Below are 117,076 nucleotides of genomic sequence, written 5' to 3'. Positions count from 1 at the left end.
TTTGTGTGTGTATGATGGTGAATTAGTGAATTATATTGTGCAGGTAGGTTAAACTAATATTTGTGTAAGTCTTTATCGTGTAAGTTGGGCAAAAATAAATAAAAAATCAATATAAATGCAAATGTATTCTATAATTTCTTTTCTAATTCAACTATTGATCACATTTTACTAAATACTACGTCATTTCAAATCAGGCATAGTTTTTGTTACATAATAATCGAAAGCAGACAAACATTCAGTCAAATAAAAACACAATATTATATATATATGTCAAAATTTTAAAAGAAAAAATGATTAAAGAATTGTCACAGTTTGACATAAAAAAAGATGGCGTATTTCATTAATGAAAAGAATTAGATACATATTTTTTTTATGAAGAATGGATTTTACTAATAAATTAAATATTATTGTATCTTTGGAAATCCGCCATAGAATAATACAAAATTAAAAAGAATTGTCACTAAAATTAGTATGAAATCTATTTAAATATTTTTCTACTTGATTATAAGAGTTTTTTACAGTATTCCCCCTATTTAAGTCTATTTAATTTTATAACTAACTACAGTTTTAAAAGCAAGAGTAATTCACACACACAAAGAAACTAACAAAAAAACAAACTCTCTGAATTTATCCAAGTACCTGCTACTCACTACGAGATGGCGCTAAACTCAATTCTGATACAAAAAAAATACATTTCGTTTAACTAGAAAACAGCCAATTTTGACGAGAAATTAATTAATAATATTATAGGAACTATGACAGATTACAATTTCTAATATTCCGATTATAATAACTAACAAAAAGACCATGACTATAATATAAAAAAATACATATTATTGTGACTTTGTACTATTTTTTTTTTAATCTAAAGAAGTCACGAACAATATTATTTTTTTATTACTAAGTTCATGCGATAATCCACCGGACAAAATACAGTCGTTTTTTTTTCTATTTCTATTCAAATATTTATCCTATGTTAATATTTCAACGTATATTGCCATTTTATGATTAAGTCTTGCTTGTGCCTATAGCAGAGATCTTTCAATGTATTAAAATATGAAAAAGAGGTTTAATCACTTTGGCTGCTATTAGAATACGCAGAATAGGTGACAAATTGACCTGTACTAAACTACGCTGAACTGATGATCGCCCGAAAATTTCATGATCTTATCTAAAATTGTTATTGCTACAGATGGCAACCAAAACGCATAATTTAAACTACTTTTTGTTAAAATACAATTTACAGTGTAACTAATTCACCTCCTCCTCCCAACGGGGATGTTTCATGTAGTTACAAAGATTAGTCGTAATTTTGTCAGAAATATTCAGCGTACGATAATAGCGGCCAATGTTAATATTTTCAGTGCGATTCGTTTTTATAAAAACATTAATTAAGGTTTGTAATTTTGAATACAGTAATACCAACATCACGAATAACTTAAAACTTCAATTATTTAGAGAAATAAATAGTTTTGAGCGATTGTTTTAACTTGGTGTAGTCAGTCCTTTAGAAAAATTGTGGGAAAATTTATGATAATAGAAAATACATGAACTTTTAAGAAAAATTGATTTAGCTTAAACAGCAACTTTTTTTTATTCCGGAACTGGTACTAATATTTTTAGAAACAAATAAACAAATTTAACTGTCAGAAAAAATGAAATTAAAAATTTTCAGCTAAATAAATATTAACCTCGAAATAGCAGCTAACTATAAAAATAAATATTAAGTGACTATTACTCCAAAAAATCCCACAAAATCAAAAAAGAACAACCCACACCAAAGATTACAAAAAATAAGAAATCAGTGTTTCCGTGGCAACAGATATAGGTTATACGTGTCTTTAGGCAGAGCTACGCAGGCTGGCTTCTGCCTCAGATCCTCGACGCATTCAGCCGCAACGTCAAACTCCTGCATAATACTCGCGAACATAACGAAACTCATGGTCGTGACTAAGGTTTGACCGATACACGTCCTCTTACCAATACTGAACGGCAGAAAATGTGGGATATTCCTCTTGACAGACCATATTTCCTTTTCGACAGTTTTCGCCTCTGAATGCTGTCTTTCACCGTCAGATTCCATTCCTGAATCGCAGAGAGAGTTCCTTCGGACGCGAATTTTCGATTTCTCCAAAAACCTGCTCGGATCGAATTTTTCGGGTTCATCCCAATATTCCTCGGAGGTGTTCAGTTCGTAATTATTTATGAAGACTAGGGTGCCTTTTTCTACTCCATACCCAGATATAGCAGCATTTTCTGTAGCCACATGGGGAACAATAGGTGAAGAGGCGTATCTCAGACATTCTAGGACAGTCGCTTCTGTATAAGGCAGGCTTCGTCTATCGAGGAGTGTGACAGGCCGTTTTCCTTTCGTCAAAGCGTCTAATTCAGCTTTCACCTTCTTTCCTACTTCTGGGTCTCGGGCCACAGCCGTCAGACACAGCATTACCAAGTTACCAACAGACGAATGACCGCCCAAGAAGTCTTCGAGCATAAAAATGATTGTGTTTCTATCAACTGTGGGATCTTCGTGTAAAACTTTGAGTAGACCATCTAGAAAGTCCTTTTCAGGACCTTCGACGTCCAAATTCATTTCGCGTTTTTCTACTATTCTTGAGAGAATGAAGGAGCGTATGTCTTGTGACCAGCTTGACAGTTTATCCAAATGTTTCTTGTAGAACGGTGAGAGCCACGGCAGGAAGTCCAAAGCGTAACCCTGGTTGATCTCCCAGAAGATTTCGTCAAAATGGTCGACGATGCGTCTGAAATCTTCGTCGTTGTCGTCGAATCTTACGTTGCACATGTAGTGCGAAAACATGTTCATTGCTGTAGTCATTAAGATTGGTTTTAGGTTGATGCTGGCGTCCGAATTGCGAGTTATACTTTTGAGGGTTTGGATAAGTTCGATCGATTCGAAAGTCGCGACGTCTCCTATTCTTGCGAAGTTGTCGGTGTGTTGCTTGGGCCCGCAGTGACGACGAGCCAAGTTCCTTCTGCGAAGCTGCAGATTCGACCAGTCACAGAGCGCCAATGCTAAACAAGAGAGAGACAAATTAGTTTCATTATGACAGCGCCTTCTGTTGGCGAGTAGATGAAGTGTTGGACAAATTTGATAAGCTTAATAAGTTTAATAAAATTGCATTTGACTGTTTGTGCATGTAATAATCTATTTTTTAGTATTTTTTATCTTATAAATCACTAAATAATACTAATACTACGGCTTAAGAGTGACTTTCAATTTCAAACATCTCTTTTTGTTTTAATTTTAAAAAACTTATTTATTGTTTTATACCTTCCTATTATAAATATAATATATCCATTTCATAAAATGTTCAAAGGCGGATGAACAAATAAACAATATTATCTAACTTCTAGAACCACACAAATTTTACTTCTTAACAAGCAATAATTCATTTTCAATTACTTTCAAAAGTATTTAAAACAGAACCTTAAATTGATGACCAATTAATAAAAGTAGGCTGTATAAAAATACCAGTGCCGAAAAATGAAATTATAAACCTATATTGTTTATGGAACACTTCCTATTATGTTGGCAAGGTTGTGTAATTTGATATCTAGTCTTGAATAACTGACATACATACAAAATGCTTGAAAATCAAATTATTTAAATACTTATTTCGTGTTTATTAACTTTAAAACACAAGTATTGTTTATTGGGATAGGCAGTTATTATGAAAATAGTAGTTTTTTGAATCCGTAACTTAATATACAGATTCTTGTAACTAAGACTGTCTGTCTGTCTGTCCGTTAGTTAACTTTTTGCATCTCATAAATCAAAATAGCTAGTTAGTTACATGTTGTATTTAAATTGCCACAATAATATATAAACAATATTTAAACTAATATGATATTCCAAAAATACAGACGAACTGAACTTCGTGTTTTTTTAAAGTAGGTTAAAAATTAAATACAGAGGCTAAGCAGTTGTTGATAAGTTAATTGAGATGTGTGACCATTGTTTTTAATATTTTGTTTTTCTATTACCTATTTACAAAATCTTCAGTATGCGTTGTTATAGCAACATCAGAAAATTTAATCTATCTTTAACAATTCATGAGCTAGAACCGGGTAACAGACGGATATACAGACAGCGGAATCAGTAGTTAATTTCCTTTAACTACAAAACGCTAATAACGCGAGAAACCGCGTTGTTTTAAGTTTAACTCAATAACTAACTTACTAATAATTTTTAACCTAAATATCAATATAATATCCACAACTTTCACACAACGCCATCTAGTCTCAAACTAAGCAGAGCTTGTATTATGAGTACTAGACAACTGATAAACATACTTATATATTTCTAAATACATACATAATAAAGATGTCAAACCTATACGATCACACTAAATTAACTATAGTTTAAGTTAAAAAAGACATAGTAACTATACGCCTTATAACGTGATACATAATATAAAACCAAGGACAGATAGAGAATATCATTTGAAATTGTACCTGTCAAAATAGGGTTTGCAAAAGAGGTTTATTGCTTTTTTCCATACTATCTATACTTATATATAAAGCTGAAGAGTTTGTTTGTTTGTTTGTTTGAACGCGCTAATCTCAGGAACTACTGGTTCAAATTGTTTTTTTTTGTGTTGAATAGACCATTTATCAAGGAAGGCTATAGGCTATTACCTAGATATAACATTACGCTGCGACTAATAGGAGCGAAGATACAATGGAAAATGTGGAAAAAGCGGGTAAAATTTCTCATCTTTGAGGGCTTCCCTTGCGTGAGCTGCGAAAACGGTTCAAGATCTTCTAATCACGTGGACGAAGTCGCGGGCAACAGCTAGTTTTCTATAAAATAGGTATTCGTCCTTTTCATTATTCGAAACTAATTTTGACAGCCCTATTTATTGTCTAGTAAAATATGTTTGGTCTAAGTAACAAGCAAAGGCGTTTTAAGTGACACTAATGATGTTATTATTTTTAAAACTACACTTAAGTAATATTTACATTTATGAAACTATTTCAATACAAAATGAAAAATATACATAATTTACAAAGCGTCAAAAAAGACAGCTTCATTCCTGCCAAAGTCGGGAAACGTGCCCAGAAGGCTGGCTGCATTGCCACGTTGCGCTAGGGATTTTTCAAATTCTTTACTTAATATGTCATTTTGAAAGGGTATCGATTGCAAATTAAAGTTTGACTCGCTCGCCCTCCGCGTCTGCTCATGATTAAGGACTCCGGTTGGGTCCGAAACTAGTCGTGCTATCCTGATAAGTACGCGAGAGAATAATCTTATACAAAATTATTATTAAAGTATTTAAAAATATCTACAAAATTTTAATCCAGCCCGAATTCTGAGGTAACAAATATAAAAAAAAAAACAGCAAATTGATAACCTCCTGATTTTTAAAGTTGGTTAAAAATATTTAAAATCCCTATCTTTTTACATGGACCACAGTCTACCTAAAGGAAACTAGATACGAAAAAATCTAGCAATTGTTTATGAATCTTCGCGTTTATGTAATCCGAGGCATAATTACCAACGTTGGCGCCGTTTAAAAGGTAATAAAATGGTGTCTATGCGATAAGACAACAATTATGTCACCCACTGACACCTAACTTCATTATGTGATACTGTGTTACAGTAACATGTGTTGTGTTGTCAGATAGACAGTCGCTCCGTAATATATTGGGCCCCGATTCTGCTAATTACAATGGCCGATGAATTAATGGCAATTAGATTAAATTTAAAACTATTCCTATTCTCTTAACCATTTTGCCGATACAATAATTGGAAATCCATTGTATTTTTATCGTGTTACTGATGCATTATTAAATGATTGATACGCGTTTTTATCGGAAGTGCCCGACTAGTTTCGGACCCAACCGGAGTTTTTAAGAATCTTAAAGAAATCTCTTGATACGGTATTAGAGACACAAAATATGGACATTTAAAATTGATAAAAGATATTTAAAAAATAAATATGTAATTTAAAAAAAAATCTAACACTGTTATAAGCTTTCTGCAAATATTTCACTGCCATTTTTTGTAGATACATTATTTTGGCGGTCGCAGCCATATTGAAACAATTACGCCGTGATTTTCATTTTGTCAATTTTGCTTTTTAATTTTATTAACAACAAAGAAAAGATGGCCGTTGTTAAATATAATTGCAGTTTGGAACAGGCGTATTTTGCGTGCTTTTACAAGATTATTTGTGATATAAGCAAATAAATATTTAATTGTTTTAATGAAACGCATGTTTGGATTTACAAAAATAGAATGAGTTGACAGTTTTAAGGTGCATTGCTGACGATTCTAAATTCTGTTGTTTTGATAGAAATCTGATACCGACTATGAGATTTTTATATGATAAATTTGTAGACTTTATTGTTTGTTTCAACGGGCGTATCTCTGGAATTACTAGACTGATTTTAATGGGAATTTTACTGGGGTTAGCTGGGGCTATGTAGCGTAGTACTGAAAAATTAATACATTGAGACAAAAATTATGAGCATTTATATCATTTTTCAAAGTATAATGTAAAAATGTTAGAAAATCTTACTTCATACTTTCTTATAATAAAAAAAAGGTTAACCTGAAAATTTCCGTTAGTTACGAGAAAACGCGTATAAAATTTATAAATAATACAGTATTAAAATAAAAAAAATTAGAAAAATGTTTTAGAACTATTAAAAATAATAGATCGTGGAAGGATTTCGAAGGATGCTTTGCCCAGCAGTGGGACACAGTGGGCTAGAGAAAAAAAAGTAGATTTGAAAAATCTAAAATCCCACGTTTTTAAATAACACTCAGTCAAAAATTTATCAAAATCGGCATAGCCCTGTTTATAGTTGTAAATTGCAATGTCATTGGGTTTGGAGTGCCACAATACTGAGTTGCAAAAATCCACCGGAACGACAAACAAACAAGAAAAGTGAGTGTATAGAAACGTGGGAAAAACATTCACATACAGTCAAATTATTAGAGGAAGGCATACGCTGAAAAAACATAAAATTAAAGTATACAATTTGTCCACAAACAATTGCCTGAAATATTTAGTGACATACAAAAACTACTGCACAATATTACTTTATTAATTTAATTGATACATTTTATATGGGTAAATTAAAACTCGTGCCATTTATGAGATGGCACATCTTTGAGAAGTATTAGACAGTTAAAACCAATTTTCTGTTTCAAAAAATCAATACAAAAATGTCAACGAAAATATACGCAAACAAAATTTGAGGCAATTGCATACAGACAATAAAATTAAAAAAAAAAACCAAGGCAAAGGTACTCACAGTTATTCCTATCCCCAGCAAACAGTTGATGGAACCGCAAAAAGTCCGGTCGTCCGCCGAAAAATTTACCATTCTGATTCAAAACCTCCCGAATCAAATCTAAATTATTTACTACAAGACATTTAGTAGCTCCCAACTTTAAGCTAAATATATCGCCATATTCCTTAGCTAAAGCCGTAAAAGATTGAAAAGTCGACTCGTGTTTGCCCAAAAGGTGTAAATTACCTATAATGGGCAACGGCGTCGGCCCCGGCGCCTCTTTTAAAACAACAGTTTTATTTTCACCATACTTATTAATTTTTTTATAAGTTACGGTATTTTTAAAATAAAACTTGTAGACCGCTATTAAAAAGACGGTTATCAAAAAGAGTGCACTCAACATCTTGATCTTAAAAGATAGATTTTTTAGAGTGGCAACACCGGTGGCGGGAACTACTAGTCCGGCAGCACTGACTTCAAATCGCTCGGGAAGCCATATTTATACCGGGCGCGCGAAATTTGCATTCTCATTTTAAATTTACAAATTTTATTTGCGGTTGTAGTTGGAGAAATGTAATGTAAAGTGGATGGGGATATTGGTTTTAGAAACGCAAATACAAGTTTGTTTACAAGAAGTTTTGAATTGCGAGTCTGAAAGCAATGTTAGATTCGAGTGTTTTGATTTAAAAGTTAATTTTTATGTTTCTTTTTCATGTTTTCGTACAAATTCATATTATTTTTGACAAGAAACTGTTTTAAATTTCTTCTTTTTGTTTTTCATGCATCCATCTAGTGGAAAGTTTTGACAATAATTCAAAAATGGCCGCGGGAGCTTAATTCTTAATTTGTAAAATCAAACCGAGGCCTGAATTCCTATTCTTCTTTCTCGAAACTAATCCAAAGGCATAAAATTAATGTTATAAAGTAAAATAAATATTTCCAATTAAAAGAAAATCAGTCAATCATGATTTTAAAATTTCGACTGCCTAGCTATCTCACTTCGTAAGGTTTGGCCTGTTGTCAGACAGATAGGCAAACAGCGGAGTTTTAATAATAGGGTTCTGTTTTTACCATTTTTGTACGGAACTAAAATACACACTACCTAATGCTTAAACCCTGAAACCACTACTGTCTTTTAAAACAGTGACGTCATATCCTTCCATTCATCCCGTCAGTATATGACTTTCGGAAGGCACGATAAATTGTGTGTCCCGGCTGTTATTCATACATCTTTGGTAGTCGTTACAGGTAGTCGGAAGCTAGAAAGCCTGACAACCATTCTTACAAAGGGGTATCGTGTTGCCCACTTAACTGGATTGAGGACATCAGATTGGCAGTCGCTCCATGTAAAACACTGGTACTTAGCTGAATCCGGTTAGACTGGAAGCCGACCCCAACATAGTTGGGGAAACGCTAGGAGGATAAAGGCCAGTCTTGTGCAAAAGATTTCGCCGCCATCCCCTTTTGCAACAAGGTCTATACTTGTTTTTTTTTTATCTTATATAAAACTTCTTATTTTTTCTTTTGAATAACTACGTTTATGTCATCAGGCCACCTACCACGGTTAGCGACGTGTCGCAACTTCGATTCCCACCTAGGATAAATATTTGACCACAAACTTCTTCTAAATCTGTGTTTCTAAATCCCCGCGATACAAGATTGAATTCGTTAGGGTCTAAGAGCCGTGGACCCTAGACCTACGTTTAACTCCATAATCGAGCATTGTTCTTGCCTATGTCGGGAGCATCCGCTGACAAACTTTCAGCTTCTATAGAATAACGTAGGTCTGGCGTCCACGAGCTCTTACTCTATTAGTGCGGGAGTCATTTTTGAAGTGAAACTTTATCGGTTTTGATAAAAAACCCGTCACTTTTTTTTAATCTTTCTTAGGTATCTAATAAAATCTCGAGCGGTGTCGAGGCGCCATCTTAATTTTTTTTTCAATTCAACAATCAAGAAAAAAAAATATTTTAAGCAGACAAATGGACAAACAAATTTGAAATCCTTATACATATTATAAAACAAAGTCCCCCGCCGCGTCTGTCTGTCTGTCTGTTCGCGATAAACTAGAAAAGTACTGAACGGATTTTTATGCGGTTTTCAACGATAGATAGAGCAATTCTTGAGGAAGGTTTTAGTGTATAATAAGTTTAGGTTTTGTGTAAACTGACGATATTACAGCGATATTAGTTAAACATGTCGGAAAAAATTAAGCCATTCGAGAGCTTTCATCGAGAACGCTGCCAAAACCTTTTGAGTTACAACAAAACAATGTATGGCGGGTTTGTACCTCTTTAATAGATCTACAAAAAAGTCCGCGGTGGTATATGTCTATCTTCCAAGGATAACCCACAATAACCATTTTTATGTGTTTTCTTAATACAGTAAAATTATTGGTTACTTACGAACCTCTTTTTAACAATACAGTATTAATCCTTATCCAAATAAATAAGTTAGATATATTATGCATGTAATATAGAACAAAATTGCCTTTTACACTACGCCAAAAATGTTAATAGGTAATGAGTTATCGTAATATTAAAATCTCCGCGCGAGAAATTAAAAATCGATGAAACGTAGCGAAGATATCGTTGGCATCTATATACTAATTGTACTATATATATACTAATTACTATGTATATACTATGTATGTATTATGTATATACTAATTGTTTGTTTGATTGTTTGTTTGAAAGCGCTAATCTCAGAAACTACTGGTTCAAATTGAAAAAATATTTTTGTGTTGAAGATACCATTAATCGAGGGAGGTTTTAGGCTATATGTATATCATCACGCTGCGACCAATAGGAGCGAAGAAAAAGTCATAACTTATATCTTCTAACCACGCAGACGAAGTCGCGGGCAACAGCTATCCTTATCCTTATCCTTACATATTATAAAACAAAGTCCCTGGCCACGTCTGTCTGTCTGTCTGTCTGTCTGTCTGTTCGCGATAAACTAGAAAAGTACTGAACGGATTTTTATGCGGTTTTCAACGATAGATAGAGCAATTCTTGAGGAAGGTTTAGTGTATAATAAGTTTAGGTTTTGTGTAAACTGACGATATTACAGCGATATTAGTTAAACATGTCGGATAAAATTAAGCCATTCGAGAGCTTTCATCGAGAACGCTGCCAAAACCTTTTGAGTTACAACAAAACAATGTATGGCGGGTTTGTACCTCTTTAATAGATCTACAAAAAAGTCCGCGGTGGTATATGTCTATCTTCCAAGGATAACCCACAATAACCATTTTTATGTGTTTTCTTAATACAGTAAAATTATTGGTTACTTACGAACCTCTTTTTAACAATACAGTATTAATCCTTATCCAAATAAATAAGTTAGATATATTATGCATGTAATATAGAACAAAATTGCCTTTTACACTACGCCAAAAATGTTAATAGGTAATGAGTTATCGTAATATTAAAATCTCCGCGCGAGAAATTAAAAATCGATGAAACGTAGCGAAGATATCGTTGGCATCTATATACTAATTGTACTATATATATACTAATTACTATGTATATACTATGTATGTATTATGTATATACTAATTGTTTGTTTGATTGTTTGTTTGAAAGCGCTAATCTCAGAAACTACTGGTTCAAATTGAAAAAATATTTTTGTGTTGAAGATACCATTAATCGAGGGAGGTTTTAGGCTATATATCATCACGCTGCGACCAATAGGAGCGAAGAAAAAGTCATAACTTATATCTTCTAACCACGCAGACGAAGTCGCGGGCAACAGCTAGTAATATATAAAAACATATTTTCGTTCCTTATTGTCGCAATGTCACGATTTTTTTGCAAATTCCGCACAATTTTGTTGATAATAAAATTATTAGGCATTGGACATTGGTCCAGTTTCCGATTTTTGTTTACTATATTATTCAAGAATAGTAGAACAAGTTTCCGGTTTAGAAAATAATGAAATTTGATAATATTTTTATTTTACAACATTATTACATATTTTAAAAGACATTTATTTAATGCGATTGAAAAGAAACGACTCCCGCAGTTAGGAATTTAATCCTTGTGTCGTGTCGTTTCACAAACATTCAAGTCACATGCACAAGACACCGAGACTCAGGACAAGCATTCGTGGATCAATTCAATCAATTTTTTATAGATGTTTTCTGAGGAGAAAAGTTCTAAATATGTATAAAAATAACAAGGCTGAAAGTTAGGTACAAACATTGTTTTTTTTGCGATATAGTAAAAGCGAAAGCCGAAAGGGGGTTGTAAAGGTCAAATAGGAAGTCTATCAAAGCCAAATGACTCTAAAAATAAGAAATTTGAAAAGAAAAAAAATCATGAAAACTAAAGAAAATAAAAAAATGGGTTCCGTACTGAATTGGTAAAAAATGAAGCCCCGGTCCAGACCCCGGTCTGACATCTATCCGTACGTCTGTCATGGACGGTATCTCATGAACTGTCATAACAACACAACTGAAATATACACAGATCATGTATTTCTATAACACACACAATAAGAATACAAATCTAGGTTAAGCAACGCTTGCTACGGTCATAAAATTGATTGGTGACAAGTTTTTTAACAAATTCGTTTTTCTTCATACGGAACTCTCAAAATCGCGAGTCCGACTCGTATTTGACTTGCATTTTGTATTCCGTTAACCCAGTCTTGCAAACACAAACGTGCACGAAACATGTGTTTTAGGCATATGTCTATTATAAATTCATTTTATACCTTTTTCTTTGATATATTTGACACGTGACAACTTTTCACGTGTCAAGAGACACGAGGGGCAGTCAACCATGGTTCTATGTATCTATGGATTTGTATGCTAAAGGTGCAGGTTCAATCCCAAGTCAGGCAAAGTACCTGACTTATTCAAAATACATATACTACAATAGTACATATAACGTTTTTCAAAGTTATATACGGACCAACCGCGTCAAGCATAGCTTAACCTGTGATCGATTCACTTGTGCGGTTATAGCTTAGCCACGAGCTATTATTATTCTATGACACCACTGACAAACGGTGAAGTAAAACATCGTGAGGAAACCTGGATTACAAATATTGGAATCTGAAATCGCTCGCAGTGAAAACCTTTCCTATATGTGAAGAGGCCTGTGCCCAGAAGTGGGACATTTATAGGCCGAAATTTCATATAAGTTGTCTGTTATTATTATAGCAGCTGTTGCCCGCGACTTCGTCTGCGTGGTTAGAAGATATAAGTTAAGTTATGACTTATTCTTCGCTCCTATTGGTCGCAGCGTGATGATATATAGCCTAAAACCTTCTTCGATGAATGGTCTATTCAACACAAAAATATTTATTCAATTTGAACCAGTAGTTCCTGAGATTAGCGCGTTCAAACAAACAAACAACTCTTCAGCTTTATATATTGGTAAAGATATTAAAAAAATAACATTTGTCTTTTAGAAAATATTACTAATGGCACCCCAACGTGGGGCAGTGCATAAACCAGTCAGACATTTTCTTTTATCTCGTAAACAAAATGAAAGCCTGTGACGTCATATGATAATACTTACCAGTACGTTACTAGCAAGTGGTATTACTAGCTGCCACTACCAAACATGTCATCATATTAAGTGATTTTAAACATCTAACATTTAAAAATGTTATAAAGTGAAAATACGCATTCAGTATTTTTAAGAAACCTGTCTGACGGACTATATAGATTATTTTTTAATAAAATAAAATCAAAATCAATCAAAAGTCATTTATTCAAATAAGGCTACTAATTAGCACTTTTTGAAGGTCAGATTACATTGGACAGCACCCAGTTTCGCCCATCCTTCACCGCTTCCTAAATGCTTTTGCTATGAGAGAAGAAACCCTATATCGCCTCGCCTAAATCTCAAATATGGTCAATAAAAGACCTCAAGCTCTATTTCTTTGTCCAAAAATAGGGCAGGATAAGACAAAGACGTGTAAACAAGTGTCTCACAATATCTAACGGAATTCTAACCTAATCTCACAATTTCTAGAACTCCAATATCAATGACAAGATTTCGTCACAATCATTCATCATTTCATATCCCCCATCTCTGTCTAACGCACCAGAACGCGTATCACCGTCCCTCTCACACGCACCTCTTAAGAAATTGGTCCAAATTTAGAAATTCACATTTTACGAATGAATAATTCATAACCTGTTACTGTAAACAGTTTCTAGAATTGAAAAAAGGTTGTCTCTGGACAAGGAAATATGCGTTTTTATTTTGTTTATGGTCGTTTTCCGGTGAAATGCAACCTCCTTTCTTTGAATTTGCCCGGAAAAGTGCAAACGGTAAACGACTGTTTGGGTTGTATTTTTAATAAAGCAAACAGGTAAAGCAAATAAATTATCTAATTTGAGTTTAGCTGTTCAGGGCCTTATGCACAAATAAATAAGTTTGATCTAAATGCTACAATTTTATTAAATTGCTGCTTTAAATGATTTTGTATTTACAATTTACAAAAATTACACGTATAATATATCTGTGAACTGAATAATATGATACGATTTCATGCTGAAACGATTGGACCGTTTTAGATGAAATTTGTTATGGAGGTAGCTTAAGCCTTGGATTAACAGATAGCCGAACTTAGGTATATGAAATTCTCGTGTTTCAATGTTAGCTAACATACACCTCTAAAACGGCTTGATAGACAGTAAATAATTTATTTTCAAAATTTTAACGAAATTTCAAGAAAAACAAGCTTTTTTTTGTGGTTCCTTAGCCGAAGGGTAAAAACAGAAATCTATTACTGAAGCTCCGCTGTCCGTCTGTCTTTCCGTCCGTCACTAGGCTGAGTTTTAAACCCTGATAATTAGATTTTTTTTTTAACTTATACTGAACATAAATATCAATGTTCAGCGACGGTAGTTACGGTACCAGTCTAAATAAGGGGTATCGTGTTGCCCAGGTAACTGGGTTGAGGAGGTCAGATAGGCAGTCGCTCCTTGTAAAACACTGGTACTCAGCTAAAACCGGTTGGACTGGAAGCCGACCCCAACACAGTTGGGAAAAGGGTACGCCGATGATGTTACAAGTTAAAATAGAAAAAAGATAATCGCAGTGTTTTCAGGTCAAATAAAGCAGTTGAAAAAATAACGTTTGCTGGAAAATGCAGGTAGTTTAACTCATATATATTACTAGCTGTTGCCCGCGACTTCGTCCCCGTGGGTAGAAGATATCAGTTATGATTTATACCTGCCCTGTTTTTTTTCACATTTTCCATTGTATCTTCGCTCCTATTAGTCGCAGGGTGATGATTTATAGCCTAAAGCCTTCCTCGATGAATGGTCTATTCAACACAAAAATGATTTTTCAATTTGGACCAGTAGTTCCTGAGATTAGCGCGTTCAAACAAACAAACTCTTCAGCTTAATATATTAGTATAGATATAGATGCAGGCGCTTTGTATGTGTGCTTTTTACAGCGACTGTTTATTATGGAAGCTTTAATTTGTGTGACAGTGACACACAAATGACAGCTGTGTTAGTACACCACGTCACTGTGTATTTACAAGGGCTACGCACAGATGACATCAAATATGAGTCGAATTAACTAAAAGCACGTTTTTAAAAGTGATTTACGAAAAATTGCGTTAGTTTCCACAAAAACAATTTTGGGACGTATTTTTTTTGCAATTTTAATAGACATTTTGATTTTTATCAACAGACATTGTTTGTCAGTTTTCTTATAAACACTTATGTCGGTTTTTTTTACTTGTTATTTGTCTGACTGAGGATTTGACCCAATTTATTCAGAGCTGCCAAATTCGAGTAAAGAAGAATGAATATATTTGTTGAATCATTTTCTGTGTGATAGAAATGGGTTCTGTAGGATTGTTGTTTAAAGATTTTTTACCGTTTAATAATGATACCTTAGCTTGTAGTCTGACTTGTAAATTTTTCCAACGTTTCATACAGTCACTTTTCTTGTTAGTTTGTCTCGGTTGTGTTTCGGTTGGATTTTTGAAACTCAATTTTGAGGCACTTCCCGATCATCTAGAAGGCTGACATTTTTATGGTAGCTTCAAACCCGATGACAATGTAATTTACAACTATAAAAACGGCTGAAATGATTTTGATAACATTTGAATGGAGTGACATTTAAAAACGTGGGTTTTTAGATGACACTCCATTCAAAGACTGGTTGTGTGGACCTGTAACGACTGTCAAAGATGTATGAATAACTGCCGGGACCCAAAATTTAACGTGCCTTCCGAAATACGGAGGAACTCGTTATGACAAAGTTTGGCCTCGTCAAGCGTAGCTTAACCTGTGATCGATTCACTTATGCAGTTATAGCTTAGCCACGAGCTCCTCACTACAAAATTTATCAGCTATTCAATCGTGTATCTCCAATTCAGGTTACCGAGGTCTACAGCTGGGCCTCTCCTAAATTGCGCCATTGAGACTGCCATTAAAACTACTATATTTTCTTAGGGACCCCTAAACTTTTTATTCGTTAACACGGAACTTGGAGCATCATGCATATGCTATGCGGAGCGACCTTCCATTTTAAACAAAACCCGCGAAAATACACAGATAAAAAAACGCCACAGATAACATATGCATTTTTTTTCACGGAAGTCAAATTTGACAATCAGTTTTTTTGGCCATCGCCCGATGTTTATTATTTATTTATGTTTATGAACTGTTTTTTATTGTCTATAGTTATTTTGTTGCTATACCAAAAAAATGGGTTCGTTAATTTATTTAAATGGTGTTGTAAAGCGAATTTTATGTTTTCGAGATACTGTATTTTTTTTAATAGTTTAGTTTTTTTCATATTTTGCCTCGGTATTGGTAATTTGAAAGTTAAGTATTATAACTAAATACTTAAAATTCTTGACTGTACACATACTAGACAGGTTTTTTAAAAGAAAGCACGGTTACGTCACAAACAATTAAACCAAATCATTACAAAGATAACTTAAAGTTAATACATCAAACTCTAATTTCTGCAAAGGAATATGAATGGCAATTATCGAAATAACAATATGGCTGCTATGCTGAATAAATACAACGAAGGTCACGGAGATGTTCCAGCGAAGCCAGCTGACACCGGAGAGAGCGTTGCTAAGGGAGCTCCGTCTTTTATAGCGGACTGCTTGTCAAATCCCAGGTTTGAAAGAGGTTTCACTAAGGATCTTGAAGGAGGTTTCACTTTGAAAAGGAGGTTTCGTTAACAATACTTATAATTTTATATTAGTTGGTTGCTATAGAAAAAACCTTCCTCGAGTAATAATTTAATTTTACGTATTTCTCCACAATTGGAAATTAAAATTTACATACAGAACATTTAAAAGATGATTATTTACTTAGATTGAAATAAAAGTATCGGGCGTCATTACCCTCAACGGATGCCCCGTCATTAAAAAAATGACCCAGCCCTGATTCAATCCATGGTCCGGGGCAAAAGAGACCAGCGGTAACCAGACCATGACCATGCTTGAGCAAGCTATATTTGGGTTGATCCCTGCCGGGGCAAAGGGATTGTCCTAAGGTCTTACCGTGGCCCCGGTACACGAAGGGCAAAGGAAGGAACATGGGTGGTCGTTAGTTAAAGTTTGATAATCTTCTGCTCAACCCAAAGCGCGAAGAGTCAGTTAATGGTTTCCCATAAAAAAAGTATTTTAAGATGTGACGTGATCAAGGTTTTATGCACGAACAATTCTATGACCCCAACATAATTAGGGAAAGGCTAGACTAATGATAAATTGGTACAGAATCAATAGGGCATGTGTCTAAATTAAACTTGGCGGGGTTATTTCAGCTATGAATCATTTTTTTACTTTTATATCTGCATGTTTACCTAAATATTTTATTTATTTAATAATTTATAGGTACACACAAAATATTAACAAACGCATTTAATTACAAAATATGATGTACAAGGGTGCTGAATATATCATCATTTCAAATATGGAACAAATAAAAAAAAACAATCGATTTTCCAACATGGCTGCCTAAAATATTTGCCGCTCATTTAAAATTTGACATATTATAATTGTGACGTTATGTTTTGATCACGTTTAACAAAACGATAGAAAATGCACATATTTTATTAAAATATGTATTCGATGTAATATTTTCGTATCTATTTTGGCTTATTGTATATTTACCTAAGTCACACGAGTAAGTAAATGAAGAATAAATAAAATTTCGAACGGTATTTCGTAGACATCATTTAGTTTATTAAAATGTAATACACGGAATACACCTATAAAATGTTCGTGTCTCTGCGTTCTCATGAAATTTCGTGTGCATACCTATTGGGGAGGTCTGAGAATCGGACAAAACATAATTTTCATACCCCATTTTTTTTATTCCCTAGTACTTATTTGTATGGCAAAGCAACGTTTTCTGGGACAGTAAGTTTAAAAAAAAAAGTCAAAGAAGCCCTCTGCGAAAGAAAACCCTTAACCTAAATACAGGAAAAAACCCCGCCTAGGAGAAACGTTCGTCCTGAGCCTGAGGGTCTTTGTGCATGTGACTTGAATGTTTGTGAAACACAAGACACAATTATAACATTCCTTAGTGCGGAAGTTGTTTTTAAAAACAAAAAAAAACAACGTTACTGAAAAATACAAGTGACATTTTAGTCCACGAAACTGCCTACACAAACTGCTCAGTGCGTGTGTACTCACGTATTTTTTGCATGCAAATGTTTTTCTACATAAATAGATCTGTTTATTCCATACTCCATTTAAAATATGTCTAATAGACAATAATATATTATACCTATCATAGTCGATAGACAGAAAACAGTTTTTTTTAATTGAATAACAAATTGAAAGAAAACTGTTCTTTTTTTAGCATCAACGGGATTTTTTTTAGGGATCCCTATCTGTAGGGAAAATCTGTACATGTTTACAGAGGCTCTGGACTTAAGAGACTGTGTAACCCCTGATTTTGTTTCGACATTCCCTCTCAGGGTAGTCAGATAGGAAATGTCGACTCCAGCGTTCTCAAAAAAAGACATGTAGAAGTGATAGTTTTTGCGGAATAAATGATTTCATTTCATTTTAAGTTATATCTCATGATCCGTGATAACTATCTATCTGCGCATCACAGATTATGTATTTCTCTCCTAATTTTGCTGTGCCCGACAGGGTTCATGATTGAGTTGTAAACTTAATTGACCACCTACCTAAAATTATGGTGAGCAATAAAGAATTGAATTTCTGTTGCCGATGTAATAGCAAAAGTTAAAAATGAAACGCACGTTAAGCAATGATATCTTCAGCATATTTATTTTTTCTTTATCCTTTATGTACGGGACCCACAGTATCAGGGGTCCACTCACACTTGACCGATTTACTGTACAGTTAATATATGGCTTTTACATATTATTATGCACATATTTAGAAAAGTTTTTTCAGTAAAAGTTATTGCGTGCCATTCTGTTAAAAAACCGGGATACATTTATAATCTGTGTCGCTTAAATAAGTTTTTTATTTGACTGACCGGGTGGCGTAGTGGCTTTAAAAGTTATTTTTTCCATGCGACGCCTTGAAAAGCTTTTTACATTTCAAGGTTTTTTTTTTAAAAAAGTGACGTAAAAGTCAGATTGATAGTCGCTCCGCACAGTCCCGGCGTTAGTCGTGATGGGGCGATGACCCAGGGCGACAAATTCTGGGGGGCGCCAAGGTCTGAAGGTTGAGTCTCTTGCCTCTAAGCTCTGTGCTATTATTGATGGAATATTAATAAAAAGTACGCATTAAAATATTTTTTTTTTTGAAAATAAATTTTCGCCCGGGATGTCAGTGGCCCTTACGCCGGCACTGGCTCTGCAACATAAGTGTTCAGGGAATAACTTATCTAACAGCATCGTCTTAGTCTTATACCAAATATGTTAGGGTTCTACAGTCTAACCGGATTCAGCTAAGTCCCAGTATTTTACATGGAGCGACTGCCTACCCTCCTCAACCCAGTAACCTGGGCAACACGATACCCCCTGGTTAGACTGGTTGTCAGACTTACTAGCTTCCGACTGTCTATAACGACCCCAACCGAGTTACCTGGGCAACTTGGTTGGATACCCCTTAGTCAGACTGGTTGTCAGACTTATAACTACCTATAAAGACTGTCAAACCTATAAATGACAGCCAGGATCCACAATTTGACGTGCATTTCCGAAATACGTTGATGAAAACTTATTTTTCAGCTAAAGCTCTTACAGATAATTATTATAATGCCAACGAAAAACAATTCAAAGTTTATACAGATAATTAAAAAAGGAAAATTTTATTCACGGTCACATAGGCTGAGTGCGTCATGCCATGTTCTAAAATTCAAAAACAACTATATTATGCATGGCGGATTGACGCACAAGAGGCATGCATATTGTATCCAGGTGAATAAGTTCGGATAATCGTCCAAAAATCGTCGTTTTATATTTTTAGAGTTGAAAATATTTTGAGCTGTCATTCCTATACATCATCTTGGGTTTGTATAGTCTAAGATATTGATAAATATGGTGGTTTTGTGTTGGTAAAAGAATGGAAATGGTTTCGTAGATCCTTGGTTTGATCCTATTGGTGTTGATGAGAAGTGTTGGATTTTATTCAGGAGAACCTTCTAAAACCTTTCCCTAGGACTGAATACTATTCAAAGTTTTAAATTGTTTATCATTCCAGTGAGCTGTGGTTGACTCTCCTCCTGACCTCTAAAAGTATTTTGAAGCCAAAAGAAGTTTTTCGTTTTGGAGTTTTATAAAGACAAATTAACATTACATTGCTTTGTAACATAACGTTGACATCATCTTAAAAAGAAAGATTAGATAGATTACTTAGATTAGACAAATTCATATATTTTTTAAAAGCAACACAATCCGTGTTGCTCTTAAAAAAGATATGAATTTGGGTGAAATAGGTAAAAGTGGAATAGTTCGTTATAACATTACATATTCAAAGTAATCTTTAAAAATATTTCGTACGTCTATCCGAACGTATTCAAAAATACAAAATGGTTGTCTAACGGTAGAAATGACAAACAGTGTCGACTACCAATTTAATTTTACAATATGGCGATAGCATAAATATTTATTTATACAGAAAACACGGACAGACATACTGTTATTGAATTATTACATATTTAGTTCGATAACGATGCAACCTTTTGACGTTTTTTATGAATTTTAATTTCGAAGAAAGATGGCGGTTTGCTGTCACGTGATTTTTTACAGTTCTTTCTGTTTTTTCATCACAGAATATTAATTTCAGTGGCAATTTTTCATTATAATAAAAATATCCTCTTAATTTTCTAAAAACATGGCAAAAAAAAAAAGATATTTCCTCTTTTACGATAGAAATTTTCGTGAATATTCGTTAAATCCGAAATGTAGAGAAGGCATTTCGGTAGTAAATATCATAAATAGCTTAATTTTATTATTAGGCAAAAAGATTCGTATTTAAATTTAGGCTTGATCTTATCTCATTATCATTTATTCGAAGTGGAATCATCACTTTTGTTGATTTATTAATTACTAGCTGTTGCCCGCGACTACGTCCGCGTGGTTAGAAGATATAAGTTATGATTTTTTTCTTCGCTCCTATTAGTCGCAGCGTGATAGTTTATAGCCTAGAACCTTCCTCGATAAATGGTCTATTCAACACAAAATGAATTTTTCAATTTGGACCAGTAGATCCTGCGATTAGCGCGTTCAAACAAACAAACTCTTCAGCTTTATATATTAGTATATAGATTTGCTAAGCGCTCAATCTGGAAAGAAAATGATCGCGCAAAAGAGCCTTTCTTTTGTCTCATTCTTTAAAAGCTTTATCAGGCTAATGGACGAGTGTATGAAGGATTGCAACACATTGCTATACAGTGTACACCAGGTTTAGTCATTAAGAGTCTGGCACTACCCATTTCCTGGCCTGTTGGTCTTGTGGTTAGTGACCCTGACTGCTATACCGGAGGTCGTGGGTTCGATTCCCGCCCAGGACAAATGCTGTGTGATGAGCACGATCATTTGTTCTGTGTCTGGGTGTAATTTATCTATAATATGTATGTATTTAGAAATATATAAGTAAGTTTATCAGTTGTCTGGTTACCATAACACAAGCTCTGCTTAGCTTGGGATCAGATAACCGTGTGTGAGTTGTCCCAGGATATTTCCTCCCCCGAGGGAGAGGGTGTCCATGAGGATTCCCCCGACAGTAAGAATAGCCGAGAGGTTGAGGTCACCACGCCTAACCCACTGAACGCGACGTGTCGTAAATTCGATCCTCGCGTAAGACAAGCGTTTCTGTGATCAACGAATGCTTGTCCTGAGTCTGGGTGTCTTTGTGTACTTGAATATTTGTGTGATTCGCGACACAAGGATTAAATTCATTACTGCGAGAGTCGTTTCCTATAAGAAAAAGAAAAAGCTAGCTATATTATTAAATTTATTATCTTTACAAGTACATTTTAAGTAATATTCAAGCAAATTAAATCATAACTTTCTCTACTGTACCACAAGAAATAGCAGTAAATACTCAGTTAAAACTCTCAGTTAGATTCTCGACCTTGCGAATTTATCAACAAAGATAAACCCATTAGTCTAATTATATATAATAACACCATAAATAATTAAAACACCGAATTAAATCGTCTTATAAATAACAGTAGAAACTGTTTATTTGCAGACTACTTTAATAAAAACAATGGAAAATACTTATCAAGAATAAGTATTAATTTTAACGGTGCTTTAATAATGTTTAAGTACATTCGAACTCTATGCACAAGATTTTCTCTTATTTATTTAAAGGAGTCTTATTATCTTAATTAAACTTTTGCAGTACTGAGTATCTACATTTAAGTAAAATCTCCGGCAATCATAATGTTGGGTAAACTGACGCAAACTTTCAACCCTTCCCAACACACACCGCCATCTAGTACCTATTTTTAGAACTATTAGAATTGAATTTTTCGATTTATCCTTGGATCTTGATGAGATAGTATATCTTTACAATATGAAGCAAAAATATAAAAAAAAGATTTTTTTTATGACGTACTTTAATTTTAACTTAAGTATACCTATGCATTTTCACAGGATTCCACTAAATAACCATTATGCCTATGTTATCGGTTCGATTCCTTGGAAGATAATATTACAGTTTTGTCGTTGCTATAAATAAATACTATTCTTAAACCCACTTAAATGTAAGTGTTAACCATACTTTTCCATAATGCAAAAAAAAACCTGAAATGACTCTGAAACTGCTACCCCCAACACCAAAAAACCTGACCTCTAACCACTAAGCCACAACAAACTAACAATCAACAAAAAAACAACAAAATCTTTGACACAAAAAGCAAAGACAAATTCCAAATTGCAAGATCTCTTTTAAATCAAGGCAGAATAATATTATTCCTGATCCCAAAAAAGGTAACTTTAAAAAAAAGAATATATATTACACAAGTCGCCAAGGATATCCAGTACCGCGCGAGACTCGGCTGAATGAGGTCGTGCCTGTGCCTGAAAAAATCGCAATACGTAATCTGTGCTTTCGCGCGCTTTCTGAATTACAAATGGGAATTGGTCCAATAGGTAAGTGTTACGAAGTTTAATAGTACAATCAGCTACAGAATTCGACTTCCAAGTGCCAATATTTTCCAATGCTATTCAGGAATTGGTTGTAACATTCTTACTATAATAATGTATGCCAAATTTTGTTTTTTTTTTAAATATTTTTGGAATAGGAACTTATGAAAGTTTTTGCCGGTTTTTCTCCATAAGAATGACAATTAGGTATCGCGTCACTATTTTAAAAAAAGTCATAGTAACATTCCGATAAATTCTGAAAAGGCTTTATTGAAATAAAACCTTTTTTGACCTCTTATTTTGGTGTTTAGTATTGTTTCATCTATATTATTTGTCAAGCTTATTTTATTACCACACTACAACAGCAAATAATTGAAAAGATTATGTAATTGTTTTCAAACCGGCTAATTAGTCTTACTTGCAATTAATCCTAGATACTAATATTATTAACCTTTGTATATATAAATAATAAATATTTGTAACTCCAGAAATTAACACATAGGATAGTTCGATTTGTTGTAGCGAAATAAACAAAACTTGTAACCATAGCAACTGTTAGAATGCCGTTGCTATGGTGATTAAATTTGACGTTAATAACCAGGTTTTATAATACTTTGTTGTGTATTACAATGTATGTATTTTTGCCTGTAGGTATTGTTTTCTTTGAGTATAAGAACTTCTCCGTTTAAACGCAGGTAGCACCGCGGAGCAAAGCTTGTATAGATATTTAGGTCAAATATTTTCAAGCTCAATAATACGACGGCTTTATCATTTTTTTCTATTTCTGGGCCCCAATTCCGCTATTTACAATTAATTTATAGAGTTTGTTTGTTTGAATGCGCTAATCTCAGGAACTACTGGTTCAAATCGAAAAATTATTTTTGTGTTGACCATTCATCGAGAAAGGTTTTAGGCTATATACTTTCCATCACGCTGCGACTAATAGGAGCGAAGATACAATGAAAAATGTAGAACAAACAGGGCAGGTATAAATCATAACTTACCTTTTCAAACCACGCGGACAAAGTCGCGGGCAACAGCTAGTATTGGTAATATGTATAGTTGTTTCCCGCGGGCGCGCCCGCTAAATATCGAAAATGATCTCACAGAAACAATACCTATAGGGACAAAATCGTAAAAAAAAATATCCGTGTACAGAGTTTCCTCTAAATCCGTTTTGACGACCTCCGTGGTCGAGTGGCGTACGCACCGGTTTCAAGGTGTCGCTCTGAGGTTCCGAGTTCGATCCCCGGTCGGGTCAATGTAAAAATCAACATTTCTACATTGTCTCGGGTCTGGGTGTTTGTGGTACCTTCGTTGTATCTGAATTCCATAACACAAGTGCTTTAGCAACTTACTTTGGGTTCAGAACAATGTATGTGATGTTGTCCGCATTTATTTATTTATTAGTTTTTGCGTGAATTGGAGCAAACATCCATACGTAAAAAAATCGCGTTTATATTATAAGTAGGATTAATCTATTATCTAATCTATACTTCTATACTTACTAATACTTACTTACTTACTAATATATAAAGCTGAAGAGTTTGTTTGTTTGTTTGTTTGAACGCGCTAATCTCAGGAACTACGGGTCCAAATTGAAAAAATCTTTTTGTGTTGAATAGACCATTCATCGAGGAAGGCTTTAGGCTATAAACTATCACGCTGCGACTAATAGGAGTGAAGATACAATAGAAAATGTGAAAAAAACAGGGCAGGTATAAATCATAACTTAAATTATTATCTTCTACCCACGGGGACGAAGTCGCGGGCAACAGCTAGTTTCCTATATAATTTTAACACTTAACTTGATTTTAAATTGAAATGAAATTCATAGACATGGCTAAAGCGATATTTGACACCTAAGTCAATTTTGTTTTGAATATAAATTATAAAACATGTTTGTGTATTATAAAGAGAACGTTTGTGATGCGAATTTAAGTGCACTTGACGATAATTCATCATCATCGGCCTTTTCCCAACTATGTTGGGGTCGGCTTCCAGTCTAACCGGATTCAGCTAAGTACCAGTTTTTCACAAGGAGCGACTGCCTATCTGACCTCCTCAACCCAGTTACCTGGGCAACACGATACCCCTTGGTTAGACTGGTTGTCAGACTTTCAAGCTTCTGACTACCTGTAACGACTGTCAAAGATATAGGAATAACAGCTGGGACCCACAATTTAACGTGCCTTCCGAAACAATGAGGAACTCGTTAAATGGTCACCCATCTATGGACCAACCGCGCCAAACGTAGCTTAACCTGTGATCAATTCACTTAATATGCGGCCATAGCTTAGCCACGACCACTGAAACCTAGTGCCCTACTAATATTATAAACGCGAAAGTTTGTATGTATTGATGTGTGCATGTTTGTTCCTCTTTCACGCAAAAGCCACTGAACGGATTTTGACGAAACTTGGCACACATATAGTTTATAACCAGGAGTAACACATAGGATAGCTTTCATCCCGATTTTATATTCCTGTGCGATCATTTTAGGTTTGAGGCGGGCGAGCTCGCGGGAAAAAGCTATTTGAAAAGGTCGACCTAAACAAATCACACACGGTAGAGTGTACTCCGAAGCACGTACATTAATAATCTTTCCAATAAGACATTTGCCTATCTAATAAGTAATACATATAAATATATTGAATCCGTCAAACAGATTTCCAGAAAATAATTCTTTTTCCTTTTCTTTTTTTATCGACTCCCGCACGGGGCGTTTACAAACATACAAATCACATGCACAAAGACACCCAGACTCAGGACAAGCATTCGTGGATCACACAAACGCTTGTCCTACTCGGGGATCGAATCCGTGACCTCAATCACTTGGCTACAGCAGCCGATATTGAACACGTAGTAATTCAGATTTAAAGCACTTAAGATTTTAAAATGTACCGTCGGGCCTGTTAACATCACTTGCCAGTAAAAAGCGTACTGGTAAGTGACGTCACAGGAGACTTTAAATCACTGTATTGCCTTAATTTTTTGTTTACGAGATAAATTAAAAATACATATCCAATATCTTTTGGAAGTCTATATAATTATACTATATTTATTCTATTTTGAAAAAAAAATGACTCGCTCAGTAAGAAACTTAATTTTTGTATCGCGGGGGGTTTCACAAACATTCAAGTCACATTCACAAGACAGCCAGATTCAGGACAAGCATTCGTTAATCACACAAATGTTTATCCTACACGGGGATCGAATCAATCTCAGTTGCTATTATCAAAATTATTAGATACTAGCTGTTGCCCGCGACTTCATCTGCGTGGTTAGAAGAGATAAGTTATGACTTTTCCTTCGCTCCTATTAGTCGCAGCGTAATGGTATATAGCCTAAAACCTTCCTCGATGAATGCTCTATTCCACACAGAAATAAATTTTCAATCTAATCCTGAGATTAGCGCGTTCAAACAAACAAACTCTTCAGCTTTATATATTAGTATATAGCAATATATATATATAAGTATAGATAATGAACGGGTAGTAATAAAAACAACGCAAAAAAGGGGTATTTAATTAAACCGAGTTATTCGGAAAAGTTGGAAATAAATTAATAGATTTTCAAAATCGGTGCATCCGTTTTTATAATTGTAAATTGCATTGCCATCCGGTTTAAAGCTACCATGAAAATTTCAAGCCGCTAGCTTATCGGGAAGTGCCTCAAAATTGAGTTGCAATCAAACCGGAACGACAAACAACCAAGACAGTGAGTGTATAAAATGTAAACGTGTGAAAATATTGGTTACTGGGCACAACTGTACTTGATACCAAACTACATAATTATTAAAGTGACCAATTTCGACGCGGAAAGCAACCGAAAAAACATGCTTATGGATAAATTTTAAAGCAATTTAAATCCTTTGTAAGTCTTGACCCATAAATACAAATATTTGCATCGCCAGCTCAACACAAGGCCGCCATTTTCTGCGTATACAACTGTCATAATGACATTTGACACCTGTCATATGAAACTTTACACGCGCTCGTTATTTGCGTTGAAAGTGCGTTTATCACTTCCCTTTTAGCTTGACTAGTATTTATCGGCGGGTTAGGCTGTATTTTTTTTTCATCATCACCATCAGCCCATATTCGTCCACTGCTGGACATAGGCCACCCCAATAGGGATGATGACTGGGTATAAAAAGAAAAAATCTCATTAGTCCCTCAGTTAGATAGTTGAAAAGTATGAGACAGGTATTTTTTCCTTTTTCGGAAAAAACTAGAATTGACAGAGATTAACTGCTTTAAAGTTTAGGAGAGGGGTCTTGTGACGTAACAATAGAGTAAAATTTATACTCAATCGTGACGTCACGCGTAAGTTTCATTCATGACTGTAATTTGGTCAATTTATGTTTGCGGGACAAATTAAAAAATACGTATCCATTATTATACAAAAAACTACTAGACAGACACTGCAAAAAAAAATTGCCATCATCCCTAATCTTCGATTGCTTGCATTCATTTTTGTTTTTGTAACACGATATATAATAAATATTTTGGAATAATCTCGAATGATTCCTCTCAATTAACTATTCCTTGATAATATTGTTATGTTTACGCTAATTAACCCAAATTGGTTATTTTCTTATTACACAATGGCTGAAATCGGTTTCGCTTTACAGTTCAAAATAAAATAAGCCTTTAAATAAACATATCCTCAAAACACCAGCCTGTAACTGTCCCACTGCAGGCCTCTCACACAGAGAACGAGCATTGATCACCACGCTTGTGAGCTGCCCCACGGTGGGGTGCCATTACCGAAGCTGTTAATAACACCAGCCTGTAACTGTCCCACTGCAGGCCTCTCATACAGAGAACGAGCATTGATCACCACGCTTGTGAGCTGCCCCACGGTGGGGCGCCATTACCGAAGCTGTTAATAACACCAGCCTGTAACTGTCCCACTGCAGGCCTCTCATACAGAGAACGAGCATTGATCACCACGCTTGTGAGCTGCCCCACGGTGGGGCGCCATTACCGAAGCTGTTAATAACACCAGCCTGTAACTGTCCCACTGCAGGCCTCTCATACAGAGAACGAGGATTGACCACCACGCTGATATTAACAGTTTAAAATTATAATCATACCTCCTTAAGTTTTATTTTTTTGTTTCAGATTGAAAGCAGAATGAATGATTACTGTCAAAATGTCTTTGACAACTTGCTTATTCAAAAAGATTCATCGAACTATCGTTACTCCAGGGAAATGTACAGCAAAAGTACTATTTCTGAATATATTTATAAAAGAATAGAATCACATCTTACATCTGAAAACTTATTAATATTTTTTCTTGGTTGCGTCGTGATTTATATTATTGTATATATTTTTAATGTAATAAGCCAAGCATATTTCAGTCCGAATATTTATGTAAAGGTAAGTTTTTGTTTTTAATAATTTATTCATATATAACTTTGCATTTACAAGATTACTCGCCAAGCTATGTCGCTTGTTGGCGAGACACGCTCATTACAACACAACATTATGCGTATTATTTATCATTTTAAACTTTTGTTAAAGACACATCTATACTATATATTTATACTAGCTGTTGCCCGCGACTTCTTCCCCGTGGGTAGAAGATATAAGTTATGATTTAGGTATACCTGCCCGGTTCTTTTTCACATTTTCTATTATATCTTAGCTCCTATTAGTCGCAGCGTGATGGTTCATAGCCTAAAGCCTTCCTCGATGAATGGTCTATTCAACACAAAAAGATTTTTTCAATTTGGACCAGTAGTTCCTGAGAGTAGCGCGTTCAAACAAACAAACAAACAGACAAACAAACTCTTCACCTTTATATATTAGTATATAGATAACTAGCTGTTGCCCGCGACTTCGTCCCCGTGGGTAGAAGATATAAGTTATGATTTGTACCTGCCCTGTTTTTATCACATTTTCCATTGTATATTCGCTATTATAAGTCGCAGCGTGTTGGTTTATAGCCTGAAGCCTTCCTCGATGAATGGTCTATTCAAGACAAAAATAATTTTTCAATTTGGACCAGTAGTTCCTGAGATTAGCGCGTTCAAACAAACAAACTCTTCAGCTTTATATATTAGTATAGATATAGATTTATACCTGCCCTGTTTTTTTCACATTTTCCATTTTATCTTCGCTCCTATTAGTCGCAGCGTGGTAATTTATAGCCTAAAGCCTTCCTCAATTAATGGTCTATTCAACACAAAAATAATTTTTCAATTTATATTTTTTTTTTTTCTAGTTGTATGTATTTTTAATGACACATTATAAAAAAAAATACAAACAATTCCATCCATTTTTTTTCGATTCTCAGACCTATTGAATACGCATATAAAATTTGGTAAAAATCGGTTGAGCCGTTTCGGAGGAGTACGGTAACTAACATCGTGTCACGGGAATTTTATATATTAGATGTAACGGTTTACTCACGCGTATGTATCGGGGGTGTCCGACTAGTTTCGGACGCAACCGGAGTCCTGAATCATGAGCTGACGCGGCGAGCGAGTTGACCCGACCCATTGTAAATAGCAGAATCGGGGCCCAAGCGCAGAACCCACATTTCTCGACTAGCCCTGATTGCTGTACCGGAGATCGTAGTTTGGATTCCCACCCAGGACAAAATTAAATGTTTGTGCGATGAGCTTGATCATTTGTTCTGTGTGTGGGTGTAATTTATCTATAATATGTATTTCATCAACATCATCATCATCTCAGCCTATAGCAGTCCACTGCTGGACATATATAAGTATGTTTATCAGTTGTCTAGTACTCATAATACAAGCTTTTCTTAGTTTGAGACTAGATGGCGTTGTGTGAGAGTTGTGGAATATCATATTCCACGTGCCTTCCGAAATTCGGAAGTTGTAAAATATCCATCTTCCCATTTTTGAAAAAAGTCGCTGTCGTTTTGTAATATCTTGTCCGGTAGATGTAAAACTGCTAGTTGCTTTGGCCTCCGTTTCGGATGTCTAGGATTCAATTTCCACTCGCGACATATTTCTAAGTCTGTATAGTGAGCACGATCGATTGCTGTATTACATACGTCCCACAGCTGGGCACAGGTCTCCTTATAGGGAACTTTCGAGCATTGATCACCACGCTAGCTCACTGCGGGCGATTTCAAATTCCAATATTTGTAATCCAGGTTTCCTCACGATGTTTTCCTTCACCGTTTGTCAGTGGTGTCTTAGAATAATTAAGAAAGTAACAAATTACCAAGTTTGAAAAAGTTGGTAATTCGCCTGTATCGGGGTGAACTTGCACCTCATGTGCACCACGACAACTGTTGTGTTAAATCACATTAAGTATCTTAGCAACAGTTTTTATTAAAATTTAGACGTTTAACAAGACAACAAAATATAAATATAATACGAAAATTCTCAAGAATTTCATTAAATAATTGTGTTTAAGCATTTTTATGTGAGAAAATACCCCTAAGAACACTATTTTCTATTCACCCCGTTTTACGTATACAAGTTTTCCGTAATTCGATACTAGATGGCGCTGTGTTGAGGATTATTTTCATTTACAGGAATTGACCGAAGTTGGTTTTGAACATATCGCAAAAGGGGAGGATAGAAAATTACGTATAGCAAGAGCTCAAGCCGCCCGGCGGATGGGAAATAAAATACCGCCTCCCTACCCCAACGGGTGGTTCGCGATAGGGGAGAGTGAGGATTTGAAAACTTGCAAAGTACTGGCGGTGGACGCGCTAGGTGAGTAGCGACATCCGTTGTTGAGTAGCGGAACTTTAATGAAAGGAATAGGGGTGGTGACAATATTTTTCCAGTGTCCGTATTTTAGTTTATTGTATTTTTTTGTTTATTTGTCCCACAAACATACATCGACCAAATTACAGTGAATGAAACTTATGCGTGACGTCACGATTGAGTATAAAGTTTACCATATCGTTACGTCACAAGCCCCCTCTCCTAAACTTTAAAGCAGTTAATCTTTGTCAATTCTAGTTTTTCTGAAAAAGGAAAAAATATGTTTCTAATACTTTTTGATTATCTAACTGTATATATTATACCCAGTCATCATTCCTATAGAGCGTTTTGTTAATTTGTTATGTTATGTAAGTCGTAGGATATTTTAAAGATAAATAATTTGTAGAATATTATATTCTGACTATAAATTAAGTTCAACATTTCAAGTTGGATCAAGCTGCTCTCGGTGTGCAAATTTGATTGAAATCGGCATAGTAGTTTAGGAGATCATCGCGGACAAACAACGTCACTCGTAATTTGATTTAATATATTAGGCTTAAGATATCCGAGTTACCAGTATGCACAAACAAATTTAATTTAAAACAATTTTGTTTCCTTATCATTTTATATTTTTAAGTTTTTTTTTTGTTATCAATGATTTCAAATCAAAACAAATATTAAGAGCAAGACAAGTATATCCCAGTGGTATGTCAACTACACAGCCAAGTGAATAGCCCTAAGTTCGATTCTCAGCACGTTTGAATATATAACCGTTACATTCTTAAGGGCGGTTTAATATCGGACACTAGGGTTACATGAAAAAATTCAACATTTCGACTGGCTTGTTGGTCTTGTAGCTAGGGGCCCTGACTGCTATACTGGAAGTCGTGGGTTCGATTCCCATCCAGAACAAAGCGATGCATTGCGATTAGCACAATCATTTGTAATTGTGTAAAAATATATAAGTATACTAGCTGTTGCCCGCGACTTCGTCCGCGTGGTTAGAAGAAATTGCGACTATAAATTGAGATTTAAACTATCCTATCTCTTAAGTTGGATCGAACTGCACATGGTGTGCGAATTTTATTTTAATCGGTTAAGTGGTTTGGGAGTCCATTGAGAAGAAACATTGTGACACGAGATTTATATATAATAAGATTTATCAGTTGTCTAGTACTTATAATACAAGCTTTACTTAGTTTGACACTAGATGGCGTTGTTTGAAAGTGTAAGATAAACCGAAAATGATTCAAAATTCTAATTTCAGGACAAAATCTATGTTTGTATAGAGGGAGGAACGGGAAAGCTTATTGTGTGGACGCGTATTGTCCCCATTTGGGGGCTAATTTAGCGGTGGGGGGCACGGTTACGGAGAATTGTATAGAGTGCCCCTTTCATAAATGGAGTTTTGACGAAACTGGGACCTGCGTCCGTGTACCCGGCGTTGAGAATGGTGAGTCTATGAAAGATGTCAAATAGGACTATTCCGCGGCCTATCATTGTCGTCATCCGAGCCTTTGCCCAACTATGTTGTGGTCGGCTTCCAGTCTAACCAGATTCAGCTAAGTACAATCCCGGTTAATACGCGTAAGTTAACCGTTGCATCATTTAATAATTAATATTATCACTATCTCTATGAGGAGCTCGTGGCTAAGCTATAATTGCATAAGTGGATCGATCACAGACTAAGCTACACTTGACACGGTCGGCCCATAGATGGGTGACAATCTTAGTTATAGCGATTTCCTCCGCTCGAAAGCGCGTCAAAATGTCCTGACTATTATTCATACATCTTTGACAGTCGTTACAGGTAGTCAGAAGCTTGAAAGTCTGGCAACCAGTCTTACAAAGGGGTATCGTATTGCCCAGGTAACTGTGTTGAGGAGGTCAGATAGGCAGTCGCTCGGTAAAGCACTGGTACTTAGCCGAATCCGGTTAGACTGGAAGCTGACCTCAACATAGTTGGGGAAAGGCTAGGCCGTTGATGATTAATTCCTGTCTTTCATTTCGCCAGCTCCGAAGGGCGTGTCCTTAAAGCACTGGCTCACCGTGGAAGTGGACGGTGCGATCTGGATTTGGCACGATGCTGAGGGTCGCGACCCGCTGTGGGAGGTCCCGGAACTGCCGGAACTCGAAGTGTGGGACTCTCGGGGGAGGAACGAGTTTACTGTCAGCGCTCACATACAGGTGATTACCATACGGGGAGCAGTAGTGGTGCTGACGGGGGGTAATGTTAAGGATGGTAGGACTACTGGGGGGTAATGTTACGGGTCGTGGAGCGGGGTAGTTAATTAATTAATTTAACGAAAGTATAATTTAAAAATACAGATTTTTTGGTTTTTGTAATTAAAAAGCCTCGCCAAATATTCCGTTAAAATTTGAGAAGCGCTCTTTTCTTTTTCTTACCAACTAATTAAGTACTTTATATTATAGAATTAAATGTTTTAGTATTGGTAGTAGTAGTGGAAGTGGGGTGGTACTGACAGAGATCGGAGGGTGTAATGTTACTGGTGGTGGGAGTAGTGTGTGGGGGGGGGGGTAATGTTACGGATGGGGGGTGTAATGTTACGGATGGGAGGTGAATTGTTACTGGTGGTGGGAATAGTGGGGGCCTGGGGGGGTAATGTTACGGATGGGAGGTGAATTGTTACTGGTGGTGGGAATAGTAGGGGGGGGGGTACATTACGGATGGGGGGCGTAATGTTACTGGTGGTGGGTGTAGTTGGGGGGGGTAATGTTACTGGTGTTGGGAGTAGTTGGGGGGGGGGGTACTGTCACGGATGGGGGGAATTCGATCCCCGCGTAGCACAAGCGTGTGTTTTTAGTGATCCAGGAATCGTGGTTTCTTAGGTTTACGCGAATGTTAGACATTGAAATGAAACTACTTTTACGGATTTTATCGCGGTTTAATTTTAGATTTTAGTGCCCGACGTTTCGACACCTTAAACCGCAATAAAATCCGTAAAAGTAGTTTCATTTCAATGATCCGCGAATGCTTGACCTGATTTTGGGTATCTTTGTGCATGTGACTTGAATGTTTGTGATACCCCCCGCGATAGAAAGTTTAACTTTCGGGAGTCGTTATAAAAAAAAGGATTGAGTGATTTAAATTGTTTTTTTTTTGTACTGAAGATGATTTACCTACGTATATGCGAATTTTCCTAGATATGTTTGATAAAAATCGGTCGGGCCATGAAACGTCGTGGGGGTGAAAGTTTTTTCAATCCCGGCTTTTTAAATTATCTCTTACTAGCTGTTGCCCGCGACTTCGTCCGCGTGGTTAGAAGATAAAAGTTATGATTTATACCTGCCCTGTTTTTTCCACATTTTCCATTGTATCTTCGCTCCTATTAGTCACAGCGTGATGGTTTATAGCCTAAAGCCTTCCTCGATAAATGGTCTATTCAACATAAAAATATTTTTTCAATTTGGACCAGTAGCTCCTGAGATTAGCGCGTTCAAACAAACAAAAAAACTCTTCAGCTTTATATATTATAGTCCGATTTTTAATTCGAGGCAGTAAAATGACAATTGCAACTGTCATTTATACAAAAAAGGGTGACCCGCTACAATAGTGATGTTTGGAAATTTTACTACGACGCGGCGACGATGACATTTAGTCACGCTTTATTTTATTATGTATCAAAAATTTACTTTTTCTATTAATTGAGCTTTTATAATTGTAAGTTGATATTAAATTTGTTTTTCATCCAACCACTGCATAATGTCAGCCTTCATGCAGTTTGGAGTTGGATGCGCTTGACTTTTCTTGCATGGTAAGGTGCTTCATCTTATACCAGCACCGCATTTGGTTTTAATTTTATAAATTTAAATTAACATTATTATTTTTTTAACATTTAAAAGCAGTCACCGTGCATGTCTTTTGATTAATTGTCGTAAATATTTTTTTTTTATGCAGAGCTAATTTGATATCCGAATAAAAAAATGTACCTAAGCTCGACTAACTTTTGATTGTAATAAGTCGATTCTAACACATCACTATTTATTTGGAATTAAAAACCTGCCACACTGGAAATGTCATTTTACTGCCTCGAATTAAAAATCGGACTATAGTATAGATATGACAAAGTATGCGTGTCCCAAATGTTTTCTTTGTCCATTTGTTTTCATTTTTCAGCTAAACATGAAAATCAATTTCGTTTTCAGGAAATCCCTGAAAATGGCGCCGACGTCGCACATCTGAATTCAGTACATTCACTGTCAGTCCTAGAGCTATTTGGTAAGTTATATCTATCTGACGTCATCTCACAAGAAATACTCTTTGCAGCCATATCGTCTTTCACACAATCCATCCATCGTTTCCTTGGCCGTCCTCTCCCCCTATATCCATCCACATCCACACTCAACACTTTCCTCACCACATGACTCTCATTCCTCCGCATAGAGTGCGGCGGTTAGTGCTCTAGAGAGAGGAACCTCCTCAGAATACGTGCCGTGTCCAGAAGTACCGCTTTCTGAATCAAGCCCTTGACCCAGACGCCCAACGAGAGCCTCATAAGGTGTTGGTCGAGGCTCTTGGCTATTAAACCACTGGCACTTACGACTATAGGTACAATGATTGCCGAGTCCACCTCCCACAAGTCGACAACCTCCTGAGCTAAATCCAAATATTTCACTAGTTTTTCTTTTTCCGCTTTCACGAGGTACTCGTCATGGGGGATGGTGACATCAACAATCATTGCTCGACGTTCTGATCGATCTATCACCACTATATCAGGCTTATTGGCTACAAAGTCCTGTCAGTGATGATAGACCGATCCCAGTACATCATCATCATTCCCAACTATGTTGGGGTCGGCTGCCAGTCTAACCGGTTTCAGCTATGTACAAATGTTTTACAAGGAGCGACTGCCTATCTGACCTCCTCAACCCAGTTACCTGGGCAACACGATACCTCTTGGTTAGACTGGCTGTCAAACTTTTCAAGCTTCTGACTACCTCTAACCTGTAACTGGTGAACTCGCTATGACAAAGATGGTCACCCATCTGCGGACCAACTGCGTCAAGCGTAGCTTAACCTGTGATCGTTTCACTTATGCAGTTATAGCTTAGCCACAAGCTCCAAGTACAATGTGACATTATTATTTATAAGGTCACCACGTATGGTCAGCTAACTGGGAACCGGGAGAGGACCACACAGCATCCATGGACCTAACTCATGATTACATACTTTTTGGGCGCAAGGTCGGCCACATCGACGTTAAAATAACACAGGTATGTCACCAGGGACCCGATACTGCTCTATACAATTAATGGCCGATGAATTAATAGTAATTTCTTTTCCACAACACCATCTAGTGTCAAACTAAGCAAAGCTTGTATTATGATTACTAGACAACTGATAAACATCCCTACTAATATTATAAATGCGAAAGTAACTCTGTCTGTCCGTCTGTCTGTCTGTTACGCTTTCACGTCTAAACCACTGTACTGATTTTAATGAAATTTGGTACAGAGATAGAGTTGACCTTGAGAAAGAACATAGGATAGTTTTTATCCCGTACTTTTGAAGAGTTCTCTTGGAAACGCGATATAACCGACCTGGACACGGGCGAAAAGCTGGTGTTTATATATTTCTAAATACTTACAATTGTATTAAATTGACTACTAATCGTATTATTCTAATCATTTTTCTGATCATTGGAAATTCATTGTATTGACCGTGAGTGTATTTTCAAATAAATTTCCACTTCAAATATAATCTAATTGCCTTTCATTATTAGGTCATTGTAAATAGCCGGTGTATTTAAATCGTTGACATGACGGTCACCCATCAACCAACGGACTGTATCAAGCGCAGCCTAACCTGTGATAGATCAGTTTTAGCAGTTGTAGCTTAGCCACGAGCTCCTCACCGAGTCGCGTGTGTCAATTATTTTACGCATATACTAATTTGAGGTCATCACGCCAAAGGTTTAGGTCGACATGTCGTGGGTTCGATCCCGAAAAGAAAGTGACACATGACGAAAAATTTTTCTCCAACGCCGTTTAAGAAGTTTCACTCCAAAATATATGTCTTAATCGCAGATTGGTCCCGGCCACGTCAGGTTACTCTTGAAATCCCCGGTGGGACCTATCCTGGTCTCGCAGTCGGTGACCCCGCTGGGACCATTACAACAGAAGGTCGTACACAGAATGTTCTCACCCACGAAAAACGCGATCTTTGCGATGCTACTTGTGAATTATGAAGCGAAACAGGTGAGTCTTTGTTTTCATCATTTTATTTAGCCTAACTAACCGGGTTCAGCTAAGTACCAGTGTTTTACAAGGAGCGACTGCCTATCTGACCTCCTCAGCCCAGTTACCTGGGCAACACGATACCCCTAAGTTAGACTGGTTGTCAGACTTTCAAGCTTCTGACCACCTGTAACGACTTCTTTAACGTGCCTTCCGAAATACGGAGGACCACGTTATGACAAAGATGGTCACCCATCTACGGACTAGCCGCGTCAAGCGTGGCTTAACCTGTGATCGATTGACTTATGCAGTTATATCTTAGCCACGACCTCCAATAAGAAGTTCTGAGTCGAGAAAAAACAACGGAATTGAGAACTTTCTCCTTTTTGGTCCTTTTTTTATTTTAAGAGATTTTTTTTTTTATAATAACTATCGTGAGACTGATTCATTATTAAATGTTGTAACGGTTTAATCACGCGTATTTATCGGGGTACCTTCGGTTCGACTCGCTCGCCCGCCGCGTCAGCTCATGATTAAGGACTCCGGTTGGGTCCGGAACTAGTCGGGCTACCCCGATAAATACGTGTGAGTAAACCGTTACATCATTTAATAATTAAGAGATTTTTTTATTATTATTTTTATTTGCAGTTTGCAAGGGACGTCGCGATTTGGAACAACAAGCGTTTCGTTTCAGCCCCAGCTTATGTTAAGACTGATAAGGCTATTCGCGCTTTCCGAAACTGGTTTTCGCAGTTTTACAGCGAGAAAAGCATCAGTTTTAAAGATGCTCATCAAAATAATTTAGATTGGTGATTGATTTAAGGATAGCGGTAATAATTTGGCTGACGAATGTTTAAAAAGGACTCAAATTTTGACTAGAAATATCTGTTTAGTCCGTTATACAGATTTCCAAAAAATATTGGTTATGTATTTATTACTTTATCTCGATACAGTGATCTAAAATCTCGTGTGACGTCACTTACCAGTACGCATTTTACTAACAAGTTAAGTTACTCGCCCCCACTACCATACATTTTATCATCTCAAAGTGCTTTTAATCTTCCGAAATTTTTAATCTATACTAATATATAAAGCTGAAGAGTTTGTTTGTTTGTTTGAACGCGCTAATCTCAGGAACTACTGGTCCAAATTGAAAATTCTTTTTGTGTTGAATAGCCCATTCATCGAGGAAGGCTTTAGGCTATAAACCATCACGCTGCGACTAATAGGAGCGAAGATACAATGGAAAATGTGAAACAAACAGGGCAGGTATAAATCATGACTTATATCTTCTACCCACGCGGACGAAGTCGCGGGCAACAGCTAGTGATATGATAAAAAGAAACGTATTCAATATTTTTTGGAAATCTGTCTGACTGACTTAACAGATTTATTTTTTTAGATTCTGTCAAATAATCTATTCCGTATGAATAGGGTCAAAAAAACTAAATTTAAAAAAAATGGTTTTAGGGCTTATGACTGTTTCTGAATGTATTACTTTATTATTTAAGTAATTGACTGAATATGCTTTGAAATAAGTACTGAAAAATCCAATTCACGACCTTAACAATACCTTTTAATTTAAAGCGGCGACTATCTAGCTCTCTATGTTCATGAGAATCAGCCTGTTGACAAACAGTTAGACAACAGATTCTTAATTTTATCCCGTTTTACCATTTAGGTATGAAAATCAAGTTCCTATTTATGTCTTAACATTAAAATATGGCTTTTAGAAATGTTTTGTATCTATCTATATATATCTATTATTAATGACTGTAAAATTTAGGGTGTAGACGATATTACATCGTAATACAAAACTCCAAATGTATGTGAATGACATTCCTTTTCGACAAGTGACGTGATTTTGACTTGTCAGTTCAATACATTTGAGGGATTCGTAACTTGTCCACAGAACCCCAATTCCGCTATTTACATTGGCCGAGAAATAAATGGTAAAATTTGACAGTATTCGTGTTCTCCTAAGCATTTTGCAAACACAATAATTGGAAACAAATTGAATACAATCGGGATGATGACTGGGTATAAAAAGAAACAATCTCATTAGTCCCTCAGTTAGATAATTGAGAAGTATGAGACACGTATTTGTTCCTTTTTCAGAAAAACTAGAATTGACAAAGATTAACTGCTTTAAAGTTTAGGAGAGGGGGCTTGTGACGTAACGATAGAGTAAAATTTATACTCAATCGTGACGTCACGCGTAAGTTTCATTCATGACTGTAATTTGGTCAATTTATGTTTGCGGGACAAATTAAAACATAGGTATCCAAAATACGTATCAAAAAAAATTGTCATCATCCCTATTGCCATTCATTCAACGGCCATTCTAAAAAGCAGAATTGGGGCCCGAGTTTGGAGCTAGACTTTCTTGTATAGTCAAGTATTTTAACTGTCTATTCTTTGGATACGATTTTGAAAAATGTGTTAAAAATTCACAAGTATTTTTATATTATGTGTATTTAATGTATGTTTATAGTTAAGTAGTAAATGCCAAATGTAAAATAAATAGTTTAGATGATGCAGATAATTTTGTTTTATTTTTCTAAGGCCCGATTTTTCAATCGCCAGATAACTTTTCTCTGATGAATAAATATGGCCGTTCGACATATTTTCAAGCTGTCAAAACGTCAAACATATTCGTCGAATAAAAGTTATCTGACGGTTGAAAAATCGGCCCTTAATTGTGTAAAATCTATTCTACAAATCTGACTTCTTCAGTTTTACAATTTAAATTGCTATCAGTTTGAGTCAAGTGGACGTCAAACCTACCTTATCAAGTCAATTTGTGTTGAATCACCAATTTTCTATTAATGCTATGGTTGTAAAATCAACCTTCCCACGAATGTAAAGTTTTACTTCTACGAAGGTCAAATCAACTTGCTACGAAGCTCCCAATATGCTACGAATGTCAAATCCACTTTCTAAGAGCACTTTTGCTACGAATCTCAAGTCGACCTTGTCCACTTTGCTACGGTCGTCAAATCAACTTTCAATCAAGACTTGCTACGAATCTGCAAGTTGCTAAGTATTTCTGTATCTCTCTAGTTGACTGAGCAAGTTGCTACGTATTTGTCTGTCTAGTTGACTGAAGTCAAGTGGTCGTACTATAGATGCTATATTTGCGATAGCTACGTGTATTACAAAGGTTTCATCATTCACATCGCGGGTTAGATTCCCACCTGTGATATGTATCCAATCCACAAATACTTGTTTCGAGTGTGTGTATCTCACAGTTTTTATTTTAAACATTATTATTCATAGTATGCATACATAATCCCTAAATATTAGTAGTAATATAAATGCGAAAGAAACTCTTGACTGTTACGCATTCACGTCTAAACCACTGAACTGATTTTAATGAAATTTGATACAGAGATAGAGTCGGCCTTGAGAAAGAAAATAGGATAGTTTTTATCCCGGACTTTTGAAGAGTTCTCTTGGAAACGCGATATAACCGACCTCGACGCGGGCGAAGCCGCGGGCGAAAAGCTAGTATGTATATAAAAATGAATTGCTGTTCATTAATCTCGCTAAAACTCGAGAACGGCTGAACCGATTTGGCTTATTTCAGTATTGAAATATTCGTAGCACTCCAGGGAAGGTTAAAACGGTCTTAAAATATGGAAATATTGAAAAAAAAATACATCTAGTAAAGAAAAAAAAAATGAAACAAAAATTAACAAGAGCAATATAATTCTTTCTTTATTATTTAACCCGTAGCAGCTCTGAATTCAGCGTATTCTATAAAGCCATCATTATTAGCGTCAGTTTGTTTTAACGCTCCTTCAACCATTTCCTCCAGATCTTTGTCCTGGTATAAAATGCCTTGATCCTGGTCAGCACCTAGAGTTAAACAAAAATACAATTAAAGATAGTTAAAATAATACATAATATGTATGTTCTAAATCCTAAAGAGACGATATGGTGCAAATCTATACTAATATATAAATCTGAAGAGTTTGTTTGAACGCGCTAATCTCAGGAACTACTGGTCCAATCGAAAAATTCTTTTTGTGTTGAAGAACATTCATCTACGAAGGTTATAGGCTGTATACCATCACGCTGCGACTAAAAGGAGTGAAGATACAATGGAAAATGTGGCAAAAACGGTGAAAAATATTCATCATCGACTGTTTCCGTTCAAAAATTCCTAACTTATACCTTCTACCACGGGGAAGAAGTCGCGGCAACAGCTAGTACATAATATGTAAGGATTAAAATTGATCACATTAGAATCTAAATACTGTGCTCCAAAACCCGAAGAGCCGATATGGGTCAAATGAAGCATTCTTCTTAAAACAGAACAAATGGAACTGTCTTGATCACATCAGTTAGATGCTGAATGCTAAAGAAACCACCACAACCACCCACAGAGCGCGACGTCGTAAGACAATAGTTTGTGTGATCCGCGAATGCTTGTCCCGAGTCTGGGTGTCTTTGTGCATGTGACTTGAATGTTTGTGAAACTCCCCGCGATACAAAGATTAAATTCCTTAATGAGGGAGCCGTTTTTTAAAAAGCATGAACCACTTCGTTGTTTTGAACTAACGAAGTCATCGTGGCCGGCTCAAAATGGAAGATGGAAGGACGAAACTCTATCCTTTAGCACGAAACTTTTCTCTGTTAGCCATCATCCACATCCACAGCCTTTATCCTCCCATTGCTGGGCACAGCCCTCCCCTTTCTCGTGCCAATTTCTACAGTCCTGTGCCAGCCTCATCCAGACTCGACCCGAGCAGTGGCGGGGTAAGGGCCATTGACACCCCGGGCGAAAATATTGTGGCGCCCACTTGAGGGAAGCAAAATCAAGTGTTAGTTTTTTGCTGATCCCAAGTAAAATTATATTAAGAATTTCATCTTTCCTTTAGCGTTACGTTTGGCGGTGGAAGTATTCCACCTCTAGCGTAGAGCACAGTTCTGAGGGTTTGCGCCAGGAGAGGCAAGAGACTCTAACTTCAGACCTTGGCGCCCCCCAGAATTTGTCGTCCTGGGCCATCGCCCCATCACGACCTCCCCCCCCCCCTAACGCCGGCACTGGACCCGAGACCTTTACTTTGTCATCGACCCATCTTGCTCCCGGACGACCGACGCTTCTTTTGCCTTGTCTTGGCCACCATTCTGTCACCGCCTTAGTCCATCTGCCGTCACTTCGTCTGGCCAAGTGGCCTGCCCAGCTCCATCACGCTGTTAGCCATAGACCGAGACAAACGGAAGGAGGAAAGAGTGGTCTTTGCACTGCAGTGATACATGGATTGAGTGGTCTCTCTATTAAAGTGATTATCAAGCGTCATTTGGTTGACTCGCTCAGATGGGAACATCACATTCGTGAATCTTAAATGCGCTTATCCTACGCGAGGATCGTACTTGTGACAGGCAAGTCAGTCAGGACCTCCCGTCTCTAGCTAGCTTAAGGAATTACGTGTAAAAGTAATGATATCTCCTACTCGCAGAATAAGCAATTTCATTTTATTAAACATCACGCTCAGTGCTATAATATATGCAATATACTGCTAACGTATACACGGTGATTTTTAGTCGTCTTACAAAAGCAGCCCGGGTCATGTATCCGACGTAAAATACCCCTAGGCGCGATTATTATTTTTTTAACATCAACTGAGACAATAAGCACGAAGAAAAATTAAACAAGAAAAGTCTGAAGATACTCTTAAATATGATAAAAACGCCGCCGCCCGCGCCCCTCACCATTGTTACAAGGCTCGGACCGCGCTCGCAACAGAGCTGTGTTTCTAAAAAACTACGAATTGCATCATAGTATTGAATAAAAATTGCATTTTAAATTTATTCAAATTTCATAAATACCTATTTTTTTATCATGAACGTGTCATTGTCATTGGATACATGAACTGGGCTGCTTTTGTAAGACGACTAAAAAATCACGGTGTATAATTAAATACTAAGGTATAAATGCTCACCCATCCGCTGACCAACATGAACAAGCTTTGCAACATCGTCAATCTCATTACGACTCCAGCGTACTCTTCTAAAGCTGGTGATATAACGGTAAAACGGGGTGAATAGAAGCTGTTTTGGGGTGGATAGAACCAGAGTTTTACTCAAATTTGGACGTTTAACAAGACCAAATATAAAGATTATACGAAAGTTCTCAAGCATTTCATTAAATAATTGTGTTTAAGCATTTTTGTGTAAGAAAACATTCATTAAACCCCCAAAAAATAATAACTTCTATTTACCCCTTGAAACTCTATTCACCCCGTTTTACTAATAAGAAGACACACAAACAGACATAAAGACAAAAAACAACACACAATACCAAGTCTTGGATATTTTGCCTGACATAAAATATGTTTTGTCATATGGTTGCCGCGATCAACTCAATTCACCGCTTAGGTTGCCATGGTTGAGTTAAGCGGGACAACCAAAGGACAGCAGGCTTTTAAACATATGCTTACAGGGTCTCTGTTTCTACCGCTCAGCTTTAGAATCAATGATATATGTATATCATCACCATGCATAGGGTTGATGCCTGCCGGGCCAGCGGGTTTGTCCGAAAGGGTTACCGCAACCCGGTACTTGACAGGCAAAGGAAGGAACATGGGTGGGTAGTGAGTAAAACTCTGATACTCCCTTCCGCTCAATCCAAAGCGGAAGGAATTATTTACAGACTAGCTGTTGCCCGTGACTTCGTCCCCGTGTGTGATATGAGTTATGATATATACCTGCCCTGTTTTTTTCACTGTATTTTCCATATTGTATATTTTCCATTGTATCTTCGCTCTTATTAGTCGCAGCGTGATGGTTTATAGCTTAAAGCCTTTCTCGATGAATGGTCTATTCAATACAAAAATAATTTTTCAATTTGGACCTGTAGTTCCTGAGATTAGCGCGTTCAAACAAACTCTTCAGCTTTATATATTAGTATAGATATAGATTACGCATCAGGAAAAAAAACATCGTCAAGCCAGCAAGACAATATATCCTTCAATATTTTATGCATTTCTTGCATCTTTATTTAATCGGGAACCAACATCAATCCCACTCATCCCGTCCAATCTTCAAAGTCAAAATGGGACTGGACTGACATAAGAAATAAAACATAGTTCGAAATATGAATAGCGTTTATTATCATCTAATTTTGTACTATAAGTTATAACAGATTCGCTAAATTCAGAAAAAAATACGATAAATTAATTTTAAAAATAAAAATAAAATTTTGCTAGTATTGTATTTATTCTAAGCGAGTTTGAAACGAAATTAAAACACTTTTTAGAAAAAAAACGAGAAATAGAAACTTTAAAATATTGTTTTAAATAAGTGGAAGATTTAAAAAGTGTGTGCCTCTCACACAGTAATAGTAGAAAATAGCTGAAAAATAAATAAAATGAAGCACTATAATAAAAAGCATAGTATTTTGTTGTTTGTCAATAGCACTAGTCGAAGAATTAATAAACAACTAATTCTACCAACTTATTTTTAGAATCGCAGTTATTTGAGTAAGATTATAAATATTCTGTTGTCTATAAAAATGTCATAACGTCACCTAATTTTAGTAACTGTCAAATTTCATCATCAACGAAATTTTATTAGTCGTCAAAATACACGTAAAGGAGTATAAAAGTTACTTTTATTTAACGAATTGTTCAAATAGAGCTTAATTATAGTCATATTTTAAAAACTTACACTTCAAAGCATTGACAAAAACGGTGTCAGACGTTTATCTTAAAAAAGAAATGACTACTTTATTCTAAGAAAACCATAAACAATTCTAAAAAAGCGATAAATGCAATATTAAAAATATTCAATAATCAATTGGCTTATAAAAAAATGTATGGGATGAAAGCAATTTTTTTAATTTATTAATGTCAATTATCTGAAGTTTAAACTTTCTTAAATAATAATTGAGTTAAAACTAAAGTTGTTTTTAATAAAACCGAGCTCTTTTTTCATCTTTCTATATTTTAAACAGCAACGTCCAAGTCCCTTAGGGCTCTAAATTCCGCATAATCTATATAGCCATCGTTATTCTTGTCAGCTTGTGACAACCCTCCGTCAACCATGTTCTGTAAATCTTCGTCTGTGTATGTTTTTCCAACGTCTTGGCCAGCTGAAAAAAAAATTTTTTTTTTTATTAATGGGCAATTTTATTGTAGACATTTTAACAATTGATAAGTGATGTATAAATTTGCAATACTGTAAATAAAAATAAAATAAAGTTTTAACAACAAAAACATGCATCCGACTTCAATTAAAAAAAACAGCTTTTTCACATTAAATGAAAAAAAATCGATCAGTTAATCCAGTCAGAATTTCTGAGGTAGCCAACATAATTGACGAATTGAGAACTTCAAAAATAAGGATGTTGCATTTTCGAAGTCTGTTGAAAATTTATAAAATAATGTACAGTCAAACGGACAAAATGATTTCTAGTGATAGTTTTATCTTATAAAGTTATAAAGCATTGACAGATTAACATTATGTAATGAGAAAATCATTTGCACATGCTCCACGCCCCATGCTATGAATAAATGCGGAAATAAATGTAATGTTAGAAAAATTACAAAGCACAAATAATTTCAAATCTTAGAAGAAAAAGCTGAAATGACTGTGAATAGCGCCATCTACCAGCCATCACCCAAAAGTTTATAAAAGCCTTAAAAAAGAAAAGAATTAGAAGTATAAAAATACTTATTGTTAAAATAGCAGTTAGTATCCAATATTCGAACTGCCTGTTACTCATGCAGAAAAACGAAACACAATTTGAGGTTATGAAAAACAAACGATGTTTTTGCCGCGCATTTTTATTTGGTACTTTTAAGTTCAAGGAAGAAAGTGACGCATCAAGGTAAGGAGAGGAGGGATATGTTCGTGAACAAATTAATATTTGTTATTTAACACTTATAGGTCTTAATTGACACATTTCTATTGAACATACGCGAGTATGCATAAGTAATCGGTATTACCTAAGTTGCAACACAAACGCGACAAGGAAGATTTAAAAGAATTACTTGCAGAAAGAATATTAAAGCGATAGAGAAAAGCGCTAGAACATTCAATAAAACAATTGTTGTAATACATAATTATTTATTTGATAATTTATAAGTGTCATAATATACAAATACATAAAAAGTTATATATATACCTTAAAGACTTAAGTAAAAAAAGAAAATAGAAAACTGGAATGTTACAGTAAATTATAACGCCTGATGTATTTTTTTGCACCTTTCAATTCCATGTGCATTGCTAACACTTTCTTGCCAGGCGCACGATCTTTACTCAAATTGCTAAAGCTTGATATTTAAGGTAATTCCAGCGAAATAGCAGCGTCTTTACGTCATAAATAATAATTTGAATCTTCTCTACATAACTAAATAGTGCAAATCCATTTAAAGGGTTTTCCCTTTAACGAGGCTGTAAAAGAATTCTAGCGACTTACGGCGCCTGGCTTTCACTGTTTTAAGGTCTATATTGATTACCTGTTTCTATAAGATTGTTTTTCTTCTTAAATTATACACAATATAGAAGCTACACAGACTATTTTGATCTATCAATATTATGACCGCAAAAATCTTATAAAGAAAGAGTTCTGACTTTAAAACTAAATATTTTTCAACGTTGTGAAATAAAAAAAAAACCTTTTCACCGAAGATTCCGTCGTATAACAACATAAAAATAAATATTATAAAAAAAACCATACCATCCAAACGCAGAAAACATAGTCCACAAAAACCTAGGGTGGGAATCGAGCCCACAACCTTAAACTTAGCAGTCCAGGCCGCTTACCACTACGCTAAGCTCATCCTACTTCTGACCTGCTTCCTTCACTTTCTCAGCTGTTTTTTTAGCTTTATAATTACTAATCCTATACTCCAAATAATCAACAAAGCCATCCTTGTTAATATCTGTGTGATCTAAGACGTGTTCCAATAGTTGTTCCAATTGTTCATCACTGTAAACCTCGTGGTCTTTGTCGACTTGTCCTGAAAATATTAAGATACAGTCTTATTATAGTAAATATAATTGTGAGACTTTCAGCTGTAATAGGGTATTTGAGAAAATAAACTCCGTTTAGTCAGACAGATTTCCAAAAAATATTGAATACGTAATTTTCATTTTATTTCGTAGATAAAAAATTAAGGGGTTACGGTGATTTAAAATCTTGTGTGACGTCACATACCAGTACGGTTTTCTTACTAGCAAGTGATGTTTTAGCCTCCACTGCCAATCCACTAGTGCTTTTATCTTCCTTACTTTTTAAAAATAGTAATAAAATAACTAATGCGCATTTGATATTTACTGGAAGTCTGTCTGACGGGGAATATACAGATTCATATTATTTCATTTAGTCTAATACCCTATTCAGAACGACGCAAAGACAAGTCATTTTGGTATGCGTTCCGCTTTAAAAAGCGTCAGCCCTTGTAGGTCCTGGGCGATCAATAATAAGGTACATTGCACAATTAATTATTTAATACCGGTATACTATCGCGTGCTTACAGGGACAACCGGGGGTAGATCAGTCTTATAATTAAGAAAAATTGCCGTTGTAAGTAAATGTATTTAAATGATAGAAGTAAGTCTTCTAATGAAAAAAAAAGTCTTAGAAAGTAATTTACAGGTACTTTTAATTACATTTCAATCTAAAACGTTTGGATAATCAAGACCGCAAACTTTCTCAGACATAAAACAATTTGATTTTGATTTTTTGATAACTTATAACCGACTCACGACTTGTGGCTTTAACTTTTAATAAAAACATGAATATAGTAAATCTATACTTACCCCATACAGCCCAGAATCTTATGGGTTTTGTGATGACAACACTTTTTGACAACATTCAACTGCCTTTCATTTTATAATCATGGTTTGACAGATAACAGAATACACATGAATTCAAAATGGCGTCTTGAACTTAGTGGACGAATATTTTATGTATTATAAAGTTTATTTTTTTGTATTTTTATAATAATTTTACTGGCTGAATAGAAATGACTGTTTCAGGAATTGTTGCTATAATATTGATTTAGCTCATAGTATCACAATTACAGATCACTAAAGACTAAAAATTAATGAATTCAGAAAAAAATGTTCACTATGGGTATTTCAACAACAAAATCTAAATAGCAAGACAGCTTAATTTTCAAGTATTATCGAATAAACTTTATTTTACACTAAAAAAATGAAGATAATTTCAGCAAGTTGAAATCTTGTGTGACGTCACTTATTGGTGTCACTTTTTACTGACAAGTGACTTTACGTTCTTACATAGCAATCTTTGACGTATCCCATCATGACAAGGTCTCTTTAAGAAGTAATATAGATTTTCTTTAGTCACACATAAATTAACTTTCTTTTACCTATGCTATTAAATAACTCAGTCGGTCATTTCTATTCAAAAGTAAGAACATATTATCTTCTACCCACTCAAAAGGCACGGTACGCGATTTAAACTAATACGACACAGAACATAAACTTAAAACTAAATTTGGCGCGTTCTAGTAAATAGTTTTATGCGCTTACATATTTTTTAACACAAAATATACCAAAGACGGACACATGCACACTTACCCACAATTACCATTTATATAAAATATATAATATAATATGTGTATCAATGAATAGGGACGATGTCCAATTTTTTTTCAATATCGTTCATGCATAATGGCTACGTGTTTTCGCCTGTGTGTAGTTTTTGGTGTTTCATTTTGAAACTGAAATTTTGTCACACAGACATTATTTATTTGAAAAACAGGGGTTTAAAAAGGTTTGTATCGAACACAAACCTTGCATGTTTTTCGTTAGACTTCAACTAGGTTGTGTTGAATTTAATTTATTCGACTCAAATCCACTTAAAAGAGCAAAAATATATTAAGATACCGCTTATATAATTTACTTTAATTTAATTTACCGCCATTGTACCCTAACATTGTATGTATTAAGAATCACTGCTGTAATTCCATGGTGTACAATAAAGAATATTCTAATCTAATATAATCATCCGAATACCAATATACTATTTTTAAAGAACGGTTTACGAGTCAATTTTTTTGTCCTTTCGAGACAAACTTAAAAAAAAACTTATTTTTTTTACATTATTTCTAAACTTACATTTCAAATGTTCAAAAAAAAACATTACTAAACTACAAAAAAACCGCATAACCAAAAAAATACATTTAATATTTCAATCATCGTTCTTCTGGCGTTGGTCGTAACGTTTTTTATACTCCAACCATGAAATATAGCCATCATCGTTGACATCCATGTCTTCTAAAGTCCGATCTGTCATTACTTCTAAATCCCGATCCTTTATTGACATAACGTCTGTATTTTCAGCGGCTGAAAATGTAAGCTGTTGACTTAAAACTAAGGCTGTCATTTTGGTTTAGTTGTTGATGGGTCTGACTGCTAAACCGGAGATCGTGGGTTCGATTCAAACCCAGGACAAATGTTTGTGTGATGAGCACGATCATTTGTTCTGTGTCTGGGTGTTATTTATCTATTTCAGAATTTAGAGATATTTAAGTATGTTTAGGTATCAGTTGTTTAGTACTCACAACGAGGGGTGTCCATAAGGATACCCCCGCTTTACCAAAAAAATGGCAAGCGTCGATTCCACATGAGGCAGTTTTTTTTTGTGAGGCAAGACAAGACAGTTTTGTCATTTGTGACAACAAATCTTTCTGTCTTAAGCGTCTGTACTCCGGACACAGACTACTTTCTTATCTAGCCCACTGTCCCAATTCTGGGCAAAGGCCTCCCCTAAATCCTTCCACGATTCTCTATCCTGGGCCACATGGAACCAGCCGGCTCGGTAAGCGTTTAGATCGTCTCGTTTTCAAACTAACTTTAATATGATTTTTTGGTCCCAGATTTAAAGGCAATGGGAATAAGTGTCGATCAACTTCTTTTGTTATAAATTTGATAGGTTTTAAACGAGTTACATTTTGTCAAGTCCAGTCAAATGGAATGAATAAGATTTTTTAGAGGATTTTTTTGGCTCAACCAAACAGTCTCTAGTGTACGACTGGCCAGGAGATTCCAGGAATGGAATCAAACATGAGATTCCTTCATGCCTCCCACTATGGCTCAAGACAAACGGACCGCATATCACCTGCAATCCAACCGCAATATGCAGTGTGATAGCATGCCGTCTGCAATTGAACTGCAATCGGTCTGCACGTTTGGTTTGCAGTTCTATTGCAGTCGTGTCAACTGCTTTCAAACTGCAATTTGCGGTTGGATTGCAGTTGACATGCGGTCCATCTCTCTAGAGCCTATGCCGCCGCCCCCGCCCCCCCTCTAACCTTTAAGCTAAGTGGCTAAGCTGACACTGGTTCTCCGCCCTCCGCATCCAGTCCGAGCTAACTGCCTCTTTTTGGGAATCCTTTACAAAGTTGTTTAGTCAATCATCACTCCATTTGATGGTACTCGCTTGAAATCTATCCTTTAATTTTTTTGTCAGTACTTGAAGTCTACTACAAGTATAGAGTTATCACGTAATGGTACAAATAAGGTATTAGACTAAAAACTTGAATTGGTCTGTCAGGTAGATTCAAAAAACATTTGACAGACGTAATTTTTTTTAAATTTACAAAGATAAAAAGGTTTTTATTTATATTAATACGAGACGTATGGTATGGTATGTAAATACCAGTACAGTTTTTAGTTAAAAGTGACATAATTAGAACAAATATCAAAACGCATCACCATCGTTGGCGATTACTATACTTTTCGTAAACCTGACAGACGAACCAGTTCTTTAGTCAAATACCTGTCAAAAATTAAACTAAATATCTAAACTACAAGCAAAATTCAAAATAAATTGAAAACATTTATTAAATGCGTCGTACAAGTCACACAACCAAAAAATAAAAAACGGAAAATAAAAAACAGTAACTAGCACTATTTACAGTCAAGATCATACATTACAGGCAATTGACAGTAGAAGTAGGTAGGTAATAAAAAATAACAGCGAAATTGCACAAGTACTGTAAAAATATAAAATGTTATTTAAATTGACTGCACAAATTGAGGTCACCACGCCAAACCTGAGCGCGACGTGTTGATTTTATCCCCGCGTAGGACAAGCATTTGTGTGATCCACGAATGCTTGTCCTGAGTTTGGGTGTCTTGTGCATGTGACTTGAATATTTATGAAACATACGACACAAGGATTAAATTCCTTAAGTACAGAAGCAGTGCCGGCGTTAAGGGGGGGGGCGTGATGGGGCGATGGCCCAGGGCGACAAATTCTGGGGGGTGCCAAGGTCTGAAGTTGGAGTCTCTTGCCTCTCCTGGCGCAAACCCTCAGAACTGTGCTCTACGCTAGAGGTGGAATACTTCCACCGCCAAACGTAACGCTAAAGGAAAGATGAAATTCTTAATATAATTTTACTTGGGATCAGCAAAAAACTAACACTTGATATTGCTTCCCTCAAGTGGGCGCCACAATATTTTCGCCCGGGGTGTCAGTGGCCCTTACGCCGGTACTGTACAGGAGTTGATTTAAAATAGCAATACTTGTGCAACTTCCTCTATCAGTCAACGTAGTCAATTTTCACTATTCATCAGTTTAAAAAATAAATTCATAGAAAAAAAATACTCTCAGAAAAGTCCCATTAAATGACTTATAAAAAATGTGGATCCAGCTTATTCTAGAATATATGAACACCATCACTATATCAGATTTAAAGGAAAACATCATTTAAATGGAAGACTATGTATATTATTGAGCAGATAAAAATCAAAATATACATATACATAAAAAAAGAAATATTCAAGAAAATAGTTCTTATGATGCACTAGATTAAAAATCTTTTTAAAAATTGAAACATTTTCACTTTTAATTAATAAATCAAATTAAATGTATCTATTTATAACAGTTTGCTATGTACTGATTCAGTTAAAAAAATGTAATTAAACATGGAATTTTATTCTTGAAACTTTTATGTCAAAATCTGTCACGTGACATTTAAAAAAATATCAGTTTATTTCTGTGAGATTTTTAACTTTTGAAAGCTTGTAGGAATGTTAGTTTTCAAAAACTGTTTTGATGGACGAGTAGTTTAAAATCTAGAATTATGTGTAATTATATTGATCGTTAAGGTTCCGCCAAAATTTTATTTAAGTAGGCAAGTAAAAGAAGTAGAAAATAAAATATTTAAAACATAAGAAAATATATTTAAGATCAAAATTACGAGTTCTTATATTGAGTATAAAACGAAAAACAATCAGATCATTTTATCCATTCTTGTTAAAATAAGAAGAAAACTAAAAAAAAAACTAAATTTAAGTTTTCAAAATCAAAACTCTATATAAAGCAATCGGGTATAAAATACTACCGTTTATCAACTAAAGGAAAAATACCAATATACAAATATTCAGAAAATTTGCAAACAACCAAAATTTACATAAAAAAGTCGATTAGGATATCCAAGTATCCGTCTTAAATTTAGTATTCGGCCTGGTATAACTACTGGATTTTCAAAAAATAATATTTCTATAATTCACAGGATACTTCTAAATAGTATTTTGGCAAATATAACCAATATTAAGATGTCTACCGCTTAAAGTCATATTATGATTGTGAGAGCGAGTGCGCAATATTCGTAGCGTCTCTTATCCACACCGCAATAATTATTACTGAGTTGGTAGACTCGGGTAAACACTGGCATTACAAAATTAAAAGCCGAAACTGAAAAGACCGAATTCGGCTTTCATCAAAATGGGATATTAAATATTCGGCCGTAACATACATCACTATTGTTTAAAGTATCTTTAACTTCGCTCTTACAAAAAATATTCATTTATTTCTTTTATAAAATATTTTTGTATAAAAAATCTCTTTCAGTACATTTTGTTTCGGAATGTTTGTGTGTTTGGTTAAGACTAGATTTAGATTTAAGGCCGGATATTGTAACATTGATACTTTTTAAGTGGCACTTATTTGTATATCCGGCTTTCGGCAAGCATTTGTGTGATCCGCGAATGCTTATCCTGAGTCTGAGTGTCTTGTGCATGTGACTTGAATGTTTGTGAAACCGCGACACAAGGATGAAATATCTTACTGCGGGAGTCGTTTTAACATGTCAGTTTAACATTTATTAAGTTTCTTTTTCTACAAAAATATTATTTATTTTTTAAAATAACTATCGTGAGACTGATTCATTATTAAATGATGTAACGGTTTACTCACGCGTATTTATCGGGGTAGCCCGACTAGTTTCGGACCCAACCGGAGTCCTTAATCATGAGTTCGACTAGCGATCTCGCCGCGTCTGCTCATGATTAAGGACCCCGGTTGGGTCCGAAACTAGTCGGGCTACCCCGATAAATACGCGTGAGTAAACCGTTACATCATTTAATAATATTATTAATAGAAAAATAATCTTTAAATATTATATTGCATTGAAAACTTTATTAATAACAGTCTATCTAGCCTCAACCAACACATCCTAGAACTTTTGTTTAACAACATGTGTCACACAATAATTATTTCATATTGTAACAGTTTATTCACACGTATTTTCCCCACGTTTTTATACACTCACTTTTCTTGTTTGTTTGTCGTTCCGGTTGGATTTTTGCAACTCAATTTGAGGCACTTCGCAATAAGCTAGCAGGCTGAAATTTTCAGGGTAGCTTCAAACCCGATGACAATGCAATTTACAACTATAAAACGGCTGGACCGATTTTGATAAAATGTTAATGGAGTGTCATTTAAAAACGTGGATTTTTTGATTTTTTTAAATCTATTAATTATTTTAAGAACAGAATATCTTTAGGTCTTAAAGTAATATTACAGTTGGTGTATAAGAGAGATGGCGCTATATGAGTATTGCGCTATCACTGTTCCACAACCATTATGATATTACTAAGGTATCAACACTCTATTTCATCCCAATAAGAAAATACGTGTAAATAAACCACTGTATATAAAACAATTGCAGATACAACTCTATGCCCGCTATGTGTGCGTGCGATTGACAGCGACTGTTTATTATGTAAGCTTTAATTAGTGTGACAGTGACACGCAAATGACAGCTGTGTTAGTACACAACGTCACTGTGTATTTACGAGGTTTACACACACATAGCACCGAGCAAAGATAAATAGAGTATTTGACTAAATCTGTTTAGACCGTTAGACAGATTATCAAAATATATTAAATACTGTCATTTTATCACATCATTAAAAAGTGATAAAGATAAAAATCATTTAATGTGAAATTTATGGTACTGGGGGCTAGTAACATCACTTGCTAGTAAAAGCGTACTGGTAAGTGACGTCACACGAGATTTTAAATCACTGTATCCCCTCATTTTGTTTGTTGACAACATAAATTCAAATTTTAAAATAGGTTTAAATTATTGTATGCCAAAATGGGTTGATTGTAATACTGTATCATTATTATTTAACACTTGTAAACTAATCAATCAACATAATAAAGATACTAGCTAAAAGGCAAAGTACGCATTTAATATTTTTTTTTAATCTGTCTGATTGAATAAACAGTCATTTTTTATCAAATACCCTTTTGAAAATACAGTTTCTACTATTGCCCTTGCTTCTGCTGGCTCTTTTGCTGTGCTCTCACGAATTCCGGATAGTCAATATATCCGTCTCTATTGTGATCATCCATATTTAATATTGGATCTATTAAATTAACTAATTCATCATCACCAAAGATTTTCTCTCCAACGGGCGGAGAGCCTTGCTGTGGTGGTTGTTGCTTATGACCTTGTTCTGATTAAAAAAAAGTTCAAACGTCAATGTCGATTTGACAGTTGATGGGCGCGAATTTTTTTTAGATGTCAAAATTTTGTTGATTTTTTTTTAGGTTAGAGTATATTGTTGCGAAAATAAATGGTTTTGATATCAAATTTATTGTTGGTTTATAGTTTAGTTTAGAGTTTTCATAGTATTTTGGTTCGACAAATACGTTTCATTATATTTGTACCGTATTTTTTAGGTTAGATTTTTATAAAATTCCAAGCGTTTTAAAAATATTCAGGGAGAGGTTAGAAAACGTTTGTTTTTACCGTAATAGCATATAAATATAAGAAATTGTAAGAAATAAAGTACATATGATAAAAAAATAATATTGGTTCATAAATATAGATATGTATACCCAATGTTTTACCGAATGTGGTGTGTTTCGTTTCGTGAATGCGAGGTACGTGAGGCGCGGTCCAAGCGGCGTCACGAAGGACATAAAAAGGAGACAAACACACAAATGAGTTTTCAACCTGTGTATGTTTGAGTGTTGCCATTTTTATAAAAAAATGTTTTTTTTTTCTTATTGTACTCTTGGAGAAAGATTTTTTGGTAATGCTCAAAGCTTTTCAGGGTTTTGTCTAAGTAACGAATTGACTAATAATTAAGATTGCTACAGTCAGTCAAGACAATTATTTTTTTCAATTTATTCTTTCATTTAAAACCCTTCTTTTATAAAAATGGCAATAATCAAAAAAACAAAAATATTAATATTAGCATGCTATAATACTAAATATTTATGTTTCCATTTTAAACGACAATAACCCAAACATTAACCCAAACCATGCCGTACAAAAATACACAAAAAATACCTAAAAACCAAATCCAAAAAAAAACTACAAAAAAACATATTCTCTAGAAAAAAGCTAAAAATTGAATTCTATACTCCTTCGTCTTCAAAAATCCCAATTTAAAATAACTAAAAAGCATTTTATTTATACTAATACCCCCCTTTGACAAACTAATTAACCCCGTTTTGGATTCACTAATAATAATCTGCTTGTCAATCCTTTTATGCTTGTACGGAAACATATTTAATTATATCGTATCGAATATTACTGTAAATGAGACTAGCTATTCACAAATAAAGTTAGCATGAGAAATTATGTAAAATTAACTAATGAGGTTTTTTTTTAAGTTAAGATCAAAACGTTGAATATTTTGAGAATAAAAAGTTAATAAGTAATTATAAAATACTATGCCTGTCCTAATTCGGAGGTCGTGGGTTCGATTCCCACCCAGGACAAATGTTTGTGTGTTGAATATTTGTTCTGTCTGGGTGTAATTTATCAATATTATGTATGTATTTAGAAATATATAACTATATTTATCAGCTGTCTAGCACTCACAATAAAAGCTTTGCTTAGTTTGTAACTAGATGGCGTTGTGTAAATGAAATGAAATCATTTATTCTGCAAATAAGATATTTTATCACTTTCAAATGTCTTTTTTGAGAACGCTGGAGCCGAAATCTCCTAGCTGACTAGTAACAATTATACAATATTATATTTTTTTTAGAAAACCCTGAATAATATTTGCCTTTTATGACGACCTCCGTGGTCGAGTGGCGTACGCACCGCTTTCAAGGTGTCGCTATCTCGGAGGTCCCGGGTTCGATCCCCGGTCGGGCCAACGTAAAAATTCACATTTCTACATTGTCTCGGATCTGGGTGTTTGTGGTACCTTCGTTGTATCTGAATTCCATAACACAAGTGCTTCAGCAACTTACTTTGGGTTCAGAACAATGTATGTGATGTTGTCCGCATTTATTCATTATTGATTGATTACTTTTTTACATATTTTCTCATGCCAACGCCAAGCCTAAGTATACAAGTCCCTACGCATATACATACAAGTACGACTTACCGTGCCAATGTATAAGTGACTTGATAAGCTCGCAGCCGTCCAACTTGTTGTTGTTGTCTGCGTCGTGCATCTTGAAGTAATGGAACTGTAGCTCCTGTTCCGACATCTTCGACGTGTCTATGGGTACTTCCATGTGTTCTTGAATATGGCTGGAAGGCGGGAATGAGAATTATGTTTTGTTTTTGAAGTATTGTGGATGAGAATAGTGTCAAAATTAATCTAATTTACGTTCAATCATCGGTTCATTCATGCATTCATTGATAGCGGAATAGGGATGAAGATTTTTTTTTCAGTGTCCCTCTTGTGGTCGTGTCACAATGTTTGTCCTCAATGTTCTCCTAATCCACTTAACCGATTATAATAAAATTCGCTCACCATGTGCAGTTCGATCCAACTTGAGAGATAGGATAGTTTAAATCTCAAGTTATAGTCGCAATTTCTTCCAACCACGCGGACGAAGCGGGGCAACAGCTAGTATGGTATAAATTTTACGATATCGGTACGTCACAAGCTCTCTCTCCTAAACTTTAAAGCAGTTTATCTTTGTCAATTTGTTTTTCGTTGATCAGAAAAAGGAAAATAGGAGTGTTGAATACTATTTAATTATCTAATTAAGGAACTAGATAGATTATCACTTTTTAGCCCTCGTGCATTTCAAATCCTTCTTTCAAAACGCGGAAGCTATGATATTTCTAAATCTATAATAATATTGGAAAAATCGATGCGCCCCTGGGAATCAAAAGCTGGATATTAAACCTTGTTACCTACTGTTTAAGTTATAAATTAGTTTGAAAACTTACTCTCTCTCCTGAGCAATGTTGGCGGGGTTCAAGAGTTGGGGATCTGTAAGAAAAGGGTTTTTTTAAATTACTCTTTATAACAAATTATGTGTAAAGTAAGAGGATGGACTAACATGTAAATTGTACCAATTATTAACGGGTTTTTTTCTGTATATAACGGTTGATGATGGACGGAAAGACAGTCGGACAGACGTCCAGACTGACAAATGGATCGATCACAGGTTAAGCCACGCTTGATACGGTTGGTCCGTGCATGGGTGTTTCCGAGTTTCGGATAGCAAGTTAAACTGTGGCTATTATCATATCCTTGACGGTCATTCCAGATAGTCAGAAGCTAGAAAGTCTGACAACCAGTCTAAACAAGGGGTATCGTGTTGCCCAGGTGACTGGGTTGAGGAGATCAGATAGGCAGTCGCTCCTTGTCAAACACTGGTACTTAGCTGCATTCGGTTAGAATGGAAGCCGACCCTAACATAGTTGGGAAAAGGCTAGGATGATGAATAAAATATATGCATGACAAGTGTCTGTAGTGTAATAAATTGGGATTTAATAGCACCACTCACCGCCATGATGGGCGTGTCCATGCTGTTGCTGGGGTGGGGGCTGTTGGAACTGCTGTTGAGGGGGTTGCTGTTGCTGAAACTGCTGCTGTTGGGGCGGCGGCGGCTGGTACTGCTGTTGCTGGGGCGGCTGTTGGTACTGCTGCTGTTGTTGATGCTGGGGCGCTTGGAATTGTTGTTGTTGCTGTAAGTAACATGTTAGGTGTTAAAGTAAATGAATAATGAGTTTTTAATAAGAGTAGCACGCAATGAACTAGCGTTGTGATCAATATAGAGAGAGCGTAATTAAATACAAAGACATCTAGTTAAATATTGAAAAACTTAATTATGGTAATATCATAATTCAAGAATGAATGGACAAATTGGGGTAATTTATTGTTTTGGGGGTGTATCGGTTCAAGGCTATATTTATCCATTTGCATTCTCACGGTATTGGAAACCACTGCGCGATGTGAACTGAAGTATACGCGGACGGAGTTACGGGCAATAGCTAGTTAAGAATAAAAACCACTGAACCAAATTTGTTTTTTTTTTTATCAGCCCATAGGCTACTTTTAGGATGGTAATGGTGGTAAATATTTTAAAAATGGCGTTAATTCTTACCTGTTGCGGTGGGGGCGGGGGCGGGGGCTGTTGATAATTCTGAAACAGAAATGAAACACATTATAATAAACATATACAAAAACATATATCATACTACGGATATATATACACATAATGTAAGTTATAGATCTTATTTTATGTCAAACCTTTTTTTTTAAACCTATTTATCTGCAATAAAGTATAAATACACTTGGCAGTAGACATTAAACTTTTTACTTTCTAATAAATAAAAAAACAATTAAACAAAACTCATTTATAACCTTAAGAGCCATTTCACATTTTTTCCCGAATTGTTAAGACTTTGAGCTTCTCTATTACCACCTTAGGTAATATCTAGAATTTATTGAACGAATATAAAATGTAGGTTAATCTTTTATATTGACGTTTAATGAAACACATTTACTAAAATCGCTTTGTTTTATTTGTAATGACGCATCTCCCACAACCATTTTACTGAAAAATTGCCGCAGAGTCAACTTCGGAGTCCTGAATCTATCAATAATACTCATAAATGAAACTTAAAAAAATACATACAGGGTCAGACATGTATTTTTGTAGTCGTTTAATGAAATAGATTCCTGAATTTTATTACCATTAATGAGTAAAAAAATAAATTCTTCGACCAATTTTTCACTTTTATTTTGTTTTTTATACGTGTTTTTTGGTTGAAATACGAAATAATTGTGAAAATAAAATTATTCCAAAATAATCTATGTTCTTTACACAATCGAACCCTATAGTTATTTTGACAATATTTGCATAAATTTTGTCAAAATATCAATTTTAACATCAGTCTAAATCACAATAAATTACTAAACGTAAGTGTGCACCGATCAGAACGGCGCGAGCGCCCGTCGCGGAAGGACCTGTGCAATTTTTTCCGTCGTCCCGATTTCCGAGCGCTCACGAAATAAAGTGAATATTATACTACGACCACATAATTTTGATCCGCTTTGCATTTTTTTTTTTTCGTAATTTAGATTTTGTTTGTTTTCACATATTGTTAAGATGTGTTTTTTTTGTAAAATAATTATATATTTTTTTATTAATTGTTTGTAATAAGTAAGTAGGTATATCAGTTGTCTGGTTAAATATATTTATTTTTATATTTTATTTGATTTTCTTTATTTTATATTTAACATTGATTTATATGTAGATATCGGAAATTAATAGTTATTTTTTAGCATTTTAGAATGATAAACCGTCTAAACCGCATGGAAGAGGGTAGCACTTTTGTATTTGATTCGACGTAGACGACAAGGAAACACCGGCCCCATTGTACATCCACCCCGTGTTCTATTTTACCATTTTTTTATAAGTATCATTTGCTATAAGTATTTTATATAATACCTATCAGTGTTTCTTTGTTTATTTTATTTAGCGTAATGTGCAAACGCATTACGCTAAATAAAATATTAAATTTTTCATAATCTATAATTTTTACCAAAACATATTACAATAACGGCTCAAGATTGTTTCGTCGGTCTTGACTCTCATGTTACACTGTTTATATTGCATTCGTGTGACTCGCTACGCACACAAAGACAATGACGCACTCTTTTGCCTAAACTTGAGCGCAATCATTTTGTGAAATGGCTCTTAATAATAATTGAGTATTCACTTTTAACTATTTAATAAACATTAATGGTTCATAAAAATGCAATACTTGTTATAATTAAGTGTAAGGTAATAACTGGCAATTTATAACCTGTTTAAAAATTAATAGGACAACTACAATCAATCTATACTAATATATAAAGCTGAAGAGTTTATTTGTTTGTTTGAACGCGCTAATCTCAGGAACTACTGGTCCAAATCGAAAAATTCTTTTTGTGTTGAATAGACTATTCATCGAGGAAGGCTTTAGGCTACAAACCATCACGCTGCGACTAATAGGAGCGAAGGTACAATGGTAAATTTGGAAAAAACAGGGCAGTTATAAATCATAACTTATATCTTCTATCCACGGGGACGAAGTCGCGGGCAACAGCTAGTGTGATATATTAACAAGCTTTTATTTAGTTTCACTTGTCCTGTTGTCTGTGTGTCTGGGCCTCGATTCTGCTATTTACAATGGCCGATGAATGAATGGAAATTAAAAATTGAAATTCGTTGTGTTCCGCCTCGTACTGAATGTCCAATTATTATGTTGGCAAAATCCCCTTGTAAAACAGTGGTACTTAGCTAAATCCGGTTAGACTGGAAACCGACCCCAACATAGTTGGGAAAAGGCTAGGCCGATGATGGCTGATGGATGATGAAGATGTGATGGCAAAATGCTTACAATAATACGAATAGTCATTATCATTCCCCTGCCCTTATTCCAATTATTATTTGGAGTCGGCGCAACATGTCTTCTTCTTCCATACCTTTCTATCTGACGTCATCTCACAAGAAACACTCTTAGCATCCATCTCGAATAATATATACAAGTAGCAGTTGCCCGCGACTTCGTCCGCGTGGTCAGAAGATATATGTTAGGAATTTTTGAACGGAAGCCCTCGAAGATGAATAATTATCCCTGTTTTTTCCACTTTTCCATTGTATCTTCGCTCCTATAAGTCGCAGCATGATGGTATATAGCCTAAAACCTTCCTCGATGAATGGTCTATTCAATACAAAGAATTGTTCAATTTTAACCAGTAGTTCCTGAGATTAGCGCGTTCAAACAAACAAACAAACTCTTCAGCTTTATATATTAGTATAGAAGTATAGATAGATATATGTAGATAATACGAAGTGTCAAATTTAATCCAATTTCCATTCATTCATCGGTAAATGTAGATAGCGAAATCGGGGCCCAGGGGAACCTCAGTGATAGGATACCCTTTTCCATCTAGGTGCCACAAAAACGTGTTCAATAGTATCATTTAAGTAGTGATAGAGTAACGAGACGTGACAATTAAGAAAAACACACACATACACATGACATTCTTCAAAGAATGCTTCGCGTGCAAAATATCTGTGTTCATGCAAATCAGTTTTAAAATGAAGACACAATTAGCATACGTTACATAATGTGACGTCATGATATCAATAGATAATTTATTCATAACAAAAACCTGTATTTAAAGTTTTCTAACAAAAATAAGATGTCCTTTGATTGTCTTTACGTGTAAGAAAGAAATAAGTGACACTGTTTTCAACCGGTTTCAAAAAGCAGGATGTAGTTCCCGATTCGAGTTGACTCAATCCCCGCGTAGGACAAGCATTTGTGTGATCGACGAGTGCTTGTCCTGAGTCTGGGTGTCTTTGTGTATGTGACTTGAATGTTTGTTTGTCGTTCCGGTTGGATTTTTTCAACTCAATTTTGAGGCACTTACCGATAAGCTAGAAGGCTGTAATTTTCAGGGTAGCTTCAAACCCGATGACAATGCAAATTACAACTATAAAAACTGACAAAACGATATAAAATTTGACATTCAAAACGTGGGTATTTATATTTTTTAAATCAATTATTTTATTTTTGTTAAAAGTTGTCGAGGACGAAAGTCTTTACAATCGGTAGTATTTAAAATTTTATCTTGTTTAATTTTAAGCCTGCAGTATATAATTCTCGCGGGCAAATTCGATTGCTTAGTAACTAATACCTATGTTTGTAAAACCATAGGAAACATATACATTATCAGCAGAACGAATGTAATATAACCTATGTATTACATTTGACAAATTGTTATTCTATGTAGATTAGTGTTATGTACAATTAAACCTAATTTTACTAATGATTTTTTCTCTTTTAATTATCAAAAAAACTTGCACTAAAAGTATTTTAAAATCTTTGTATCGTGGACACGCACAAGGCATTTTTTTTATAAGAAGATCTCCTATCCTTGTATCGGGAGGTTTGACAAACATACAAGTCACATGCACAAAAAAGGTAAGTCTCAGCATTCGTGGATCTCGCAAATGCTTGTCCTACGCGGGGATCAAATCAACACATCGCGCTCAGTGGGTTTGGCACGGTGACCTCAATCTCTCGTCTAAAGTGTCGGTTTCGACTCGCACGCCGCGTCGGCTCATGATTAAGGACTCCGGTTGGGTCCGAAACTAGTCGGGCTACGCCGATACATACGCGTGAGTAAACCGTTATTAAATAAATACGTATTTTTGTCTGTTATTACACTGTTAAGACACAACTTACTATTATGACAAATATGTATTTACATGCCTAACAGGAAAAGACACTATAATGTAAGTAACTGACTGTCATATTATAACCTTTAAACCTATATGCATCAGGGAACAGTTTGTCTAAGAAGATAATCAAGGGCAGTTGAAACAAATTTGATTCAGTAATCTCGAGAAAGAGTATTTCGAACATACAAAGTTTTATAGTAAACAACAATACTAATGACATAATTGGTTATTTGTTAATTGGTATTGCAACTAATTGTAGTTAAGAATTTAAGAAAGTTAAGTAAATAGTTAATTAAAAACTTATTAGTAATTTAAACATTAATTGTCTTTGAGTAGTAACAATATATTTCTGCAATTTATGGAACTTTCTTTCACTTCCCACAGGTGGACAAAAGAATTTCTTGTGTCTTTTCATACAACATTATGTTTTAGAACAGTTTTCTAAGTTTTCATTACTACATTTAACTTACTCTACCATCAATCTAGCTTAAAAGTACAATAGGTATTTTCAAGTCAAAAAAGTTATTAAAATACTAGCTGATTTATGAATTTAAACAATCTAAGGTGTTACAAATAAACTTGAAAAAAATATATTGACATCGGTCTAGCTGTTTAGGAGCTCAGTGACATACACATATACAGTAAAATATATATCTTGCTTTTGATTTATTTTTTAAATATTGTTACTGTTTTAAAAAAATATGTAAAATTGTTTTGCTTGATAATCAACTGGTTTTTCCATTTAATAAATATAAGGATAGTGTAATGATACTAAAATAATCATTGATATTTTATCTAGGTTGTGAATGAAATACCTAATTTTAAGAAATGAAATGTGGTCGAGTTATTTTTTTAAGTAATTTATGTAACCAAGTAAGCACTCATGACACTATAAATGAATAGGTTTTCTTATTTTATCTCTTTTGTGAAATGATAATCAAACTAAAAAAGTTTTCATTTACATAGCCTTATATTTATCACTTTTTTTACCTTATTAGCATTCTACTCACACATATTTGTCATATTTACCTAACTTTTTAATAACTTTTTGACAGAAGAAACTTTTGTTAAGCACTTCAACAAACACATCTGTCACTTTCACTTTTTCATTTCAGAAGCATGATATGTAACATTCTGCCTAAACAATGGATTGTTTTAAAAGAAATTTGACTTACCTGGTAATTCTGTGGCGGCACACCAGGGGCTACCTTCTGCTGGTATTGCTGAGATATACTACACTGCAGCAAGGCAGCAAAGAACAAAAACTGCAACATTTTATTCTGAAAACAATAATTGAACACATTGAAACTAAAAGTCAAGGCACCGTGTCATACGAAAAAAAACCTATCAAACAACTTTTAAATAACTTACCGCGGCAGGCAAAGGCAAGTAATAAAATTATGTATTCTTTTTTTAAACTTTTCATTCAATGTTGCGGGAATGTATGGAAAATTAATTTTACCTGTGAATGTAAACTTATGACGTGGAGTACGGGCGATAATATCCTTATCGAATTGATTTATTGATAATATAATTCACTATTAGTAGCGTATGTCGATGTGTTTCGCAAACGTTTTCAAAAAGATACCTGGCTGTGGATTTTACCTACACGTCACGTCATTAGACGTTTGACGTTGACATTTACGTTTCGTTTCGCACAGTACTTTATTTCTGTTTTGAAACTCAAAAATAAATATAGATGAAATACAAATACGCAAAAAAATATTTATTATTCAAATAAAATAACATAAATGAAAAGCTAGGTATGGTTTCTCATTTTCAATAACATTGAACTGAAAATCAAATAGCAATGTTGCCAACAAATACACAATATTTAAATCCCCTTCAAATAAAAATAAATTATTAAATATTTAAACAATGTGAACAAATATTGAATATCATTACTCTTCTATTTACGTAAATAAATTATTTATGCAGAACTATAGCTATCGTACAAAGTGCCGTGTCTTTCTTCCACAACCCCCGTGCTTACTTTAAAAGCTTATATATTATTAAAAGTAAAAGCTATTCAGACACTAGTCAATGACCTTCCCCCATTCCTACCGACCTCGATCTATTATTATTTTCAAAGAATGCTCAAGAAAGGCTTCCCAGGTTGCACTTTCTTTGTTCGTAACTTTTCTTGCCCTTACTGGTTGTTTTAGTTAACGAAATCGTAAACTCTACAACTATTACAAGATTAAATATCAAGTTCTTTATAACTGCATTTGCAAAAAAAACAAGATATCCTTACTTTTTTTTCTTCAAATATTATTTATTACGTGCCTTTACTAAAAAACACTTATGTTTATCTAGCCTTAGAGCCCATAGTATTGATTTTTCAGTAAAACGGGGCGAATTAAGGGTTTTTTGAGGTGGATAGAAACAGAGTTTTTATTAAAATTTGGACGTTTAACTAGAAAAAACATAAAGATTATACGCAAACTCACAAGTATTTCATAAAGCAACTGTGTCTAAGCATTGAATGTAAGAAAATATTCATGTAACCCCCTAAAAACACTATTCTCTATTCACCCCTTGAAACTCTATTCACCCCGTTTTACCGTTAAGCATTTTTTTTTTAAACCTAACCAACATAACAATTACAACTATTTGGTAGGAGAAGTGGAATTACCTTACTTGTAAACTTAACGATAAGTTAAAATATCGTTGTCAAAAAGCATTCGCAATAAGTTAAAGACAAAACGACATTTACTTTAAACATTACTGTCAGAAATTATCTCTACTGGTGTTTTTCTATAACTCGGGAAAAACATTGCAAGCTTGTTGCATGTAAGAAAGGGAAATTTGAAACAAATCAAGTTAATTATAATAAATAACTATTCTATTTTGTATATTAGAGGGTTCCCTGAAATGTATCAAACAAGGGAAGTGCAAAAATAAAACAATCTTTTTAAAATAAATACATCAAAGAATTTATTAAAGATCAAGTACAGAATATTGAATTTTTATTGATATTTCATTTTATATTTTGGCAGAAAAATAGTTCGTTGTTTTTTCATTAAGCAGGTTATCCGGAAATTTAGATTTTGTGATTTGCCAATGTTTTTGAATGTTACAAAATCTGTTTATCTGTATCAAATTACTGTCATTTTAATTTCTTTTTTTTTTGTTTCGAAATTTTGTCTATTGAAATTATTTTCGTCCCATATGGTTTGGTTTAATTTCTAAAATGTTGATATGAATTTAACTTTAACTATTTCCTAAATTAGGCCTTTATCCAGTATTGTTTTGTATACTATGTTATTTCAAATCTTACTGAGTCCAAATGTGATCATAAACAGAAATCTAACAAAAAGAAACTCGACAGACATCGACATACATAAAAAAAAAACAAGAGACAAGGACAACACCGATATTCCAAGCTTTTAAAAAGCTTAGAAGCACTGGAACTCCCCATTAGGGGTTTCGAGCCCAGCAAAGAAGTCCACATTGAGTGGGTTGCTGCACTTGCTGAACGGATACTCGTCCGGAGTTTCTCCCTTAATGTCCTTCAGCTCTTCCTCTTGCCCTATCTTGTAAAACTGGCAGGCATAATCAAAGATGTGAATCGGACGCATTTCATTGATCTTGCGGCATACGTTCACCATTTCCAGAAGCTTGCCCATGCGGGTGTAGCACTTTGCCGCCATGTACAAATTGGAGATGATGAACTCTTTCCACTTCTTTTCAAAGTCCTCAGTCTTCGGCTTGTTGTAGTCGCCGCGGAGGGATATCTTGTACACCATGATGAAACACTCGCTGGCCTTGGAGAAGTTTTTGATGGTGTAGAACCGGTAGCCCAGCTTGTTGAGGCGCACCAGTTCCAGGAATCCAATTTCAGGCATGATGGATGTCTGAAAAGGAGATTAAAAAAGTTTTTATGTGATGTCAAGTTGAGGCGACGGAAGTGATACTTCGTAATGTAAAACGGGGTGATAGAGTTTTAAGGGATGAATATTTCACTATTGTCTACAAAAACATAGAAAACATTGTTTTATAATGTTGTCGCATGCGTTTTCTTACATAAAAATAATTAAACGCAATGATTTTATGAACAAAATTAAAAGAATTTTCATATAATCTTTATATTTTCTCTTAAGATCACATCTTAATAAAAACTATCGCCATCCACCCCAAAAGGTCCCCTATTCACACCGTTTTTACTATTTAATGATAAATGATAATGATTTTAATCGACTCCTGCTCTGAGGAGTTTAATCCTTGTGTCTGGTGTTCCAGACACATTGAAGTCACGTGCCCTAAGACACCCTGACTGATAACAAGCGCTAGAATATCACACAAATGCTTGCCTTACGCGGGGTTCGAACTCGCGACACTAAAATTGATTAAGAGTACAAATAATAATTTTGTTGTTAATGTATTTGCATAAGACACACATATAAAAATATATTTTGAATTGTCTATTTATAGCTGTTATTTGATGTCTTAATATTTTTTGTCTTCCTTCCTTTTAGTTCTCATTTTTTCTGTTTTTAAAATAAACTGTACAACACAACACAAAATTCAAATTCTTCCTTATCAAGGTTGGCTATAAGAAAACTAACTTTTGTACCAGTCTTTAACTATCCCTTATAATCTATACTCATCATTGGCCTAGCCTTTTCCCAACTATGTTGGGGTCGGCTTCCAGTCTAACCGGTTTCAGCTAAGTACCAATGTTTTACAAGGAGCGACTGCCTATCTGACCTCCTCAACCCAGTTAACTCGGCAACACGATACCCCTTGGTAAGACTGGCCGTCAGACTTTTCAAGCTTCTGACTACCTGTAACGACTGTCAAAGATGTAGGAAAACAGCCGGGACCCACAATGAAACGTGCCTTCCGAAACACGGAGGAACTCGCTATGGCAAAGATGGTCACCCATCTACGGACCAATCGCGTCAAGCATAGCTTAACCTGTGATCGAATCACTTATGCGGTTGTAGCTTAGCCACGAGCTCCTCTTCCTTTATAATCTATACTAATATATAAAGCCGAAGAAATTGTTTGTTTAAACGCGCTAATCTCAGGAACTACTGGTTCGAATTGAAAAAATCTTTCCGTGTTAAATAGAACATTCATCGAGGAATGTTTTAGGCTATAAACCATCACGCTGCGACTAATAGGAGCGAAGATACAATAGAAGATGTGGAAAAAACAGGGAAAATTATTAATTTTCGAGGGATTCCATTCAAAAATTCTTAACTTATATCTTCTAACCACGCGGACGAAGACGCGGGCAACAGCTGGTAATATATAAAAAGCTGAAGCGTTTGTTTGTTAAACTAGTGTCAGGAAGTAATGGTCGAATTTGAGATAAAAATAGACTATTAGTTCATTTACATGGGATTCCAAAAACAATTAAGTAAATCAGTTCCAAAATTATACCTTCACTAGCTGTTGCCCGCGACTTCGTCCCCGTGGGTAGAAGATATAAGTTATGATTTATACCTGCCCTGTTTTTTTCACATTTTCCATTGTATCTTCGCTCCTGTTAGTCGCAGCGTAATGGTATATATCCTAAAGCCTTCCTCGATGAATGGTCTATTCAACACAAAAAGAATTTTTCAATTTGGACCAGTAGATCCTGAGATTAGCGCGTTCAAACAAACAAACAAACTCATCAGCTTTATTTATTAGTATAGATATAGAAGTATAGAAGTATAGATATAACCAAGCGAAAGAAGTCGTGCGGAACAAGCAAGTAAAATTCCATTCTAATGCACGTGTAGGTATATCACTAAACTCATACAGGGCTGAACCGATTTGAATGATTTTTTGTTTGCGATTGGATAATTTAGAATCAAGCCGGACGGAATAAAGCCGGATCCGCTAGCATTCTATACGTAAATAAAATCAATTAAGAAAACGCGTTGCCTTGTAAATTTAATAAAAAGCTTGTAAATAAAAAGCGATACCACCAGCGATAGTAGCAAAGAAAACGGGTCCCGCCAATAGGAGAGCTCCGAGCTCCAATGCCTGTACAATATTTTTTTGAATTGAGCACTGCCCGCACAATTGCTTGTACTACTTATACAACACTAAACACAAGTTGGAAGCAGCAACTAACAGGAGAATGCCAGAACCTAAAGCAAAGCAGAGGTCCATAATTGGACGAATTTGCTACAGAACCTGCGCTAGCTTTAACCGAAAGTGTCTCCGTGTCCTGTGCTCTTTTCAGAAAAACAATTGAATGTCCTGCGGTATCCTCTCTTAAAAAAATAAACTACAAACAAAGGTAGGGAATAGAAGACATTCCATTTACCTTTATGGCAAGCCCCTTGACCAGATTTTATTATCCCCAAAAATTGGCTTTCCTACTTCCATGTCTAACTAAATAAAAAAAAAACGTTGCACTAATTTCGAACAAAACTCTTTACACAAATATTCAGACTCAATTCCATTTTCATTTACTTTAACGTTAAATTCGACCCACAAAATCAGTTGTGTAACCACATTTAAAAAACTGAAAATTAATAAAAATACCTATGGTGTTCAACCCACAAAATCAGCCACAATTAATAAAAAGAATATCAAGAAAATAAATCTAAGTGTTCGTAAACTATTAAATAAATAAAAAAAAACAAAAGCCTTACACTCACTGAAAAAAAAAATGCCTCTCGAAAGCCACGAAGTCACCCCTGACCGCAACACTTGTGAACTGCGCAGTTCCCAAATGGATTCTGATTTAAAAACCCCTAATGACCGACAAACGATATTTTCCTTAACGCCCATAAACATATCTATATTTATTACGAAAACATTACTCATTAAAAAAAGTTTACATACCAAGAACTCAACCTCAAACGAATCAAACAGCCGTAGAACGCGACCTAAAAAAAATATAGTTTGTTATTCAAAAAGGTAGTTAATTGCTTGTTAAGTTAATGTGAAAAACCTAGAAATCAATCTGTTATCATTCTTATAAGTTATTAATAGATTGTGTAGCCAGACGGGGTGAAGGTAAGGGGATCGGGGAAGGATCGCATGCGCGAACTTTCAATCAATAATCTCTTAGGCTGAACGCCCACTGAGCAAAAATTTCCTTCGTCCCCCTTTCGAAATAAAAAAAACGTGACCACAAAACGTGGTCTACCCGTTCGTTTTTCAAACGCTTTTTGATGTTGGCCCAGCAAGTTAAATGTCTGTCATGGCGCCCAATTTGAGGTTTATATCAAATTTAAAATATAAGGTTTTATCCTAATTTGCCAAATGCGATGCGAAAATTCTAGCGATTTCACTTCTACCCGCCTACGCGATTTTGCAATGCGATTATTAAATTTTGAAACAATCTTTAGCGAAATTATGAAAAAATCTATCCATTATTTTTGGTCGGAAGTTGAAAATCCAGGAATCCTAGAATTTACACTCATTTTTAAATAAGATTACGTTAGCTTTTGCTTCCATATTCTAGCATGTTCAATTTTTACATTAAAAACATTTATTCTGTAACATCCCACCCGAATTTCCCGGAAAATTCTATTTTTAAACTCATTTAAAATTCACATCACTAATAACGCAAAATGCATATTAACGTTCAAATTACATCAAACGATTTAAAAAATATAATCAGAAAATAAAATAAAAATAAATAAATGAAAATTTAGGCTAGACTCACCTGCAAGCCGAATGCTGAGCTATTAAATCAAGGCAGATAGGAAATTGATAGGACTACGGTGACCGAATGAATTATGATGCACTTGTAGCCTTTAGGCGCGCGTAAAAAAATATAAAACGTCATTCAATCTTCATTTCGTTCTAATATTTCGAGTATTAGTAACAAATAGGTTTAAAATTAACGATACTATTTGTTTAGTTAAAATCTATTGCAATTTTGTATGCATTTTCTTCTTTACCATGTAATTATTTTCAAAAACATATGTTTTTCATTATTCCATTTTTATTTTTGGATTTCAATAATCGTTTAGTATAAATCTAATTTATTCAATATAGCCCAAAACAAACTCTGGTTTGATAATATTTTCGCGCCATTTTTCACGTGATTTTAGACACTTTCATAGAATTTAGTAAAATTAGAATAGTATAATATTAAAACTTTAATTATGTTATTGTAGATAATACAATTATATGCGACAAATTATAATTTCGCTTAGACAACAAATAAATAGATATATTGAGAAGTCTTCTAAGTTTTATCGAGGTTAAAAATTAAAGTTATGCAAATATAACTAAATGTGATAGACATTGACTAGTATATTCGCTTTTATAAACCCGATTATTATCAAATCATTAATTAAAAAGAACCACCTCATTTTTAATGATATATTTGAAATTAAATAAAACTTCTTTCGTTTTAAAAGCTTCTAGTAATGTACCTATGTATTCCAAACTCGAAAAATATAGTAAAAAGTAATTCCAATGAGTATAAAGATTCATCTTGTCTAATTTTATACAACATTGCTTTAAATGAACACCTTTTCACTGGCTTAATAGCTGGCAGTTAATCCTGAATCCCTGGTATCACATTATCATATCTTAGATCTCCGATTTCAATGTCAGAGTAGAAAGTCCATAAAATTTGCATTTAAATTGATAAACTGTAGGTCTGGCAATACTAATTACAAATTGTCATTCGTTCGGAGTGAATGAAAAACGACGTTCATAAAAGACAATAAGTATCTGAAATATGGATAAGAATTAATGTGAAAAATATGAGGATATACTTCCATGAAAGTATTATGTGTATTGAAGATATAAAAATGTGAGATATCCAGAAATAAGACGAAGTTTTTAATGATTTCTCGTTTTATACCTTTAGTTTTTGTCTGGTTATAGAATAGATAAACAACGTGTTTTGGTTTAGATTGCAATTCATACCCAACTCACTCGTTATTCATCATTATTCAGAGCTGAAAAGTAAAAAAAATGTAAATTATTTTACGCTCCGTACTATTAAAGAACGCAACCGAAAGTGATAAGTGCCAACTTCCAGGAAAAAAAAAAAAAAAAAAAAAAAAAAAAAAGTGCCAACTGTCAATGTCATATCCGCTGTCAAACCTGCCTTTTGGAAAAGCGGCGCGGTATTCGTTCGATTCGTCGTAAACTTAGAAATTCTAACTTGAAAATCTAATATCAGTGATAAAATACCTGTGACTATGGAAGAAGTGTTTAGAGACCCAGTCCAGCTAACCAAAGCAATAAATATCAGGTAATCCCTTTGATTAAACAAATATTATTGTTTCAAAACAAAAGTTGAGTCAGCAAAAAAGTTTACAAAACTATTGAATTCTAAAGAAATTTAGTATGAAATAACATAACCGAACATTATAGAAAGTTTTAACAGGATGTTACTTTACATATTCAAATAAATAATTGTTTTCATGACATTTTGTGTTGTTTAAGTGTTTGCAGTCCCAATTCAATTACGTAGAACTATATATTCATATTGCCTAAAAGCTAGCATTGTGCTGAAGGCTTATCTCAATATACGATCATTACTACATTTTGGCTAACACTGTAAAACAAACCCTATGTCTTTGGAATAAGACTAAAAATTCTATTGTTTCAACATTAAACACTAATTAATAAGAATTTGAACTTTATGCAGTTGTGATAAGGCTTACGAAGGTGTGTCTACTTGTAGCATTATTAAAATCACAAGTTAAGATGGAATTAAATTAAACTATAGTTCCTTAGTTTGAATATTAAGAAGTATGAATTATTGAATATTATGTATAATATGAAGAAGAATAAGTGCAATATTATCTCAATTTATGTTTGTTATTTGTGCGTCTTTAACTCCTGAGTATCTGATACTGGTGATGGGCTTCCTTTCCACACATAGGCTCCAAGTCGGCCCATTGAGCGTCAGGTGGCTTATGGAGGCTATCAGTCAAGCCATTGTAACTCCCTCCAGACATACAAGTCTCCTGGGATGTTTGCAAGCCTCTAGCTCCTGAGCGCCTAAACCAAATCAGCAAAGAAACACTCCTTTTTCCACCTTAAATAATATAAAGTCTGACAACCAGTCTAACCAAGGGGTATCGGTGTTGCCCACGTAACTGGGTTGAGGAGGTCAGATAGGCAGTCGCTCCTTGGAAAACACTGGTACTTAGCTGAAAATGGTTAGACTGGTAGCCGACCCCAACATAGTTGGTAAAAGGCTTTGCCAATGATGATCAATAATTATTAAAAATCAATCAAAATCAAAATTAATTTACTCAAATAAGGCTACTAAGTAGAACTTTTTGAAGGTCAGGTTACATTGTACAGCACCCAGTTTTGCCCACACTTCACCGCTTCTAAAGAGCTTTAGCTTTGAGAGAAGAAACATTGCAACAAACTCCCCAGCAGCATGCTGTCATTCCAATAACAAAATTATTATTATTATACAAAATAAGTGTGTAGGTTCAATTGTAATATCTTATTTACACAAGAAATAATTAATTATAAAAATGAGAATTAATTTAAATGTCGGATAAACAATGTGAGTCATTTCAGCTAGCTTACCAAAACAAATGTTTTTATTTGCAGGGAACTTATAGAGAAGTCATCGGGAGAGTTTCAGATAGACCTGGACTTCAAGAAGAAACAGGATGGCCTGATGATTAATGCTGATGATGATCTATACCCTGATATGAATGATGATGATGAAGATGACAGGTGATTTTATAGGTTCTGTACTTATAGGGTTACAACAAAAACCTATTATGAGGGTTTATATTAGGGAGGGAGGAGCTTGTGGCTAAGCTATATTCGCATAAGTGAAACGATCACAGGATAAGCTATGCTTGACGTGGTTGGTCCGTAGATGGGTGATCATCTTTGTCATAACGAGTTCCTCCGTGTTTCGGAAGGCACGTTAAATTGTGGGGCCCGGCTGTTATTCTTACACCTTGACAGTCGTTACAGTTAGTCAGAAGCTAGAATGTCTGACAATCAGTCTAACTAAGGGGTATCGTGTTGCCCAGGTAACTGGGTTGACGAGGTCAGATAGGCAGTCGCTCCTTGTAAAACACTGGTACTTCGACTTCGAGCTTCGACTTCGCCTCCAATTCCGTCTCCGGTTCCGGTTCCGAAATCCCAAATTTAATAACGCTGACTCCAACTTCGGTTCTGATAAACCACCTCCGTAACATGCCTAGTTTATATTAAGGGTCCTTTACCTATCCGTCTCTTACCAGGCTGTAACTTATGACATAAAGCTTTAAAACTTTAATAGCTTACCATTAGTTCAGGGTCTTTTGCTCTATTTTTTTTTCTCTAGTCCCACTGCTGGGCAAAGGCCTCCCCCAAATCCTTCCACGAGTCTCTATTCTAGGCCGCATGGAACCAGCCTGGTTGGTAAGCGTTGAGGTCGTCTCGCCACCGCTTCCTAGGTCGCCCACGACGACGCCGTCCATCCGTTGGCTCCCATTACCAAACTTTATTGTTTGTAACCAACTCCTTTGGATTTGATTTTTATCCACTTCAAACAGACTGTATGTGTCCATAAAATCTTGCATTTTTTTTTAATAACTACTCCCGCACTATGGAATTTAATCCTTGCGTCGCGGGGGGTTTTACAAACATACAAATCACATGCACAATGACACCCAGACTCAGATCAAGTATTTGTGGATCACACAAAAACTTGTCCTACGCGGGGATTGAACCCGCGACACGACACGCACAGTGGTTTTAGCGTGGTGATCTCAACCTCTCGGCTATCCGCCCAGGCAAATTACTATTCAATTTCTGATTTTTGCTGTTGACTTATTTACAATGGAACAATAGGGATGATGACAATTTTTTTGCAGAGCCCGTCTTGTAGTTTTTTGTATATTATTATACGCATTTTTTAATTTGTCCCGCAAACATAAATTAACCAAATTACAGTGAATGAAACTTACGCGTGACGTCACGATTGAGTATAAATTTTACTCTATCGTTACGTCACAAGCCCCCTCTCCTAAACTTTAAAGCAGTTAATCTTTGTCAATTCTAGTTTTTCTGAAAAAGGAAAAAATACGTGTCTCATACTTTTCAATTATCTAACTAATGAGTTTTTTTCTTTTTATACCCAGTCATCATCCCTATTATAAGTGTTAAAATTAATAATTCTATCTTCTAGTGATACAGAAGATACCCTCAAAGGTATCGAACAAGCAGCAGAGAAGATGCTGTTATCTTCTCCAGAATACCACTCCTTTGAGCAACTCGCTCCTAAAATGATGGACTGTCTATCTAACGGTGATGTGAAGCTGTTAATCATAGAAGAAGGTAATTAATAGATTTTAAAAACTAAAAACCCAAGTTTTTAAATGTCCTGAAAGTAAGAACTTGATGTTGAATAAGAATCCACTCCATTCACATTTTATCAAAATCGGTTTAGCCGTTTTATAGCTGCAAATTGCATTGTCATAGGGTTTGAAGGTAACCTGAAAATTTCAGCTTGCTAGCTTATCGGGAAATGTCTCAAAATTGAGTTGCCAAAAATCCAACCGGAACGACAAACAAACAAGAAAGTGAGTTTATAAAAACGTGGGAAAATGATGATGAGGTTCTGGGAGAGAGGATATTGAAAAATTATCCTCAATAACAATAATCTTAGGCGTTTAGTTCGCTAACTGAACGGGTGCTATGTGTTGCGGGATTGAGCATTGAGCGTTTGTGTGATCCACGAATGCTTGTCCTGAGTTTGGGTGTCTTTGTGAATGTGACTGAAATGATTTTGTAACACGCGACGCAAAATTAATTAGTTCGGAAGTCAGTTTAGAACTTTCGATTTAATAGATTATTTTTCCATTTAACGTGATCTAGCGGTCTCCGCTCCCATAAATTATCATCCAGTTTGACTTAATAGGTTTTATTTGAAGTCGTTTCTACGTAAACGTATTAATCCCACGTTATTATAAACTCACTTTCTTGTTTGTTTGTCGTTCCGGTTGGATTTTTGCTTTAAATTAAATTAAATTTTGGTCTAAATTAAGAAACACAAAAGTGCCCGACAAAATAGTAAACTTATTGGAATATTGGTATGCAAATCAGGTTAATCAAGTAAGATGGGACAAATCCCTATCAGACACCTACAAACTGAGCTGTGGTGTAAGGCAGGGGGGTTTGACATCACCAGTTCTTTTCAACCTTTATGTAAACGACTTGATCGAGGAGCTGAGCAGCGCCAGAGTCGGATGTCGAATTGGAGGTGTTAGCCTAAACAATCTTAGTTACGCGGACGACATGGTGTTGCTTAGCCCCTCGGTCAACGGCCTTAGAAAACTAATCTCAATATGCGAGAAATATGCTGCTGAACACCAATTGTCGTATAATGTGGCTAAAACGGAAATAGTAATATTTAAAAGTGGAAAAGGTCCCGATACCGTACTGCCTATTAATCTCTGTGGGTTACCGATTAAGATAGTTAGTCAATTTAAATACTTAGGCCATATAATAAAAGAAAATCTAGTCGACGATGATGACCTTGAAAGGCAGAGACGTAGTATTGCTAGTCGTAGCAATATGCTGGCTCGTCGCTTCTACCATTGCTCAAAACAGGTAAAGATTACCCTGTTCAAGGCCTACTGTCAGTCGTTCTACACCAGCCAACTCTGGTGCAAGCACACGAAGAGTGCTTATAACACTCTTCGTGTTCAATACAACAACGCGTTTAGGGCCATGCTCCACCTGCCCTGGCGGTGTAGTGCGACTGATATGTTTGCTGAGAGCGGGGTAGCTGACTTCTTTACCGTAATGACGAGGCTTAAAAACTCATTCTTTAATAGAGTGAGTACTACAAGTAACACCTTGGTAGAAGTCGTGTATAAGACTGTTTACCTGAGTAAAAACATTAAATAAATGTTTACTTAATAATGTTAAATAGTTATAAAAGTTGTTTTTGTTCTGTTTTTAATGTTTTATTTGTCTGTATGAGTAGGTCTGTCATTTTGTGTAAATATGGGTGTATACCTGAAAATAAACGTATTTTAATTTAATTTAATTTAATTTGCAACTCCATTTGACTCACTTCCCGATATTCAGCTTCAAACCCGATGACAATGCAATTTACAAGTATAAAAACGCCTGGACCGATTTTGATAAAATTTTAATGGACAATTGCAAAACGTGGGATTTTAGATTTATTTCAAATCTATATTTTTTTTATTCCTCAGGTGATGGCCCCCTAGTGCCAATAGACGCGGAAGTAACACTGCACTACGCGGCGTACTACGAAAGAGCTGACATACCCTTTGATTCGACTCTCACCATGAACAGAGGGGAACCGCTCGTGAGTATCTATGTATTAGTAGTACTAGCTGTTATTAGCATTGAATGAAGTAGGAAAACAGTAGCCTAATTAATCCAAGGTGTCAGGTACCTCCATACAAAATTTCATCGAAATCAGTCCATCCGTTTAGGTGTTAAGTAACAAACATACACATATGCTCTTACATACTTTTTAAATTATAATATTCGTTAAATGATAATAATGAATAGCTGTGTCTGGTTTTTTCTGTGGCTCTTGTGAGACAGAAAGCTATATAATGGAGCTTATCTCCAAAATATTGATTTTAATATCTGGAAGCCGACCCCAACATAGTTGGGAAAAGACTAGGATGATGATGATGACTTTGACTAACAAACGAAATGCTTTACTTAATATGAAAAGAACTTTGTAAGCAAATAATTATGCGATTACAAACTTCATCATCATCATCATCCACAGCCTTTATCCTCCCACTGCTGGGCATAGGCCTCCCCTTTCTCGTGCCAATTTCTACGGTCCTGTGCTAGCCTCATCCAGACACGACTCGGCAAAATTAACATACTATTAAATTAATCAATAAATTTTCATTAAAATTCCTTTCCACAGCGAATCCGCTTAGGCGTCGGCAAAGTGCTACCTGGTCTTGAAATAGGCCTCACTCACGTCAAGGGCCCCTCAGCTAGGTTCCACCTGCTCCTACAGCCGGCAGTGGCCTGGGGCTCGCGTGGGGCTCTGCCCCGGGTAAAGCCCGAGCCTGTGCTATTCGTTATATCGCTGTACGATGTCAGATGCGTGGATGCTGCAGCTAGGTGAGTAATATATTAGAGCGTCAAAGACCCCTTGTAACACTCGTACTTGTCAAGGCGGATGAATAAGCCTCAAGCACGTCAAAACCTATAGTGGGCCGTAAAAGAATCTTGATAAGCCTCACAAACGTCAAGGGTCCTAGTAGACTACAGGCCCGACTACATTCCATTTGTTATATCGTTGTACGATGTGAGATGCCTTATGAACGTCAAATACTATTTGTAGGCCTCAGGCATGTAAACAGCCCCAAAGGCAAGTTGCACCTCTTTCAGCCGGCAGTACCTACATTTAATTTTGTCTCTTTCTACGCGAAGCATGATTCCAAAATTGTTAAAGGAGTTTCGGAAACTTGCATTGTACTGAAGGACAAGTTGTCATATTGCAAATTTCAACATATTATATATTATACCCCATGTTTTTCAGATTCAACGACTTACCAATGGCCGAGCAAGCAAAGTTCGAAATAACAACGAAAACTATCAAAGATATTCGCGCGGAAGCAAAAGATTTATTTAACAGGCAGAAGTATATGAAAGCCATCAGAAGTTACCAACAAGCTATGTCAGTCCTATCCCTATCAAGACCGCAAAACGACGCCGAAGAAACCGAAATCAAAGATCTTAAAGTCAAAATCTATGTAAATTTAGCTATATGTTATTATAAAATAAATAAACCTAAATATGTTTTAGGCATGTGTGAAAATATTGACCGATACGTTGACATTAATAAACATTGCAAAGGTATTTTTTATTATGGCCGTGGTTATGAACTATTAGGTAAAATAGATGAAGCGATATCTTGTTATAAGAAAGCGCTAAAATTGGAACCGAAAAATAAGGAGATTGGTAAAGTATTAGCCGATTTAGATGCAAAGAACAAAAAGTCCGCCATTACTGAAAAGTTCATGTGGAAAAAGGCGCTAAATAACGTTGATGAAGAAAAAAAAGTAGTTTTTAATGTCGATGATGATTTTAAAGATGGCGTCGCTGACATGTGTCAGGATTTGGCGGGAAGAGAGGATTACGCGAAATTCGATTTGCCAATGGGTTTGACGAAAGATGAGGTTGCTTGTATTAAGTCTTTGACTAGTCAATTTGATTGTTTAGTTGTTTTAGAAGATGGTGAAGGGAAGAGGAAAAAGGTTTCCATTGTTAAAAAGGTTACGAACTAGTATTTCTTCTTAATATTTTAAAAAAGTAAGTGTTAACAACTCCTAAGCAGACGCTATGTATACGTGCGATTGTCAGCGACTGTTTATAATGGAGCTTTAATTTGTGTGACAGTGACACACAAACGAAAGCTGTGTTAGTACACAACATCACTGTGTATTTACGTAGCGCAGTACAAAGATGACTTCAATTAAAAAAGGGCCAAATTTAAAAGCCATTTACTCTCTACGTGTGCGTCGAACGCCTACCCTAGTGTAAAATAACTCTTAGGTATCTCTAATCCGACGTCTATATTTTTTTATATGTATAACTTTAGAAATATTTCGTTTTTTTATGTACCTAAAGATTGTTAAGCTAAGGCCGCGTTTATACTGAATGTCAAGTCTGCCTTTGGCTGTAAGTCAGCATTACAGTGTCTTTTATTTCTATACATATTCACTTGTCTGTCGAAACCTAAATTGTATTTGATAGTTTTATTGACGTGACTGCCTGTGTCAGAATAACTCCTGAAAGGATTGGGCGATTTCAATTTAATTCGTATTGTGTTTAAGGTGAATTATGTGCGAGTGTGCTATATGTGTATAAGGGTATGAAAAATGTCGAGCCATTTAAAAGTTGTAGGTGTGAGAGGATTTTACTATTTTCAATTTTATCTTTATAAAAATTGCATTTTATATTCCACAACTTCCACACAATGCCATCTAGTCTCAAACTAAACGAAGTTCGTATTGTGATTACTAGACAACTGATAAACGTACTTATATATTTCTCAATACATATCAATTACACCATCCTGCTCATCATACATACATTTGTCCTGGGTGGAAATGGAACCCACGACCTCTGGTATAGCAGCCAGGGCCATTAACCACTAGACCAACAGAACCACTTAGAACAGTTATTAGCAGCATAGTTTATGTCAGTTACCTATATAACATTTCTTTTTACTTAATAATCTAATTGTTAATGCCACGTTTTGACACTCATGGAGGTTAGAATCGCTTGCAGCGGGGACTACAGGCTGAAGTATCTGAGTCTGACGTTACCTTGTGTACGAAAGATCTTATATATGTATGAACTTGTCTAACAAGTGATAAGTTAAGAAATATGTGCCTTATAGTAATAAGTAAATAAAAGATGTCGTTGATTTTTAATTAAGTGTTTGTTTTATTCATCAAGCTAGCTAACTACTTGGTGTTATAACCAGCTACATAGGTACATTCCCCGATAACCTAACCGCAACTTTTTTCCGGAGTAAAACGCTAAAGGCTACAACCCACTCAATATCATCATTGGCCTAGCCTTTTCCTAACTATGTTGGGGTCGGCTACCAGTCCAACCGGTTTCAGCTAAGTACCAGTGTTTTACAAGGAGCGACTGCCTATCTGACCTCCTTAACCCAGTTACCTGGGCAACACGATACCCCTTGGTTAGACTGACTGTCAGACTTTTTCAAGCTTCCGACTACCTTTTTTTTTTTTAAATCACTTATTCATATATAACTTTACATTGCATTTACAAGACATTTAAATGACCTGTAACGACTGTCAAAGATGTAGGAATAACAGCCGGGACCCACAATTTAACGTGCCTTCCGAAACACGACTACACTACAACCCACTCAATACTCAATGCTTTATTGCTTCCGTAATGTAGTTACAGGTGGTAATTTTAGGCCACGTCGAGGGCACGGCGTTGGTATATGTCGGATTGGCATTATGCCCCTGCCGTTATCCCAATTATTTTTATTTGTGGTCGGCGCAAGATGTCTTCTTCCATACCTTTCTATCTGACGTCATCTCACAAGAAACACTATTTGGTACATGTCGGACTGTATAGACTAAAAATACCAAGGGCCCCTTCTACTGTTTAAGCCAGAGCCATGAGTTTTCTCGCGCATAATATATGCCTACCCCCTGGGACACATTTATTTAGGAACCTCATAAATTTTAAAAGCAAGGAAAATCCATTTTATTCATTATAAAAGAAATGTTAGCTGCTTATAGGTAACCTTTGTCTTTATTAAATGATGAAACTTTTTACTCACGCGTATTTTACGCGGCGCGCGTCAGCTCATGATTCAGGACTCCGGTTGGATCCGAAACTAGTCCGGCAATCCTGAAAAATACGCATGAGTAAACCGTTGCATCATTGAATAATTAATCATTCTCACGATAGTTACTATCAACACCTTTGTCCTGCTGAACCGCTGGTTCATTAGTGCATACTTATTTCAGGCAATTCAGAGGATATTGAAGACGATCATTGCTCGGCCGGCCATGAGGCTTAAATGATATCGGATTCCAATACTTCATTTGCAAAATATACAAATTTACAAACTTTTTGATGCATACTTCAACGTTTTCTTTTTATTATTACACCTCTGTGGTAACTCCTATTATTCGAATAGGGGAAGTCCCTTTAATAAACAATATATTTTGAAAGCAGAATAAATGAGCACGGAGTTTTAACATTAAAAAGGCGTAATTAGTCGCATTCATTAAAGTAATTTACATGTACAGTTTAATAAGCCGCATAACTAGTATATTACTTTGTGTTGGTTTTATTACATAAAAAGTTTATGTCTATGCAATATTTAAGTATTAAAATTTTATTTTTAATAACTTATTAGTTCACTCCTTGTGGCTGTATTCGCTTAGCCTTTGCTTTTAGATAACGAAACGTGTTTTGAAGCTGTCAAATTCTGAACAACAGATTTCATTTCACTTTTCTTCTGTGGTCAAAGTTGTCATTCAAGTTTTAAACGTTGTATTTTCTGATTTCGTGCTATTTACACATTGCTTTTTATTCCGTAAGCAAAAGCAGAAGTTTTCTTAATTAAGTTGCCAATAATCATGTAAGTAGCTCTTCTAAATCTAAATATTATTGAACATTCTAAATTACTTGTCCCTCATAAGCTTATTGTATAAATCAGCACTTTTTCTTAACAAAGGTAGTCTTTTCCATTATTTTATAATCTTAACAAGTAGATCGTAACACTTTTTACTTAATAGCAGTATGAATTATTGCCTTGAGATTTTCGCTTTTTAAAAAACAATACAAACGCGTCAGTAAACTTTTCCACCCGCCAAATTTTTTATCGGTAGTAGTACTTTATTATTTTTTAATAAATGGTTTTAATTAATCTGATATAATAGCTACATTGTAGTTAATAATGATCCCTTGTCTAACTTGAAAGAAAATTGAGAATTGTGTGATTACTTTAAATAGACTAACAATATACATTGTTGTTGAATTTGGTTTAATAACGTAGTACATGTAAGTCCTTGTGCAAGTAGATAATTTTAATGTTTTTAAACCCCTAAAAACATATAATATTCCGTATTGTGTTATTCTTTCTTTACATCAGCCTAGCCTTTTCCCAACTATGTTGGGGTTGGCTACTAGTCCAACTAGTTTCAGCTAAGTACCAGTGTTTTACAAGGAGCAACTGCTTAGCTAACCTCCCCAACCCAGTTACTTGTATAATACAATACCCCTTAGTTAGACTGGTTGACAGACTTCAAGCTTCTGACTACCCGTAAGGCTGTCAAAGATGTAGGAATGATAGCCGGGACCCACAATTTAATGTGCAACTCGTTATGATGAAGATGGTCACCCATCTACGGACAAACCCGTCAAGCATAGCTTAACCTGTGATTGAATCACTTATGCGGTTATAGCTTAGCCATAAGCTCCTCCGTGTTATTCTTTCTTTAAAAATGTCTTTTCAATCTCTCGCACAAGGATTCTCTTAAACAAATCCCTGTTGATGTATACTAAATAAACATCCAATTTAAGTGGTGTAGAGTCCTGTTTCAAGTACCTCTGTATGCATATATGAATAACTATTTAGCCATAGTTTAGTATTGCATATATCCAATGAGAGCTAACATATCACTCCAAATAAATAATAATAATAAAATAAATGCGGACAACATCACATACATTGTTCTGAACCCAAAGTAAGTTGCTTAAGCACTTGTGTTATGGAATTCAGATACAACGAAGGTACCACAAACACCCAGACCCGGGACAATGTAGAAATGTGAATTTTTACATTGACCCGACTGGGGATCGAACCCGGGACCTCAGAGCTAGCGACACCTTGAAACCGGTGTGTACGCCACTCGACCACGGAGGTCGCCATAGTTTTAAAAGTCTATTATAAAAGATGCAAATTACTCTAGTTCTACTCTCTTTCGTTAATTGTCATCCCCAAAAATACCTTCAAAAACATGCTGTGCAATGGGGTTAATAGAAAATAGTGTTTTTTTAGGGGGTTGCATGCACTTGCTAACATAAAATATTTGTTATGAATTTTTTATCAACATCTTTTTATTTTATTTTAAGTGCACAAATTTTAAACATATTTACTAGTAGAAATAACTCCAATTACAAGTTTCCACTGATTACATAATAATTATAACACGGCCCACATTACTGGCCGCTGGAAGCCCGCGGTCGGTATATGAAGGACTGCAACGCATTGCCATACACCGACACAAAGACGCGGATGACGTAGCACGGCGGTTCAGGTTTCGTCAGTTAAAGTCTGACACTACCCATTTCCTCCCCCGAGGGAGTGGGTGTCCATGAGGATTCCCCCGCCTAAACAAAAAAAAAAAAGGTCCCATTATAAGTACGACTTGCTCTTGTCATGTAAGAGTTTTGTCTGTAAGAAGTTCGTGTCGGTGTGAATAGCAGATTAAACTTACGTAAGGATGTACTAGGTACGCACATTTCCACCTTGCCCACCAATTGTGGTACATCGGCTGAACCATTCTTGATCTTGAACAAGAATGCCAAGTCTGCAATTTTTCTCCGTTCATATTTATTTATTTATTTATTTATTTAGTACACCAACAGTACAATTACCTTAAAGCTTAACATTTACATTTTCAAAGTGTAATAGAGACAGTAATGGCACAGATTATAGGCATGCATGACATTTTCAGAATGATTTAAGATAACTATAAACTACAACTTAGTACTATTACAAGATGCAAATAGACATTAGGTATACAAGAAGTAGTTCGACAACTATATAGAATAAGGAAATGTGTAAAATACAACTTAAATTATGTTTAATAGGGAGCGTCTGTATGATATAAATTTCATAGAAAATATATCAATATATATAGTGGGAGAATATGATTTTTTTTACAACGAATAACATAGTTAGGCAAATATAGTTTAGAATGGAACTGAATGAACATCATGAATTTTCGTTGGATACCTTCCAAGCGCTCAAAAATTTGAAAATATTAATAATATGATCTCTATATTTCTTATTTTAATAAAAACTGTTTCTATCTTTTTGTTGGAGTTTCTTGCCAGTTCTTCTCTATAAGAATGACACTTTGGAACCGTGCAACCATAGTCATTATTGTAGCACTCTAAAATGCCTAGAAAACAGCCTAACCCGAAATAAAAACTTTTGATTTTTATTTTATCCACCCCAAAAATACCTCTTTACCCCGTTTCACCGTTAACTAAGTAATTATCAATTCCAGTAACGATGGAGCCCAAACCGCATGACATGATCTCGTGCCCTTACAACATGGCTCACCAAGTTGAACATTACCGTATGCACATACATCTACAGAAGTGCCGGAAACAGCACCCGGACAGCAAGAAAGTACCGTGTCCGTTTGACGCAACACATGTTGTTAATGATGTTGAGTTAGATGTACGTATTCAGTTTTATTATTTTATTCTGTAAATGCTTGTCTAAGCCAAAATTAATGGATTTAAAAATTCTAAATAACTACGTTTTAAAATTCCAACATTATCAAAATTGGGCATTTTTATAGTAGTAAATTGCATTGTCATCAGGTTTGAAGCTACACTGAAAATTTCAGCTTGCTAGCATATCGGGAAGTGCCTCAAAATTAAGTTGCATAAATCCAACCAATTTTGCATGAATCCAAAACTAGCCTATGTCCTTTCTCAGGCTATAAACTATCTGTCTACAATATTTCGTAATCAGCTCAGTAGTTTCCACAAGACAGGCGAGACAGAGAGATATCCGCATTAAAATATTAGTATAGATAAATATACTTGTTAACTTAGCAATTATCTTTTCAGTACCATGTTTCGACTTGCCCAAAACGTCATATGTTGGATACACAACTATATGTGATGGATGACGACCATCGACCGACAGTGCCAGTTGTACAGTCAGCGCCAGACACCTCAGACGATTGGGAGAATGTGAGTAAAGAGTTCATAGTTTAAAGCAGTAGTTCCCAAACTTATTTTTCTCGTGGACCACTTTCAAAATTTTACTGGTTTCGGTGGACTCGCTGCTGCTATATTTCTACAACATTCTTAGCCAAAGTGAGCCTAAGAAGCTAAAAATAAAATTGTGTCGCTTCTGAGCTCTGTCTTTACATTGGACTAGCTGTTGCCAGCGACTTCGTCCCCGTGGCGTGGTTAGAAGATATAAGTTATGATTTATACCTGCCCTATTTTTTCACATTTTCCATTGTATCTTCGCTCCTATTAGTCGCAGCGTGATAATTTATAGCCTAAAGCCTTCCTCAATGAATGGTCTATTCAACACAAAAAGAATTTTTCAATTTGGACCAGTAGTCCCTGAGGTTAGCGCGTTCAAACAAACAAACAAAGAAACTCTGCAGCTTTATATATTAGTATAGATATCGAATACGCAAGTTTTACTCTTTACTGTTAAATGCAGATAATTTTCGTGGACCCCCATTAATATCTTATGGACCCCCATTTTTTTATTCACGCCTATATACACCCTCGGCAAGTCTCCCGTGGAACCTTGGGGGTCGATCTGGACTACTTTGCGAAAACAAGTCAACATCCCCATTCCGAAGTTGTATAAAACAATACTAGGAACTAATAGCAAAAATCTAAATTTTTCAGGAATATCATACTTCGTACAAACCTGACTTTTCAAAGAAAGGTGCTCACATGATAGTCAAAATTAAAGGTGCAACACCATCGGAGAGGCGCAAGGCTCGTATGGAAGCGATAAAGAACTATAAACCGCTCGAATAATGTTCATTTGTATATTAATGATTAAATTTAAGTATTTTTGTAAAAATATTGCTTTTTTTCTTATTAAAGTTGTATCAGTGATCTGACTCTGACCGACTCTTCCAGTGGAAATTGACCTTAATTTGTAAAAACGTTTAAGAATTAAATATGTATATTTAAAAATAAAAAACAAGAATTTCTCTTTTTTGTGTTCAAACTATACAGGGCGGTTTTTTCGGTGATCGTTTGCAGTTTAATTTATAATGTATAGGTATTTTTGTCTTTTAGGACAAAAGAAACTCATAATAATTTTATTCTCCTAAGCATTATGCGAGCTAATGTAAACTAATCTAGTTTCGGTGGACGTTCGGCTGTACCATGGAATCCGACACTACACTAGGAGGTAATTCCTGCATGGATGAATGGAAATTGAATTAAATTGGAAATTATTCGTATTCTCCTAAACATTATTCATTGTAGTCTGACTGTTGACAATTCCGCCACGTACTGATTTTAGAATTATTGTGTTAGCCAAATGCTAAGGAATAAAAAAAAATCTCAAAAAACAAAAATACGTATCCATTGTTATGAATTATCGGAAATATCTGCACACCTGTCTATTATGACGTCTTGCAAACTTTAGAGATATAAAAAAATACGATACAAAAATAAAATATTCTGTTCGTGCGTATCTATTTATTTTTATACTTTTAAATCATCCGTTGTTTATAAGGTAACAGTTTCGGAAATGTTTCTACGCTAGACATGACGAGGGGGAACGCATTCTAGCGAGTTGCGCAGATATTTCCGACGGCTTCTTGGCTTAAAACAACTTGATTTTGTTTTGTGTAACAGTCCATAAGATTTAAATAGTATTACAATAATTTTTATAGTAAGTTCCTTCACGATAATTCGTTATTAAATGATGTAACGGTTTTCTGACACCGCTGCCTACGTCAATACCGACTGGCGACCCAGCCGCGTCAGCTCATGAAGTACTCCGGTTGGGTCTGAAACTAGTCGGGCTACCCCGATAAATACGCGTGAGTAAACCGTTGCATCATTTAATAGTTCAAATATTTAGTTTTGACTTCCACTTATGTAATTCAGTTTGTTTGTAATTAAAAGCTGAGATTGTTAATTAAAGTTTTTCTTTGTAGATACCTGCGTTAAGAGGACGCACTGACAAACCCTCTTTAATTCATTATGTAAGGTCTAGGGTACGTTTAACTATATCTGATTGTTTAATAAATGACAAGAACATTTGCATTTGATAGTTTTATTCGCTCCCCATTTACGAATTGATTTTGTTATGTTTTTTAAACGCAGGCAGCGTATTGTTAGGGAGCTAGTTGCGCGGTATCTTCTCTCGCAAAAAAGCTCGCTTAGGGAGTGGTGAAGGGTGGGCGAAACTGGAGACTGTCAAATGTAATTTGACCTTCAAAGTGTTATTTAGTAGCTCAATTTTAATAAACCAATTTTGATTTAGATTTTTGAAGTGGCTGAGTGCACTATTTTTTGGGAGGCATAGTTTGAACAAATTTTCCATGAGATTCTGTAAAGTCGCATTACTTTTTCGGTACTAAACCTGATGAAACAAACACAGCTATCAATTAATGAAATAAAAACTCCCATAAAATGTATAACAAAAATATATTTAAATATTTATTCTTTAATATAATCTTCATCCATTTTCTGGAACTTCTCTACCATATCATCCGGTACTTCTACGGCAGACAATTCTTCTGCACCAACCTCATCTTCTTTCTGAATAAGTATGTCTACAACATTCTCACACGCTAACCGTACCTTCGGATCTTTCTCCCACTTGTGATACTCTCTTAATACGTAATACACTCCGTTGTTCCTCAAAATCTCTCGGCCGGTCTTTCTCATGCACAGTTTGTTTAACGTTTCCAAAATCATTCTGCGTATATCAACGTCAGTTTCTCGTTGCTTTTCTTTCGGTAGATATTGTAAAGAAATTGGTAACATATCCATTTCTTCATCAATGTATTCTTCGCCACCCATAATTGGGTTTAATAAATATGTTAACAGTTCTAAATCGTTGCTTAAGAGGAAACTGTGGAACTCGGGATCGAAAGATATGTTTCTCAATGTGCCCATAGCGCCACCTCTGCGTATATTTGATTGCTCATAGCTACAGAACGGTAGTAATTTCAATAAAGGAATGTGTGGGTTTTCTTCTGTCAGCCATTTTCGTATCCTGTGACAGCAAGATAAGTTTGAAATCATGGGTCCTATGTAGTTTAAATGTGAACCTCTTTTGTTAAATTCAACATGGCAGTAAGCGTTTAAAATGTCATTTAAATGCGGTAAAAACGTATCTAAAGTCGACTCTACTTCAGATTCTACGCGAGTAATGTTTGATAATGCCATGCAGGCTGCATCTGCGTCCTTTTTTTCTGGATTTAAAACATAACCTATAAGTAATTTGACGATGTTTTTGTTGCCATCGGACTTGAATTTTAAGAGCTCTGTAACTCCTTTAGCACTCGCTGTTATATTCACAAGGATCAGTAAAGCGTTTTTAGCGATTTCTTCAACTTTATCGTCTGTTAATACGATGATACTTTGAATAATTTTGTCTTGAGATAGCAAAGTGTTTATACCGTCTTCAGTCCCTGAAAGTCCAACTAAATGGTCCACTGCTATATGTTTCAAGTCTATCCGTGCTTCAGGCTTTAAGAACTGCACTAGTTCGTCAAGTGGATCCCCTGCCATTATTATTTTCTGTTCAATTATTACAAATATAACCTTTTACACAACCAATGCGTGGTATAAATAAACTTGACTGACAATACTGACATTGACGTGACAGAGCGTTTCATTTATGCATGGAATGATGAGAATGCGTTTAATTTTGTTGGTCATCTTAGAAATAAATTCTATAATACCTATACATTTTTTAAAGTATATTTTAGTCAATAATAAATTGGTACTATTCTAACTAAATATAAACTGAATAATCTGAACATGAGAAACGTTAAAACGCTGTCAAGTGCCATCTTGGGGCGAATAGCAAAAATAAAAAATAAATTTCAAGTGAAAACTCAACAGATGTCGCTACGTGTCATTTTTTTAACAACATGACTACAGTATACTGTAGTACCCAATATAAGTTACAAAAACGAAAATCACGTAATGAAAAAGTAAGCTGTTATGATGTCTTTTATTAATAATTAAACATCTTTTATAAGTCTTCAACAGGTTTATTTTAATATTCAAATTGTTAGATACACAGGTACAAGGTAATGCTCTCTTATTCTATTGTCATCAACTAACAACTCTATTTAATCTAGGGAGGTTACTATTCTACCATAGACTATGAACCATAATACTCGATACTCAATATTCGACTAACCATATAACATCCTTCCCTTTTACATTATTTACTTGAGATTATACTGAACTACTGACTTATACATTTACTATAAGAACATTTAAGTTTACAAATCAAGTTACTTCCAAGCTAGATAATTAATAACAATTTCTTACTGAAGTTAACTATTAAATTCACAAGTGATGAAGACTCTTATTTTTTCTTAGTTACAATCAATCATATGAAAATACAAACTTCTTAATTATTAATTAAATTCTTATTAATCATGTAGATCTTACTGATGTATCAACTTATTAATTAAACAAAATCTTTAAGATAACCTGGTCTTTTAATCAATCTACCTGATCTGGATGCTCTACTACTTGATGCATCATTATTAGAAATAACTTGCCCTGAAGAATCCCTATCTCTAGGTGTCACATTAGTTTGTATGTCATGTCCTTGAATCTTTTGCCTCTCTACTTCTTGTCTCTCACTAACTTCACAATCTCCTTGATCTACTACCCTGCTCCTATCATGATATTTTCCTCCTTTAATCAACATTTTCCTATTCCTAGTTAAAATATTTCCCGACTCATTTCTTACTTGGTACGATCTAGGTCCACTACCTTTCCTTATCACTACTCCACTCTCATGAGGTTTCTTACCATTCTCATCCTGTATTTTAACAATTTCTCCTTCTTTCAACTCTGGTAAGTCTCTACTTCCTTTATTATAGTATTTTTTTTGAATTTCCTGTTTATTTAAAAGTTCTTGTTTATGTTTGTCCTTCCTATCCTGTTGTAAATCTAATTTTGGCAAAATTGTCTTAATGTTTCTATTGAATAACAATTCTGAAGGTGATTTCCCATCTGTTGTTACAGGAGTGTTTCTATACATTAACAAACCTAAGTAAATGTCTTTCTTATCATAAATTAGCTTTTTTAACAATTTCTTAACAGTTTGTATGTATCTTTCTGCTAATCCATTCCCTTGGTGATGTTTTGGACTTACTATCTTATGTTTAAAATTCCATTCTTTAGCAAAAGTTTTAAATTCACAGCTACTAAATTGAGTTCCTGCATCTGTATAAACTATATAAGGAATACCATGTCTTGCTAGGATTTCTTTAATACTGTCAATTGTACTTGTTGCATATAAATTATTTAATGGTTGTATTTCTACATACTTACTATAAGCATCAACAATCAATATGTATGGTTTTGAATATAGAAAAAATATATCTATTGACAATATTTCCCATGGTTTTCTTGGAACTTCTTTCTCAATCATTGATTCTTTCCTATTAACATTCTGAAAACTTTTACATGTGTCACAATTTTGTATCAAATCTTCTATCTCTTTATTCATATTTGGCCAAAATACTGAATTTCTTGCTAATACCTTGGTTTTTTCTATGCCTAAGTGTGCATAATGTATTTTCTCTAATATTTCCTTTCTTTTTGATTGTGGTATTACTATGTTTCTACCTTTTACAATTAATCCTCTTATATTACTCAACTCATCTCGGTAACTATAGAAAATTTTTGCTTTACTATCTATTAATGACTTATTTTCTGGCCATCCTTCTAAGATATATTTATTTACTGCCATTAATTCTTCATCTTTAGCTGTTTCTAACACTAATTCGTTAAGTTTTTCATCTGATATTCTAAAACTTTCCATAATCATGGCTACATGTGTTTCTACTTTTAAATCTGAATTTTCTTCTGTTTCTGATAAATGTGATCTACTCAAATGATCTGCTACTAATAGTTCTTTACCTGGTTTATAATTTAACTCAAAAGAATAAGGCTGTAAAGCCATTCTCATTTTTTGCAATCTCGCTGGACATCTATTTAGTGGTTTAGAAAAAATTGCTACAAGCGGTTTATGATCAGTTTCTACTTTGAACTGACTTCCATACAAGTACTGATGAAACTTAGTTACTCCATATAAAATTGCTAAACATTCTTTCTCGATCTGACTGTATTGTTTTTCAGTTTCTGTCATTGCCCTAGAACCATAAGCTATAGGTTTTCCTTCTTGTAATATGACACTACCTAATCCTGCTTTGGAAGCATCAACACTCAGTATAATATGCTTACTCATATCAAAATAACTCAAAACAGGTGGTTCAATTAATAATTTCTTCACATTCTTATATGCTTTATCTTGTTCAGTTGACCATACAAAAGGTACATCTTTCTTAATCAATTGCCTCAATGGTGCTGTTACCTCAGACACATTGGGAATAAATCTCGCAACATAATTAATCATACCTAAAAACCTCAATAATTCTTTCTGAGTTTTTGGTTCTTTCATCTCTACTATAGCTTTTATTCTGTTCTGATCTACCTTAATTCCTTCTGTTGTTAATACATGTCCTAGGTACTTAACTTCTTTCTTTTTAAAATTACACTTCTTCCTATTAAATTTAATATTATATTCTTGTGCTTTTTTAAGTACTTGTTCTAATATTCTGTCATGTTCAGCTTCTGTTTTAGAATGTATCAAAATATCATCTATATAAAGTTCTACTCCATCAATATCTTTAAATATTTCACTAAATACTCTGTGAAAAACTTCTGGACTTGAAGCTAAACCAAAAGGCAACCTATTGAAATGAAATCTTCCAAATGGTGTATTAAATGTTGTTAAGTTTTTACTATTATTTGATAATTTTATCATCCAAAAGCCTTTATTTGCATCTAAGGTACTGAAATAATTACTTCCCTTTAACTTTGCTATTATTTCATCAACATTAGGTATCATCATTTGTTCTCTTTTAATTTGAGTATTTAAATATTGTGGATCTAAACAAATTCTCATAGCTCCATCTGGTTTAGTTGTCATAACTAATGAACTTACAAAATCTGTCGGACCTTCTGTGTGCTGCTGCTTAGTGTCAAGTCGCTTTCTCTAAGTAGTCTGTCTTTTAATCTCTTGTCAATAATTCCTGTGACTATCTTATCTCTTAGCATTCTATCTGACAGATTTCCAAATTCGCATTCTACGCTTAGCTTCTTTATATCAGTAAAAAAACTATCAAATGTTTCGTTTTCTTTCTGGTTTCTGGTGAAGAATAAATGTGAATTGACACTTTCATTTTTTCTTGGTATGAAATATTCATTAAATTTCTTGATTACCTTTTCGTAGTTGTACGCCTCATTTTCCTCAAAATCGAATGTTGCATGTATGTCCTGGGCTTCCTCACCCATACAATGCAAAAGTAACGCTGTTTGCACTTCGCTAGTTTCATTCTTGGCTCCTGATGCTAATCTATATATTTCAAATCTCTGCATAAATTTTTTGTATTCCTCCATAGATAGGTTTTTTAAGCCTGTAGGGGGTTTTAGTCCCATAATTCCAGTGGATTTCATTTTTTCTTTTTGTGCAGACTCCGCCATTTTCTTGTTTCACTTTGCGTCTTTGTTTTGTACAACCAACTTGCAGAACTCGGAACACGTCAGCGTATCTATTTGAATATGTCACGAACCTGATTTCTTCGATTACGCAGCGCCATGTTATGATGTCTTTTATTAATAATTAAACATCTTTTATAAGTCTTCAACAGGTTTATTTTAATATTCAAATTGTTAGATACACAGGTACAAGGTAATGCTCTCTTATTCTATTGTCATCAACTAACAACTCTATTTAATCTAGGGAGGTTACTATTCTACCATAGACTATGAACCATAATACTCGATACTCAATATTCGACTAACCATATAACATAAGCTTTTGATGGACATACTTACGCTCCACGAAGCATCAAAAGCTCAAACACAAGTGTAATAGCATTTTCCCTAACAATAACTCTTAAAATACGTATTTTTCGGTTGCGTGTCTTAGCCCTTTCTTTTAATACGATAATCGGTAAGTTTCACGTGTAGACTGGTATCGCAAACGATGTTATCTGGGTTAAACAGTACCTACAGGGCTAAATCACGTTAACTGGTCGGGGTCAAAATATTTTAGCATTTATTTTGTCGCATTGTTTGTTGTCAAGGGCGTCGCCAGCCGATGGCGCAGGGGGGGGCAAGTTGACTTTACTTACTACAATTCATACTTTTCTCATTCTCTATGAATGAGAAAAGTAGGTATGAATTGTAGGTATTCTGTGACAGTACAGAGTCCAATGTGTAAAGCTACAGGAGCACGAGCTCTTGACTATGCAATAAAAAACTTGTAAATAAGTTATAATAATATTTATTAGAAAAATAGAATAAAAAGGAGTTTGAATTTGAATAAGTGTACAGCGTACAGCGTATTTTGTTTAATTATCAGAGAAGTCGGTATATCAGTTGTCTGGTAAAATATATTTATTTTTATACTCTTTTTTTATATTTAACATTGATTTATACGTAGATATCGGAAATTAATAGTTATTTTTTTAGCATTTTAGAATGAGAAACTGTCTAAACCGCATGGAAGAGGGTAGCACTTTTGTATCTGATCCGACGTAGACGACAAGGAAACACCGGCCCCATTGTACATCCACCCCGTGTTCTATTTAACCATTTTTTTATAAGTATCATTCGCTATAAATATTTTACATAATACCTATCAGTGTTTCTTTGTTTATTTTATTTAGCGTAATGTGTAAACGCATTACGCTAAATAAAATATTCAATTTTTCATAATCTATAATTTTTACCAAAACATATTACAATAACGGCTCAAGATTGTTTCGTCGGTCTTGACTCTCATGTTACTGATGTTACACTGTTTATATTGCATTCGTGTGATTCGCTACGCACACATAGACAATGACGCTAAACTTGAGCGCAATCATTTTGTGAAATGGCTCTTAAGAGTGGAATTGGTGAATTCATTCGAGTTTCAACGCATGGGAATGATTGTTCAAGGCTTGAACTTCAAGCGAATCTAGTCAAATACTTAGGACTTTGGTTGCGTGATATTTGGCAAGTTTTTTAGAATCTCTAGGGGGGGGCAGCTGCCCCTTCCTGCCCCCCCTTGGCGACGCCCTCGTTTGTTGTACGTCAATATTTTACGTAGTAAACAGCATAATATATGCTATTGTTGGCAAAATAGCTTAGAAATAAAAAATGGCCGCCCAGAAGTATCTAAGTACATTATGGAACTTGGAAATTGGCAAAAAAAGGCTGCTTAGGATATCTGTGTGACGGAAGAAATTTCCAAAAAATATTTGTTACGTATTTGTTCTTTTATCTTGTAAACAAATAATTAAAAGGATTCAGTGAAATAAAATGTGTTTCTAAGGTTTCTAACTTGAGATAAAATGAAAATAGGTATACAATATTTTTGGGAAACCAGCCTCTCGGACAAATTAGATTTTTTTTTAAGAAATTCTCTTTTGTTAGATACAGATCATATATTCTTGTTGTCTCTATAACAGTAAAAATCATGAAGCGGTTGGTAAAGACATACTTTTTCTTTCAACATGGTTTTTTGTATTTATTTCAACGAAACCTCCAAATCGAGATTCCGACTATCAAATGGCCAGTTTTTACATTTAATGAAAATAATTACTTACACCTCTCTCGTTTTTAGAACTTAGAGAGTGTATTTGATTAATGAAGAAAAAGTATCTAGCAAAGCTAGTTTCTAAATAATGCAATCTGAAATCGGCCGCAGTGAGTTAGCGTGGTGATCAATGCTCAAACCTTCCCTACACGGGAAGAGGCCTGTGCCCAGCAGTGGGACGTATATAAGCTGGTATTATTAAATAACTCCAATCAATTCTTCAGAACACCTACGCAAAGTTATAATGAATTCAATAGTATTTCCGTTTAAGATATTCCATCTTGATAACATACAGGCCGCGGGTCAAACCGCAGCACTTCGTCATAACGAATACGTCATAATGATGACGTCATTGGTCATGGGGTATATTGGAATATAATGCAAAACTCTAGCATTGTTAAACTTTAGGCAGGTACAGATTGCTAAAAGACGTTTCAAGATTTATTTTTCAAGATTTTTGTCAATAACTAGCTGTTGCTAGTGGCTTCGCCTGGATGTCAAGGCAAATACGTTAAGGCTGCAAAAATATTATTTTCCGTTATTGGAGTCTGAGAAAAGGAGCTTGTGTGTCAATCCAGGATGCAAGCTACCTTCAGACCAAATTTCAACGAAATAGGTCCATCCCCTTGAGTGTGAACAGGAGAGAAACTTACACACTCACATTTCTTTAGACTTAAGACAAGCATTCGTGGATCACATGAATGCTTATCCTATGGGATCGACCTCGCATCATGTCGGGCTCAGTGGGTTTGGCGTGGTGACCTCAACCGACTCAAAATCTAAATTTCGACATTTTTTTATGCGACAAGATTAAACTCGGACAATATAGAACATCGACATTTCTCATTTCCGACAATACATTGGATAGACATGTCTTAACTCCGATATTACTGTACTCCGACAAAATGTTGGTTCGACAACTGTTTACTAGGAACCGACGCGACTTCGGCAACAGTCTACTACGACAACAACTGTATAACGACATGAGGTTACTTCGACTAACGCTGCTTAGAAATGCTATTATGTCGACATTCTTGCCTTCAAAATAAAACTGTATATATTTGTTTGCGGAAAATGAATATAATGTCTTCCTGCAATATTATTACATCTCGAAAGGGAAAAGTGCAATTGGTCGTTGATGGATTTATTTACTGTGTGAACAAAGTGCGTGACAATGTTTATTATTGGTATTGCATTGAAAAATGTAATAAAACGTGTAACGTCTGGATTAAAACAATAAAACATGAAGATGAACACCATGTTGTAAGTAAGAAAATTAACGTGCATACTCACTTACCACAGCCTGAACTAATCCAAGTACGTAAACTTCATAAAGTCCTAAAAGATAGTGCCGTATCGTGTGGAGATAGGCCTTCACAAATAATACAACGCTGTAATTATGCCATTCCGTCCACTAGCGCACCATTTATGCCAAATAAATCCGCTATGCAAGCTATGATTCACCGAGCTAGAAACCAGAGATTTTGAGTCCCTCAACCGACTCAAAATCTAAATTTCGACATTTTTTTATGCGACAAGATTAAACTCGGACAATATAGAACATCGACATTTCTCAATTCCGACAATACATTGGATAGACATGTCTTAACTCCGATATTACTGTACTCCGACAAAATGTTGGTTCGACAACTGTTTACTAGGAACCGACGCGACTTCGGCAACAGTCTACTACGACAACAACTGTATAACGACATGAGGTTACTTCGACTAACGCTGCTTAGAAATGCTATTATGTCGACACTATTACTGTGTCTAAAATCAACACTACACTTTTTAGAAACAACAGTAATATTTACTAAATATATTTGTAAAGAAATAACTTACATACAAATTCAAAGGATTATTTATTACAAAGCTATAATTAACATAAAATCTTATTGCCTTTTTAAATACATAATGTAGGCAATTCCTTCTAAAAACTCTATAGTTTCCATTTCTTCTTTCATTTGCAGATGATTTTTTAATCTTTCATCGTGTTTCTTCTGGCGCTTATAACTCTGTTTTTGTATTTGTACCCTTATTCGAGATATTTCGTTCTCAGTGTTTCTTTGCTCTTTTTTTAACTCTGTTATTGTTTTCAATATATTCATTTTTTTCTATTTAAAAGTATGTTCCATCTGGAGTGCCATTTCGCAAGCATTTTGTGTTGTAGGTACATTGCACGCTATCGAGTCGAATATAGACCACAATTGAGGTGGAAACCTCGGTGGAAGGTTTTGAATTAAATAAAAAGTGTTTGAAGTAAATATGCTAAAACTGTAATGTGTCTCAATTTATGAGCGAACTGGCTGTCTTGGCTGTATCTTTGTGATAGACCTGCTCTTTCAATACGCCTCCATATAATTTGAACGAAATGAAAGAAGCAGCACTTATGTTGGCTTCTGGGAAAACTAAGTTTACAAGCGTTAATGGCGGCTTTCTCGAAATCTGTAATGATTTTTCTGGGATTTAATTCCAAGTTTATCCTATTATAAGTGTTGTTTTTCAGTAACTCCAAAAATATAAAATAGCAATGTTCGCTCTTGCCCGAAAGGAGCCCATACACTAATGGTTAAATCTGATGAGTAGATTCCTGGTCCCCTACCATAGCGTGTATAGTGTAAAGTTGATATACCAGTTTGGGACTGCATCTAAATGTGCCATCCATAATCCAGAATTCTGCTTCAGCGAGGAGTTTTAAATTTGGTTCAGTTGCAAAAATTATGACTATTTCACCTTCATGACAATAAAGGGCAATCAAAAAAAAATTACCATTTATTGTTTGGTATTCTTCTGGTATAACTAAATCCTCGAGTGTAACAGGAAGTTTAGGAATAGCTCGGTTTCTAGCTCGGTGAATCATAGCTTGCATAGCGGATTTATTTGGCATAAATGGTGCGCTAGTGGACGGAATGGCATAATTACAGCGTTGTATTATTTGTGAAGGCCTATCTCCACACGATACGGCACTATCTTTTAGGACTTTATGAAGTTTACGTACTTGGATTAGTTCAGGCTGTGGTAAGTGAGTATGCACGTTAATTTTCTTACTTACAACATGGTGTTCATCTTCATGTTTTATTGTTTTAATCCAGACGTTACACGTTTTATTACATTTTTCAATGCAATACCAATAATAAACATTGTCACGCACTTTGTTCACACAGTAAATAAATCCATCAACGACCAATTGCACTTTTCCCTTTCGAGATGTAATAATATTGCAGGAAGACATTATATTCATTTTCCGCAAACAAATATATACAGTTTTATTTTGAAGGCAAGAATGTCGACATAATAGCATTTCTAAGCAGCGTTAGTCGAAGTAACCTCATGTCGTTATACAGTTGTTGTCGTAGTAGACTGTTGCCGAAGTCGCGTCGGTTCCTAGTAAACAGTTGTCGAACCAACATTTTGTCGGAGTACAGTAATATCGGAGTTAAGACATGTCTATCCAATGTATTGTCGGAAATGAGAAATGTCGATGTTCTATATTGTCCGAGTTTAATCTTGTCGCATAAAAAAATGACGAAATTTAGATTTTGAGTCACCTCAACCACTCGGCTATCCCTGCTTTTGAATTTATAATATTAGTGTGTAATATACCCATAGGTTTGAATTTCGCTACGTAATTTTTAGGCCTCTCAAAAACTACACTTTTGCTTAGCGGCCTTTGGCATTTACCATTCTACGTCATAGGCTGTCATTTTGTAAAAAAATACCGTGTCGGCAACGGCTAAAGGGCGAATAACCCTCTAACTTACAAAGAAAATAACTAAAAATAGTTCGCGAATTTAAATATAGGGCTCCCCACGCATAAGTGACGTCGCTGAGGCAAGATGGCGGCGCGATAAGAAAAAGGTTTTTATTGAAAACATGACGCATCGCATAAGGTGTATTATTAGTTTTGCTTGTGACGTTTGTATCGTGTTTCGTAATTTTTGGATTTATAATATTAGGTAAATAGTATAAAGATTTGATTTTTATTTTTTGGTGATAAGTTAAGAAATTGCTGAGTTAGAGTTGAAAAGCCGTTCAGTGCGAGTCGATGTGCGAGAGGGTTTACATACAAATAACCTTCAGCTTTAAAAACAAAAATATTCTATTCTATTCACATTTCCGTTTCCGATTCCCCATAAGATTTCGATCCATGAAAACTAAATGACCGGATCAGCCTTATCGGAATATTAATTTCGATATTATCAAAAACGTTTTTATATTTTATTCTATTTTGCATATACTGTTGTAATCAGTGATATGAGTCAGACAATTAGTCATACTATTTTAAGTTAAATATATCATCTTTATACAAGTTAAGCTATAACCGCATAAGTGATACAATCACAGGTTAAGCTATGCTTGACGCGGTTGGTCTGCAGATGGTTGACCATCTTTGTCATAACGAGTTCCTCCGTGTTTCGGAAGGCACGTTAAATTGTGGCTCCCGGCTGTTATTCCTACATCTTTGACAGTCGTTACAGGTAGTCAGAAGCTTGAATAAAAGTCTGTCAGCCAGTCTAACCATTTCAAATCTTTACTTATTTATTAAGATTAAGATTCATATGATAGATGACCAACCAAACAGCAGGAGAGCCTAATATGATTCAACTAGCTGTTGCCCGCGACTTCGTCCCCGTGGGTAGAACATATAAGTTATGATTTATACCTGCCCTGTTTTTTTCACATTTTCCATTGTATCTTCGCTCCTATTAGTCGCAGCGTGATGGTATATAGCCTATAACCTTCCTCGATGAATCGTCTACTCAACACAAAAATTATTTTTCTATTTGAACCAATAGTTCCTGAGATTAGCGCGTTCAAACAAACAGACAAACAAAATCTTCAGCTTTATAGATTAGTATAGATATAGATTATTTCTTACCTCTTTTTTTCTGAAAGGAAAATCATCAAATGACTCTTCTCGTTTTGGATTGAGCGGAAGGGAGTGTCTGACTTCTACTGACTAAAACCCACCCATGTTCCTTCCTTTGCCCGTCGTGTACCGGGGCCACGGTAGCCCTTTCGGACAATCTCGCTGCCCCGGCATGGGTACGGTACAATAAAAATGATTTTAACTTTAATTTATCACGTTCCTATTTGACTGGCTTGTTGGTCTAGTGGTTAGTAGCCCTGACTGCTATACCGGATGTCGTGGGTTCGATTCCCACCCAGAAAACTGTTTGTGTAATGAACACAATCATCTGTCCTGTGTCTGAGTGTAATTTTTCTATAGTATGTATATATTTAGAAATAAATAAGTATGTTTATCAGATGTCTAGTACTCATAACACAAGCTTTGCTTAAATTGACACTAGATGGCGTTATATGACGTTGTGGAATAAATTAATATTGTTTCTCTTAATCTTAGTCGCTTAATCATATACATTACTTAAGAATGAAAAATAATGATTGTAACAAAGCTGGATTTTCGTCCGGATATCTGCTAATTAGCCTCAGAACACCTGATCGCGAACATTGTTGCTTGCCAGAAGATTAGCCACATGTGGTTAATACACTGCCCTTATCACACAGCTGCGAATGACTAAAGATAATGTGTATTAAGTTATCAATACACCTGCATAATTGGCCTGATAAGGTGTAGAATTAAGAACGTTTAGACGCCATGTTTGTTTGGAGTTGGTAGCGCCATCTAGTTTTCGATGGTGTAACTAGAATTGTATTGATGCATGTAATGTTAAAATGATATTTATAATCACTTTCTATGCTGTGTTTTTAAATGAAATTGGTATTAAATTAAGGATAGGTAAGTTAGTATATTATGTATGCAGAAAAGGTATGTAGCAAGAAATACTAAGTACATAGCCTACTATTCTATTACCGAATTCTTAGACGATAAATTTTAAGGAAATAATGACAAAATGAGTGCAAATTCTGATTTTTTATTAAATTACATTGATTTTTAAAAGATGTCTGTATTTGTTTACATTATCTTTATAATTATTTTAGTTAAATGTGCCTAAATTTAGTTAAGTGTTTATGTCTGAATTCATGGTTGTAATAGTTTCAGCAAATATTTATATACCAAGTAAGGCGAAACATAGTGAGACTTTTTTTTATTAAGAGCTTTTATATGTGTTACCTATGTTTAAACAAATAAATTTATTCTATTCTATTCTATAGCTTTGCGAAAATTTGAAAATGGTCGTAAACCCACCCATAACGTCTGTCAAAGATGTATCGATAACAGCTGAGACTCACAATTTAATTTGCTTTCTGAAACACGGATGAACTCGTTATGACATAAATGGTCACCCATCCACGGACCGACCGCATCGACTGTAGCTTAACTTGTGAACCAGATCAGTTAAAATATCTGTACCATTTATTAGAGTATTCACTAGCTTTTGACCGCAACCCCGCCACAAAAAATCGAAAATGATCCCACGGGAACATAAAATCGGGATAAAAACTATCCTATGTGTTAATCCTGGTTATAAACTATCTGTATACCAAGTTTCATCTAAACCCGTTCAGTAGTTTGTGCGCTAAAGAGGAACAAACGTAAACACTTTCACGCTTATAATATTAACAGGATTTTGTTTAGTTCCAACTTATTTATTTGTTGCCCTATCTATACATTATCGAGTCTTTACGTCGTTATACGATTATTGCCTAAAATTATTGATTATTTTATAAAGATTAATTCTAAAATGATTTCGTTTTAGTATCAATTGTGATTCAGTGATGTCGCCTAGTTGTTAAGTTTATTGTAAATTTTGTGATTCAAAATGTGGTCTGACAGAGTATTTTTAGTATTAGGTAAGTGTTGTAAACAATCACTCTGTAGCCTTTTCCCAACTATGTTGTGGTGGCTTCCAGTCTAACCGGTTTCAGCTAAGTACCAGTGTTTTACAAGGAGCGACTACCTATCTGACCTCCTCAACCTAGTTACCTGGGCAACATGATACCCCTCAGTCAGACTTTTATAATACCTGGAATTTAAACCAATTTCACCTTAGATTCATACATAGGCTACTACCAGACGGGCGGAGCAATTTAGTGTGGTGGTAGCTCACACATTAGATTCATACATAGGCTACTACTAGACGTCCGAAGCCTCGTACAAAACCTAGTAACTTCATAATTATTAAAGAAAGGTTTTATTCACGAGTTATTATCTGGGCTGCCGCTCCGTCAGCTCATGAGTAAAGATTCCGAATGGGTCCAAAATAGTTGGGTGATCGCGATAAATATGCGTGAATAAAGCCTTTTTTTTTGTTAAGGCAGGGGAATCCTCACACCTGGACACCCACTCCCTCGCTGTAGGAAATGGGTAGTGTCAGACTCTTACTGATTAAACCTGAACCGCCGTGCTATGTCATCAGCATTTTTGTGTATGGCAATGCGTTGCAATCCTACATACACCGACCGCGGTCTTCCACCAGCCAGTAATGTGGGCCGGTAGGTCACTTTCTCGTGTTGTGTGGAGGCCGACGTGTAAAGAGCGTCGGCCTTCTCGCCTCATATCGGGACCGCATCCATAGCACCGAATGTGGCCCCCCGCCGTGGGTCCTATAATCGGACGACAGACACCCCCGTGCCGTATTCGTGAATAAAGCCTGCTTTAAAAATATTTAGTGGAATTCCCACTTGTTGGATACCTACATCCCGTATTACCGATAAGCTGAATTGATTGATTGATTAGTGAAAATTGTTGTTAAGTATAACAATACTTCGGTGAATGTCTTTGGAAGTAATATTTGACAAAAATCGGCGGCCATTTTCAGTTTTTAACGACACTGGACGCCCATGAAGGAGTTTCAAATCGTTGGCTTCTTCCCCGCTTCCTTAGATCAAGCTGGTCTAAGTCGGTCAAAAAATATACAATTTTAAATTAAAAAACCTCCGTTAGCAAAAAGAAAATTGGATTTTCAAGTCCTATTTACCCAACACCAATTTTATCATCAAAAGGCGCTAAGAACTCTTGACGCGGTTGGTAGTAGATGAGTGACCATCTTTGTCATAACGAGTTCCTCCGTGTTTCGGAAGGCACGTTAAATTGTGGGTCCCGGCTGTTAATCCTACATCTTTGACAGTCGTTACAGGTAGTTAGAAGCTTGAAAAAGTCTGACAACCAGTCTAACCAAGGTACCTGTGTTGAGGAGGTCAGATAGGCAGTCGCTCCTTGTGAAACACTGGTACTTAGCTGAATCCGGTTAGACCGGAAGCCGACCCCAACATAGCTGGGGAAAGGCTAGGCCGATGAAGATGAGATGTTATGAACTCTCTTGAATATTTCTATATATTATTCTTGCTGTGCGCTTTTATTCAGTCTCCACTCGATATTATCAGACATTTGGTTATTCTTAATAATTATTACTCATAATTTTTTGCCTCAAAAATTTTATCAATCATATCTAAGAAAACGCACATAATGTAGTTTTTGGGTGATAGGAGAACAAGTATCCAAACATCCATACATACAAACTTTCGCGTTTATAATATTAGAAGGAGTTGTCATACGCTTTCGTAGGCTGAATATTATCACTTTAAATTACTTCTATATCAACGCTTTGCACGTGTTTCGATAAGATTTTTTTTTGTATAATTAGTTATCGGGTGAAATTCTTATTGCTTAATTTGATAATTTAAACTTGAATCTATAGATTGCCTTTGAAACAAAGAAGGTTTGAGAAAAAATATTTGTCTCTTTTTGCGGGTTCGGTTCAATCTCTTTGGCAAAGGGTTTAGGCACTGCTGTGAATAAAAGTTCAAAATTTCAACCTGTGAATGCCCCATACTTATTATTTTTTAGGTATCCTTATATCTTAACTCTGTTTTTTCTTCCCCGGCTAACCAATGACCCTAATGAACCCAACGTAATGTTTATTTAATCAAAAAGGAGGTTTTTTTTTAATGTTTGTTATTTTTATTTTTCAAAGATCTTAAAACTAAAATAAAACCTCTTTCCCCAGGATGTATCCTCCACAGTCACTCCGTCGTCTCCTTGTGGTCTTGTACCCAAAACTCCGATTGTTCGACGACACTGGGAGCTATCTGTACCAATGGAGACTGTGTCTGTCCAGCCGGCACACAGTCTATACTAGGAGGAACGGTTTGCGGTAATGGTGAGTATATTAAACAGAACATTCTTAATTTTGTAAGAAAAATGTGTGGAAGAAATTTGAACACAAATAGGACAATTTTTTCCTTAAAAAATACGATGCCCGCACTAAGAGATAGTTGTGTCAAGGGGGTTTGCTCAACATTTTATATCCGGGATTGTTTTAATATTTTTTTTTTATATTGTTGTTGCTGAAGATAAGCCCCTTTTTGACGAGTTTTTGCAGAGGCAACTACAGAAAAAAATCAACCTCACAACTTTTAAACACGTTAAGTACACTCACACATAACCTTTAATACAAGAAAAATAAATTAGAATCGCTCAATCCATTACTGACATATGATACTACAGACAGCCCACCCCCATGACTCCTTAAAACATCCGTCTCTTTACATTAAGCTTTAAAAAGGTACGTTTAAAATTAAACTCAAACTCAAATGAAGTCACAAGTCTGAATATTAAACAAAGTTCTATTTTGCAAGGGCCTGTTGGTCTAGTGGTTAGTGACCATGACTGCTATACCGGAGGTCGTGGTTTCGATTCCCGCCCAGGACAAATGTTGTGTGATGAGCATGATCATTTGTTCTGGTGTCTGGGTGTAATTTATCTATAATATGTATGTATTTAGAAATATATAAGTAAATTTATCAGTTGTCTGTTTACCATAACACGAGCTCTGCTTAGCTTGGGATCAGATAGCCGTGTGTGAGTTGTCCCAGGATATTATATTATTATATTATTTTCAGCTGCTCCGTATTACACATCAGTCTGTTTTGAAGATCATCAGTGCTCGCACCTGGTCACCAACTTCGAATGCCGACTTATAAATGAAGAAACAGGAGGTATATAGTATACTAGCAAACTCGCGACTCTGTCCGCGTGGTTAGAAGATATAAGTTAGGAATTATTGAACGGAAGCCCTCGAAGATGAATATCTTTCCCCGTTTTTGCCACATTTTCCATTGTATCTTCGCTCCTATTAGTCGCAGCGTGATGTTATATAGCCTAAAACCTTCCTTGATTAATGGTCTATTGAACACAAAAATAATTTTTAAATTTAAACCAGTAGTTCTTGAGATTAGAGCGTAAATAAGTGTAGATTAAGTTCCACTTAATTTTATTCCTTTGACTTGTTTCAAAGATCACTGTTCACCGTTTCAATACAAAATTGTATCAACTATGGGTGGTATATTATAATGTCTTATGCTTTAGACTATGGAGTTTTTACCCATTGTGGGAGACTGTAGCCTAAAAGATACCGTAATCTATATTTCAGGATACAAGGTCTCCATTCTAGTAGTTTTAAAGAATTGAATAGTTATAATTTCCAGCAGCTTGTTGCTTTAGTGTTGTCTTGTTTATAATAAACTGATGATTTTTGTAAAAGACTTTGCTATATCAATTTCAGGGAGATTGATTGGACGCATACTTAAAATAAAGATCACAAAAATAATCTTCCGATATATTTATATCTAAAAAAAGACTCTAATTTGACACTACGAGTAGGTGGCGTTGTCTGCAAATTAAGAAATAATATTCTCGTGACCCAAAGGCTGGCTTTTACCTAGCTCAGAGGATTAGCATTGCCATTCAACGTGGCAATGCTGCCAGCCTTTTGTGCATACTCCCAGCCGGCAGCGATGCCGATGAATTTTTTGATGCCTTGTTTTAATTATTGTTTATGTTTTATTAGTATATCAGTGGCGAAGGGTGAATTTTCTTAGAAGGGAAGCCGGACCAAAAAAAACCTTACCTTGCTTGTGATGCGTGAATTCTAGTTATTATGGCTTGTATCTTATATCTTGTACGATGAATTTTCTTTAGCATTCTTATTATGAACTACATGCGTATTAGCAAAAAATGTTTCTATCCTATGATTTCCGAAATCATGCAATGATAAACAACTACGGATATGTTTTTCGGTCTGAACATGTTTTTAGATGAATTTGTAAGATTATTAATATCATTAAATCCCGTGTGGCTCCATAAACTGTTAGAATCTGAGCATAACAAGCAAGGAAAACAAAACATTTTATTTAATTTACAATTTCCCGTGAGCCAAGGATACTTGTTGTAAAAAGAACTATTAAAATGTTTGAAAAACCCATCGCGTCGTTTATAATAAAATAATCATGTCAGGGCGAGCACGGCCTAAATGAATTACGTGCTTTTTATTTTCAAAACTCAACTTTGAAAAGGATGTTTCCTCAGTCAACAAATAATCTGTCAGGTAGCATTCTACGTTCACTAATGCCGCCATGCTATCGAAGTTACTCTATTATAACATATTACTACTTAAATAACAACTGCTTCTATTAAAACTACAAAATAAAACAACTTACCTAAATACCTGCGTGAAATAGACGACTACCAAACAATATAACTAAACTGCACCACACTGCAATAACACGACACAAAACTATCACTAATTCACTCTAGTTTACACTAATTTACTCAAATAAATAAATTTCAACAATAGTACATGACCAATTCTAAATTATTATACTAATATCGAATGAAATGCAAATGGTCTGGTGAAAAAAATATAAAGTTTGACAGATAAATGACCGCGAACCAAAAGTGAAAAGAAACTATCATTCTATCCCGTTCCGGCGGACTACGAAGTTCGGTATCATTCTATCTCGTTCTGGCGTATCTCTCCGTCCCTGTAACTCGAAAAATTGCGGCTTCCCTAGCTCCTAAGATTGGCACGCTTTGTGACGTCAAGGTCACGATCGGTGCAATAGAAACTTTGTACTGGATTCCTGTTTCGCCTTACGAGTTACCTTAGTCCTTACTAACGACGACCAAATGTGCGTGAGCGGGATTTATTGCGCGGTGTATAATGGTAGGCGGATTTTTTTTATAGTTATTTTTAAAAGCAATTTTATTGTTATATCAGTACTATAACTTCGTAAATTATTAATTTGTTTCAATGATAATGAAAAATAATAGACACTAGTATTTTCTATATTTCGAAAGGGAAGCCGGTAGGAATCGAGTTGTATGGAGCCTTCGCCACTGTAGTATATAGCAAATTATTGTAACATAAATAATATTATTTATTTTCACAGTCCGCAATTGTTACTGCCAAGAAGGTTTCCACTACTTCCTCGGGAGGTGCTGGAAGTCGATCGATTTCGGAGAACCCTGCAATAGGGATGAAGAGTGCATGAGCATCATGAGGGATCCCTTCAGTTTATCTTGTCAGGAAGGGACATGCGCCTGCGCAGCGGGTTACTATGAAAGGCAGAGGGGAGAATGCAGGCAGATCGCAAATGGTAAGTAAAGATGAAATTGTTTGGGTTCCGTATAAAAGGGGTAAAAATTAATAGATCAAAAAAATCTTAATAGCTACGTTTTTAATTGTCACTCCAGTAAAATTTTATCAAAATCGGTCCGGAAAACCGGTAGTTGCAAATTGCATTGTCATCGGGTTTGAAGCTACCCTGAAAATTTCAGCCTGCTAGCTTATCGGGAAGTGTCTCTAAATTATTATGTTATGTCATGAACAATCGAAATTTTCACTTCGAGAAATCAAAACCGTATTCTAATATCAGAATCAAGGTTAAGCAAACGTTGATAAAGTCATAAATATGAAGGATGATTAACATTTTCTTTTACAAATTTGTTTCTTCATAATATTGTAGCGTCACGCAATATCCGCACGCATGGAAAACTTCAACTCAATCGGATACCGGGAAGTAGGTCAAAAAAACTTGCAAGATTAGATCATAGACAAATGGATAGATGAGAGTAACTAAAAGCTAAAAGCAGTGCCGGCGTAAGGGCCTCTGACACCCGGGGCGAAAATATTGTTGCGCCCACTTGAGGGAAGCAATATCAAGTGTTAGTTTCTTGCTGATCCCAAGTAAAATTATATTAAGAATTTCATCTTTCCTTTAGCGTTGCGTTTGGCGGTGGAAGTATTCCACCTCGAGTGGAGCACAGTTCTGAGGGTTTTCGCCAGGAGAGGCAAGAGACTCCAACTTCAGACCTTGTCGCCTCCCTGAATTTGTCACCCTGGGCCATCGCCCCATCACGCCCCCCCCCCCCTAACGCCGGCACTGCCCAGCAGTGGGCCATTTATAGGCTGGTATACATAATTATTTTCATTATAAAGCGTGTAAAATCTATCTGTTTTTTCAGCGCCCGGACAAGGCTGTGTTTTGGATGAGGACTGTCAATTTGAAGGCGGAGTTTGCAATATAAACAATTTCCAATGTGTTCTGGCTACCACACTGAAATCAAGTCAAATCAAGTCAGATGGTAAGAATTATTTTTACTGGTAGAACTCTCGCATTTAAGATTTTAATCCTTGTGTCACGGGTGTTTCACAAAAATTCAAGGCACATGCTCAAACACACCCAGACTCCGGACAAGCATTCGTGGATCACAAAAATGCTCAGCCCCTCGTGCTTTGTATGATGACAGTTTTAATGCATGGAATGAGCTTCACCTCAATGGTAAATTATGCCCATGGATGAGCTAGTCGGAGCATGTTGCCACTTGAAATGCAAAAACGACATATAAAAGAGAAGGTGTATCCTATAAACTTCATCAAATATAACTAAAACACTCCTGACTACACGATTCAAATGAAAATAAAAACAAAAACATATCAAAATTGATTCAGCCTGTCAACAGCTAGTGCAGACACACATTACCCAACTTATACCTTTCCATTGTTTCTCAATCCATTTTTTGCCCTCCAGAACCAGTTCTGAAGTACGAAGACTCACCAATCCAAGACTTCAGCGCCAATGTGACTGGCACCAGAAACCACGGTACTCCTTGTGGTACCGGCGGCACTTGCAACTCGCCATTCGTTTGCTCAAACCTGGGCGCTTGTGTGTGTCCTACTGGGTACTATGCGAGCCCTAATGGAGCGCAGTGCTGGGCAGGTGAGGATATGTATTTAGTTTTGCGCCTTCGTCCGCATCGTTATAAAGATATGAGACAGGAACTTTAAGAATCGGTTAAGTAGTTTTAGAGTTATCGTGAAATTAAAGTTAGAAACTAATATCACAGGATAGACTTAAAAAAATACCAAACTATAATTATTATGGAACCAAATGACAGCAATCTCATTAATTGAAATAAGCATCAGATATAAAGTTTTAATGGATAGAATGATCTTCACCTCAATATGACTATTATGCCATAAGCTAGTCGATGCTTGCATTCCGTTTAAAATGCAAAGACGACATATAAAAATCCAGTCCGAAGTTCTGAGATTTTAACATAAAATAAAGACGAATTGAGAACCTCCCCCTTTTTGAAGTCGTTTCAATATGGTTAACTACAATCAGGAATCAAACTTGTGACTTCTGGTTTAACGGATCAGTATTTTTACCAACTTATCTGCTTAAGTGCCACTGAATGCCAATGAATCACAAAACGACAGTAGCTATTAAAAAAATCGTGTAAATATATGTTATATACCGAATCCCAAATAACTCACTGAAGTTACAAATGTCGCGAAAATGCTGCCAGCATAAAATGGGATTGGGTGGGTCACGCAACAAAAAAGTGTAAATTAATTTTGATTATTTCTTCTTCCAGAGCTTGGATCCCCATCAACCAACCAGCAGTGTCAAGGGTTTTTAGCTCAAAATATCAACAACGTTTGTAAATGTCCTGCCAATGTGTACTATGAAGAAAACATGAGGGATTGTGTCAAAGGTGAGTCACAGAAATCCATTTCTCCTTGAAGAGGGAAACTCGTCCCAGATGAAATTCCCAGAATCTAAATCTACTAAGGCCAATGAGACGAGATAAAGAATGTTGTCTGCAATTTAGTCAGCCCGTGACCATGATACCTGCAAAGGTTTCGAAACTTCGGGAACTAAAATCTAAAATTAAACCGCGATAAAATCCGTAAAAGTAGTTTCATTTCAATGAGATAAAGAATGTTAACAAACTCTCAGAGGTTCATGATATTTTTATTCGCATAAACTATTATTCTTTTATATCTTATTCCATAATTTAGGGACTTTTATAACGCTTAGCTTATATCGGTCCCATCGTACCCTAATACAAATTTATAATTTTTACCAAACTCAATGAATCTTAGCCTTAAAGTAAAACAACTCTCTGTCATCATTAGAATTCGGATTATTTAATATTTCTTCATCTTTGTTTTCTTTAAAAATGACTCTTGCATTTAGGGACTTAATTCTTATGTCGCGGGGAATTTCAAGAAAAATGGCACATGCACGAAGACACCCAGACTCAGGACAAGCATTCGTGGATCACACAAATGCTTGTCCTACGCGAGGATCTACCGGCGACACGTCGCGCTCAGTGGGTTTGGCGCGGTGACCTCAACCACTCGGATATACGTGCAGTCCAAAGTCCAAAAAGACAGGTCCCATTCTCTTTCCTCTACATTTTAATCTTCATCTCTGTTCTAGCTACCCGCCGTGTGTCTGACGCGTGTGTGACAGATCAGATGTGCCATACGTTTGGGTCTGCCGCCCGTTGTGGGGCGCCACAAGAGCCCTTCTACTTGAGAAGCTGTGAGTGTATCCCAGGACAAGCTGTGTGGGATGAGGAGAGATCCATGTGCAGACTGTTTGTCGGTAAGTTTATATTATCGGCCTAGCCTTTCCCTAACTATGTTGGGGTCGACTTCCAGTGGAACCGGTTTCAGCTAAGTACCAGTGATATACAAGGAGCGACTGCCTATCTGACCTCCTCAACCCAGTTACCTGGGCAACACGATACCCCTTGGTTAGACTGCTTGTCAGACTTTCAAGCTAGCTAAGCGGTAAGTTTGTCTGTCTTTGTATATCACTTTCTGACTGGAGTTTTTATCTAGTGATTAGTCGTGAAAACTGGTATACCGGAGTTTGGGTTCGATTCCCACTCAGGATAAATGTTTGTATGATGAGCAAGATCAATTTACTCCCTATTGAATATAATTTATCTGTTATATGTATGTACTAGCTAACCCAGCAAACGTTTTTTTGCCATACAAATGAGATCTAAGAAAAAAAGGGTATAAAAATAGAGTGATCCGATTCACAAAATTTCATGAGAATCGGTAGAGCCGTTTTGGAGAAATTCAGTTTCGTACACTGTAAAACGAGAATTTTTTAGAGATTAGAAATATAAAATTATTTTTATCAGTTGTCTATTACTCATAATACAAGCTTCGTTTAGTTTGCCACTAGATGGCGTTGCATAAAAAGTTGTACCAATATCACGTTATACCAATCGTTTTTGTCCAGGTATTGGCGAGGCCTGCCAAGTGAACAGCGACTGTTTGGCTGGTAATCAGGAGATCTTATGTGTCGAGAATAGCGAGGGAGTCGGCATATGTACGTGTCCTGAAGGCACATCTCCTGTCGACGGACTGTGTTTGACAAGTGGCTTGGGTAAGTAGCTGTGTATGGGCTAGGTGAAATGTGGAAATTTTGTTTTAAAGTATAGCTTAGTATACACCGTGATTTTTTAGTCGTCTTACAAAAGCAGCCCAGTTCATGTATCCAATGACTAGAACACGTTCATGATAAAAAAATAGGTATTTATGAGATTTGAAAAAAAAAATTAAATGCAATTTGTTTTCAATATTATGATGCAATTCGTAGTTTTTTAGAAACACAAATCTGTTGCGAACGCGATCCGAGCCTTGTAACAATGGTGAGGGGCGCGGGCGACGGCAATTTTATCATTTTTAAGAGTATATTTCAGATTTCTCTTGTTTAATTTTCTTCGTACTTATTATCGTAGTTGACGATAAAAAAATAATAATCGCGCCTAGGGGTATTATACGTCGGATACATGAACTGGGCTGCTTTTGTAATACGACTAAAAAATCACCGTGTATATTAGCCGTTGCTGCGAGAATTAAAAAGTCGGGTTACAAACTATCCTATGTGTTATAGAAGGGTATAAACTATCTGTATACCAAGTTTCATCTAAATCCATTCAAAGTCAACAAATATTTGTAGGATTTCATGTCAAAAATATATTATTTTCAGAAAAATCGCTTTTTGCGTTTTTAATAATTAGCTTACAATAATTGCGCGTCTTTCAATGCGTTAAGTCGGGATGTTTATTAAATTCATCTGTCATTAGGCACAGTCTCAGGAACTGTGATAGCAAGATAGTTAATTTTTTTACAGACCCCCTGGGTCGCAAGATTAATGGGTGACTATAATTGCCTGTTTGACAATCGCCAAATAAATTCCCAATCGCCAATTAAATTACTTGACAGATTTTTTCACGTAAGAATGACAAATTCTTCAATTTATCTGCCTGATAGCGGTTAATCAGTGATTGTGAAACAGGTACTGAGTGTCTTACAATTTTTTCTATTATTTATTTTAATAGTAACTATCGTAGCAAAAATTTAATATTAAATGATGCAACGGTTTATTCACGCGTATTTATCGGGATTGCCAATTTATTGTTTCATTTATTTTATGCCTATGAATGTTAAACCCTTATTTTTATCTCTAGAACTGGGTGAACAATGTCAGGCTTCAGCTGAGTGCTCGGGAACCGAACACTCTGTGTGCGAGGATTCCGTCTGCTCCTGTGATGCCGACTACCAACAAATTGATAACTACTGCGCTCCAAGTAAGTATAAGGCACTAGCTTTTCGCCCGCGGCTTCGCCCGCGTTGAGGTCGGTTATATCGCGTTTCCAAGAGAACTCTTCAAAAAGTCCAGGATAAAAACTATCCTATGTTCTTTCTCAAGGTCAACTCTATCTCTGTTCCAAATTTCATTAAAATCAGAACAGACAGGACAGACAGAGTAACATTCGCGTTTATAATATTAGTCGGGATTGTGGTATTTGAAAGGTTAATTAGACTTAACTGCTGCAGCGGAGATCGTGAGTTCAAATCCCGACATGAGAGACATGTAAAAGTGATGAAATATCGTATTTACATAAATTATTTCATTTCATTTCAATCAACTAATAACTAATTAGAAATTTAATAAAAGTTTGAAAAGTAATAATTTGTGTTAATGGGAGAAAATTATCAATAAACTTCCTCTCTCCTTAACGTACTTATTTGCTGTGCCCGACAGGGTCCATGTATCCATACACCTAAGAATAAATGTGGAACGGAATAAAAGTATTAACTATTGAGTACTTATAACAGAACTAAATTTCTGCATTTTTTCACGTTTTTATACATTCACTTTTTTGTTTGTTTGTCGTTCCGGTTGAATTGTTGCAACTCAATTTTGAGGCACTTCCCGATAAGCCAGCAGGCTGTAATTTTCAGGGTAGCTACAAACCCGATGACTATGCAATTTACAACTATAAAAAAGGCTTGAACGACTGTCATAAAATTTGAATGAACATTCAAAAACGTGGGTTTTTAGTTTCTTTTATTTTTTTTATCTGTGTTGAGTATTATTAATAAATCTTCTTATTTTCTTTAGCTATTGGAGGCACATGCTTGGTTGACGATGACTGTTCCATTGAGAATACTGAATGCGTGGCTCAGGACGACGCCTCAGCTCTCACCTGTCAATGTTCAGAAGACTATGTTTCTGCTAATGACGTTTGCTGGCCTAGTAAGTTATATTTCTTACATGTTTTTTTAACTGAAACTTCTCTTCGCACGTTTGAGGAGTAAGCTGACGAACGCATAACGTAGGCGTTACGAAAAGGGTGATCGTACGAATTTTATTGTGTGATCTTTTTAAGTGTGATCGGAGGCGAACGGGAGTTGAGTGACGGATATAAGAAAGAGAAAACAGTACGCTCGCAAGTCCTTTTCCCTCTTTCTCTTATAGCCAAATACGTTCCTTATATCTAAGGAGACTGCAAGCCTATAAAAAATATAGGTTTCTATATTTTCATAGATGGAGCTAAATTAGTTTCACTTCAATGCACAACTCAACAACAAGCACACTCATATTTTTCTTACATGGGTGAATTTCATCAGGTCCAATAAAATCTTCATTTCCGTGGATTTTTTATTCTTCAACTTTAGAAAAAGAAAAAATAGTGTTTACTCAAGTTTTTGATCAGAATGCAGTTTTGCTTAATATCTAGCAGATAGCTTAAAAAACTAACGAGACATACAAGATTGAAAATTCCGTGCCACGGCGATGAAACATGCGTCCATGGCAATGAAATGTTATTATAGTGTACAAGAATATTCACCCACATGTGTTATAACAGATCCATTTTTTTGAATGCCTCCCGAATTAAGGAATTTAATCCTTGTGTGGCGGGTTTAACAAACATACTAATTACGTCCACAAAGGCACCCATTAATGTAACAATTAATGTAAATTATTAATGTGAAAATAACATTAATGTAACAATATCTTCTTTCCAGAGCTGACCAGTATATCAACAGTATGCAACGTCACAGCTCAGTGCACGACACTCCTCGGTCCGGCCAGCACCTGTGTGGAGGCCAGCTGTGAATGTTCACCAGGGTATCATTATAGAGATAGCGGATGCTGGCCGCAAATCGGTAAGATGATTATGAAAAACGAGTAAAGCATTAAGGATTTTAATCCTTGTGTTGCGGGGGTTTCATAAATATTCAAGCCAGAAATTGATTTGATTTCATAATAAGTCACACTGCAATTACTTTATAATTTTCTTTACTTAAAATATTAGTAGGATAAATAACTGTCGGGTCCGTTTTTGTATATATTTTATTTATTTTTACGACTCCCGCATTAAGGAATTTTATCCTCGTAACGCGAGGTTTCACAAACATACAATTCACATGCACAAATACAGCGAGACTCAGGACAAGCATTCGTGGATCACACAAATGCTTGTCTTACGCGTGGTTTGATCCCACGACACGTTTCGCTCCGTGGGTTTGGCGTGGTGACCTCAACCACTCAGCTATCCGTGCAGCCGATTCAAATTCGGTTGTACAACATTTTTAACTAAAATCCATGATATTTCTGTCCAGGTCTCTTCGGCTCCTGTTCCCGGAACAGTGAGTGCTTCCTCCAGGAAGACTCTCAGCGAGTTGTCTGCAGGAACAGTCTGTGTCAGTGCTCATTTGACTACCCTTACTCCGAACAGCTGAATACTTGCGGTAAGTAGACTTTAAAGATTCGTTCTTAATTCATCATCATCATCTTCATCACTATTATCATCAACAACTACATCATAATGATCAGCCTAGCTTTTCCCAACTATGTTGAGGTCGGCTTTCCGTCTAACCGGATTCGGCTAAGTACCAGTGTTTTACAAGGGGCGACTGCCTGTCTGACCTCCTCAACTCAGTTACCTGGGCAACACGATACTCCTTAGTTAGACTGGTTGTCAGACTTTCTAGCTTCTGACTACCTGAAACTACTGTAACAGATGTATGAATAATCTCGAGATCAACAATTTAACGTTCCTTCCGAAACACGGAGGAACTCGTTATAACATAGATGGTCTCCCATCCACGGACCGAACGTATCAAGTGTAGCTTAACTAGTGATCGTGATCGTGATTTTGTTTTATTGAGTTTATGTTTGTTTTCTTATTTATGAAAAACTAGCTATTGCCCGCGACTTCATTCGCGTGCTACAAAGATATAAGTTAGGACCTTTTGTTGTTTTACACATCTTTTAAATTTTCCCTCATTAACTACTTCAGAAATCGGAATAAAAGGTAGCCTATGTTCTTTTCCATGTCAATGGCTATATGCATTCCAAATTTCATTCAAATCCGTTCAGCCGTTTTTGCGTGATTGAGTAACAAACATCCAAACATTTTCACATTTATAATATTAGTTAGGATTTACCCGAAGAAGCTTTTTTTATTTTAAAAACTTATATTTTAATTGATGATATTGACACCGATTTTGTTTTTTTTTGCTTAACATAATAATTAAATTAATGTATGTTTTTTTTTGTTTCAGTATCCTCGGCTACCATGACTCTTGGCAGTATCTTCACAATCGTTCTTGGAGTATTATATTCTATCTATCTTAATTAAACGTATCTTATGTTATAAGTTAATTTAATTTGTAAATATAAAACATGTTATATTATTGTTGGCTTTTTATTGGTGTTCCGTACACAAAAGGCAAAAATGGTAGCCTTTTACGTTTTAAGTCTCCATGCCCTACTGTTGTCCGTCCATCCGTGACGACCTCCGTGGTCGAGTGGCGTACGCACCGGTTTCAAGGTGTCGCTAACTCTGAGGTCCCGGGTTCGATCCCCGGTCGGGTCAATGTAAAAATTCACATTTCTACATTGTCTCGGGTCTGGGTGTTTGTGGTACCTTCGTTGTATCTGAATTCCATAACACAAGTGCCTTGGCAACTTACTTTGGGTTCAGAACAATGTATGTGATGTTGTCCGCATTTATTTATTTATTTATCTGTCACGAGGCTGTATCTCATGAACTGGATTACATAAACAGAAGAAATTTCCAAAGATGATGTATTTTTATTGTCACTATAACAACACAGATGTTAAGTAACGGTAAGTAGAGTTTACCTTTTGGCTATCTGTACGAAACCCTCAGAGTTCCGAGTCGACTTGCGCTGGACTGTTTTTAAACACTTTTACTAATGAAGTAACATTTTTATATAAAGGCCCATATAACTTACATTCTTTACTATTGTGAGCAGCCCCAAGGTGAGCGCCATTATCAAAGCTCTCTCTTACCATATTAAGCCTTTCAATTCAGTTGATAAAACTTACAATAGTCATATCTGGCAAAGCTTTGATATACGCCTATGTATCGTGATTGCCCGACTAGTTTGGGACCAAACCGGAGTCCTTAATTATCAGCTGACGCGGCGAGCGAATCAAAAAATTATAAATGCTCACGAAAGCTGTTATAATAATTAGAAATTCACAATGTAATCATAAGCTTACAATCTTAATCACTATTTAATATACCTTTTTTCAAGATTCTGACTAATTTTAAATCCGAAAATTGTAAATTACTTTTCGACAAGTGACGTGACTTTGACTTGTCAGTTCAATACATTTGAGTGATTCGTCAGCGTTAGCGCGAGGAGTCGTGTAGCTTGTTTATATACGATGGTCTATATTTCTAGAGAGACAAAGACCTACTTGGATGACTAAAGCAAGAGGCAGGCAGTACTTATTGGAAAAAGCCGGAAGAGGCCTACGCCGAGTAGGGGACTATTACCTACATAACCATTTTTGTTATTATTGTTAATAATAAATGAATATTTGATCGTAAATCCAGATTAAAATTATAATAATTTAAAGTTAAATGTAATCTATAATAATATATCAAGTTGAAGAGTTTGTTTTTTTGAACGCGCTAATTTCAGGAATTACTGGTTCAAATTGAAAAAATATTTTTGTACTGAATACACCATTCATCGAGGAAGTTTTTAGGCTATATACCATCACGCTGCGACTGATAAGAGCGAAGATACAATGGAAAATGTGGAAAAAACAGGGCAGGTATAAATCATAACTTATATTTGCTTTACACGCGGACAAAGTCGCGGGCAACAGTTATAATATAATAGAGTGTAAGGTTAATATCTGTAATTGTAGTAGAATGAATGGTTTTTTTA

General features: G+C 35.4%; 8 protein-coding genes across 18 annotated transcripts; 4 read left to right on the top strand and 4 right to left on the bottom strand.

The window, feature by feature from the left end:
* Nucleotides 1–1,676: 1,676 nt before the first annotated feature.
* Nucleotides 1,677–7,953, bottom strand: LOC113509024 (cytochrome P450 307a1). Its single transcript, XM_026892271.1, has 2 exons — nt 7,288–7,953; nt 1,677–3,033 (listed from the first exon to the last, which is right to left on the bottom strand). The coding sequence occupies exons 1-2, from the start codon at nt 7,667–7,669 to the stop codon at nt 1,802–1,804; spliced, it is 1,614 nt and encodes a 537-aa protein (XP_026748072.1). The 5' UTR covers nt 7,670–7,953; the 3' UTR covers nt 1,677–1,801.
* A 13,750-nt stretch (nt 7,954–21,703) lies between these two features.
* Nucleotides 21,704–37,765, top strand: LOC113509023 (cholesterol 7-desaturase). 2 transcript variants are annotated; one of them, XM_026892270.1, is made up of 9 exons: nt 21,704–22,805; nt 27,929–28,186; nt 30,324–30,507; nt 31,769–31,954; nt 32,516–32,688; nt 34,669–34,741; nt 35,615–35,736; nt 36,550–36,720; nt 37,348–37,765. In XM_026892270.1, exons 2-9 carry the CDS (start codon nt 27,941–27,943, stop codon nt 37,510–37,512), a joined length of 1,320 nt encoding a protein of 439 aa, XP_026748071.1. In that variant the 5' UTR covers nt 21,704–22,805; nt 27,929–27,940; the 3' UTR covers nt 37,513–37,765. The 2 variants fall into 2 exon arrangements, with proteins under 2 accessions (XP_026748071.1, XP_026748070.1); XM_026892269.1 differs by lacking the exon at nt 21,704–22,805 and having other exon boundaries at nt 27,808–28,186.
* Nucleotides 37,766–40,387: 2,622 nt separating this feature from the next.
* LOC113509022 (multiple coagulation factor deficiency protein 2 homolog) lies at nt 40,388–64,036 on the bottom strand. 6 transcript variants are annotated; one of them, XM_026892268.1, is made up of 7 exons: nt 63,897–64,032; nt 63,610–63,714; nt 58,298–58,336; nt 57,698–57,878; nt 57,135–57,177; nt 56,335–56,483; nt 40,388–40,560 (listed from the first exon to the last, which is right to left on the bottom strand). In XM_026892268.1, the coding sequence occupies exons 2-7, from the start codon at nt 63,706–63,708 to the stop codon at nt 40,427–40,429; spliced, it is 645 nt and encodes a 214-aa protein (XP_026748069.1). In that variant the 5' UTR covers nt 63,709–63,714; nt 63,897–64,032; the 3' UTR covers nt 40,388–40,426. The 6 variants fall into 6 exon arrangements, with proteins under 6 accessions (XP_026748069.1, XP_026748068.1, XP_026748067.1 ...); XM_026892267.1 differs by lacking the exon at nt 40,388–40,560 and adding an exon at nt 44,633–44,800; XM_026892266.1 differs by lacking the exon at nt 40,388–40,560 and adding an exon at nt 45,905–46,673 and having other exon boundaries at nt 63,897–64,034.
* A 1,388-nt stretch (nt 64,037–65,424) lies between these two features.
* Nucleotides 65,425–70,293, bottom strand: LOC113509021. Of its 5 annotated transcripts, none has more exons than XM_026892257.1 (3): nt 70,056–70,293; nt 69,227–69,270; nt 65,425–66,291 (listed from the first exon to the last, which is right to left on the bottom strand). In XM_026892257.1, the coding sequence occupies exon 3, from the start codon at nt 66,280–66,282 to the stop codon at nt 65,833–65,835; it is 450 nt and encodes a 149-aa protein (XP_026748058.1). In that variant the 5' UTR covers nt 66,283–66,291; nt 69,227–69,270; nt 70,056–70,293; the 3' UTR covers nt 65,425–65,832. The 5 variants fall into 5 exon arrangements, with proteins under 5 accessions (XP_026748058.1, XP_026748059.1, XP_026748061.1 ...); XM_026892258.1 differs by lacking the exon at nt 70,056–70,293 and adding an exon at nt 69,534–69,784; XM_026892260.1 differs by lacking the exons at nt 69,227–69,270; nt 70,056–70,293 and adding an exon at nt 69,034–69,200.
* Nucleotides 70,294–71,436: 1,143 nt separating this feature from the next.
* Nucleotides 71,437–79,217, top strand: LOC113509019 (inactive peptidyl-prolyl cis-trans isomerase shutdown-like). The gene is made up of 6 exons (XM_026892256.1): nt 71,437–71,606; nt 72,932–73,060; nt 74,511–74,659; nt 76,549–76,664; nt 77,250–77,452; nt 77,874–79,217. Exons 1-6 carry the CDS (start codon nt 71,554–71,556, stop codon nt 78,619–78,621), a joined length of 1,398 nt encoding a protein of 465 aa, XP_026748057.1. The 5' UTR covers nt 71,437–71,553; the 3' UTR covers nt 78,622–79,217.
* Nucleotides 79,218–81,351: 2,134 nt separating this feature from the next.
* Nucleotides 81,352–86,899, top strand: LOC113509018 (gametocyte-specific factor 1-like). The gene is made up of 4 exons (XM_026892254.1): nt 81,352–81,476; nt 84,136–84,311; nt 84,710–84,835; nt 85,517–86,899. Exons 2-4 carry the CDS (start codon nt 84,141–84,143, stop codon nt 85,649–85,651), a joined length of 432 nt encoding a protein of 143 aa, XP_026748055.1. The 5' UTR covers nt 81,352–81,476; nt 84,136–84,140; the 3' UTR covers nt 85,652–86,899.
* A 367-nt stretch (nt 86,900–87,266) lies between these two features.
* Nucleotides 87,267–88,456, bottom strand: LOC113509017 (protein HGH1 homolog). The gene has a single exon (XM_026892253.1). The coding sequence runs from the start codon at nt 88,373–88,375 to the stop codon at nt 87,296–87,298; it is 1,080 nt and encodes a 359-aa protein (XP_026748054.1). The 5' UTR covers nt 88,376–88,456; the 3' UTR covers nt 87,267–87,295.
* A 12,711-nt stretch (nt 88,457–101,167) lies between these two features.
* On the top strand, nt 101,168–115,562 carry LOC113509016 (prion-like-(Q/N-rich) domain-bearing protein 25). Its single transcript, XM_026892252.1, has 14 exons — nt 101,168–101,267; nt 103,424–103,576; nt 104,319–104,414; nt 106,647–106,853; nt 107,722–107,841; nt 108,288–108,476; nt 109,138–109,257; nt 109,989–110,156; nt 110,808–110,954; nt 112,042–112,161; nt 112,980–113,114; nt 113,888–114,028; nt 114,485–114,613; nt 115,430–115,562. The coding sequence occupies exons 1-14, from the start codon at nt 101,237–101,239 to the stop codon at nt 115,504–115,506; spliced, it is 1,833 nt and encodes a 610-aa protein (XP_026748053.1). The 5' UTR covers nt 101,168–101,236; the 3' UTR covers nt 115,507–115,562.
* The last annotated feature ends 1,514 nt before the right edge of the window (nt 115,563–117,076 follow it).

The sequence above is a fragment of the Trichoplusia ni genome, chromosome 3 (genome assembly GCF_003590095.1).
Source record: "Trichoplusia ni isolate ovarian cell line Hi5 chromosome 3, tn1, whole genome shotgun sequence".
Lineage (NCBI taxonomy): Eukaryota > Metazoa > Arthropoda > Insecta > Lepidoptera > Noctuidae > Trichoplusia > Trichoplusia ni.
Note: the sequence above shows the minus strand (reverse complement) of the source record. Positions and strands in the feature narration are given on the sequence as shown.

Coding starts and splice junctions, on each gene's coding strand:
- LOC113509024 (XM_026892271.1), bottom strand. CDS start 7,669: ATGTTGAGTGCACTCTTTTTGATAACCGTCTTTTTAATAGCGGTCTAC. Junction 3,034..7,287: donor TGCTGGGGATAGGAATAACT/GTGAGTACCTTT, acceptor TCTCTTGTTTAG/CATTGGCGCTCTGTGACTGG.
- LOC113509023 (XM_026892270.1), top strand. CDS start 27,941: ATGAATGATTACTGTCAAAATGTCTTTGACAACTTGCTTATTCAAAAA. Junction 28,187..30,323: donor GTCCGAATATTTATGTAAAG/GTAAGTTTTTGT, acceptor TTTCATTTACAG/GAATTGACCGAAGTTGGTTT. Junction 34,742..35,614: donor GTCAGTCCTAGAGCTATTTG/GTAAGTTATATC, acceptor ATTATTTATAAG/GTCACCACGTATGGTCAGCT.
- LOC113509022 (XM_026892263.1), bottom strand. CDS start 63,708: ATGTTGCAGTTTTTGTTCTTTGCTGCCTTGCTGCAGTGTAGTATATCT. Junction 56,484..57,134: donor AACATTGCTCAGGAGAGAGA/GTAAGTTTTCAA, acceptor CCCGCCTTCCAG/CCATATTCAAGAACACATGG. Junction 54,439..56,334: donor GTCACTTATACATTGGCACG/GTAAGTCGTACT, acceptor TTTTTTAATCAG/AACAAGGTCATAAGCAACAA.
- LOC113509021 (XM_026892257.1), bottom strand. CDS start 66,282: ATGCCTGAAATTGGATTCCTGGAACTGGTGCGCCTCAACAAGCTGGGC.
- LOC113509019 (XM_026892256.1), top strand. CDS start 71,554: ATGGAAGAAGTGTTTAGAGACCCAGTCCAGCTAACCAAAGCAATAAAT. Junction 71,607..72,931: donor ACCAAAGCAATAAATATCAG/GTAATCCCTTTG, acceptor TTTTATTTGCAG/GGAACTTATAGAGAAGTCAT. Junction 74,660..76,548: donor GCTGTTAATCATAGAAGAAG/GTAATTAATAGA, acceptor TTTATTCCTCAG/GTGATGGCCCCCTAGTGCCA.
- LOC113509018 (XM_026892254.1), top strand. CDS start 84,141: ATGGAGCCCAAACCGCATGACATGATCTCGTGCCCTTACAACATGGCT. Junction 84,312..84,709: donor TTAATGATGTTGAGTTAGAT/GTACGTATTCAG, acceptor TTATCTTTTCAG/TACCATGTTTCGACTTGCCC. Junction 84,836..85,516: donor CCTCAGACGATTGGGAGAAT/GTGAGTAAAGAG, acceptor TAAATTTTTCAG/GAATATCATACTTCGTACAA.
- LOC113509017 (XM_026892253.1), bottom strand. CDS start 88,375: ATGGCAGGGGATCCACTTGACGAACTAGTGCAGTTCTTAAAGCCTGAA.
- LOC113509016 (XM_026892252.1), top strand. CDS start 101,237: ATGTGGTCTGACAGAGTATTTTTAGTATTAG. Junction 108,477..109,137: donor TGGAGCGCAGTGCTGGGCAG/GTGAGGATATGT, acceptor TTCTTCTTCCAG/AGCTTGGATCCCCATCAACC. Junction 112,162..112,979: donor TGATAACTACTGCGCTCCAA/GTAAGTATAAGG, acceptor TATTTTCTTTAG/CTATTGGAGGCACATGCTTG.